This window comes from Panicum virgatum, chromosome 3K (assembly GCF_016808335.1).
Source record: "Panicum virgatum strain AP13 chromosome 3K, P.virgatum_v5, whole genome shotgun sequence".
NCBI lineage: Eukaryota > Viridiplantae > Streptophyta > Magnoliopsida > Poales > Poaceae > Panicum > Panicum virgatum.
In genome coordinates, this window is record NC_053138.1 from 18,908,483 (window position 1) to 19,023,780 (window position 115,298).

General features: G+C 47.7%; 11 protein-coding genes, 3 long non-coding RNA genes and 1 pseudogene across 16 annotated transcripts in view; 7 read left to right on the forward strand and 8 right to left on the reverse strand.

Annotated features, from left to right (window-relative positions):
- The window catches only part of LOC120701289, a 7,084-nt gene extending 615 nt beyond the window's left edge, over positions 1 to 6,469 (forward strand). Inside the window, exon 2 of the long non-coding RNA XR_005686027.1 lies at positions 6,213 to 6,469. This is a non-coding gene — a long non-coding RNA (uncharacterized LOC120701289). The remainder of the gene's footprint in view (positions 1 to 6,212) is intronic.
- Positions 6,470 to 12,329: 5,860 nt separating this feature from the next.
- On the reverse strand, positions 12,330 to 13,251 carry LOC120698106. 2 transcript variants are annotated; one of them, XR_005684716.1, is made up of 3 exons: positions 13,237 to 13,251; positions 13,016 to 13,142; positions 12,330 to 12,595 (listed from the first exon to the last, which is right to left on the reverse strand). It is a non-coding gene; the product is annotated as an uncharacterized LOC120698106 (long non-coding RNA). The 2 variants fall into 2 exon arrangements; XR_005684715.1 differs by having other exon boundaries at positions 13,016 to 13,249.
- A 20,932-nt stretch (positions 13,252 to 34,183) lies between these two features.
- LOC120698107 (GDSL esterase/lipase At5g45670-like) lies at positions 34,184 to 36,139 on the forward strand. The gene is made up of 3 exons (XM_039981595.1): positions 34,184 to 34,529; positions 34,652 to 34,776; positions 34,879 to 36,139. Exons 1-3 carry the CDS (start codon positions 34,277 to 34,279, stop codon positions 35,599 to 35,601), a joined length of 1,101 nt encoding a protein of 366 aa, XP_039837529.1. The 5' UTR covers positions 34,184 to 34,276; the 3' UTR covers positions 35,602 to 36,139.
- A 714-nt stretch (positions 36,140 to 36,853) lies between these two features.
- LOC120700684 lies at positions 36,854 to 46,960 on the reverse strand. The gene is made up of 3 exons (XM_039984929.1): positions 46,870 to 46,960; positions 40,566 to 41,260; positions 36,854 to 39,534 (listed from the first exon to the last, which is right to left on the reverse strand). The coding sequence occupies exons 1-3, from the start codon at positions 46,958 to 46,960 to the stop codon at positions 36,991 to 36,993; spliced, it is 3,330 nt and encodes a 1,109-aa protein (XP_039840863.1). The 3' UTR covers positions 36,854 to 36,990.
- A 2,323-nt stretch (positions 46,961 to 49,283) lies between these two features.
- Positions 49,284 to 53,063, forward strand: LOC120698109 (protein HEADING DATE 3A-like). Its single transcript, XM_039981597.1, has 5 exons — positions 49,284 to 49,555; positions 49,765 to 49,826; positions 49,913 to 49,953; positions 50,651 to 51,191; positions 52,866 to 53,063. Exons 1-4 carry the CDS (start codon positions 49,370 to 49,372, stop codon positions 50,878 to 50,880), a joined length of 519 nt encoding a protein of 172 aa, XP_039837531.1. The 5' UTR covers positions 49,284 to 49,369; the 3' UTR covers positions 50,881 to 51,191; positions 52,866 to 53,063.
- On the reverse strand, positions 52,862 to 54,043 carry LOC120698108 (cyclic phosphodiesterase-like). The gene is made up of 3 exons (XM_039981596.1): positions 53,577 to 54,043; positions 53,332 to 53,386; positions 52,862 to 53,255 (listed from the first exon to the last, which is right to left on the reverse strand). The coding sequence occupies exons 1-3, from the start codon at positions 53,871 to 53,873 to the stop codon at positions 53,050 to 53,052; spliced, it is 558 nt and encodes a 185-aa protein (XP_039837530.1). The 5' UTR covers positions 53,874 to 54,043; the 3' UTR covers positions 52,862 to 53,049.
- Positions 54,044 to 54,491: 448 nt separating this feature from the next.
- On the reverse strand, positions 54,492 to 56,181 carry LOC120698110. The gene is made up of 2 exons (XM_039981598.1): positions 55,928 to 56,181; positions 54,492 to 54,974 (listed from the first exon to the last, which is right to left on the reverse strand). The coding sequence occupies exons 1-2, from the start codon at positions 56,077 to 56,079 to the stop codon at positions 54,893 to 54,895; spliced, it is 234 nt and encodes a 77-aa protein (XP_039837532.1). The 5' UTR covers positions 56,080 to 56,181; the 3' UTR covers positions 54,492 to 54,892.
- Positions 56,182 to 57,554: 1,373 nt separating this feature from the next.
- On the forward strand, positions 57,555 to 65,058 carry LOC120698111. The gene is made up of 2 exons (XR_005684718.1): positions 57,555 to 57,865; positions 64,607 to 65,058. It is a non-coding gene; the product is annotated as an uncharacterized LOC120698111 (long non-coding RNA).
- A 10,160-nt stretch (positions 65,059 to 75,218) lies between these two features.
- LOC120698113 (gamma-glutamyl hydrolase 2-like) lies at positions 75,219 to 80,750 on the forward strand. Its single transcript, XM_039981600.1, has 10 exons — positions 75,219 to 75,563; positions 76,342 to 76,422; positions 76,732 to 76,821; positions 77,095 to 77,186; positions 77,612 to 77,672; positions 77,844 to 77,933; positions 78,103 to 78,165; positions 78,349 to 78,437; positions 80,197 to 80,289; positions 80,368 to 80,750. Exons 1-10 carry the CDS (start codon positions 75,249 to 75,251, stop codon positions 80,399 to 80,401), a joined length of 1,008 nt encoding a protein of 335 aa, XP_039837534.1. The 5' UTR covers positions 75,219 to 75,248; the 3' UTR covers positions 80,402 to 80,750.
- Positions 80,751 to 82,116: 1,366 nt separating this feature from the next.
- LOC120700685 lies at positions 82,117 to 85,672 on the reverse strand (annotated as a pseudogene).
- A 955-nt stretch (positions 85,673 to 86,627) lies between these two features.
- On the reverse strand, positions 86,628 to 90,912 carry LOC120698112 (probable alpha,alpha-trehalose-phosphate synthase [UDP-forming] 7). 2 transcript variants are annotated; one of them, XR_005684720.1, is made up of 4 exons: positions 88,681 to 90,912; positions 88,051 to 88,324; positions 87,145 to 87,841; positions 86,628 to 87,102 (listed from the first exon to the last, which is right to left on the reverse strand). XR_005684720.1 is itself a non-coding variant. In XM_039981599.1 (3 exons), the coding sequence occupies exons 1-3, from the start codon at positions 90,744 to 90,746 to the stop codon at positions 87,464 to 87,466; spliced, it is 2,718 nt and encodes a 905-aa protein (XP_039837533.1). In that variant the 5' UTR covers positions 90,747 to 90,912; the 3' UTR covers positions 86,628 to 87,463. The 2 variants fall into 2 exon arrangements, 1 of the variants encoding a protein (XP_039837533.1); XM_039981599.1 differs by having other exon boundaries at positions 86,628 to 87,841.
- Positions 90,913 to 98,966: 8,054 nt separating this feature from the next.
- Positions 98,967 to 100,628, forward strand: LOC120701290 (transcription repressor OFP1-like). Its single transcript, XM_039985402.1, has one exon. The coding sequence runs from the start codon at positions 99,156 to 99,158 to the stop codon at positions 100,128 to 100,130; it is 975 nt and encodes a 324-aa protein (XP_039841336.1). The 5' UTR covers positions 98,967 to 99,155; the 3' UTR covers positions 100,131 to 100,628.
- A 2,082-nt stretch (positions 100,629 to 102,710) lies between these two features.
- On the forward strand, positions 102,711 to 105,432 carry LOC120698114 (ras-related protein RIC2-like). The gene is made up of 2 exons (XM_039981601.1): positions 102,711 to 103,135; positions 104,808 to 105,432. Exons 1-2 carry the CDS (start codon positions 102,903 to 102,905, stop codon positions 105,235 to 105,237), a joined length of 663 nt encoding a protein of 220 aa, XP_039837535.1. The 5' UTR covers positions 102,711 to 102,902; the 3' UTR covers positions 105,238 to 105,432.
- An 18-nt stretch (positions 105,433 to 105,450) lies between these two features.
- On the reverse strand, positions 105,451 to 106,345 carry LOC120698115. The gene has a single exon (XM_039981602.1). It carries the CDS (start codon positions 106,177 to 106,179, stop codon positions 105,673 to 105,675), a length of 507 nt encoding a protein of 168 aa, XP_039837536.1. The 5' UTR covers positions 106,180 to 106,345; the 3' UTR covers positions 105,451 to 105,672.
- A 550-nt stretch (positions 106,346 to 106,895) lies between these two features.
- Positions 106,896 to 109,832, reverse strand: LOC120698117 (ras-related protein Rab7-like). The gene is made up of 7 exons (XM_039981603.1): positions 109,622 to 109,832; positions 109,502 to 109,528; positions 109,289 to 109,388; positions 108,320 to 108,466; positions 108,160 to 108,240; positions 107,926 to 108,071; positions 106,896 to 107,296 (listed from the first exon to the last, which is right to left on the reverse strand). Exons 1-7 carry the CDS (start codon positions 109,672 to 109,674, stop codon positions 107,230 to 107,232), a joined length of 621 nt encoding a protein of 206 aa, XP_039837537.1. The 5' UTR covers positions 109,675 to 109,832; the 3' UTR covers positions 106,896 to 107,229.
- Between the last annotated feature and the right edge of the window lie 5,466 nt (positions 109,833 to 115,298).

Genomic DNA, 115,298 nt, shown 5'->3' on the forward strand with positions numbered 1-115,298 from the left:
CGCTAATTCTGTGCGCGCAGAGATTAGCGTTGGGGAACTCAGTTGTTGCAACTGGAGAGGGAGAAGAGAGGAGCCGAGTTGCCTCAGTGCTCTGGTGCAGGATGGATGAGGGGCATGGCACTCCTTATATAGTGACTCAGGTGCTCAGGTTCGTTGAACCTGGACACCATCAGAGTCATTTAGGTGATGCGGTTATGGCCATTAATTACAGATTTAATTGCACGTTTAATCGCACGATTAATTGTTGTCAACGGCAAAATAGCCATCACATCACACCGCGCCGCGCCGCGCCGCGCCGCACCGCCCGTCCGGCCGGCCGCGCCGCGCCGCGCCTCGCCTCGCCTCGCCTCGGCCTCGGCCTCGGCCACGGCCACGGCCACGGCCACGGCCACGGCCACGGCCACGGCCACGGCCACGGCCCGGCCCGGCCCGGCTCGGCGAGGCGAGCGAGCGCGCGCGCGCGTGTGGTTCACCGTCCTCCTCTTACCGGCTTCACAAGTGGTGTACAAGAAGTCCACCTTTTAAGTCGGTTGAGATCCTCCTCAATTCCCGGTACGGAATTAAACATTGATTCCCTAGCATTAATAGTGGGCTTTAAATTCTTTTATTGCTTTAGAATAAATGGGCCAAGCCCATTACTCCAACAATCCCCACCAAGAAATTCAAGCCACACTAGAAATACCCTCATTCTCTCTTTGATATACCAGTATTCGACAGAGACTGTTAAGTTGAACTTCCATCTAGGACAAAGGCTACACTTATTCACAACTGTGCAATGGACTATGCCTTGAATTGCCAGTTTTGTGCAAACAAGTTTGACCAGAGCCCTACACTGGTACTAGGCTGCAAAAGCATCCCCGCGGTTTGGAGCTTATAAGTCATACTCCAGGCCCTTCATGAGTTTCTAGAGAATACCCAATTCTCATAGACCATGACCAGTGGTCAAACTCATATAGGTGTGTTCCTTTCAGATGTTCTGTAGGACAACATCTTTTGTTTCAAGAAAACAACTCATTTGTTTAAAAGAAACCACCTGGCACACATTAAGGTATAGACCAACCTGCCATACAGATTAGAAGAGAAATGCACCTTATACACGGAATGAGCCCTTTTCACAAAGGTTCTCTTCTCACAGTCAGACTTTAGTTTTGTTTCACCATCCTAATTCACGGGATCTCCGATCACATAGGACAGGTTTCCACTATAGAATGACTCACGTGGGTCTCAAGCCCAATTCCATAGATGCATTGTCTATCACATTTCGTGAAAGACCCTTTGTAAACTGATCTGCCAGATTTTTAGCCGTCTGAACATAGTCCAGGGCTATAACTCCGGAGTTTCTCAATTTTCTGACAGATTTCAACCGCCTTTTCACATGTCTAGATGACTTCATGTTATCCTTTGAACTATTCACCTTGACAATTACCGTTTGATTGTCACAGTTCATTAGGATTGCCGGTAACGGTTTTTCAACTATCGGCAAGTCCATAAGGAGCTCACGAAGCCACTCAGCCTCAACAGTGGCGGTATCTAATGCTGTGAGTTCTGCTTCCATAGTTGACCTCGTTAAGATGGTCTGCTTGCAAGACTTCCAGGAAACAGCTCCACCACCAAGTGTAAACACATATCCACTTGTGGCCTTTATCTCATCAGCATCAGAAATCCAATTTGAATCACTATACCCTTCTAGTACCCTTGGGTACCCGGTGTAGTGAATTCCATAGTTCATTGTCCCCTTCAGATAGCGCATTACTCTTTCAAGACCCTTCCAATGATCATCTCCCGGGTTTGAAACAAACCGGCTCAGTTTGCTTACAGCAAACGAGATATCAGGTCTTGTAGCGCTCGCTAAATACATTAATGAACCAATGATCTGAGAATATCTCAGCTGATCTCGCATTATCCTTTTGTTCTTTCTAAGAATTAAACTGGCATCATATGGTGTTGAGACAGGTTTATAGTCACTATAACCAAAGCGACTTAACACCTTCTCCACATAGTGAGACTGTGTAAGAATCACCCCACCATTGATCTCTTTTACCAGCTTTATATTAAGGATAACATCAGCTTCTCCCAGATCCTTCATCTCAAAATTTTGAGATAAAAACTCTTTGACTTCCTTAATCACATTAAGGCTAGTGCCAAAGATCAGTATGTCATCCACATACAAGCACAAAATCACTCCTTCAGCCCCACCATAGCGATAGTACACACATCTGTCAGCTTCGTTCACAACAAAGCCGGCAGAGGTCAAAGTTCTATCAAACTTTTCATGCCACTGCTTAGGCGCTTGCTTGAGACCATATAAAGATTTTAACAACTTACAAACCATTCCTTCTTGACCCTTTGATACAAACCCATCCGGCTGATCCATATAGATCTCCTCTTCTAACTCTCCATTGAGGAAAGCCGTCTTAACGTCCATCTGATGAACGAGAAGACCATAAGAGGCTGCCAAGGAAAGTAACACTCGAATTGTGGTCAATCGGGCAACTGGTGAATAAGTGTCAAAGAAATCTTCTCCTTCTTTTTGTGTATAACCCTTGGCCACAAGCCTAGCCTTGTACTTTTCAATAGTACCATCTGGCCTAAGCTTTTTCTTGAACACCCACTTGCATCCAACCGGTTTACATCCATAAGGACGTTCAACGACCTCCCAGGTTCCATTAGACATAATAGAATCCATCTCACTCCTTACTGCTTCCTTCCAATAGTCAGCATCAGGAGATGAATATGCCTCTTCAATGGTTCTGGGTGTATCATCTATGAGGTATACAATGAAATCATCACCAAAAGACTTTACAGTCCTTTGTCTCTTGCTCTTTCTCGGAGCATCATTGTTATCCTCCTCAGAATTTTCTACAAGTGTATGTTCATTGTGTTCTATCGGCTCAGCAGAGCCATCATCCTTGATGAACTCTTGCCTAGATGAACTTGTTTCATCTCTCATGGGAAAAATGTTTTCAAAAAATGTAGCATCTCTGGACTCCATTATAGTACCAACATGCATGTCAGGTACTCCAGATTTCACTATTAAAAATCTATATCCAACGCTGTGAATAGCATAACCTAGAAAGATACAATCCACAGTTTTAGGTCCAAGCTTACGTTTCTTGGTTATTGGCACACTCACTTTTGCCAAACAACCCCATGTACGTAAGTATGACAGTGTTGGCCTTTTCTTCTCCCATTCCTCGAAAGGAGTTATCTCTTTATTCTTTGTAGGAACACGGTTTAGGACATGACATGCAGTCAATATAGCCTCACCCCACCATTCCTTGGAAAGTCCCGCTGTATCTAACATGGCGTTAACCAAATCCGTTAGAGTGCGGTTCTTTCTTTCGGCAACCCCATTTGACTGAGGTGAATAGGGAGGCGTCCTCTCATGAATAATACCATGTTCCTCGCAAAATAAAGTGAATAAATTTGAGAAATACTCGCCACCACGATCTGACCTAACTCTTTTGATCTTTCTCTCAAGTTGGTTTTCTACTTCAGCTTTATAGATTTTAAAGTAGTGTAAAGCTTCATCTTTTGACTTCAACAAATAGATGTAACAAAATCTAGTACTATCATCAATCAAAGTCATGAAATATTTTTTACCACCTTTTGTCAACACTCCATTCATTTCGCACAAATCGGAATGAATTAATTCTAAGGGTGCCAAGCTCCTTGCCTCCGCGGTCTTATGAGGCTTACGAGTTTGTTTTGATTCAACACATACATGACACTTAGAATTTTTGACAAAAGTGAACTTTGGAATTAAGCTCAAATTAGCTAAGCGCATCATACAACCAAAATTAACGTGACAAAGCCTCGAATGCCAAACATTTGTTTCATCAACGTTAATAACATTGTATGCAATTTTATTACAAACATCTGACAAAGAAAGACGGAACAAACCTCCGCTTTCATAACCTTTTCCAACAAAAGTACCAAACTTAGACAAGATACATTTATTGGACTCAAAGACTAATTTGAAACCATCTCTACACAGTAGAGAGCCGCTGACTAAATTCTTCTTGATGGTGGGGACATGCTGCACGTTCTTCAGCTGCACGGTCTTCCCCGAAGTAAACTTCAGATTTACCGTACCAACACCAAGAACACGCGCATGTGATCCGTTCCCCATCAGCAAGGAGGAAGTCCCGCCGGTCTGGTAAGAAGAGAACAAAGAAGCATCAGCACAAACATGAATATTAGCACCAGTATCAACCCACCACTCGGGTGAACCAAAGACTGAAAGAACAGTAGGTAATAAATTACCGTACCCCGAAGTTCCTCCAGGCTCGCTAATAACCATGTTGGCGGAGTTGTTGCCTTTGCGGTTCGGACACTTTGCAGCAAAGTGATCCGTACTAGCGCACACATAGCAAGCTCCCGTCTTCTTCTTCTTCTTAAAAGTGGTTGTCTTCTTAGTCTTTGGTTGGTTCTGCGGTGGCTTTTTCTTGTTCTTGTTGAAGTTGTTCTTCTGAACAAGATTGGCACTTGAAGCACCAACAACTCCTTTCCCACGTATGTCCTTTGCTCTCGCCTTCTCCTCAACATCAAGAGTCCCTATGAGTCCATCTATTGTGAACTCCTGTCTCTTGTGTTTTAGAGAAGTAGCAAAGTCCCTCCAAGAAGGTGGCAGCTTAGAGATTATACCTCCAGCCACAAACTTATTGGGTAACACACATGGGGACTCTTTGCTGCAATTTTTGAGATCTTTTGCCAGAGTATGTATTTCATGAGCCTGTTCCACTACAGAACGGTCTTCGACCATCCTGTACTCAAGGAACTGCTCCATGATATACAACTCACTCCCGGCGTCAGATACTCCATATTGAGCCTCAAGAGCATCCCACAAAGCTTTGCCAGTTGGCAGCCGGATATAAGAATCCACCAGGTTATCACCGAGAACACTAATGATCAAGCCTCGAAAGAGGATATCAGCCTCATCGAACGCACTCCCTTCCTCTGGAGAGAATTGTTCAGGCTTACCCTCTTTCACATGGATCACTCTCGATAGTGTTAACCACAGTATAAGCCGCTCTTGCCAACGTTTGTAATTTGAACCATCAAAAGGTGATGGTTTGATTGATGCAGCAAAGCTAGATACCGAAAGCCTATTAACAGAATCAGGTTTTTGGATTGTTAGAAATCTAGGCAATTTTCGGTATATTTTAATTCCAAAATTAGATGTATAAACTAGCAATATTTCTATGACTTTAAGGAGTAAAAGTAAACATGTGAACATGTTTATACTTATCACACATATAAGCATAAACAATATAAATAACCAAAGTTTTAGGGAGTACCCTAAAGCGGGGCCGTTGCCGGAGGCATTGGCTGCGCTGTTACCAACTGGAGTAGACATCTACTCGGTTGGCCTCAGTCGAAATAGTCGAACTAAATCGGTGCAGGAAGATGTTCGCAGTGCAGTCCCACGAACGGTCACCAAGATGTAGTCGACGTAGTCGTTCGGCCACCAGAATGTAGTCGACGTAGTTGTTCGGCTCGTCCACCAGGAAGTAGTCGTACAATCGGGCAAAGCCTTAGTATTTTTGAGCAGTCACGCTAAAGCGTTACCCAAAAACCTGAGTCACGCTAAGGTTTCGGAGGCCTGCTCACGCTAATTCTGTGCGCGCAGAGATTAGCGTTGGGGAACTCAGTTGTTGCAACTGGAGAGGGAGAAGAGAGGAGCCGAGTTGCCTCAGTGCTCTGGTGCAGGATGGATGAGGGGCATGGCACTCCTTATATAGTGACTCAGGTGCTCAGGTTCGTTGAACCTGGACACCATCAGAGTCATTTAGGTGATGCGGTTATGGCCATTAATTACAGATTTAATTGCACGTTTAATCGCACGATTAATTGTTGTCAACGGCAAAATAGCCATCACATCCCACCGCGCCGCGCCGCGCCTCGGCCTCGGCCTCGGCCTCGGCCTCGGCCACGGCCACGGCCACGGCCACGGCCACGGCCACGGCCCGGCCCGGCCCGGCCCGGCCCGGCCCGGCGAGGCGAGCGAGCGCGCGCGCGCGTGTGGTTCACCGTCCTCCTCTTACCGGCTTCACAAGTGGTGTACAAGAAGTCCACCTTTTAAGTCGGTTGAGATCCTCCTCAATTCCCGGTACGGAATTAAACATTGATTCCCTAGCATTAATAGTGGGCTTTAAATTCTTTTATTGCTTTAGAATAAATGGGCCAAGCCCATTACTCCAACAGTATAGTCTCCGCTTGGATGGATTCCAAGCGTTTGCCTCTCACGCGTGGTGCCACAAAGGGACTGCAACGCGCCCGTTGCCTACGGAGCCTTGGGGGTTTCCGGTGATTCCCAGAAGGACGCGGTCTTCATATCTGTGTGTAGTTGTAGGTCTGCTTGTACACGTGTGGTGTGAGTGTGGTGTGCGTGTGTAGGGTGGTGCGTGCGTGCGTGTATGAACAGATGCTACAGCTGTACCCAGATGAGAGACGTTCAAAAAAAACTAGGAAAAAGCACCAGTATAAAAAGAGCACACAGGCAAAAAGCCCGGGTTTCTCACAGCTTCCCCGCCCCGGTGCGTAGCGGTCGATCCGTCGACCTCGACCCGGCCGGCGGGCCCACGCCGCATGATGCCATCGCTTCGCTCTCTCCGTGTCCCCGGGCGTGACGTCACGCGGCGCCACACGGGCGCGCGCGCAACGCAACCACCGGAAAGCACCGCACCCAGCTCGCATGTGCCCTGCAATCTACGGAGGAACCAAATCCTCCTCGGTAGCCGCGCCGGCGTCCCCCGCATCCCCACTCGCCGGGGCCCACGCCACTGTCATGCACCCAGCCGCGCTGCTCCCCCCGCCCAGCAGCATGCCTTTTCTTTTCTCTCCGGTCGATCTCGCGAGATCTTACCCGGCCTTCGGCGGGCCGGCCGCGAGCACACGCCCACACACCTGCGCGCGCGGCTTTCCCTGCGCCCGCCCCCGCAGGCGAGGCAGCGCACGCTAGCATACAAGCCGCGCGGCACGCCATGCCCCAGCGGGCGATCGGAGCCTGCCGGGTTGTCACAGCCGCGAGATCTTCTCACGATCGAATCTAGCGCCCCCTCTCCTTTCTGGGGGCCTCGGCCAACTTGCAAAAGGAAAACGAGGGTGGTGTGTCGTCGCACCTGCTGGTACACCTCGCGTTTAGTGCAGCCCTTCTTTTTCTCCTGCACGTGCGGCCTCTTTAGATTATTATTTATTATATCCTCTTCGATCCATCCAGTTTTTCTCGCGAGCGAGAAGGCTTTGGTGTTCTTCTTCTTCCTCCTTTTTTTTCTTTCTCTAAAAAGTTTTGTGACGCAGAGAATTTTTTTTAAACGCGTCATTGTAAGGAATCGAACATGTGATCTCGGACAGTGCGCAGGCACTACACGGAGGTATGTGCATGCTGCATGGCTGGAGCCTGGAGGGCGTGTGGTTGTCAGCCCAGCCCCCGCCGGCCATGCAAGTTGTTCGGAGGGCAGTGGGCCAACGGCGCCGCGCCACGTACCGCGTGCGGCGACGTGCGTGGCAGACGATCGACCCGCCGGACATGATGGGCGTAGGAGTAGCTGCTAGGCAGCTAGTAGATCGCGGGATCGGCCCGTCGAACAATCTGTCGGGGGATTTCTAGGGCGCGCGGGCTTCGTTTGTCCCGGCCCGTTCCTCGTGGTCGCGGTGGAATGAAAATGAGTAGTAGGGCCAAACGTGCGGCTGCGCCCCGGGTATAGATGGTCAAATGGGCGGCACAGCACGACCCGGTCCAGGCACGTCTAGGCACGGCACGATTAGGCACGGTACGCCTGGGCACGAAAAGACTTTCGTGCCGTGCCGTGCCGCCCAGTGTGCCGGACTTGAGGCCCAGGCACGCACTAAACCCTTTCGGGCCGTGCCGTGCCGCCCGCCGGGCTCGTGCCGCCCAAGTGCCCAGGCACGAGGCTAGGCACTAAAATCGCAACATGACTCATTCAACAGATCAATTCATCTTGAGTAACAAAAAATGACAGAAATCAACAAAATATCAAGGATGAGCTGTTTTGTGCAATGGCTGCCTCATTAAAAACCTATCTAGGTAAAAACTCACACCTCGTGAGAAAACCCTAGATAGGAAAAAAGAGTACAGCCCAGCTCATTAAGTTCAAGTTCCAGTGTTAAGTTAACCTCATAGTCATGCAGTGCAAATAAACTATCCTATTACACAACAGCTTGTGCTGGAGTTTCATCAAGGTACTGATCTTCATAAACTGCCTGCAGGTCTCCATCCTCCACCATGTGCTGAGCTCTTTCATCTACAGCCTCCCAGTCTTTGATGCATGTGAGCATTTCTACCATCTCTGGCTTCAACTGACGCCTCCTCTCCTCTATGATCCTGCCAGTTAGACTAAAGGTAGATTCTGAAGAGATGGTAGAAACAGGCACAGTTAAAACATCCTTAGCTAAGATAGAAAGTACTGGATAAGACTGTTTGTGCTCATGCCCCCAGGTCAAGATGTTGAAATCATCATCAAATTGGTTGACAGTGTCACTATCTAGGTAGGCAGTAAGTTCAGAAGAAATACCATATGTACCACCAGTGCTTGCTGCTTGCAGCAAAGCACTTGCAGATGTCCTTCTACCAAGAGGAACAGTAAAAGAGCCACCAGCACCAACACTGCCAAGACCAGACCCAGGAGAAGTAGTAGAAGTAGAACCATCACCAAAGATCTTACCCCATTGAGCTTTTTTCTTACCAGTAGAAGTTTTATGTGTAGGCCTTGCCAATATAATAGAACCAAACTTGCTTTCATACTTGCCAAACATGTCAGACAGAGCAGCTCTCACAGAGGTAAAATAAGCATAATAGTCAGTACCAGTTAAACTAGAGAGCAGCCTGAGAGCATTGCTAAAACCTTTTATTTTAGCTCTAGGATCCATGATGAATGCAATGGAATAAAGCAGAGGTATGTCATTCCAATACTTAAGGTATTTAGATTTCATAGGAATTACCACCTCTCTAAGCATTCTGTCATTTTCATAATTTTTAAGTTGTCCAGCAATTTCAATGAGATTATGCAATATAAGTGGAGCAGTGGGATAGTAAACACCAGATAAGACAACAGTAGAATCATAAAATAGTTCAAGGAACTCTAGAATTTTTTCAGCAACATACCAATGTCCATCAGTTAAGAGATAAGGAGTACCTTCTGCTCTGGGGTACTGGGTTTGGATGAACACACCAAATGTTTGCTTGTGAGGAACAAGATGCTTAAGCATGAGATAGGTGGAGTTCCACCTCACATCCATGTCTAATTGAAATTTCCTAGGCCTCACACCCACAGCAATACAGTAGGACTTATAAGCAGCAATGCGTTGGTTAGAAGAGTTCACAAATGAAATAGCAGTCCTAAATGCTTCCAAGTAAGGTTTAAGCCTTTTCAAGCCAGACTTAACAATCAAATTAATTGTATGGCATGCACATCTCTGATGCAAGTATTCATCACCAATATAACCTCTAATTAAAGGTGTCAGTGCTTCCATAGCAGAGGCATTAGCAGAAGCATTATCTAGAGTGATAGAGAACACCTTATTAGTCAAGCCAAAGTCTGAGATCACAGTGTGCACACGCTCAGCAATGTTGTCACCACTGTGACTGACATCAATAAGGCTGAGACCCAACACTCTCTTTTCTAGTTGCCAATCAGAATTAACATAATGACAAACCACACTAAGGTAATCTTCCTTAGCATTACCAGACCATATATCAGAGGTAAGACCAACAGAGCTAACAGAATTAGAGCTTAAGTACTTCACAAGATCATCACGACGTTCACTAAAGTACTTGGCAATATCTCTAGTAGTGGTCTGCCTACTAACAGGAGTAAATCTAGGGTTATGAGCAATCTGAATGTACTCTTTAAACTCATTTGTTTCACCAAACCCTAGAGACAGATCAAGCTTTGCAATCAAACGGCACAATTGAGTACGAGCCACATCAGGACTGTACTCCCAGGAAACCACACTACCGTCAGCATCAAAACTAAGAATTGACTGAGCTCCAGACTTCTTTTTCTTACTACGGCAAGTTAGAAGATGCCGACTAAGATGGCCAGTGCCGCTACTAGAAAAGCCAGAAAGGATGGATTTGCAGTGAAGGCACTTGGCTCCATACCTGACGGTCTTACCATTGATCTGCTTGAAGAGCTTCTCGTACTCGTCCCACACCTTGGAGGTGCAGGGCCGTCCTCGCTTCTCGCCGGCGTGGCTGACATAGTCCGGCGCGGCACCGTCAGCTGCACCACCAGCGCCACCAGCGCCAGTATCAGCACCGGCACCAGCACCGGCACCTACACCAGCATCAGCACCCGCACCGGCACCACCAACACCAACACCAACGGGAGGGGGAGGGGGCATGATTACTTCCACATTACCACGCCGACCAAAAAGCTCCTCCCGTTCCTCCTCCATACCGTCCTCGTCGTCGCCCTCCAGGCCCATCATCCGCAACTCATCGTTGATGGTGTGGCCCTCGTCGTCGTCCATGGCCTGGAGGGCAGGCCGCACGCTAGGCCTTCGGCGCGTCACGACTTCGCGTCGGCCGGCAAAACCGAGGGAACCGAGCTGCCGGTTAGGGTCCAAAGACCCAGATCCAGCCCCCTCAGGTACCCCAACGGCTTTGCATCGGCCGAGCAACTGCGCAGAGAGGTCAAAAATATCAGAACAGGAGAAAGAAATCAAAAAAACTGAAAAAAAACATGTTAGGGTTTAGGGACTTACCAGATCCGGAGCACCAAGGACGCCGGCGAGATCGAGGACGGCCGGATCTACGAGATTTATAGAGGGAGGACTGTGTTTGGGGACGGATTTGAGTTGAGAAAGCGAGTCGACCGGTGAAGATGCAAAAGTAGGCAGGAAAACAAAGAGAAGAGGGTAGAGTGGACGGCCAACGGCGGCGAGCCGGCGACCGGAGTTGGAGAAGACGGTCAGATCGAGACGGAGACGGGAGGGGAGCGGAGAGGCTCGATCTAGGGTTAGGGTTAGGCGAGGCTGCGAGGGGAGCGGAGAGGCCGAGAGGGGTCGGGGCGGGCGGGGCGGGCGAATGGAGGCCGGGGCGAGCGAATGGAGGCCGGCGCCATTTACATACCCGCTCCGCTGGGCTGGGCCGGCAGCGCCTCCAACGGCTCTTTTGCTGGGCCGATCGGGCCGGCTTTTTCGGGCCGTGCTTGGACGTGTCCATGGGCCAGGATTGAGGCCCAAGCACGGCCCGGCTATCGTGCCCGTGCCGGCCCGAGCCCAATTATATTCGGGCCCGTGCCGTGCTCGGGTCAGGCTAATATGGACCGGGCTTCGGGCCCCCATGGGTATCGGGCCAAATGGCCATCTATAGCCCCGGGGAATGTGGCGCGGCCTCGGCTCCGTAATCGCGCTGCGGCGGCTTTGACGCCCGGAAAGGCCTCGTGCTACACCGCGCGCGCGCACTGCCCGGGCGCGGTGTGCGTGTGTGGCTGGGTGGCGAGCGAGCGAGCGCTGCGCGTCACTGCCACGGCTAGCTGACCGGCACCGTCGTCCACGAAATGTCGTGCGCTGTGGTGTGTGGTCTCCTGGGCATTGACGCCTTGTGGGCTACAGCTTTGTTCGCCGGCGACGTGCGTGGCAGACGATCGACCGGACGGACATTGTGTCAACGGCGAGTCGTGGGGCGCGACCGCGACTGGCCTACGTCGTACGCGTATTTCTGTGGAAGGAAGGAAGTCGCACGTGGGCCTGTAGTTCCACTTAACGAAAGGAAACGATTACGCAATTACGTATGGGCCACATTCTCTCTCTCTCTGGAAGAAACTACTCTCTCCGTTCCAAATTATAAGTCATCCCAACAATTTTGGAGAGTCAATATTTTTCAAATTTGACCAAATTTATACACCAAGATAATAACATTTACGATACCAATTAAATATCATTAGATTCTTTGTTAGTTATATTTTAATAGTATACATATTTGATGTCATAAATCTTTAAGTTTCTCTCTATACTTTTGGTCAAACTTTGAGATGGTTTGACTCTCCAAGATTTTTGGAATGACTTGTAATTTAGAACGGATGGAGTACATAGGAAAGAAAACGTGCGTCGTGGATCGCGATAAATATTTTGTTCGGATCTGCTAGGATAGCGCGGGGTGCTCGCACGAGCCACCTCGTGCAGTTGAATGATCTAGGTCGCTTTCGTGACAAATATTTTGTTCGGATCTGCTCGGATCGTGTCTTCCCATTCTCTTCCCTTTGAGCTGCTGGGATTTTTTTTTTATACTAGATTTATGCCCGTGCTTGCTACGGGCGCAAAAAAAATTCTACTACAGCACAAAGATTGATATCCCAAAATAGTGAAAATTATCTAACCATACTATATGAAGTATAAATTATACCATAAAATAGTTCATTCAAATGTACCATAAATCATAAAAGGAGATAATTAACAAAAATTCCAGACATGAATCACTGACTAATAAAACAGTCTATTTAATATCTTCTCCTGTGATGCATCTAAAATAGTGTTTCACGTTAGTAGGGAGTAGTTTCTGGTATGCATTCGCCTCGGATGCTAGTATATCAACAACCAAGAAGCTCCGTTGCATTGCTCTCCAATCCTGTGCAAAAGTCATTTATATTACGAATTTGTAGAAAACGGTAAAAGGATTATTACGGCGATCATATCCGATGCCCCCCCCCCATGTACACTTCAAGTTTTTTGGAGAAATTGAAAAAGGCACCATATATCCACTAAATTCAGGTAAAAAAAACTTCAAAGAGCAGAGAAACTAAAAAAACAGGACATGAATCTAAAAAAATGATTATTACAGAAAAATGCCAAATAAGAAAAGCCTCATAGACTCATCATTCGGTAAATTAGCAGAATGAATATAACGAATTAGAAGTACGTGTGTGAATTTAACCTAAAGTAACTAATTTGACGCCACAACAATCAACCAGCATTTACCTAAACTTTGCATGCCTTGTTTGAGTATATAATTAAGAAACAACGTTGTGGACCACATTCACGGGCTTACCTACTGAGCGAGCTTCCTCGTCGGCGACAGAACGAGGCACCGCGGCACGGCAGTACCAGCGTTCCACTCCTTACTGAGCTTCCTCTGCAGTTAACCCAATATGCAAACGCCAAGTTGAGAAAGCCAACTGGAATATAATTAGATTGGATCACCCAAATGAATAGCAGGCTCACGGCAGCACCAATATTATCATGAGCACATCAAAGCATGGCATCGATCACCTGCACAGTGGTGTCTGTTAGGAATATCAAGGCCCATAAGGCCCATATATCTATCCACTTCATATGTACTCAGCAGAGCTTGTGGTTAACAGCCACACGCTCTAACCAACTGAGCTAGTCCAGCTTTTCCCATTAAATATTTAGGCATCCCACTCGGTCTACGAAAATTAAGCAAGTCAGATTTTCAATCTTTGATCGACAAGGTTGCCAACCGTTTGCCTACATGGAAAGCGGGCCTCATGAATAGAGCCGGCCGAACAGTGTTGATTAAGAGTACTCTATCTGCAATACCCACACACACTGCTGTTGCGCTCAACCTTTCCTCATGGGCGATTAGTTGTATCGACGGTATCAGACGGGGTTTTCTCTGGAGAGGTGCCCAAGCAGAAAAGGAGGCCATTGTTTGTTGGCGTGGCCCAGAGTATGTTGCCCGTCCGATTTGGGAGGTTTGGGTATTGTTGACTTGCAACGCTTCGGTTATGCCTTGCGGATGAAATGGCTCTGGCACCGGCGGTCTGAGAATGCAAGACCTTGGCACGCGCTCCCAGAACGCTTCGGTTATGCCTTGCGGATGAAATGGCTCTAGCACCGGCGGTCTGAGAATGCAAGACCTTGGCACGCGCTCCCAGATAGCAAAGAACAGGTCGTCCAGGCAAAGTTCACCGCCTCCATCTACGTTGAGATTGGCAATGGGCATAGGGCCCTTTTCTGGACGGATCGGTGGATACAGGGGCAATCCATCGAAGACCTTGCACCGTGCCTCTTTAATGCTGTTACTACACGTGCTAGACAATCGAGAACAGTAGCACAAGGCCTGCATGAGGATCGATGGACTCAGGACATTTCAGGGGCTTTGACTGTGCAAGTTCTCTTGGATTACTTGCGCATTTGGGACCTAACCAGGGAGGTTCACCTGGACATAGATCGGAGCGACCGTGTTTGTTGCCCTTGTTTGGTTTTGGTAATTGAGTGACAACTTAGGTGGACTAATAAGTGTTTATGTTGAGATACACAGGAGATTAGTCCACACATAGACACTAGTATGAGCAACATGTGCCATGGAGGAGAAATGGCTAAGGGTTGATGCTATGCTCATATAGTGTGATCGAGGAGCTCATTGCATATGAGACATGACATGGAGTTATGTGACCAAAGTGGAGAAGATCAAGACAAGGCTTGGCTTGATGGACCGGTTGCAATGGAGAAGGGCAAGTCAAGGCTTTCAAGCGAGGGACCGCGAGGCGGTGAAGCTTGGGTAAGATTTGGCGCCGATGGACCGAGACAACGGTGAAGAGCGAGCAAGGTCAAGATCGATGAACCAAAGAGGTCATGTGATGATATGGAGTGGATCATATCATTTAAGAAAGATCAAGCCAAGTGTTGACTCATGATGATGATCAAAGGGCTTGATGGAGTTTGGTGCTTGTGTGGCATCAACATTTGGGAAGATGAAATGGAATGCGCAAGGCAAAGGTATGACTTGTAGGGCATTTCATTTCACCGGTCAAAGGTTGTGTAGAGAAGTTCATGACCGGATTTAGGATAGATGGCCGTACTATCAAGAGGGGCAAACTTGTTTGCATATCGGTCATCTAGTGCCACTTGAGCGATCTAACATTGCGATGTTGCTAGGATCGAGTGGCGTGGTGAGATCAAGTGAAAATCCTTTGAAAGTATTTGTGAAATGCTAACACACATGCACATGGTGTTGTTCACGTGGTGTTGTTGGCACATTTGCAAAGGAGAAAGAGTTGGAGTTGATGTTGATCAACTTTGGGAAGCAAGAAATGTTTTTTGATTTTCTCCGGAAATTAGGTGGTCTCTTGGAGTGGAATAGTGCTTTGATCCATTGTGTTTTGGATCAAGTATTCAGTTGGGTTGTGTAGCCCTCTGAATTAGCTTTCCATAGAGTCCAAGATCACCTAATTTGGACATCGGAGCTAAGAGTTATGGCCGTTTTACCGAGGTACATTTCTGCTGGAAATATACCTGCGGACGGTCCGCTCAAGGGGGGCGGACGGTCCGCCGTTATCTCGGATGAGCTCGAACAGAACCGTTTTTGGCTCTGTTGGTGGTCCAAAATGAACTGCGGACCGTCCGGTCCATGGGGGCGGACGGTCCGCCTTTAAAAGCTGAAACGGGTGCAGAAACTTGGTAGTTCTGTCTTGGGTGTCCAAAATGAACTGCGGACCGTCCAGTCCTTGGGGGCGGACGGTCCGCCTCCTACTGAAAATTCTAGGACAGAAACACTGCGGTTTCTATGTGTGCTCACGTTTTGAACGGCGGACAGTCCGCCCCTAGGGAGCGGACAGTCCGCCGGTCACTTCCAGATTTAGTCAGAGACGTTTGCAAATCGGTTGGTTCGAAGTTTTGAACCGCGGACAGTCCGCCCCAGGGGTGCGGACAGTCCGCCCGGGGCTCTAACGGTCGACTCTGACACATTATCATTGCAGTTCTAGCCGTTGGTTTTGAATGGCGGACGGTCCGGTCTCTGTGAGGCGGACAGTCCGCGAAAACTCTGTTTTCACGGGATTTGAGTGTAACGGCTAGTTTGGGGCCTCCCTCTATAAATAGAGGGTGTGGCCGGCCATTTGAGGGGGCTGAGCACCTTGGGGACTTGGTGTCCATGTGTGAGAGTTCTTGAGAGCCCTCTACTCACTCTAACTTGATAGTAATCATCCGATCGAGTGAGAGAGCGATTCTAGTGCGATTGCTTTGAGAGATTGCATCAAGTGGCACTAGGTGATCGTGTTGCAAGCCGGTGTGCTTGTTACTCTTGGAGGTTGCCACCTCCTAGACGGCATGGTGGCAAGAGGCTCCGTTGAAGCCCGCAAGAAGATTGTGCGGTACTCCGGAGAAGAGATTGTGAGGGGTATTGTGCTCACCCCGCGGGAGCCGCGAAGAGCAACTCTAGTTGAGCGAGACGTGAAGAGCAACAAGTGGTTCGGCTGGATCATGTGCTAGAGCTCGGTGTGAGCACTCCACGTGGGAGAGTGTGACTTGAGAGTCACCACTAGCAAGAGGATCGGCGGCAACCTTGGAGCTTGTCTCAACGGGGATTAGCTTGGTGGCAACCAAGTGAACCTCGGGATAAAAATCACTGTGTCAATCTTGTCTACTCTTCTCGGTGGTTTGCATTCTCCAAATCACAAGCTTTGTATTTACATTCATCTATATCTTGTGCTTGTGTAGTTGCTCTCTAGTGATTAGTTAGCTTGTGTAGCTTGCTAATCATCTTCTTGCTTGTGTAGCTAGAAGTAGAGATCCTAGTGTAACTAGTTTGCTTGTGTAGATTAATTAGTTGCTCTTGCTTAGATTGTGTAGCTAAGCAAGTTGAGCTCTTGGATTTGGATTGTGTATCCTTGTCCTTGAGTATCTAGTGAGCTTAGGTTTGGCTTTGTGCTTTTGCTCATTAGAATTGTGTAGGAGCTCCCCCGGTTTGTGAAGTACTAGTGCTTAGGCTTGTATGACTTGGCATTAGAATTGTTAGGAGAGCTCTTACTAGCTTGGCACTCCATTTGTTTTGTGTAGGATCTTTTTGGAGGTGCCATAGAGTCATAGTTAGAGGGGTGAAGTCTTGGCTAAGCGAATAGTTTCAATTCCGCATAAGTTTCGGTTAGCCGGCGAAATTAGTTTTAGAAAGGACTATTCACCCCCCCTCTAGTCCGCCATCTCGACCCTACAGCGGGTCTGCTCTTCGTGCCTCCTGTCTGCGCCGATTGACTGCCGTCCCTCGCATTTCTGCTGTGGACGGGCTACAGTTCGTCTGCTGCTACCTGTCCTGTTGTGCGGGAAGAAGAGGGAGGGGCGGCTGTGCTGGACTTCTCCAAGCTGTCCATCTCAGCTAGTGTCCGTTTGTCTCTGCTGCTCCCCTTTGTGGCTCGTTGCTCTGCTTCTGCCAGCCGGGATTGGAGCAGCAGGCCTGCAGCACGTCATCTTTCTACTGCCTCTGCTGCTGTCTTTCTGCTCCTCTGGTGCTACACACGAAGGCTGAGAACAGAGAAGGTCCCCTGTTGTTGTTTGCCCCTGGACTGTTGTTTTGTGGAGGCTGCAGGTCATCTTCTCTGCTATTGAGGTCCCCAGCTATTCGTTGCTATAAGTGTTTTTAGTACTTTAACATGTCAGAGTCAACCAATACAATTGCTATTCCAGCTACTTCAGGTTACATTGCTCCGGAGACTTGGTTTTTGGATTCAGGAGCTTCTTTCCATGTGACATCCGACAGGTCCAAATTGGTAGCTTGTAAGCCTGTCACTGATGGTAGTTCTATCAATACAACCAATGGAACAGCCTGTCATATTACTCATCAGGGTTCTCTTCAGTCTCCTCATTTCTATATACCTGATGTTTTCTGTGTACCTCAGCTAGCTATGAATCTTCTATCAGTGGGTCAAATAGCTGATATGAACTGCTTTGTTGGATTTGATGAGTCATCTTGCTTCATTCAGGACCGTCGAACAGTGAATGTGATTGGGACTGGTCATCGCCGTAGGGATTCTTCTAACCTCTATGTTTTGGATACCTTACTCTCCCCAAAAATGAGAAGGCACAAAAGATGCAATGAGAAGTGTGCGAGCAGTCTCTATAAGATGGCGATGTTTACGTTCAGCAACACCATTTTGAGGATGAGCACCGGCACATGAGAGCTGAGCAAGGGTGCCCTCGGAGGTGAGAAACTGGCGAAAAGCTGAAGACAAGTATTCACCTCCAGAGTAGGAACGAAAAACTTTAATAGCAGTGGAAAACTGAGTGTGGACCATGCGAGCAAAGGACTGGTAAATAGAACACAGTTGGGATCGATGTTTCATAAAGTAAATCCAAGTGTATCGAGAATGGTCATCAATGAAAATGACATAATAGCTATGACTATCTCCGAGTTTTTGGGTGCACTTGCTATGTCTTACTTGCACCTTGTGTGCGAACTTAGTTGACTGCTCAGTTCGTTGAATGTGCTTTTCTAGGTTATAGTCCAGAGCATAAGGGTTATCATTGTTATGATCCTTCCTCTCATCGCATGCGTATCTCTCGTGATGTAACTTTTGTTGAGAATCGTCCTTTCTTCTATAACCCTTCTACTCAGCCCTCATATTCTCCCACAGAGTCCACATCATTTCTTTTTCTTCCTCCTATTTCATCTAGTGATGATGTCATACCACCACCACCACCACCACCACCTGTTACCCTTATTCATGATCCTACTCCTTCCACCACATCCACTCCACCACCACCTCCGCCCTCTAAACCACCTATAACGCGTGTGTACACTCGTCGTCGCACAGGGCTTACGCCTAGTCCTACCTCCTCGGCCAGTCCGGATGCTCCTGTTTTAGATGGATCTGACAATATTGAGGAGTCACGTGCTATCTCTGATGAATTACATGCTGGTCCACGATATCATCTACGGGATCGCACTACTATTGAGCCTCCTGAGAAGTTGGGTTTTCCTTGTGTGAGTGCTGTTATTGTTGAGCCATCCACTTATCAGGAAGCAGCTAGTATTCCAGAGTGGCAGCTTGCTATGTCTGAGGAGCTTGCTGCCCTTGATCGTACCGGAACTTGGGATCTTGTTCCACTGCCGTCACATGCTGTCCCTATCACATGCAAATGGGTTTTCAAAATCAAAACCAAATCAGATGGTTCTATTGAGAGATATAAAGCTCGTTTGGTCGCCAGAGGTTTTCAGCAAACTCCAGGTCTTAATTATGATGAGACATTTGTTCCCGTTGCTCATATGACCACTGTTTGCACTCTAATTGCAGTAGCTGCTTCTTGTTCTTGGACTATATCTCAGATGGATGTCAAGAATGCTTTTCTCCATGGTGATTTACATGAACAAGTTTATATGCAGCCCCCACCAGGTGTTGATGCACCTTCAGGACATGTTTGTCACCTTCATCGTGCATTATATGGTCTTAAACAGGCTCCTCGTGCCTGGTTTGAGCGTTTTGTCTCTGTGATACGGGCTGCTGGTTTTTCACCGAGTGATAATGATCTTGCTTTATTTATTCATGTATCTTCACGAGGTCGTACCTTGCTTCTCCTCTATGTTGATGACATATTGATTACGGGGGATGATGTGGAACACATTTCTCATGTCAAGAAACAACTTGGTGAGCAATTTAAGATGTCTGATTTGGGTCCTCTCAGTTATTTCTTAGGGATTGAGGTCTTGCATTCTGCTAAGGGTTTTTACCTTTCTCAATCCAAATATATACAAGATCTTGTTACTCGTTCTGGCATTACTGATAATCGGACGGCTGCAACACCAATGGATCTTCACTTGCAACTTCGTCCTACTGATGGTACACCTCTGGCGGATCCCTCATGATATAGGCATATTGTGGGCAGCCTTGTTTATCTCACTGTTACCAGACCTGACATTGCTCATGTAGTCCATATATTGAGTCAGTTTGTGAGTGCACCTACTTCAGTTCATTTTGGCCATTTGCTTCGTGTGCTGAGATGCTTGAGGGGGACGTCATCTCAGTGTTTGCTTTTATGCTCGTGATAGTCCGCTTTGTCTTCATGCTTATTCCGACTCCACTTGGGCGAGTGATCCGACTGATCGTCGTTCTGTCACTAGTTATTGCATTCTTCTTGGCTCTTCTCCTCTTGTATGGAAGTCTAAGAAGCAGACGGCTGTATCACGGTCTAGTACAGAGGCAGAACTTCGAGCACTTACCACTGCCACTTCAGAAATTGTATGGCTTCGATGGTTATTAGCTGATTTTGTAATTTCCTCTGATGCTCCCACACCTCTTCTTTGCGATAATACTGGAGCTATACAGATTGCCAATGATCCAGTGAAGCATGAACTTACAAAGCATATTGGTGTTGATGCCTCCTTCACTCGGTCTCACTGTCATCAGAAAACAATTGCTCTTCGGTATGTGCCATCAGAACTGCAGTTGACAGATTTGGTCACCAAAGCACAAACTCGAGAGCAGCATCGACTTCGCTTGCTCAAACTCAATGCTTCAGATCCTCCGCTTCCACCTTGAGTTTGAAGGAGGGGTGTTAGGAATATCAAGGCCCATAAGGCCCATGTATCTATCCACTTCATATGTACTCAGCAGAGCTTCTGTGCTCTCTCTCTCGCTCATTCTTCTCTGTCCAAAGGTAACAGTGTCGAGGAGAGTCCCATGCTGATTCAGCTCCCCATTGGCATAGACTTTTCTTGTCGCCTCCACAGTCAGTCAGCCAATCACCCAACACTCCCATCTACGAACCTCTGCAAATGAATTAGCTAGTGGTTGTATACTTATGTTATTTAATGCAAGGTGAACCAAACAAATAATGAACTAATCAAACTGCCAAATAAAGAGGTAGATAGCAACTGAACCAGCTTCTTGCAAACATTTCATCAATTCTACCCTGCAATTAGATTGTGACAAAATTGGAAATAAAAAGGAGAAACATGGATCATCTTTATCAGAAACAGCCAAATGAAGTATAATGATTATTTTTCCTGCAAAATTGCACCATGAGATTTCAGATGTTCCATTGTGAAGATATGAGGAAAATACTTAGACTGTTTTATCTATACTTTTCAGGATTAATCCTTCCAAAGACTTCGAAAGTACATTAATAAAAACGCAGGTAGAATATCTGAATATGCAGTGCCATTTCAATAAGTTCTCGTTGCTTCAAGACCAACCAGCTGCACCTCTAGATTGGATTTTGGACAACCGCTTCATATTCACTATATTATGGTTATGGTTACTCCTTCCAAGAAGTAATAAAATTCTTTTCTTCCCACTTTCCAAGCAACCTTTTTATCTAATTGTCAAAATAAAAATAGCAAATAATCTTTGTGAAAGCTTTTTCATGGATGTTTATTCATCTATGATAATGTACTACACAAAAGTAATTGCTGATGAAGTCAACTATGTGGGTGTATTTTTTTACACAATTAGACCATAACATCACGAAAAAAGGAATCATGGGAAATTAACCGATCAAATACTATACTGGAGCATTGACTACCCATGAGCTTCCATTATGTGGATGCAACGACCTGATGCAAATGAAAATTGACCAATAGTTTGTTGGCACTCCCTCACACACACACAACACCCTCTTGCTTGCAGGTGAAGGAAGAAGATGAGAGGAAGAAGAAGGACTCAGGAAGAGCACACGAAGTGGAGTTGCTTAAGACTCTGAGTTGCAGCTGCTCTCCTCTTTATAGACACACCGGTCAAAGTGAGAATTTACAATGCATTGCTCTACAGTACAATGCAGCCATGACTATTACATGTATAGCCATCTACAGCTACCATGCTTCAACTTGCAGCGACTACTATGCACAACAGTCCTTTGCCGGCCAAGAGTAAATGGCAGGCTTGACTGAGTACAAGCTAGTGCTACTACTACTACTAGGCATGGAAAAAGCAAGCATGAGCATGGGTAATTATCTATCAATTCTTCCCCTAATTGCACTGCTCTTGCTTGATCTCCTCAACTCCAATCTTGGTCCTCAACTCTGTGAGTCGAATGCGCCCAAGTGGTTTGGTGAGGATGTCCCCGAGCTGTCGAGCTGTCTCGACATACTCGAGCTTGATCTGTCCACCATCGACGCAATCACGGATGAAGTGATACTTGGTGTCGATGTGCTTGCTCCGGTCATGGTGGACGGGGTTCTTTGCTAAGGCGATGGCGGACTGGTTGTCCACCATCAGGACGGGTGCCCGAGCTTCTTCTCCGGTGAGCCCTGCCAATAGCAGCATAGCCAAACTCCCTGGAAACATGTCGTCACCGCCGCAATGTACTCTGCCTCGCAAGTGCTCAGCGCAACAACCTTCTGTTTCATCGATTGCCAGGAGATTGGGCACTCTCCAAGGAAGAAGAGCACACCAGTCGTGCTCCTTCGTCCATCAACATCGCCCGCCATGTCGCTGTCACTAAACCCTATCAGCCCCAGCTCTCCTCTGCTCCTCCTTGGGTAGACGACCCCGTAGTCGCGCGTCCCTGCCACAAAGCGGAGCAGATGCTTGACCGCGGTGAGGTGATCCTCTCGCGGCTCCGCCATGAACCGGCTCATGTACCCCACGGCGAACCCAATGTCCGGCTGCGTGTGCGTGAGGTAATGCAGTGCGCCGATGATTCTCCGATAGCTCGTGGCGTCCACCAAGGGGGCAGTGCTGTCCTTTGACAGCTTCACCTTCTATTCCATGGGCGTCTGGCACGCCCTGCACTTGCCCAATCTGCTCCGCTCCAGCAGCTTCCTCACGTAGGCGCTCTGGCGGAGCGTGATGGCATTCCCGGTCTGCTCCACCTGAATGCCGAGGTAGTAGGTGAGCAGACCGAGGTCTGACATGCGGAACATCTACTTCATCTTCTTCTTGAACGCGTCGATGTCCCGCTGCTCAGCTCCGGTGATGATGAGGTCGTCGACGTACACGCCGACAATCACCAGGCCTCCCTTTGACCGCTGTGTGTAGAGGGCGTGTTCGGTGGTACACTTGGTAAAGCGATGCGAGGCTGGCATCGAGCTTGATGTTCCACACGCGCGATGCCTGACGCAGCCCGTACAGGGCCTTGCGCAGGCAGAGCACCCTGTGCTCCTCACCGGCGATGACAAATCCCGGCGGCTGCTGCACGTGCACCTCCTCGGTGAGCTCTCCGTTTCACGTCCAGGTGATGGACCTTCCTGCACCTCACCGCCGCCAGCGCCAACAGTAAGTGCACGGACTCCATGCGCGCCACCGGCGCAAAGACTTCCTCAAAGTCGATGCCCTCGCGCTGCACGAATCCCTTGGCGATGAGCCGCGCCTTGTGCCGCACCACCTCGTCGTGCTCGTTCCGCTTCACCTTGAACACCCACTTGAGCCCAATTGGCCGGCAACCAGCCGGCGGATCCACCAGGTCCCACGTGCGGTTCTCCTCCACCGCCGCCATCTCCTCCAGCATCGCCGCTCGCCAGCGTGCCTCCTGTTCTGCTGCGGCGAATTTTGGTGGCTCCTCTGCGCCGCCCAGATGCAGCTCGAGGTCGTCCAGCACATGGGCCGCCTGCCCGGGCGGACTCCCCATGCCAATGATGTCATCCACCAGACGGAATCGGAGTGGCTCGCCAGAGTAATCGGCGTAGAAGTTCGGGGAGGCGCTCGGCGGAGGCGTGACGAAGCAAATCGACGAAATGGTGCTCGTTGCGGCGGAGATCGGAGTCCCCTGCCTGTGACACCTCCGGTGATTATCACTGTTTAAACTTGCAATTAATGTGAAATGACAAGTTAACCCCCCCTAATTTTCAAATTTCTTTAAAGTCAGAAATCCGTTTAATTAAACCAAAAAGTCAACTCTCACACCTTAGCCCAAATGAACTTTTGCCCAAAACAAAAGTTGTAGAGTTTGACAAGGCAAACAACTTTTGTATTCAAAATTTTTTCAAGTTGCAACATGAAATTTGGAGAAAACCCCTAAAAACAGTGGGTTAGGGGGGTTTTCATTTAAACTTGATTTCAACTTTTTTTAACTTTCAAATCATTGCTTAAATGAACTTTGGCCTGAAAGGAAAGTTGTAGGAAATTGAGTTTTGAACAACTTTCGTGTTCAAACTTTTTGGAGTTTCAATTGAAAATTTTGAATTTGAATCAATTCAAACCGTTGACCTCTCTCTCTCCCTCCTTCCCTTTCCCCCTCTCTACGCGCGCAGGCACTTGAGCGCGCACGCGCGCGCGCTCGCTGCGCCGCGCCGCCGCTCGCTACGCCTGCTGCATTGCCGCGCCGCTGACTCCCTCCCCGCTCGAGTGCGCATGCTCGCCCGCTGACCTTCCCCCTCCCCCATCCCGTCAAGCCTGTCGCGCCCTGCCCCGTCGACGAGCACGCCGCGATGAGCGCTCGGTGACGCGCCGCGATGCCGCCGTGGCGCCCAAACGAGCCGGCCATGCCCTGCCGAGCCGCTGACCGCGGACAGCCTTCATTACCGCGTGCCACCGACACCCCCAATCCTCCTCACTGCGCCCTGACCCGCCATTAAGGCAGCTCGGCGAGCACGTCACCGTGACGCCGCGCACGCGCCGCGGTTCTCTTCTTCTACGCCCCCCTCTTGCCGAGCTCCCTCTCCCCATTTTGCTTTGCCACCCGGTGTTCCCTCTCCTCCCCTCTCCATTCCACCCCAAGCCAAGCCCCCACTCCTCTCCCCGCGTCCTGGAACGCCGCCGCGGCCACCATTGTCGCCGCCGAGCACCACCCCGTCGCGGAGCCCCCTCCCCAGCCCTTCCTCGCCTCCAATGGACCCCCTAGCTAGCTTCTCCTCGCCGCCGTGAAGCTCCCCGACCCCTCGACCACCCCCAGGCCACCGGAGCGTCGCCGCCCGCTGCAGCCGCCGCCGCCGCTCCCTGTGCTCCGCCGGCGCGCCTGCTCCGGCCATCCCCGTCGACGACATCACCCACCCACAGGTAGAGCTCGGTGAGCTCTCACCCCTGGACGCCATTCCCGCCGCCGGCGAGCCTCCTCCTCGCTGGGAAACCCCCGCCACCGCCTCCCCTGTTCCAGCTCCGGCCAGGGGCTTATGTGCGAGCCCCCAAATCTTTCCAGGGGCCTAGATGCAAGATCTCGTTTCCTTTTCTTTTTGTTTTCAAAAACAGCAAATTTGTAAATTCGTTTAAAAATCGTAGAAAAATCAGAAAAATTAAAAATAAACTGTTCTGGAATCCTTGAAAGGAGATCTACAACTTTTGTTACATGCACTTTTTCTTTTTCTCAATAGTTTTTGCTTTATTTTAAATGCAAAGAAAATATACCTTTTATTAGATCTCAAGTTACAAGCATGAGCTGTTAGCCATTTTTGGTCAGTGGGTTATATGTTAGATGTATAGACTTGTGTAAAAGTTTCGTGGACAGTTGTTATGCCTAGCTATCAGTTTATTTAAATCTTGATGTATGCCTAGGATAGATAGTTCTATTTATCCAAGTTGTTATGATATGTTTCATGTGTTCAAACTTTTACAGTACCTGTATTTTCGTTCCCAGAGTCTACAGAAAAAGATTGAGAAATTTTTAGTTAAATCCAAGTGGACCAAATGATTTTTGGTGAGGATAGATACATTAAATTATTAAAAATAGTTCCTGCGCATGAAAAATTCTAATAATTTTTATAGGGGTTAAATTTGAGTATATAACCATGCTGGTAAAATATGAGGCTCTGGAATTTGCTATAACAGTCTGTGGAATTTAGTTTTAATCCATGCAGCTATACATTGTGCTATTTTTCATGCCTTGTGTAATGCTTAGTTAAATTTGAAATTTTTACAGTAGACTTAACACAAGTTTATAAGTACTCAGTAAAAAGTTTAGCATCTTTACTTGTAGGGTTTGTTCTGTATAAATAAATATTAATCATAGCAGTGGATGTTTAATGCATTTTTAATAATTAATATGCTCAGTGAAAATAGCTGAAAATTTTATGGCAAGTTTTTAATTAAGTAATTGACTCTCCATAAAATTTTCATCTTCAGAGGCTATACCCATCAGCTTTTTAAATATTCCATGCTTGCACTTGAAAATAACTTTTCTATAAATAACAAAACCCCCACTTACTTAATAAGAAATAGATAATCTAGATAATACTCTATAAATGATTGCCCAAGGAGATGTAAAGAAAATATTTTACAACTCTATAGTGAATTAAATTAAGATTGTTACCATCACCACAACTCACGCATATGCATTCGTGTAGATTTGGCTACTCTCGCCGACAGTACGTACGAGCTGGTGCCAGAGTCCGAGAGTGAGCAGCGTGAAGCTCAAGTTAACCTAACTAAAATCACTGAAAAACTGAACCAGAGTTCAGAAGAACCCAAGGCTAGCTCCGCTCAGGATGGCAAGCCCCGGAGCATGTCCTACCTATTTTAAATTTATGCAACTATTTATATCCCTATTTTATTTGTTCATTTAAGTTGTAGAAATTGTTTGGAACCGTAGTTGCATGATCCTAGGTACCTATGCTTGAACACTAGTATGTGTAGGTCGCTAGTTGGCTATGCTAATGGTTCGGTAGAAGTCGAGTGATTTCCTGTCACTCGCGAGCTCATAGGAGTTGAATGCTTACTACACACTGCAATATAAGGTTTGCGGGCGGGGTTGTTGTACTTGTGATACCCTGTCTGTTTAGTGAAAATGGATAAGGCCGCGGTGTGTGGTAGTGGTGGTTAAGCTTTTGAACGTACTAACCACATGCCGAGAATATGGTAATCGGTAAGCTTAAGTACCTGATGGAACCGGCCGTGGAACATACTCCCCACTGTCTGGTCTTTGGTCACGCACGGGTGCAGGGCACCCTAGGGCGGTGGGCCTGTTCCATGCTCGGGGAAAAAGGGGAAAAGTCGCGTGGGTGATTTCATTCCCATGCGTGTGTTTAGGTCTGCCTGGCCAGGTTAACAAATTCGATTCGAATCGCCCGTCTCTCACGGATATTGAGACTGCTTAACCCTTTTGCCACATAGAGTAAAAAGTGGAACATTGATTATGAGGAATATGGTTGAATGATGAAAAGTAATTGTCTTTCACCATGCATGCTATTGGATAGATGCTAATGTAGAATGGTTAATCAAACTAGAACTTGAAAGCTAAAATCGGAAAATACGGACTTACTCTTTATTGCTTTTCGGCAAAACAAACCCCTCAAGCCAAAAGCCTTGCATGTCTAGTTAGAGGGTTAAATATATCCTACTCGGGTAAGTCTTGCTGAGTATTAGAATACTCAGCCTTGCTTGTGGCTCCACTTTGTTTTCAGGTGATACGTTTGAAGATCAGATAACTAGTTTGACCTGGCCGTGTGTTTTACCTCCTGGTTGGTCCGTGGAGTGGGATACGACTCCGGCTAACGATGACAATGCCGAGTGATGTCATGTACGGGCTTCATCATGACATCTTATATCGTCGTTTAGTACTCGCTTTATTTCCGCTGCAGTGAACTCTGAACTACTTTCAATTTGAATTTCAAGTACCTTTTGGAGATTTCAAACTTGGTTTGTAATAATTAAGTTAAGACTCTGTAATGTAATGTATCTATGAAATGTTGTACTCTCTGGACTCACCTTCGTGTGGGTTGCATGTAAGCTTTGGGTTCGATCGACGCTCAGGTGGATTCTTCGGGACCTTACCCGACAGCCCTGCCGGATTACTCCGTTTGAAGTGCGTGTTAGCCGGGATTACCTTTAAGGTGATGGTTAGCGCACTTGAGCCGGATTAATTTGTGCGGTACTGCCACACTGCCCCGCTCTCGAGGGTGTCCCCTGCGCCTCGCTAGAGGGTGCCCCCTGCGCCTCACTCGAGGGTGCCCCCTGTGTCGCACTCGAGGGTGCCCCCTGTGCCGCTCTCAAGGGTGTCCCCTGCGACTCGCTCGAGGGTGCCCCCTGTGCCGCACTCGAGGGTGTCCCCTGTGACTCGCTCGAGGGTGCCCCCTGTGCCGCTCTCGAGGGTGTCCCCTGCGACTCGCTCGAGGGTGCCCCCTGTGTCGTACTCGAGGGTGTCCCCTGCGACTCGCTTGAGGGTTTTGCTTCCCCTTCATCGTGAGCCAGCTCCCCCGTAGCGGAGTACACCATGTACTCGACGGTGAAAGAGCTGCTCAGGCCGCCTGGCATCGCTTCCCCATCGCCGGACTCCCAGCCCCAGCACGCTGCCTCGTTGAAGACGACGTCGCGGGATACGACCACCTTGCTGCTGGCCGGGTCGTAGAGCCGATAAGCCTTGCTCCCTTGCTCGTACCTTAGGAACACCATGGGAGTGCTCCAGTCTTCCAGCTTGGCGAGGTTGGGCTTTGTCTTCTTCACGTGCCCGACGCAGCTGAATGTCATGAGGAAGGACACGTCCGGCTTCCTCCCATGCCAGGCCTCGAATGGCGTCGTGCCCTCCAAGCTCTTGGCCCAGAACACCGTCGTGCTCACCGTCTCGCCCCAGAACGCCGCCAGCATCCTCTTGGCCTTGAGCATGCTCTTCGCCATGCCGACCGCCGTCTGGTTCCTCTTCTCGACGATGCCGTTCTGCTGAGGCGAGTACGGTGCCGTGAGGTGGCGTTCCAAGCCCTGTCCCACGCAGTAGAGGCTGAATTCGATCCAGGTGAACTCACCACCGTGATCCGTCCGCAGCACGCGCAGCTTCTTCCCCGTCTCTGTCTCCACCTGCGTGTAGTGGGGAAGGCGGCATCTAGGCGCGATCGACCGAGCGCCAGCAATGCAGTGCTGTGAGTCTGCATGCACTTAGATGCTCTACATGCACAGAGATGCATCGAGTAGTCATTTCAGTGTTAGGTCAGCTAGCCTCTTCACTGTATTGTCATGTATGCTTTTTAGGTGCATTTACACTCCCCACTCCGGGTATCAGACCTTTGTGCGCCTATAAATACTCACAAGGTTGTGAGCTCCCAGCAGCACTCAAACACCAAAGCTCATTGTATACCCGATGTCTGGAGGTGGGTCTAGCGGGAAGAATTACTACGGTTTTGGCAAAGGAAAATGGGGAAGAAAGGGAGACCCCATAATATGGGAGGGGCCTCTTGGACCCGATTCCTTTCCAGAACCAGTGTTTGAGTTTCCGCCATAACACAAGAGTGAATTTACCAATGAAACTCCTCTTCGACAATACGATAACCGTAGAGAAACGGGCCAAAATGCAGACATGGTGAGGACTGCTTAGTGCAGATGTGCACCGACGGGATGGATGGCGGTCGGCGTTTCTTCAAATGCCCTCACGCATGGGTAATGCTCGGTTGTTTTATTTCTTTATTCATTGAGACATCTTACATAAAATTTGTTTTGCAGTCTTCAGATGCTCCAGAAAACTGTGGGTTTACCAGGTGGGTCGATCCTGCACCAATTGATTCTGTTCAGGAGTTCATCGAGTACCTCCAGATTAAGATATTTGATCTGGAGTGCAAGGTGAACCATTACGAGGAAGTAAGCGAGGGTAACAAAGACGGCGAAGATGATAACAGCAATGCTGCCGCTTCACAAGATGAACCATGCACTATTCCTTACTGCAACTGCCCTTATCACAAGAACAAGGGCCCTGGCCCTCCGGCACCACCGCCTGCGCAACCTCCAATGGGTGGATACTGCGGAGAAGGCTCAACGCAGTTTGCTACGTGGGGGTACGGCTATTAGGACTACCTAGTCCAAGTGACATGTTGCATCGTTGTATTTGTTGGGTTTTTTTAAATTACCTAAGGCATGTTAGCTTAGATCAAAATCTGTTTACCGTAGTTGCAACGGGTTCTGCCATGCCACTGCATTTCTGCTGTGTGTTTCATTAACGTTGTATTATGATGTAATTCATATGGTTAACATTGTGACGATTACGCCGGTACTGTGTAGTGTTCCGGGCGATGGGATGTGTTAGGGCAGTGCAATAATCACGAGTAGGTCGATGCAGTGACAGTACGACGAGTTTAAAGTGGGCGATGCGATGAGTAGGTCGATGCAATAATCCGTGTTTAAAGTGGTAGCAGTGAACGCTGTGGAGCGTGCGAGTGCTGATGGTACGAGCAGTGAGAGGTCCTGTTGTTGCTTTTAGTGGAATGAGTGCGCACTGTGGAGCGTGCGAGTGCAGAACCGTGGACGACTATGGAGCAGTGAGAGATAATATCTGTGTTCAAAGTGCTTGGACATGTAAGCAGCCCTGCGTCTATAAAAGAGCACCTTGTGGTTCCTGAGAGCACAGACTTGCAATTCAGTTTCCACTTTTTTTAATTAGCCCAACCAAACAGCTATGAGCTCCTCATTCTCCCGGGCAGCTTTCCGTCGGGAAATGGAGGCTAATTTAGGACCCTCTCCTAACGATCCCAATAGATGTATTACAGATTGCAAGGTATGGCCGAAAGGTGTAGAGCCACCAGATTGCTATTGCCAAATGCGTTGTGTTCCGAACATATCTCGTGATTACGAGACTTTTGGCCAGAGATATTGGTGTTGCAAGAATATCGAGGAAGTCCAAAAAAGAGGTGCAACATCACAGGTATATATTAATTTGTAAATATGCTTTTATTATTTTTATTAATTTTGAATCGTTTCTTGTTTGCAAAAGTACGCTGGTGATGACACGCATACTCATTGGTGTCATTTCCATGAGTGGATTGACACGTGGATCACCCATCGTGATCAGCAATATATGGAGTGGTTAAAGAAGGTGAATGAAGATTTACGCAAAGGCGAGCATGCAAAACCAGACATCGCGGGACGTGATAAGGGTACTGCCCGTGAATGATTGATGTTGTACTGCTACGTCTGAATAAATAATGTAACGTTTGTTCGAATTACCTAAGGCATGTTAGGTTTAGTATTGGACCTCGTTACCGTAGTTTGCAACAGGTCCTGACATGCCATGTCATGTGTTCTGTGCGTTGAATTGTGTGGACCACTATTTAATTTGTGTTCAATGTTTGAACGGTGATTGTTTTCATTGTTTTTATTGTGTGTACTGGCCGATATATGCCAACGGAGTTGTTATCGCGTCGGTCTGAAAAGTTTATTTGTAGGGCAATGCTTCTGAATAATTTAGTTGCAGCTAGTACAAATTACACAATGCCGATTAATTTGAGATTGAAATTACAAAAACAATTGCACTGGCATGTACATGGAACACGGTAACGTCGTATTCCATCTAGACCTAACATGCCTTAGGGAATATGAAATTCGAACATTACATGATAGTCATCTACTGAGTGCACCGAGGATACTTCCCCTTCCTAATAGCCTCGGGTCCCGCCTAATTCGCACGGCGGGCCCTCTCTCGCTTCCTCTCCCTATCAGCTTCACGCTCCTCCGCCTGCCGACGTTCAACTTCTGCGAACCTCTTTTCGATCTCTTCTTTATCTTTCTTGCGCTTCTCCTCCATTTTTTCCTCTTGCAGCATTCGCTGCCACCTTTCCGCAGCCCACCTTGCTTGGCGCTCAACGTGTTCCTTAGCTTCGGTCGATTGCTCCGTGTCCAGCCACTGTATGAAATCACAAAGAGGTGGTGGACTCTATTTCGAAGCCGAGTTAGAATTAACATACTGAACTCCGAAGGAGCAAACTAGATAGTGCGAGGTGATACCTTCGCTTTGTCCTTGCCGTAGCGCTTTGGCGGATCGAACTCGTAGTTCTCACACATGAAGAACTGCCTGCCGAAGTCATCGCCCAAAACTTTGGACTCCATCAGCTTGCACAACGAACCGCAGAAGCACATTGGAACCTGCACTCCTTGAGGCACAGGTTCTCTAATTTTGTTCCACGGAATGTAGGTAGAACCAGAGGAAGACATGGTGGCCGTGCGTGGATGGCTAAAGACTCCGTATGAGATGGCTACTGACTTCATATGAGATGGGGCGATGTTTTATTTATAGATGGAGCTATTTGGTCTATAGGCATGGTTCACGCATGTCTATCGCCGTTTGAAACGGCGGTAAGTACTCCCATATTTTTAATTATAGTGGGGGTGCAGAAGAATCTGATGCAAGGTGATAAGACATCGAAATGGTAATTGAAACTCATGAATATCTCATGAAAATATATTTTCACATATTATTAGAGTTAAATCTAATTTGTATAAATTTTTAAAAAATATTTCCCTAACCTCCACTATCTCTATTATTTTCTGAAATATCTCTAAATGTAAAGATAATAATTACAGTTCAGATAGTCTTTAAAATAATTATACAATTATTTATAGCAGTGAAAGCTTATAAAACAATTAAAAATAAAAATTATAGCAGTGAAAGGTTATAAAACAATTAAAAAATATGGGGAACACCTACCGCCGTTTAAAACGGCGGTAGGGCGCTGCCAGCTACAGCTGGCTGTAGCAGCGGGCTATAGCCGGGCTACAGCGCGGCGGTAGTACTTACCGTCGGATCGATTGGCGGTAAGGAGCTACCGCCGTTTGATCCGGCGGTATCTTTCATGGGCCGTGGGCCAAGGATCTTACCGCCGGATGAACCGGCGGTAACTCCTTACCGCCGAACCAACCGGCGGTAACTCCTTACCGCCGAACCAACCGGCGGCAGGGTGACATTTTTGAAAAAAAAATTATAGCCACATATATTTTTGATAAATCGACGAAAAAAAATATAAAAATAAAAAAATTCAGGAAAACAAGAAAATTACTGCTCCTCCCGTAGCTTCAAACTACACGCTCAGCATCTTGCTGCGAAGAACTATCAACAAGGCTAATAATTCTTCGTACCACCACCTCCCCAGATGGCACGTCGGTGCCGGTGCACCTCAGATCATCATCACCTTATCACCACTCTAGGACCCATCAGTGTACTGCAACTACCGAGTTTGGAGGCCACACGGCCTACTGGCTGTCAATCGGGATGGACTAGCAAGCTCCCACTGCCGTCGGTTACTCGGACATCGAGCCCTGTCGAGCATTGGCCATGTTTGGATGAATGCATCAAAAATTTTTCACAAAAAGACGAATGCATGCATGAAGTACTAAACGAAGTTTATTTGCAAAACCTTTTTAGAAATGGGTGTAACTTTTCGAGACGAATCTAATGAGCCAAGTTTCATCATAATTGGCTACAGTGATGCTACAGTAACCGCACTCAATCATCTTCTAATCGTGCGGTCAAAGACCTCATTAGCTAGAGCAACTGCTACAGTACCATAGTTGTGGAGGTAATTTTATAATTAGACTTTATTTAATACCCCTAATTAATAGTCAAAGCATCATTTCTCTCTCATCAAAACTTTTACACACCTAAACCAAACATGGCCATTACTCCTTGCCCGTCAAGCCCCGGCCTCGCCATCACTCCGGTGCAGTGGAAACGAACGAGCCAAAGGGGAAGGGGATGCAATCTCTTCTCTACAAGGGCGGCGCATTGAATTCCCGCTACTGTGCATAGCGCATCAGCTCATGGCAGGCCAGAACACAAAACCTGTCAACCTGACGTGGGGAACGAACGAAGCAGGAAGCTAGCTACTCCACGGGCTAGCTAGGGGCCAGCTAGGCTGGGGAGCTCGATCGATCGCCGGCCGGGGCCGGGAGCGTCGTCGCCGTGTCCACGCGGCGGTGGCGGCCAGATTCAGCAACCACCCGCCGGGCCGCGCGCATCGGCGCATGTGCAGTGTCCTGGACGCAGCGCCGTGCGGAGATCGACGAGGCGACGATCGGTCCCGGGCGTCTCCTCCTGTTTCGTCGCCACCTTTCTGCAAAGCTCCCGACCGCCGCGCCGATGATTGAGGAGGCAAAATGTCGGCGAGTTAATAGCGGTGAAACCTGGCTGGAAGGAGCGACCTCGGCACGGAGCAGCATTTCAGGTCTCAGGAATCGGGAGTACTGGCGCGCTGCACCGCGTTACTGTGGTAAAGGTGCCGGCGAGTCCAGTTGAACTGAAAAGGGGGCCTGTACGGCTGTAGAGTACATGGGCCGGGCTGGGCTCGGCTCGACTAGCCTTTGCAACCACTCCCATACCTGTACGCAAGGGGGGGTTACCAGACGTCCTGCTGCCAGCAATCCACTGCACAGCTGTTGGTACAGCTACGCACCGTACTCCACGCAGTACCGTCCGCGATCGACTGCGCGTACAGTACGGCCCAGTGATTCGCCAGTGGGGTTCACCGTTCACGGTACGGCATCAAAATCTCAGCGTAACTTGAGACCGCTACCTGCATGGCTGCATTGCTTCCGCGTCTCATCTCCTACGAGAGGGATCAATATTCGATTATGATCTTCACTCTTCAGTGTCAAGTGTGAATTCAGTATAGACTGGAGTGCGCTTCACACTGGCCAATCCGGGCCGCCCGTGTGCGCACAGCCGCGCGGAACTAAATGCGGGCCCACATCCCGGACCTAACAGGGGACTTGAAAAGGCCCAGCTAATCTCCACCCTGTCCAATCACACAAATCCGGGACCGCTGGGGGGTGGGGTCGACGATCGAATTTCCTCGAAAATATTAATTGTAATTGATGGCATGCAGGATCCGGGTGGTGGTATAAAGCCGGCGTCCCTTGCGGCTTTCTGATGCGTCGCCTTCATTGGATCGATCTCGTCGTGAATCCAACCAGCTGCCGCCTCCGCCTCACAGTCCCACTGACTAGTAATAAGGAGGAGAGGAATGGGGCGGCGCGCGTGGCAGCTGGCCGCGGCGGCGGCTATCGTGGCCGTGCTCGGCGCGGCGGCGGTGCGGCCGGCCGGGGCGGCGCCGCAGGTGCCGTGCTACTTCATCTTCGGGGACTCGCTGGTGGACAACGGCAACAACAACTTCATCGTGTCGATGGCGCGCGCCAACTACCCGCCCTACGGGATCGACTTCGCCGGCGGGCCCTCCGGCCGCTTCAGCAACGGCCTCACCACCGTCGACGTCCTCGGTAAGCAGGACGCACCATGTGTTCTCGTGGCTGTCACTGGCAGCAGTGCAACCGTGTGCTCCGTAGCTAGCTAGTGAAGTACTTGCATATTTACTCTTGGCGTCCCCGCTCGGCCCGTGCAGCCAAGCTTCTGGGCTTCGACGACTACATCCCCCCGTTCGCCGGCGCAAGCAGCCAGCAGCTCCTCACCGGCGTCAACTTCGCCTCCGCCGCCGCCGGCATCCGGGAGGAGACCGGCCAGCAGTTGGTATATACCGCGTGCGCACGCATGCATTGTTCCCGATGATCGAGCGTGAGCCGTGAACTGACGAGAAATATAAATAAAATAAAAAAAATGGGACGCATGCAGGGCGGGCGCATCAGCTTCAGCGGGCAGGTGCGGAATTACCAGTCGGCGGTGCAGGAGCTGGTGAGCATCCTGGGCGACGAGGACTCGGCGGCGACGCACCTGAGCCGGTGCCTCTTCACGGTGGGCATGGGCAGCAACGACTACCTCAACAACTACTTCATGCCGGCCTTCTACAGCACGGGCAGCCGCTACACCCCGGAGCAGTACGCCGACGCGCTGGCCGCCGACTACGCCCGGCTCCTGCAGGCCATGTACGGCTACGGCGCCCGGAAGGTGGCGCTGATGGGCGTGGGGCAGGTCGGGTGCAGCCCCAGCGAGCTGGCGCAGCGGAGCCCCAGCGGCGTCGCCTGCGTCGAGGAGATCGACGGCGCCGTCCGGCTCTTCAACCGGCGGCTCGTCGGCCTCGTCGACCGCTTCAACGCGCTCCCCGGCGCGCACTTCACCTACGTCGACGTGTACGGCATCTTCGAGGACCTCATGCGCTCCCCCGGCGCGCACGGGCTCAGGGTCACCAACGCCGGGTGCTGCGGGGTGGGCAGGAACAACGGGCAGGTGACGTGCCTCCCGTTCCAGACGCCCTGCGCCAACCGCCACGAGTACCTCTTCTGGGACGCCTTCCACCCGACGGAGGCGGCCAACGTCCTCGTCGGCCAGCGGATATACAGCGCCAGGCTCGCCTCCGACGTCCACCCCGTCGACATCCGGACGCTCGCGCGGCTCTAGATCGAGCTGCAGGGCCAGGGCCCGCCGTGTCAGCCGCAGAGCTTATGTATATCGATCATATATAGGCTTCGGTTTCTTCTATCTGTGAATTAGTTGTGTGGGACAGATACATACCATCGTGTGGGCGTGACCCAAAAGGGTTCTTCTTGGGGTACGACGTGCACAGCGTATAGGCAAACTGCAAATTTATGGTACTCCATCCGTTCTAAATTATAAGTCATTCTAAAAATCTTGGAGAGTCAAATTTTTTCAAGTTTGATCAAATTTATATGACAAGATAATAACATTTATGATACCAATTAAGTATCATTAGATTTCTTGTTAGCTATATTTTCATATTGCACCTATTTGATGTCATAAATTTTTATATTTCTCTCTATAATTTTGGTCAAACTTTGAGATAGTTTGACTCTTCAAAATTCTTGGAATGACTTATAATTTGGAACGGAGGGAGTACCGTTTTCAAAGTGATGTGTAACTTTTTAAGTAGATTGGCATTTTGCCATTTGGGAAACCATGTACGGTTTGGTTGAGTAAACATCAGTTGTACTTGACTACTTGCATTCACTCGGGAAAAAAAAATCTAAGACCGGCTCGTGAAACGCGAAAACGACAGCGTGACAGCTCAACATGTGCCTTTTTTTTTGAGATTAGCTCAACATGTGCCTGGGACACGGCTGCGCTGTATCGGCAAGAAGTTCGTGCGATCGTGCCTTGGCGGCTTGGGGTTGGACCGTCGCTTCGACGGACAGGCCCATGCAGTTCCGCCTCACCGCCGCTGCCGCTCCGACCTCCGATCCGCCGCCGAGACGCTCCATCCCCTGAGGCCCTCCTCCCTCCGCAACTTCGGCCACCGGCGGCCCCGTTGCTTCGCGCGGCATGGCCGGGGAACGTGGTGGTACGGGCGTACGGCTCAACACAACGATGCCGATGCCACCAATCACTCTTGCCCACCCCGCTGCAACTGCGCGCTGCGGCAGGATGACTTCTTTTTTTCAGCAAATCGCCGATCACAATAAACACAAGGGCTAGATATAGATAGATAGAAAAACGCGCGACAATACTTTCAGGAAAAAAAAGAATCTTCGCTCCAAACCAGCCCCTCCCAACCAAAATTACCGAATGTTCAGGTTTCGCAAGGGTATGAACGAAGCCGCCTGCTTCATGGCATGGCACCCCAAAATTTATTACAGGTACTTCACATTCACTGACAGCCAAGACCCGTTAGAACCTTTTTTTGAGTCTTGGACGATGTACCCAGTGTACCAGCGTCTTTCTCCGGGGCCAGTAATGGTGTAACCGAATGCACAGGCCATGGATTTTCTTGGTACATGCCGCACGCACTCGGCTGAACTATGTGCTTCGCTCCAGGTTTCAGCTTCAGAGGCCTCACCACCCCGCTGGTAGGAGCTGACCAGATGGCATGGGATTCTCTGTTACCAAGTCGTAGATCCGCTGCCGGCTCCTCGTCGACGCAGATAGGCGTGTCTCGTGCCTGTGGATCCTTTTCTTCGGTAGTGTCAGGAAGGCATCATCCTTTTCTGCAGGTCTTTTATAGTTTCTCCTCACATGTTTCAGTCCCTCAGGCTTTGATCCCATCATAGTCCATCTCATGGTCTCTTCTTCAAATATTGCATTTGCAGAATTGCTTATTGGATAGGGTATCGGAACTGGTGGGTGCAAGGTGGTAATAGATCCATGAGGCGGTGCATAATCAGCATTGCAAGCTTGGGAAGGAATGACCGAAGGGGGCAATGGTCGGAGGGAGGTGAATTTCGTTTGAGTTGTCAATCCAGGACCATTCCGAACAGGATAACTTGATGCAAACGATGATACTGGGGGCCTCTGTGTCATTCTGTTAAACTGTTGAGGAAGATAACTAGGCACCTGTCTTTGTTCCATGAAGTCTCTGACGTTGTTCCTTCTATTTATAGATGACTCCGGTGCAAGAGTCTGAGAGTGCCTGCGGTGCATAGAACCAGACAGCATGTCTTCAGCGGTACTCTGAACTTGCTTTGCCATAACTGGCCGCTGATGTCCTGTCTCACCTTCATTGCACCAGCCCCCTGACCGAGCATACCGATTATTTGCTGTTGCTAGTTCAGGTTTCTGGTTGTGACTATTTCTTCTAAAACTACTAGTATCAAGCACAAAACTAGGTACAGCTGCTGGAACAAAAGGAAAATTTGATGGGTTTCCAGTGGACTCTCTCTCTCCATCTGAAATCCTACATGCTGAAGGGGGATCGACCAGTCCTCCATGGAACAGTTGTGGAAAAACGTTCATTCGTGTTCCCTGAAGGAACTGATCTTCAGTTTGGGTTTGTTTACTGGAACGTGGTGTTTTGTTATCCAGATCTCTATATTGTATGCCGCTAGTTCCAAGTGTAACTGTTTTCCCCATAAGGCGCATTGTTGTTTCGGTATTGTGTTGGGTGTTCTGCTCACTGTTCTGGCTTAGACAGAGGCTTTGCATCCCATGTAGCCGCTGCTGTGGATTATGATGCATTACGCATCCAGAGCAAAAACATTCCACCGGAAGCTCCTGTCGGTTGGTGCATGGATACTTGTTGCTGGGAATTCTATAGTAATGAATTTTTGTTCTTTCAGAACTTGGCAACTGTCTCAAATCCAATCCATATGCTGTTGGGGCTGCCGGAGTAAAACGAGTATATGCATGAAACACAGACTGATCTACTGAATAAATTTGTCGAGCGTGATGGTTGGGTCTCAGATTGACAGGATCCATGCCAGTACTAGGAGTGAAAATGGTTGGAATAGCTGAGGGACTGGAAGAACTATCCCCCAAGTACCGCCTCTTAAAAATTTCAACAGAATTCGGGGTGCCACCAGGATGAACCTTAACGAATTCACCTCGTGAATTAATAGGAAGGCCAAGATAGCCATCACCAAAGTGCATGTTCCTGCCTGCTGATACACAATCTGTGCCTTGTCCACCTGCTGGTTTATGTGATCCTATTGAGGAGCTTATGCTTCTCATCACATCTTTACTAGAACTAAGAAGCTCGGGATGAACTGTGCCCAAGTGATAATTAGCAACTGACCTCTCCTGCAATGTGCTTCTGCTCCTTTCATATAAACAAGAACTGGAAGGTTGTGACAGTGGACTCCTATCACCTGATATTGCCTTGGCTGTCAAACTAGAAGGAGCATATGATGCTTGCGATACCATATGGTTTCGTTCTCCAAGACACTCAACATCAGGACTTAAGTCATCGTCACTGTCTAGATGAGAGTTCACACCGTTGAAGTTTTGAAAGGGCACCTTTCGGGATAAGCATGCCAAACTAATGGAGTTCAGACAATTATTGCTGTTAGAGGTTTCAATGCAGTGATTCTGATCCACTGAAGTGCCCAAGATAGTCCTAGCTTTCAGTTTGGTGAGTGGGACAGCATGGTGAACACCAGCTGATACTACATTTTCAGATAAAGAGCTGGTATTCTCTACAGCACCTGATGTAGCATCTGCTTGTTGACAGACCAACTGTGGCTTATCTGTATTGCGGGGATCATGATCTTCCCGAGTGGATCGCGGGGATGTCTGTACTGATTGTGGTTGCTCTGTATTATCTTCAGGCAGATGGGCAGTCAATCTGAATATGTCAGTGCCAGCAGAAAAGGTAACATGATTTGATCTGTAAGAACTCGATTTACTCCTAGTATCTTTGTTATCCAGTACTGTGCTGAACCCTGCTTTTGACTGCTTCTTACAAATACTGTTTGTCATAGCCTTTTTGTGTCTTTCCAAAACTGTCTTTCTGTTTCCCTTCTTACTTTTTATGCCTAGTAAAACCGAGACCCCTTGATTTCCCTTTTTCTTGCTAAGAGAATTCTTGGGCTTACTCTTTCTTATGGAATGCTGAAACAACTGAGAAACGCTAATTGAGGTAGCTTTTACTCCGCTGCTTTTCTCCTGAAAATGAGAAAAAACACATGTATCACCTCTCTTGAAGTATACAACAAACATTAGCTAGACGATTTCTAGTGCATAGTGTATTTCTAGGAATCATTTAGACCTATCAAGAAAGTGGAGGCTTCCATTCCTTTCACCGTTCTATACAGTATATAAGCCGCATTACTTGGAAATATTAGAGGTACTGTGCCGACTGTGAGTATTCGCAATCAGTCAACCAAACTATGTCAGCACTTTGCAAAATCTTATGCATGCACAAGTCTATCTATGACATTCAGCAGGCATGAATAAAGCATATGATTTTTTTTAAAAGAAAATAGCGTTGAATAAAACAGTCTAACTCAGACCACAGGAAAATCAATGATGAAGGGTGATAATACACGAGATCAGTAGACACCACGGCCCACGGGTGAAGACTAAAGGGAAAAAAAGACGAGTAACCTGAAATTCCAAGTGCAGCTAGAAGGTGCTGGGAAATTTTTCTCACACCTAAGCTGCTTACAACAAAAAACCGGAAACAGCCAATAGTTGTAGTTTCAGTTACGTACCTGATTGCTATTCATCCACAAATTATATACCGTTGCGATAGTTGTTAGTCATTTGATCTACCTACTATCTAATGACGACAAAGCACACACCTACATTTTGGCTGGTCAGCAATTAACCAAAAGCAGGAATGGATGAACATAACAGTAGGGGAAAAGGAAGGAAGAACAGTTTCAAAGAGAAAACCCACTTCAAACCCATAAGTTTGAGCACTCAAACCTCAGTAAGAGCTTGTATTCAAGATAATGGCGGGCCCATTTTCTACTGTCTGCGCAATGATTCTTCTAGTGGCCACTGCATATACCTAACTATCCAGTACCCCACTACTCCCTCCACTAGTAGCACGCTATGAAGTCTCAAGGAGCCGTGAAGCTGTCCATTGTCAGCTGAACAATAAGATCTGCTCCGAATGATAAGCGACAAGCGTTCTATTGTGCCCGGTCGGGTCCCAAGAAATGCAAAGGGAAATCGATGCAATGTGTTACCTTTTCTTTCACATCGACCCCGGTCGTCGGGGCCTTCTTCTTCTTCTTCTTCTTGCTCCCAGCGCTCGCCTTAACCCTGACAGCGAGCGCCACCTTCTCCTTCCCGCTCCCCTTCCCATCCAGCTTCCTCTTGGCGGGCTTCCCCTTCCCGCACCCCTGGCCCCGTGCCACCCTCGGCACGGCGGCGAAGAGCTCGGCGACGGAGCGCTTCCGCCGCTTGGCCGCCATCCTCCTCTCCACCTCCCCCTCGTGGTCCTCCGCCGCCACGTCCTCCCACCACCTGAACCGCCGCACCTCCACCGGCGGCAGCGCCCCCGCGCCCCCGCAGAACGGCCAGCCCCCGCCCTCCGCCCGCGCCCGCGCCGCGTACTCCCTGCACCCGCCGAATGAAAAACAAGGGCACGAGGTGAGGCTAGGCACACGCAGCAGCGGCGGCGGGCGGCGGCATTGGTTGGAGGCGCAATGTGGCCGGGCCACTGGCGCGACGCAATGCAGTACCGGATGGAGAACGGCGCGCCGGCGGCCGCCATCTCGGGCCGCAGGAGAGCGGGCGAGGCGAGGGCCCGAGGGGGGGTGCCTGGCCTGCTCACTCGCTTCCCCGTGGCTCGGTTTCCCGCGTCGCGGCGCCGATGGCGACGAGAGAGAGGCCGTGTTTGGATGGAACCACGAAAATTTTTGCACTAAAAGACGAATGCCTGCATGCAGTACTAAATGAAGTCTATTTGTAAAACCTTTTTAGGAATAGGTATAAATTTTCGAGACGAATCTAATGAGCCAAGTTTCATCGTGATTAGCTACAGTGATGCTACAGTAACTGCGCTCAATTATCCTCTAATCGTGCGGTCAAAGGCCTCATTAGATAGAGCAACTGCTACAGTACCATAGTTATGGAGGTAATTTTGTAATTAGACTTTATTTAATACCCCTAATTAGTGGTCAAAGCATCGTTTCTCTCTCATTAAAACATTTTCACATCTAAACCAAACATGGCCAGAGAGCGAGGGGGGTGTTGACAGTTGACGGAGGCGCGCTGCTGAGCAAGGACGGGGGGGGGACCGGGGGAGGGCCTCCCGGGCTCCTGGCCTCGGCTCGTGCTACACTGCTACTGCTGCCCAGCAGGTATTATCCAGGAGGTTTTCGCAGTGATCCTTCCACTGTTGGGGCGCGGAGGCGTCACGCGCTCGATTTGCGTGGCGTGGCGTGGCGTGGGGCAGCCGGGCCTGATTGGTTTCCAGCATCAGCCTTGAGCCAGGCCCGCGGGGTGCAGTCTCGTCTGTTTGGTTACACGCCCGAGGTACTGAACTTGGCTCTGCAGATGCCAAAAAAACGCTCGCGAGCCTGGCTCCCGAGGAACGCGAAAATCGGCGGCGAGCCTGGCTGGGGCGGTGCAGGATGGGCGGTCAGCATGCGCGCAGACAGGTAAAAAGTAAGGCCCTGTTTAGTTCTAAAAATTTTCAAAAAATTTCGTCACATTGAATTTTTGGACACATATATGAAAAATTAAATATAGTTTAAAAAATAACTAATTACACAGTTTAGCTGGAAATGATGATACGAATCTTTTGAGCCTAATTAGTACATGATTGGATATTAATTACCAAATAAAAACGAAAATACTACAGTAGTCAAATCCAAAAAATTCACCAACTAAACACGCTCTAAGTGCTCGCGCTAGCTGTGCAGGTGTCCAAACAACTTCGCTAGCCGGCCTGGCTGTGTTTGGTTTTCGAGTAGTACTAGTAGCACAACTACTGTAGTTCACTTTGGCTACTAATTAGGTGTATTAAATTAAGGTAATTTACAAAACCAACTCCACAGCTCTGTGCTACTTCATGAGACGAATCTAATAAGGCCTTTGACTGTATGATTAGACGTTGTTTACTGTAGCTCTACTGTAGTTAATCGTGGATTAATTAGTATCATTAGATTCGTCGTGAAAAGTTATGTCCATGTATGAAAATATTTTGCAAATAAACTTCATTTAGTACTTCATGCATACAAAATTCTTTTTCGTGCTAGTAGTACTACTCTAAACCAAACAGGCCCCATGGCTTTACGCCGTGTGGGGGCCGCTGGGCCGGCAGAGTATAAAACCAGGCAGGCAGGCAGTACAAAACAGAGTCCCAGCCTAGCATGTTACGGTTTATTCCCTCTCATAAAATACTATTTATTTTACCAGTCAAATACTATTCATCCTACCAACCGAACAGGCCCGAAAAAACTCGCCACTTCCCCGCCCGCTTCTGGCCATTGATCAAAGCTCGGGCACGAGCATCCGTCCAAGTGCACGGGAGACCTGGGACGCCGAGTGACGAACTGGGAATGCTGGAGGATGCGGTGCCCTCATCCCAGATGGATGGTGACATCTACCACCAGACACGCCGAGTGACGAACTGGGAATGCTGGAGGATGCGGTGCCCTCATCCCAGATGGATGGTGACATCTACGACCAGACACGCATAGCAAGATTTGTCACGGGGTTTATTTTAGAAAGTTAGTACTCCTTCCATTTCAAAATATAGGTTGTTTTTGATTTTTTTAGATTCATAATATTTGCTATACATTTAGATATAATATATGTCTAGATACATAATAAAATATATGAATTTAAAAAAGTCAAAACTCTACCCAGAACGGAGGGAGTAGAGCCGATACCTACATCTGCTGTGGCAGAGCAACGGGAGGCCGGAGGTATACGCATGCTGCACGTCTGCCGTCCGGTCCGTCGTGTTTGATCATGTTATTTGATCATGCTTGCCCTTGACTAGATCCGTTAGTAAAATAGATATCACACCCTCACGCGCGGATCACCCCGTCAGGTTTCAGGTCATCATCCGCAGGCACATTAACAGCAATAAGAAAGGTTTTATTACAGGTCCCGCAGGTGATAAAGAAACATCCACATCTGACCTGCATATATCTGAGAAGGTTTGTGTCCCATTTCCGAGTATTTTCATCAACTCTCATTAATCACCTAGATACGAAATTTAAATGACACTGACACGCTGGTATATGAAACCGTGAACTGGAACTTTGCTTTCGAAGACTAGTTCTATTCATCAATTCAAATATCTAAGAAAGACGTTCATTGGGACGAAATTCACTGTAGCAATTTTCAACCGAAGATTAGAAGGACTAAACATGATCTAATTATAAAACTAATTATACGAATGGACGGAAAATTACGAGACGAATCTATTAAACCTAATTAATTCGTCATTAAAGATTATTTATTGTAGCATGACAATGTCTAATCATCATCCAAATAGACTTAAAAGATTCGTCTCACAATTACATCCGGAGGTTATGAAATAATTTTTATCAGTTAGCCACATTTATAATACTCCTAATTAGTGATCAAACATTTGAAGTTAAAAATTTTGAGATAAACACACCCGGGAACGACCTCGCTAACCTCCTGGAGTCCTAGTCCTCTTTTTGTGGCACGTGGAAAGCACGTGATGCCGAGCGCCCTTGTCCACCCCGACAGAAGCTGCCTTGCCGGCCGCCTGCGTGGTCCGAGGAACACCAAGCCGCCTTCAACCAGGAAACGGCTTTCCCAACTTGCGCGGAGGCGCCTCCCTTTCCACAGTCACAAGTGAACAAGAACTGCGCACGAGATCGCGGTGCCCATGTCCGAGAAAGAAAGAATCAGGTGACAGGGGGCCGGTTACATTACATAGCACGCCCGGCAGCAGATACTGTCGTGGACGCCGCTGCCGCTTTGCTCGGCAATAATGTGGAGGCATCGCCATCGCACATGCCTGACAGCCACAGGAAGAAGGATTCTTCAGGGGGTTAGCAGAGCCAGTGAAACTAAAGCTAGATGTAGCAGATTCGCCCAAATTAAACCGAGTTAAGTATGCTAAATATCATCTTAATAAATAATCAAGTTACCACGCACTTAAAACGGTGTAATCCGACAGTCCGTCGGGTAATTCCCGATTAAACTATTGTACTCCAGGATCACATTTGCACTAGAAGTCTCGCACGAAAACGAGCACAGGTGATACAAACATACAAAAAATTTCAAATTAATTTACAACACTAGTTTTACATAAAAGTTTGAGTACAAACTACAGAGTTCAAACGCAGCGGAAATGAAAATAGAGTTCGAAATACAATACCGTAACTACAAACGACGATACAAGGTGAGCTTCACATCCTGCCCATCGATGTGATGCCAACCTGCCCGAGCTTCACGGGGAAGATGAGACCCACTCGACGGTCCACCCAGGAGGAAGCGTTTGTCAAATCCAGGACGTACAGACCTCCTCGAATTCAACGGGGACACAACCTGCTCAGAAGGGTTACAACAATAACCTTGAGTATACTAATACTCCGCAAGGTTTATCCGACTATAGTATATACTTAGCCGACTCCTAAGCATGCAGACTTTTGGCTCTGGGGTTTATCTTGCTGAAAATTTACTAATACTGCATTCTTACTTTCAATATTTTAGCTCCATTTAGTTTTAACAATTATCAACAAGATTTGCCTGAACAGCTAGAACACACATGGTTGATCTCATTATCTTTTAGAAAACAAAAGACATCTGATGCTCCCTTTCGAAACTTATCTCAAACCTTTACTACGATGTGACGAAGTGACCAAGGTTCTCTTAACCGAACCGAGAGAGATGGCGAATCGATCTGATTTAACCTTGTAAGGTGGACCTAACTCACACAACACGCGTCAACCCCGTCGGGTCACACATGTCAACCATTCAACTATTTACCCCGACGTCTGAATCACGTCTGCCAAAACCCGGGTGAAGGGCCCCTCACAGCGAACTCCCAGAGAACCTGGAGATGACACACAAACCGACACCCGCCATCATATCACTCCCAGAGTAGCAGGTCGCGATTCAAAGTATCGTTGCAAATCAGATAATTAGTTTACCAGTTTCGACTACCTCCTACTTCCGGCATGTGGTTAATACTGTTCAAACTTGGTCAGCACAGTCAACAATGGTACGGTCCTCAATCGACACAGGCGGAGGCTACTTTCCATCCCTTTCATATCCAGATTCAACTCATCTCCGTCCGGTCTCTATTTTTCTTTACTCATCAACTCATTTTCAAGCCATTTGCCAAGGAATCAAGATCCTAAATCTCGCGAGTGACAGTAATCACTCGACTTTTACCGAGATTCTACTTAGCAAAGCATTTCTAACGATACCTGTACACTAGCATAGACTCACCGGTACCTAGGGAGAACATGCATATTAGGGTTCCATACAACTCCTAGAACGTAAATGCACAAATACTTAAATAAACCATTGAATACTCAAATTAGGGGTTATGCTCCGGGACTTGTCTTGCAGGTCAGCGGGGTTAGCGTCTTCTTCTAGAACTGGCTCGACGATCACTTTGGCTTGCGGTTCCCCTGTTTGCTGCTTCTGGGTCGGCTCGGAAACCAGCTCGTAGACGGCTTCGTTCATGACGTCTACACGTATGGAAAGATGTCATGCAACAATTAAAACATTGCAATGAAATGATACAAGCTACTCACGGTGCAATGCGAGGTAACTAAAAAGAAAGACATGACTAGTATCAATTACCACTGATCAACAAAATACTGAAAAGCACAAACACATAAAAGGATTTACTTAACAACAAAAGGAAAAGCTGCAGTTAGGAACGAAATAAATGCAAAAACATAGCTTGCAGACATAACATAGCAACACAATTTTTACCAGCATGTGAATATACTGATATACATGCAAGAAAATTTATTAATATTTACTGCAAAAAGGAATCATTTACTTTGCCCCTAGCCACAATAAATCGAGCATAAAAAGATTTGCAACATACACAAAGCTTCTACACCTGAAAATTTTTCATTGTACCTGAAAATTTTTCAGTGAACTACACGTGCAAAGAGTAAGCTATTGCATAAATTTTATAATTTTTAGAGCCACCGAACAACAGATATTTAATAAACAAGCTTAAGCACAAACTAAAATTTTTTGCAGGGGCAAAACTAACATTTAACATGCATGAACATTTTTCCTCTGAAGATCTTGATTTAAGCAAACTAACAAAATTTACTTTACAATTTTAGCATTTTTCTACATTTTTCTACAAATTCACAAAGTTTTCAGCCATTTAAACAATAAAAGAAAAACCCTAAACCCTAAACAGGGGCCGACAGCCAGGCCCCACATGCCAGCGGGAGCCCAGCCCAGCCCCGTGCACTGCTCTGCCCACGCCGTGGCCATGGCGGTGGCCACGGGCAGGCACGGCGGCGGCGGCGGCGCTCCCGCCAGCCCGAGGCTTGCTGGCGGCACGGCCTGTCCCACCCGTAGCCAGGGAAGCCCGGCGGAGCCGGCGCACGCGGCGGCGCGGCAGGGCCCGCGCGCAGAGCAGCCTGCGGCTGTGCAGGGCGCGCATGGCGGTGGTGCGCTCCGTTCTCGCCGGCGCGGGGCAGGGCGACGGCGGGGCGCGCGGTAGCAGCGGACATCCACGGTGGCGGTGCTCCGGCGTCGGTGGTGTGGGAATCGGACGGGGAAAGGGACGGGGAGGATGAGGGGCTCGCGGGGAAGCTCACCGTGGCCTTGATTTGGGTGGAGGGAGGCCGGAAGGTGGGGCTCGACGGGAGGGGGTGGGGCTCCGACGGAGCTGCAATGGCGGCCGGCGATGGCGGGCAGGATTCCGGCCGGGAAACGGCACGGCCGAGCTCGGGGAATGGTGGAGGAGGTTCGGGGCGAGGCGAGGCAGTTGGGGGCGCGCGGAATCGGAGTGGGACGGCGAGGGGGTGGCCGGCGTAGGGCCCGGCGGCAGCTCTGCTCGAGCTCGGCTCGACCCGCGCGCGAGGAAGAAGAAGGGGAGGGGGAGCAATGATTGGCGGCGTGCGAGGATCGCCGGTGCTGCATCGCGTGGAGGTCGCCGGCGGTGTGCCGGTCGCCGGCATGGGCTCACGTACGAGCACAGTAACGAGCAGGGGAAAACAGTGAGCACATTTGACTAATTTTGACTCGACTTTGACCAATTGAAACTTAAAATTTCATATAGAAACTTGAAATTTGGCCACAATAGAAGTTGTAGAGGAAGAGAAGGTCTACAACTTTGATTTTGGGCGAAACTTGATTTGAGGCTCGGATCATGGAGAAAAATGTGGTCGAACATAGCTAAGTTGATAAACACTATGCATGTTTAATTAACGCTAATGACAAGGTTGAACCCCTAATTAGCAAATTAAGCTCATGATTAGTGCTCTCATTAACACTGAGGTGTTACACTAGGCAAGACAAGAGTGCAGGAGGTAGCTGAAGCCTGCGATGGCCTGGCCAGAATCAAGTGCAGGCGTGCAAAACCTTCTGAGCACAGGAGAGGATTAGAAGGTGAGACTTGAGAATATATTGTCCACCCAGTAAAAAAAAGAACAGGAGGATAAAAGGACCGCCCGAAATATTCTCTGATCGCGCGCGCCTTTCCCCACCATTTTTCGTTTTCTCCGGGAAAGAGATGCTCCTCCTTTCACATGCTCCAAAGTTACCGAGGGCTGGGGAGCCTCGGTTCGTTTCAGCATCCGGGAAAGCAAATCTGATATTATGCCCGTCACTCGACCACAGCCACGGTAAAAAAAAAAAGACTAAAAGCGTGCGTCCAAAAGTTAACCTAGGATAAGGGATAGTGGTAAAAAAAACTTCACCCATGTGAAGGTGGTACAACAGGATTCTACTTGGATAGCGCATGGACAAACTGAATCCTTATCGTCAGATGGAGAAAAGTGGACTCCGTTAGAGACCGGAGAGCCAACACACACACACACACACACACACACACACACACACACACACACACACACACACACACACACACACACTCCTGAAGAAACAACGGAAGGAACCCACCAAATAACCAGGATCAAATTTACATGTTTGGCTGAACTTCGCACTAAACAAAACGGTGGCTTCAAGAATATGCAACCAAAAGAGCACACCAAAAAAAGGAAGCACCTAGTATCAAAGTTGCACAGGGCAAAATAAATGGTTTTGATCAGCAAATAGATTAGAAATATAGCACAAAGGGTGGCTGCTATCCGCTGAATGTTGGAGACCATGCTAGGAAGACGTTTTCTCTTGTCTGTCAAGCTCTATGGTGGTTCGATCTGCTAAGTCGTGCTAGAATTTCCTCTGTAGCTTTGCTTTGGGCCTGCGTGCCCCTGAGTTTGGCGCTCACAGTACACTACCCCTCCCTCCCTCTTTCTTTGAACCTAAACTTCTTGTAATTTCGTTACTCTTGGGTAATGAAATCAGGGCGCATGCTCGGTTTAGAAGAAAAAAAATATAGCACAAAGTCATATCCCTTCCACGATGACAACTACAATCGTCAGCACCAGTAGAAGATGTTGCCGTTGTAAATGATGTTAACGCACCCAGGCATTGAGTTTGTTGAGCATACGTGTTTGGGTATGCGCCCTTGGATTTCTGTTGCATATTCAGCTCCTCCACAGCTGCTATTGCTGTTTTCTTGATTTACCCTATTGGTTCAGGATGTTCTGTGATGGTATGCACTTTGGAATATCTGGTACTTTCAACTTTATGATTGTATTCGAGGCAGAGCTCAACATCCTTGTGCATCCATTTGCAGGGATGCTGCAGCACAGGGAGTAACTGCCATGGCTCAGGTATCTCAAAATTCTGAGAGGTGAATAAGACAGCCTCCCTCAACTCCTATATAAATAGTTCATACTCAGACTGCAACTTCCCCCAGGTCCATAGAGAGGTAGTTCAGAGCTCTAGCAAGAGCAACAGCCAATATCATTAACCGAGATATTTTATCAAATATATTTCACCAATGGATCCTTTGGTTGTGGCTCATGTCATACGTGATGTGTTGGATCCCTTTACACCAACCGTTCCACTCAGAATAACATACAACAATAGGCTACTTCTGGCAGGTGCTGAGCTGAAGCCATCTGCGGTTTTAAGTAAACCACGAGTTGATCTTGGTGGCAGTGACATGAGGGTTTTCTACACCCTGGTGAGCTAAGTGATTTGAAGATAGTAGATACTACCAAGTAGAATAGTGTATGCCAGTCCTTTTGTTATTAAACAAATATAAAAGTACTATGCACTTTGCAGAATATTTATCAGTACCATTCTGAATAAATTTATAGGAACAAAAGGCCTTAAAGTTTGCAGTAAATCTCAAACACGTCTATATGCTAACATGCTTGTCTTGATCTGAAGGTACTGATCGACCCGGATGCCCCAAGTCCGAGCCATCCCTCTCTAAGGGAGTACTTGCATTGGTAAACCAAGTGCAACATGCTCCACTCTTTCAAGATTTGGTTCTTTTTAGTTTGCCTTATTATGATATTGCTTTGTTCTTGTGTAGGATGGTGGTAGATATTCCAGAAACAACTAGCGTCAGCTTTGGTACGAATGCACATAGTGATTTGTCATTCCATTTCATTTCAGATGAATTTTGCAGCTGTGGAGTAAATCTTTTCTCAGGCCAGTTGACTACCACTGAACTGATGCAGATTAGGATGCAATTGATACAAGAAATCAGCAACCATAAACCAAATGCTAGACAAACTTGTTAGTTGAAAGTACTATGTCAACTTAGTGCTTACATGATACAATGGGAACCGACAAAATATAGCATGCATAATAACAACACAAAGGCCACTAATTTATATAGTAACATAATGAAGCAATCAGGTAGGATTCAATTTCGATCTAGCCCATCATAAGAATCAGGATGTCTTAACATTGAAGATGAGCATCCATTTAATAACGTAAACTGGCATAAATATGCTTAATAAAGCATCACTTCATCCTTTAATTGGTTGGTAACCTTGAGGACACATTTCAGCAGAGCTAGGAAATGCAAGTAGTTTACTGTATACTTTTATTTACACTTGTCATATTGAAGTTCTGAATTGGGACTTTGAAATAAAAAGATATTTAGAATAAGACAGCCCCTATATTTGTCTTAAACAAGCAGGCCTATCTCTTAGAGACTTATGTCTGTTTAAAAAGAGTAAACAACATTATAAACGGCATTGTTTCCCACCCAGTTTAATGCTCCTTAAACTCTTGAGTGCATAACATCGGGATGCTCTTGCAGGCAAAGAGCTAGTATTTTATGAGAGACCAGAGCCAAGATCTGGCATCCACAGGATGGTATTTGGGCTGTTCCGGCAACTTGGCAGGGACACAGTTTTTGCACCAGAAATGCGCCACAACTTCAACTGCAGAAGCTTTGCACGGCAATATCACCTCAATATTGCCGCTGCCACATATTTCAACTGTCAAAGGGAAGCTGGGTCGGGCGGAAGAAGGTTTAGGGATGAGTAGAGACCATAGACCGCTGCATGGTCACACTGGAGAAATATCATCAATAATGTGCCCTATATTGAACGGCAATGCACCACTTCTATATGCTGCATGGTATGTATTGTAAGCTATTATTGTATTGACTTGAGGGATTGAGAGCTTAATCTCTTAATGGAATATTGCCCAGTTACTAGTAATATATCATGATTTAATCGGACGGTATTCTCTAACGTGATACCAATACAGCTTCAAGCTCTTACAAGAGTACCTGCTTTTCTCAACAGGTATTAACAAACCCAGAACAACCTAAATCATCCAAAATATGTTTCAAGGTGTCGGATACAATGATTAGGGGCACCCTAATCAGGGGACTAAAATCGTCCTAAAAACGCAAACACATGCTGGTCAATCGGGCTCACGAAGCCCTACAGCCTCCTTCCAAGCTGGAAGAAAGGAAAGGACTCAAAGAAGCCCAACACGCGGCCCACGAACTCAGTGCGGCCCGTCCGCACCCCCCTCGAACCCGCGGGGTGATCTCCGCCTCGCTCGAGGGCTCCCCGCCGAAGCCCTCGACCGCGCCCTGCGCCTCAGCCTCACTCGAGGGTAGCGAGCCTGCCCTCGAGAAAGCGGATCGTCTACGCCCTAAGGAACTAAGCAGCCGGACCCCTGGGGTCCGACGCCATCTCACCGGACCAACGGTCCCAGACCCGCTTCCCGCTCGGGGACGGGTCCGCTGTCACCACGAGTCATAGAGGTGGAAATGCTCAGCACCTATGGCCACGGATCCGGACCCCCGCAGATGGGTCCGGGACCTCCACATGCCATCCGGACCCCCGCAGATGGGTCCGGGACCTCCACGTGCCTATCCAGACCCCTGTGAGCTCTCGGCTCAGCTAGCTGCTCGGGAGGGGTCCGGAATCGCCACGTGTCACGCGGACGCGGGCGCGGGCACAAGCCTTCCGCTGGAAGCTCCCTCACCCATCCGTATTAAGTGCGAGTGGTTGAGGCGTGGTCTTCTGCCGCTGGGCAAGGCCACCCCTCGACAGAAAGGACAAACAGTCCTTCCGCCCACCGCCCGCCGTACAGAGGCATTGAATTTCAACCACTCCTCTGCAGCATCCGGGTCAGACGGCGTCAGGCCATCTCTCCGCACAGCAACAGCACCCGGAGTCCCGTCCGCCAACTCCGGTCACTGCTCCCCGGCACTGTGGCGACACTGTGGGAACCTGCGACGCCATGCAAGACGTGCTCAGCACTGCTCCAGCTACTATACTGTCAACTCCCCATGCCTCCATCGTACTTTCCCTTCCGCAGAGCCCCCAAACAGCATGGGCACGACCCTCGGAAGCGGCTCCGGCCTTGACCAGGACAAGACCCTGGCCTGCAGGACCTTTGGAACGCCGCCACGCCACGCCTGGAGGACGGTACCACCCACAGCAACGACCACGCCGCCCGCTGGAGCCGCCAGGACGCCGGCGCGATCCCCGCAAGACCAAGGACGACTGCCACGCCCGGCACCATACCCCACAGTGTACTTCCCACAGTGCTCGAACACTGCACCCTCGCGATTCGGGGAGAAGACGACGACTTCCACGATCCCCTATGCATGTACACCGTCCCTCCTTGTGTCTATAAAAGGAGGCGGGCGTTCCCTTAAAAGGGTCGGCCCATTCGGTAGAACACAACGCTCAGCACTACTAGCAGAGCACATACGCTCCTTGAACCCCGATATTGGCACTCGCCTCAATCAACTCCCCCTCTAGCAGAGACTTGAGAGCTTCCCTTCCTCTCTCGCCTCGCTTGTACCCCCTACTACAGGCACCTCCGGTGCAGGATAGTACAGTGCTCTCGCACACCCCTTTGCTGGACGTACGGCCCCACGGCCGGAACCAGGATAAACCCGTGCGTTACTGTGTTGCCTCTTGCATCAACATCTGGGACGAGGAACACGCAGCAGCATCATCACTGGTTGGGTCCGGACCGCCGGGTCAGGACACCGACACAAGGAAAACCAAAGATGCAAACATAACAGATTTACATTATTCCAAACTTCAATCAGAAGTACACTTATTCCAATTGAAAGTGGTGCCGGTGATATGAACCAGGTGCTTAGAAAGTAAACAGCAAAGGCGAAGCATTACTTATTCGCAAACTTGACTTACAGCAGAATCACCATGGAGAGGAAACTAATCACTTCTTTTCGAGATGGCACACCTCCACCAACTCCCATGACTCCAAGCTTTTATCCGTGGTATCCGTTCTATAGAGTGCAAGCTCAGAAATCTCGAACTCCAATCCACATATATCCTTGTCCAGCTCCTCTACCTTCTTCCTTGCCTCCTCCTTCTCCTCATCTGTCAGGTCTCCATATAAGAGGCTGACGTGCGGCATGTATGCTGCAATTGTACAACCAAGTGCAAATAGTCACTACCATGTGATTTTTCAGGAACAGAACTCAACTAGTACACTCACGAGTCTTTCTCTTGTAACCGAAGTGGCCACAGCAGTGATCGCTCGCTGCCACCACCTGAGAAAATTCAGAGAATTTTGAATTAAGAAAACCAAATCATTCCAAAGCATACTGCACCAGCATTTCGTCCGGGTTTCAGAACCAAGTCCGAAATTCTGACCAAATCAAACTTGAATCCACGACCACTGGCGCCTCACTCGCGAAACTAGGCAATCGCTGCAAGGAGATGAGGAGAAGAGATGCTAACCTTGGGGGTGGGCTCGAGGAGAAGGTAGACGCACTGGTAGAAGAAGCTGCCGCGGGCGACCCCCGTGACCCGGGCGGTGTAGGGCTGGACGCCGGCGGCGGCGGTGCGGAGCACCTCGATGGCTGCCGATCGGCGGCTGCGGAAGTCTCCGACGACGGTTGCGTGCGGCTCGAAGGCGGGGCCACCGTGCGCGGCGCGGAGGCCCTCCATGATGCGGCGGAGGCGGTCGCGGACGGGCGCCGGCGGGAGAGCCCACACGGAGTACACCTCCTCCGGCGACTGGTCGGTGGGGTCCATGCGGGCTGAGACTGACCGGCGGTGAGGTCGCAGCAGGAGACGGGGGAGCGGGGTCAGGCGCGGCGAATGGCAAGGTGGGGAGCGCGGGGAGGGCGCAAGCGCAGTGGAAGAATATGCTCTGCCGCCGACCCGCCGAGGAGAAGAAGCATCGCGGCGCGCGAGGGGGAAGCGCTGCTGTCGCTACGGTGTTTCGCACAGATGAGTCACTGGCCGGTGGGTCAAACCCCGGGGCCACTTCTCGCGGGCCCACTGTCAGTGAAATTCTCTAGACACACTCTGATTAGTAGACAACCAACCTGATTAAGAATGACTAATCCAGTCTGGATCAGTGGATCTAGGTCTAGTGCAACACGCAAACTCGAATAAAATGCGAGGCATTTGACTTCAGGAATATCAAATCCAGTCTCGCATGTTTTGCGGTGCCAATGGAACAAATACAAGGCAAACAATGTCCATGCCACATGGTAACACCTCAACTTGATTAGTTGAGTACCCCTCAGATTCAGAAGATAACCTTTCAGTGAGGTCGAACCCGGACAACATGTAATTTTTAAGACAACATGACAATAACAGACTTGCAATGCAATACCATCTCATTGAAGTATTGAATACAATTAGTTGACCTAAGAAATGCAATGGGGATTCATATCAAGTTACATGTATAATGAGTTGTCAAATTAATAAAGAGTGAGGATAGTACACAAATCCACCTTTTCATTCGTAAGGATTGGATTGGATTGGATTAATCCCAACTACAGAAATACTTAAAAAAACTACAGAAATATGACACTAGACAGGGTGTCAGGTATCCACCATCATTTAGTAGACATCTCATTGATATTAAAGGTCCCTTTTTTTGCAATACCATTTCAGAATCCCAAACCTCACGTATCCTCCATTATTGAGTAAATTAGCTATCGCAAATAAAATCCTAAAGAACATTCTTTTTACAATGACTAGTTCAAAATCATGGGACTCACACTGCCAGTTGCATTATACGTAAAAGAGTGTAAGATCATCTAATGCTTGTCCTCCTTGGGTGCAGCATCTTTCTTGACAGCTTGCGACTCCAATTCCTTTACTGAAGATTGCTCAGTAGATCTGTTGTAAATTGAACATAAATGAGATTGCTGTAACGCAAACATACATGGACCAAATGTAATGCTCAAGGGAATGCTTGCGATCTCGACAGAGCTTCAAAGCAGGAGAAAAACCTTCTTTTTATCTATTGTTCTTTACCCTTGCCTGTTGTTTCATTTGTTCTTGCATCAAAATCTATTGTTTCTACTCTTCACCTGAGTCCAAGGCTTCAAGTTATTTTATCCCTCTTGATTTTCTGGTCAGATGGTGTGAAATCGTGTGGGATTTTTATGCATCTAATAATCTGTTCTAATGCACACACATTTCTTCTCTAGTTCTCTGAAAACCTCTTATCCATCCCTCCCATTCCTTCAATCTTCACTATGCAGAACATTCTCTTTCGGCTCTAGTTTTGAATAATCTGTTCTAATGCACACACATTTCTTCTCTGAAAACTTCTTACCCCCCCCCCCCCCTCCCATTCCTTCAATCTTCACTATGCAGAACATTCTCTTTTGGCTCTAGTTTTGAATTGCGCTTTGCACATTACATTGTGCATGGCCAACACACCAAACATTGCAGCAAGTTTCTCTATAATCAACATAAATCAAACAAATCCAGATTTCTGTCATTCCATTTGCAGTCCTAGTGTTTCAAGTCACTTTAGCCTTCGCGATTTCATTGTGAACCAAACGCCCATCTAGTCCCACTCTTTCTTCTTATTGTTTTTTTTTTTGAAAAAAAGCTCATCTACTCCCACACCAACCGGGCTCCATTGTACTTGTAGTTCAGTCAAGCAGATGAAACTAAAATTACAGCATAACTGTTTTTTTTTTACCATTTCCATCCAGGACCTAGCCTATGTGAGATCCAATCCGAGCGGGTCCAGTCACCAAATCAGCAGCGACGCCGGCGAACTGGAACCGGAGACAGATAGGTACAAGCAAGAGCCGAGAAGGTAAAGGGGACCGTACTTGACGGCGGCGGCGGACTCCTCCTCGAGCCAGTTGCGGATGTGGCGCACGTTGCGGCGGAACATGGTGGCCGACTGCTTGACGTCTTTCCGCAGCAGCATCACCGCCGCGCCCACCCCCACCACCGTGAGGATGAAGTTGGTGAGCGCCATCGCCCGCGCGCAGCTCCCCGCTCGCCTCTCCCACGATCCAAAACCCTAGCGGAGGCGGAGGAGGAGACCAAAGCAAATGGCACGGTACCAGTCGACGGGGAAGAGCTGCTAGCTAGTCCGCAGGCCGTGGGATGCCAAATGGGCTGCAAAGAAGGCCCAGTCTCCGTTCTCGGCCCATCCATGTTCAGGCCCATCTACCTGCACTCTGTGTTCCGTAGTGCAGTGTGCAGAAAATTCTCCGCGGCCGCCGACAACGGCCACCGCCCACCAGCCATCCACCATCCATGGGCTCATCATCCTCTCATCCGCTCGGGCCATGCCGATCTCAATCTGGGCGATTTTTTATTTTTATATTTTTCAATTTCGTTTTTTACAAAAATATATTTTTGTTTTCGAAATTTACAGGAATATACCCCGGCCGCTCCGCTGTCGGGCGGCAGTGGCTTTGCTGCAAAAAAGTATCGTGGAAAATTTGCGCCCGGACCGTTGGAGGACCGGTCGCCCGGCAGCGGGGCGGCCGGCCCCCTAGGCTGCCCGGCTGCGGGGCGACCGCCTCCCCCTCTACTATAAGGGTTTGGCTGCCACCCCACCCCTCATTTGCCTCACTAAAAATCCAGAAAAAAAGAAAAGAGAGGAGGGAGGGAGAGGAGGGGTGAGGAAGAGCGTAGTTTTGAAGCAGGCTTCGACAGCTGCGAGCTCCGCGTCGAAAAGCGAAGCGAGCCGCGCTAGCACGCTACTCTTCCTTTATGAGCGAGACTCTATCCAGATCTACTTGATCTAAGAACTCCGCGAGCGAACTGAGCGAGCCATGAGGCGCCTATCGGCAAGGCTTGGAAAAGCCTTAAGTTTAGGCTCCCTTCCTTCACTGAACTGATTCACCCGGGTCCAAACCTGCTGAGCTAGCTAATTTTTCCTTTACGATTTTTAACTTTAAATGCCTGAAAAGTATGTTAAACGAATGAATTTTTGAGAAAATTTGACACGATTAGATTCGTCGCACCTTGAAGTATTTTTAGGAATTTTTTAGGAATTTTTCATTTTTTTGAATTCAAATTCAAATTTTGAATTTGGGGAACCCTGGTACAGACCCGGCGGTCTTATCCTGAGTTTGTTGCCGAATTTGATAGATTGACCCCAGAAGATATTGTGTGGGAGCCGTACAGTCCTTCGACTATAGCCACACGTGCACCGCTTGGGATATCTTCGTGTGCACACAGGACCAGAGCCTATGGATGACTACTGCAGCTTTGGTGTACGACGTTGCAGTTGAGGTCCACTGCCCGGACAGAGTCATGAGATAGTTTGAATGTAACCTTGGCCTATACATTTATGACTTTTTTTTTGAGATGGAAGGATCTGAACAGCAAAAAACCCAATCTGAAAGGAATGCTACAAAGGTTGGTGATCATGATGGTCAACCTAGCCCCAAAAAGATAAGAACTGAGGAAAGTGGAAGAAATCCTTTTTCGGAAAGTGGAAGAAATCCTTTTGAAAAAGGTGATAGAAACAATGATGAAGTAGGCAGCTCCAGGGGGGTGGCATGAAGACAAATCAGACAGGCATGGAGTGTTGGCCACGAGCTAGCTATACTGGTTCTGCCCCTAGTAAAATATCAGTTACTAAAGGGCCAAATCTAGGTGCTACACTGAAGAGTAAAATACACTTTGAGGACCTTGCTGTAGTGGGCAAGTCTAGTGACAAACATCCTAACGAGGAAATCATCCCGGCTGCAACATATGAATCTGCACTTGACATGGATAAAGAGGACTCTGTGGAGTCTAGTGATGTCGGTATCCCTGGACTAGGGTACCCCTTCTTGCTGTGTCTCGACAAGAACCCCGTAGTTATCCTTGACTACGCGCTGGCGACCTAAGCAGCCGGACCCCTGTGGTCCGGAGACCTTCTCACCCGGCCAACGGCCCCGGACCCATTCCTTGTTTGGGAAGGGTCCGGTGACGCCACGTGCCCCGGAGAAGGGAGCGCTCAGTCCAAACAGCCAGGAGCCCCCGGACCTCTCACGGAGCCCCGGACCTTCCATGGAGTCCCGGATCCTCCTACGACGTCCCGGACCCCCCCTCGGGGGCCCGGACCCCCATATACTATCCGGACCCCTCAGCGGGGGGGGGGACCAACTCCCGCCTGAGGCTGGTCCGAAGCCGCCACGTGTCAACAGGTACGGACACGCGCACGGTCATGAGGCTTCACTGGAAGACTCGCCCACCTACCGCATCCAATGCGGGAGACGTAAGTGCGCTCTGCCAAAGCAGAGCCCGAGGCGACTTTTGACAGGCTGTACTGTTGATCGCTGAAAGGATCTTGATCACGCGATGTCGTAGCCTAGAGGGGGTGAATAGGCGTTTCTTCAAAAATTGGCGCTTAATCCCTGCTGGGACTGCCTGGACCGGTCAGACCGGTCTACCAGACCGGTCAGACCGGTCTATGCAGGCAGACAGCCCAGTCAGCAGGAACAAGTCCCCTCTCGAGATTGAACCTATAAGAAACTTGGGATATGTGTCTTGCAGAGAATTTCTAACAATATAAACAAGTCCCTACACACAAGTAGAGCACACCCAAGTAGATCGAGCGGAAGCACAATTCAAACTCAAAACTATAAATGCAAGGTAAGTAAATCAAACCGAAATAGAGATGATGCAATGAAGACACGGTGATTTGTTTGACCAAAGTTCGGATTCACCCCATGCACCCACGTGTGAATCCTACTCTCCGTTGAGGAAGCTCGTAGTGACCCCAAGGTCAAGCTATCTCCTCTTCACCACTATATGACCATGCGCCCTCTTGGCACACAATCAAAGCCGCAACAAACTTGCCGCTGCTCACCACAACCTTGGGAGCTAGCCGGTGACGCCTAGCCGTCTAGGAGCCGATGCTCCAAGAGTAACAAATGCTTCAATCGAGTTGGCCGACGCAACCTCAAGTGCTCAAATCTCGGGATGTTTCTCTCTTGCTCAAATGACTCTCAAGGAATGGATTCACTCAACCCAACTCAAAGATTCACCTTGAATCAAGCAACTCTCACAAAGAGAGGTTGGGGAGGACTCTCCAAGTGCTCACAAGGCTCTCAAGATGTTCTGAAATGTTCTAGCATCAGCACCCACGAATGGGTGAAGTCATGGGGTATAAATATCCCTTCTCACAAAACTAGCTGTTGCCCTGTCAGTGTTAGACCGGTCAGACCGGTCCCCTAGACCGGTCAGACCGGTCGGTTTTGAAAACTAGCCGTTGGAGGCTTACCCTGCTCAGACCGGTCACTTGGACCGGTCAGACCGGTCCCTCTCTGATTTCTGCATTTAGCTCTCACTCCTTAGGCTAAACTCTCTAGGGACTGGTTTGAGCAATTTTGGTATTGTCTAAACCTACTGATGTTGTATCCCTCTTGATAGTACGGCATACCTATACTCAAGTGCACAAATGAACTAAACAATTTCCACGATTACTTGAGCTTCTTCATAATATGATCATGCTGACTTTTCTTCGATCAATACCGTGAGGGCATCAACATCTTCTTTCTTTTGAGCATTCCCGCTTTGAGCTAGTGACTTTGAATCTTTGAATTGCATAGGAATGAAATCCACCTTGATTCACAAGTCACTTTCTTTTCTTGAATAATGACAATCTTCAACATAGAGCTCTCCATAACTCTAGGATCTCCGGTATTTTGACCCGTATCGGTTTTCTTGCCCCCCCCCCAAATGAACGGTTGGCACCAGACACAGCCACTTTCTTTTCATTATGATGAACTAAGTTACCCTGTCATATGCATCACGTGTAGAATTTTTGCTTAGGCGCACATACACTTTTTCACCCCATGGATGCTGAGATTTAGGGGGGGTTCCATCTTTCTTTGATTTGTGCAACATTGGCATGTGAGGCCAAATTTGTTGAGTTTTATTCATTTGCATAAATTAAGGGGGAACTCAAATTAAATCTGAGAATTCATAAAGAGTTATTGAATATCTTTTTTTTTGTAAGCTTTAATCGGTTTGTCATCAATCACCAAAAAGGGGGAGATTGAAAGAGCATCTAGGCCCCTAGTGGGTTTTGTTGTATTGATTGACAACACGATTAAAGAACTAACTTGTTGGCATGAGATTATGAGCAGGTATTTAATTTGTGGAATGATATAGCTCATGTATTGCAAGCAAATGTGTATGTCCCATTGGCAATCATTATATGTGACAAGCTAGAATGAGAAAGAAAAATAGAAGAGCAAGGTATTCATATTTGATATGAAAGGCTCTAATATATTGTTGAAGTTTGTTAGTTAATGTGGGACTCAAAGTGGCAAGCAAAGTTGTAAAAGAAAATTGAGAGCAAGGTACTCATGATTGACATGAAGGCTCCAATATCAATTAAAGGCTTGTTCGACTTTTGATGGAATTCATATGACAAGTAAAGGTTATGAGAATAAGACATAATATGTTGTTGCATAGTCTCAAATTAGAAAGACTTGTCATAGAAGATGAATAATTATTGTCAAGGGAAGCAAGCAAGAGAAAAGTGAATGAGACATGAGTTGATGTGCATATGTTGTCTCAAATTGGAAAGCTTGCATATGAAAATTAAATGGTGGATTTATTTTGGTAAAGAAGATTTCATGCATGACACAAATCAATGTGAAGTTCAAAATGAACGGCTAGAATGAAGGTAGAGAGGACCGAAAGTCGTGTTTCAAGAGGCTACGCAAACTTTTAATTGATATTGGAGCCTTCATGTCAATCATGAGTACCTTGTTCTCAATTTTCTTTTACAACTTTGCTTGCCACTTTGAGTCCCACATTAACTAACAAACTTCAATAATATATTAGAGCCTTTCATATCAAACATGAATACCTTGCTCTTCCATTTTTCTTTCTCATTCTAGCTTGTCACATATAATGATTGCCAATGGGACATACACATTTGCTTGCAATACATGAGCTATATCATTCCATAAATTAAATACCTGCTCATAATCTCATGCCAACAAGTTAGTTCTTTAATCGTGTTGTCAATCAATACACCAAAATCCACTAGGGGCCTAGACGCTCTTTCAATCGCACGTTACCAAGGCGCACAGTGCAGCCGCTGGCGCCGCCCACGCCTCGCGCGTCAGTTTGCTATGCCAGTTAGACACGACAGCTCGGCTTTGCCCATCATGACGTCTACGTGGTAGACCCAGCAGTCTACGCCGCAACCTACACTGCCTCAACGGGCGCCTCGCCGATGGGACAAGTGAAGACCCCCCTCGGTCAGAGAGTCTGCAGTGCGATAAAGCGTATCCGGGGAGAGATTCTCAACCACTGTAGCACCATTAATGTCTTTTTTGTGGTATACTATACATCCTCGTTGGGCCCACCTGTCGGGGTCCAACGCCTGTTTACGCGTCTTCCTTGCGCTATAAAAGGGAGACGCCCGTTAGAGAAGGACTCAAGTCGAAAGGGGACTTGGGAAGCAGAGGATAGACTCATCCACAGACACAAAACCAATACAGCTCTCAGTGGACGTAGGGTATTACGCTTCGGCGGCCCGAACCACTCTAAATCCCCGAGTGTTCTTGTGTTCTTGCTTCATGAGTAGATCTGTCGAATCGCTTGCGCTTCCCCGAGTAACCACCCTCTGGGATTAGGCGGGTGCACTACGCCACTCGGCTGTGGCCCTCCTTCTAGAGCCACGTCATCTGGCGCTGTCCGTGGGGAACGTGCAGGCGTAGGCCAAATCTCCGCTCACCTCCAGGCTTCTGAGGTTGGGCTAATCCTCTGCAACAATGACGAGAAGATGAAGAGAGGCATGGCGTCGCCCAAGCCGCATGCCCCGGCACCGAGGCGGCAGTGCCCTCGGTGCGGTGGCGCACGGCAGCGGCGCCTGCTGTGTGTCGCCACTACGACACCTCAGAGCCGGCACCGTGACGCGCAGCGGCGACGCATGCTGCACGTCATCCTGCGACACCTTATCATCGGCTCAAGGTTTTCTCTCAAGCAACCACCGGGGGTCCCCTGTGGTGGCACGACGTCGGCTCAAGGTTTCATCTCAAGATGGAGCCTGGAGCCGACGGCTGTGACTCTGGAAGGATGGTCGTCGCCTTCTCCCTCGCCTGGCTCAGGCCTCCCTTGGAGCTGCTGCAGACAGGCGTCGACCTCTGCCGCAATGCACGGGGGCCCTGTGCCAGCAACGAGGTGGAGCCGGCGAACGACTGCCCTTCTCCACGCTCCGTGCTTGTCCAAACGAGCGCCCGTCCTTTCACTGCGCCAGGGTGTCAAGCTGGCTTCAACTCACTATGAGCGGCCATTGGGCTGGCTTCCGTCGGCAGCCGGCGATGGCTGGGCCACTCCCATTCAAAGCCAAAGAAATTGTTCTCATGCTATCTGAGCATGAAACAGCTCTTGTGCTGGGAAGGGCCCTGCAAGCTCCCGAGGTGATGCTGGATGATGATGTACAGGCATGTCCAGGGCGCCTTCGCCTCCAACGACTGAGAGGAGCCCCCAAGGTGGCAGTTCCACTTCGGCCAGCAACGTGCATGCCTTACGGGACGACGGCTGTAGGTTACCCCTAGATAGGATTGAGCGTGTTTCTCCTTTGTAATGATGTGGTACCTACGTGTGGCCCAGAGCGGTAAAGGTCCGCCTTTGTAAACTCGACCTCTGGCTTCATCGCACAAACAGGCGACACCAGCGAATGGTCCAGAGCGGTAGAGGTCCTCCCTCGTAATCCCGACCTCTGATGTACACCACGAATCAAGTGGTAAAGGAGATTTGCTTTCTCAGTCTTATCTTTACATTAACTTAATTACACTCGTCCGTTCAGCTTGCATTTTTTCCTTCTCCTGTGCGGAGTCTTTCTTCTTTTTCGCTAACGATCCAAATTGAGTTGCTGGCTTGTGGTCAGGATGGGACACCCCTTCTAGCTGTAAGGCGGTCCAAACTCCTAGGGACCTTCTCCGGGGAAGTGGTGCTTGTATCCTGGGGTGGAGAAGCTCTGCGTAGCCGCTTAGCCTGGTAATGTACCCTAAGCCTACGCACTTCACTGCCCTGTTACGAGTACCCTAGTATCCGAGGCTGCTGTATCTAGAGGTCCGGACTCCTTTCTAGTATAAGGCGTGGTTTCCTATGTTGCCTGGAGCCGGGTGCGGGGAAGTGGTGCTCGCTTCCTGGGTGGTTCGAGGTCCGTGCAAGCGCTTAGCTTGGTTCCGTACCCTAAGCCTGCACCTTCTCCGCCCTGCGGAGAGCGCTCGAGTACCTGAACCTGGCAACAAGTGCTCCGGCCTTTAGGGGGTCCGGAGCACCCACTCGCGACATGAGCACGCCAACACAGCCAACTTGCGCCAGAACACATCACGATAATGGCCCCACCTGCGGGTTCGTACCTCCCCCGAGGTGGGCCCGTGGGCCACTGTCGGTATCCCTGGACTAGGGTACCCCTTCTTGCTGTGTCTCGGCAAGAACCCTGTAGTTATCCTTGACTACGCGCTGGCGACCTAAGCAGCCGGACCCCTGTAGTCCGGAGCCCTTCTCACCCGGCCAACGGCCCCGGACCCATTCCTTGTTTGGGAAGGGTCCAGTGACGCCACGTGCCCCGGAGAAGGGAGCGCTTAGTCCAAACAGCCGGGAGCCCCCGGACCTCTCACGGAGTCCCGGACCTTCCACGGAGCCTCGGATCCTCCTACGGCATCCCGGCCCCCCCTCGGGGCCCCGGACCCTCATATACTATCCGAACCCCTCAGCGGGGGGACCAACTCCCATCCTGAGGCTGGTCCGGAGCCGCCACGTGTCCATAGGTACGGACACGCGCACGGTCATGAGGCTTCACTGGAAGATTCGCCCACCTACCGCATCCAATGCGAGAGACGTAAGTGCGCTTTGCCACAGCAGAACCCGAGGCAACTTTTGACAGGCTGTACTGTTGATCGCGCGTTACCAAGGCGCACAGTGCAGCCGCTGGCGCCACCCACGCCTCGCGCGTCAGTCTGCTACGCCAGTTAGACACGACAGCTCGGCTTTGCCCATCATGACGCCTACGCGGTAGACCCAGCAGTGTACGCCGCAACCTACACTGCCTCAACGGGCGCATCGCCGATGGGACAAGTGAAGACCCCCTCGGTCAGAGAGTCTGCAGTGCGATAAAGCGTACCTGGGGAGAGATTCTCAACCACTGTAGCACCATTAATGTCTTTTTCGTGATATACTATACATCCTCGTTGGGCCCACCTGTCGGGGTCCAACGCCTGTGTACGCATCTTCCTTGCGCTATGAAAAGGAGACGCCTGTTAGAGAAGGACTCAAGTCGAAAGGGGACTTGGGAAGCAGAGGATAGACTCATCCACAGACACAAGAGCAATACAGCTCTCAGTTGACGTAGGGTATTACGCTTCGGCGGCCCGAACCACTCTAAATCCCCGAGTATTCTTGTGTTCTTGCTTCATGAGTAGGTCTGCCGAATCGCTTGTGCTTTCCCGAGTAACCACCCTCTGGGATTAGGCGGGTGCACTACGCCACCCGGCTGTGGCCCTCCTTCTAGAGCCATGACAAGTGAGGACAGTGATAACTTTGCCAACCAAGTAAAGGAGATGCTGGGTGATGAAAACAGCCCTCCCAAAGATAACAACTCACAGCTGGTGGCCAGTTGCCTGCTGGAATCTGAAGTGGAGGTGATAAACCAAGCTTTGTTTCAAGAGGCTAGTGCCAAATCCGTTGGCAAGATCCCAGAAATTCAATAGATTACTTCAGGGGACACTCAGGTATTTGATGTGACCAATCTGCTCAATCCATATGGCATGATGAGGGAGATGAGGGAAGACCGAAGGGCCAGTGAACGTCTACAACAAGATATGATCATGAAGTCAACCGTGCAGCATGACAAGGTGGACAAGGGGAAGCTGCCTAGAGGTAACCCCCTTGTAACCTCCAACTCCTTTTCCTCTCTCAATGATGATGATATTATTGCAAGAACTATATCTATGGGTGTTAATATTGATGTTTCAAATTTTGATTCCATTAACATGCTTAAGGATCTAGAATCTGGTAGATTAGCTCTACATCTAAAACAATAGGAGAACTTGGCTGGGAAAAACTATGAGGTACAAGATCGCTCCTCAATTCAAAAAGATTCTGAAACTGAAGGAAAACTCCTAGAATGGTTAGAAAGTGACCATTCTGATGAAAGTGACTTTATTTTGGTTACCTCAAAAAAAAGAACAAGGAAGCCTGTGCAAAGAAGAAGAAAAACAGGAATGACAAGGAAAATCCTTGTCAAAAGAAACAAGGGAAGGGGGACAAGCTGGGAAGCTCAGCTACCCCCCTCGCCCCAATACAAAAAGGTAAGAAAAAACAAAATGAAAGGCCTGATATGGAATTGTAGAGGCATCAAAAAATTTGGTGTCTCTTCTTACCTTAGAAACCTAATTCTAGAACATAAATTCCATTTTGTTGGCCTACAGGAAACCATGCAGGCCAATATTGAGGATAAAATCTTGAGGGTCTTGGACCCTGAAGGGGTGTATCTCTGGAAATGGATCCCATCAAGAGGCAAATCTGGTGGGATACTGAGTGGTATTAACACTGAGACTTGTGATGTTGGGTCCTTTGTGGAGGGCAAATACATGCTGCAGCTCAACATTTGGGACAGAGAGAAAAGAATGAAGTGGAATTTCATTAATGTCTATGGGACTGCTCAGGATGAACATAAATATGAGTTTTTATCTGAATTAGCTAATTTCTGCTGCCAAAACAAAGATCCCTACCTAGTAGTGGAGATTTTAATATCATAAGATTCTCTTCTGAGAACAGTAACAATGGAGGGATGCATAGGAACACTGGTGTGTTTAACTCTATTATCTCTTCCCAAGAACTCATTGACATCCATATGACTGGTGGAAAGTTCACCTGGTCTAACAAACATGACTTTCCAACACTAGAGAGACTTGATAGGTTCTTGATGAGTAAGGATTGGGAAGACTTATTTCCTAATGTTATGGTCTATAAACTACCTTGGGACATTTCTGATCACAACCCTCTTATCTTGTCCTCTAGCTCCAATCAGCTAATGAAGAACCTCTCCTTCCAGTTTGAGTTATCCTAGCTGAAACATCAAGATTTTCTGCCTACTGTTCAGAGCATTTGGGAAAACCCCTGCTTTGCTAACTCTGCAATGGACAGGATCCAGGCCAAATGAAAAAGGTTTAAGCAATATTTCAAGGGTTGGAATTTCAATAGGCAAGGGGGGCTGAGGAAAAAAAAGAATTACAATCCATGAACAACTGCTATCAATTGAACAACTAGAGGAGGAAGGCCTCCTACCCATGCACCTAATACTAAAGAAAACTCAGCTTCAGAAGGAGATGTTGGAGATGTTTGAAGAGGAAGAACTCTACTGGTTCAAGAGATCACATGGTAAATGGCTACATGAAGGGGACAATAATACTAAGTATTTCCAGAGAATTGCTAATGGTAGAAAAAGGAAGAATACCATTCTCTCCCTAAATGATGGGGAGAGTATTATCACTGGTGATGATGTCCTTCTTCAGCATGCAACAAATTATTACAAAACACTCTTTGGGCCTACCCCTGGGAATGCATTCCCATTGGATCCTGATCTCTAGCTAGAGGGAGAAAAAAAATAGCAGTGATGAAAATGCTGAGCTGATCCTGCCTTTTTCTGAACATGAAATAAAAACTGCTCTATTCCAGATGGAGAAGAATAAAGCTGCTGGGCCTGACAAAATCTCCATTGACTTCTATCAGGCATGCTGGGACATTGTTAAAAATGATTTACTGGACATGTTTTCTGAATTCCATCAAGGCATTCTGAATGTGAGTAGGGTGAACTATGGGATCATAACACTTTTGCCGAAGATACAAGAGGCCGAGAGGATACAACAATATAGGCTGATTTGTTTGCTGAACTGCATATATAAGTTGATAACCAAAGTACTCACCCTGAGACTCAAGAAGGTGGCCAATAAGCTGATCCTTAACTCTCAATCAGCATTCATGAAGGGGCGAAATATTATGAATGGAATTATGGCCTTACATGAAGTTCTACATGAGACTAAAAGAAGAAACGAAGTTGGTCTGATTTTAAAGTTCGATTTTGAAAAGGCCTATGATAAAGTCAATTGGGACTTCTTGTTTTGTGCCCTCAAACTCTGGGGTTTCTCTGAAACCTGGTGTGGGTGGATAAAGAAGGTTGTCTCCAATGGGACTGTCAGTGTGAAACTTAATGATAAAATTGGGCCCTACTTTGTCAGCCACAAGAGGGTGAGGCAGGGAATCCTCTATCTCCCATTCTCTTTAATTTTGTGGCAGATTGCATGGCTAGGATGGTGAGGAAAGCACAATATGCTGGGATTATAACAGGTCTGGCAAGCAATCTGATTCCCAATGGAGTGGTTCTGTTACAGTATGCTGATGATACGATTGTGTGCTTAAAAAATGATATGGAAAGTGCTAGGAATATGAAACTGCTCCTCTACCTATATGAAATGATGTCGGGTCTAAAGATTAATTTCTCTAAGAGTGAAATTGTTACCATTCATGGTGATGATGCTCTTGACATACAGTTTGCTGAACTATTCAACTGTCAGATTGGGAAACTCCCTATCAGATATCTTGGGGTTCCAATCAGCCCCAGCAAACTACACAACTGTGACTGGACTCATTTGGTGGAAAAAATGAGAAAAAGCTGGCTGGTTAGAAAGGTGGATCCCTCTCTATTGCTGGCCGAACTACTCTTATCTCTGCAAATTTGTCCAGTTCATTCATCTATCACATGTCTATATATTTGCTGCCGAAAACAATAGCTAAAAAATTGGATGGGCAGAGAAGATCGTTCTTTTGGCAGGGTGGTAGCCAGAAAAGGAAATATCACCTGGTGAGATGGACCACTATATGTAAAAGTAAGAGCAAAGGAGGTTTGGGCATTAAGGATATCCGAAAAATGAATATTAGTTTGTTGTGTAAGTGGTGGTGGAAACTTGAGAATGAAAAGGGCTTATGGCAACAAATCATCCAAAAAAATATCTATCTTCAGATATAATTTTCACTGTAAAAAAGATAATTGACGACTCCCCTATTTGGAAGGATTTACTCCAAGTTAGATGTGTGTACTTAAGAGGGAGGAAGATTTTGACCAAGAATGGTGATAAAACATTGTTCTGGCTGGATCCCTGGCTTACTCAGCAACCTTTGTGTGTTCTATACCCTGTCTTATTTGACCTCTGTGATATGAAAAAGTGCACAGTTCTGGAATTTTTGGAGAGAAATGGGCAGCTTCACTTCACTAGGTGGTTGCCCCCCATCCTCTTCGAGCAATTACTAGAGGCTGTAAACTTGGCTTTTTCCTTCCCATTCTCAAATGAACATGATGTGATCTCGTGGGCATAGCACCAAAAAGGGTTTACATCCAAATCTGTTTATGACAAACTGTCCTGCGGGGATAATGGCTACCACTTCCGGCACATTTGGAAAGCCAAGATCCCATGTAAGATAAAAATATTCTACTGGCTCTTTGAGCAGAAAGCCATTCTTACCAAAGACAATATGACTAAAAGAAGATGGGTTTGGGATCCCACATGCTACTTTTGCTCATGCCCAGAAACGGCTGGCCATCTTTTCTTCCAGTGCAGCGTCTCTAAAGTTGTCAGGGGGATTTTTGGTAGCTGTTTAGGTGCCAATAACATTCCACACAATGTGGGGCAATACAAAAACTGGATACAAACTTGGTTCCCTGGTGGAGCCGATGAACACACCTTGAGTTTTGCTGCTATCTGCTGGGCAATTTGGAAAGCCCGCAATAAGGCGTGTTTCGACAAAAAATTGATAAAGAACCCGCTAGAAATTGTGATTCATGCTTGTGCTCTTATTAACTTTTGGGCAGGTCTCTACTCCCCGGAGGTGCAAAACCAACTTGCTGCAGGTGTGAAGATCATCCTCTCGTGCGCGCACCGTGTGCTTGCTCGTCAGGTGCTTCATCCACTCCCACGATAGGATGATTCTGCGGCGGTGATCGAGGGAAGCCAGGAGGGCGAAGCAATGACGCAGCTGGGTTAGTACAACCGTCGCCTCCAACTCAGGCCGATCGAGGACGATGCAAGTGACCAGGAGGAGCAGCAGTAGTGCCTTCTTGCTCCCTCTTAGGCTTTTGGTCTTTATCTGGTTGGCTTAAGTAGACGCCCGGTTGTGGACTTTGTAATAAGCTGATTGTGGTCACTTCAGACTTGCGCTTGGGGGTACTCGCTTAGGAAGCCTAAGCATGCTACCCACCCCTCTGTAGCCTTGCTTGAATCAAGTCAGGCTGGGAGGGTTGCGTTATCTCCCTTTGCTCTTTCTCTTGTGCTGCTGTGAGCAGTGAACTCCTGTATTTCCGTTTCTCTTAATGGAAATGGGGTTAATCTTCGGTTCGAAAAAAAATAACTAGCTTGAAGAAGTGAGCAAGTAAATAAATTATGCAGAAATAAACAAAATAATTTGGGCTTCACAGGGAATAGAATTTACCTTAGCTGCTCTCCCTCACCTGGGCTTGCTATTTGTGTAGAAGCCTGGGAGACCTGCTGGCCAGTGCACGGGCCGAGCTGAGTTCCTCCACGTGGGCCAAGCGCCAGGCCTGCTCCAGGACAGCTCGACCAGAGCCTGCCTTTGCTCGTCCCCCTCCGCCTGGGCCTGGGCCGAGCAGCACCTGCCGGCCGTGCGATGTTCCCGCGGTGGGCCGTCCGCCCCACCTGCGGCCGGGCTTTTTTTTCATTTTTATATTTAAAAAAAACAAAATTTCAAAAATATATGTCGAATAGGGAAATTTACAAAAATAGATGTCTGTTGTGAGCGACAAGACCTAAATGTAAAAAAAATTACATTTAGGTCTTGGCGTACAGGCGCATTAAACAGTGAACTTGTAAAATCGATATAAAATTGTAGAAAAATTGGAAAAATACAAACTCAACTGTTCTGGATTCTATGAAATAATATATACAACTTTTGTTACATAAAGTTTTTCATTTGATCAATGTATCTAAATCAAGAAAAATAGTTCTTGTACCTAGAAAAATCTGAAATAATTCATTTGGTCTAGTTGTGCTTATCTAAAATTTACCAAACTTTTTTTATAGATCTTAGGAAATAAAATAATGGTACTGTAAAAGTTATGGCTTCTAAAACTCAGTATAGCAGCATGGATAAATAACTCATTTAAACTAGACATATTGCAAGATCTAATTTAAAAACTTATTCTAGAAATATTTTCTGGGCCTACCAATTTTGTACAAGCCTATGCTCACCATATGCAACACTCTGGCCAAAGATAACATGCATCCAAAGAATGGATCTTGAGATTTAAATAAAATTGCATTAAACTGGTATTTAAAATAGAGCAAGATAAATTGATCAAATGAAAAACTTTATGTAACAAAAGTTGTAGATCTTGTTTCATAGAATCCATAACACTTGAGTTTGTATTTTTTTTATTTTTCTACGATTTTATATTGATTTTACAAGTTCACTATTTAATGCGCCCTGGGCGCCAGGACCTAAATGTAATTTTTTTTACATTTAGGTCCTGTTGCCCACTGGATGGGCGACAGGCACCCTGTCGCCCATTAGGGGGCGACAGACACCCATTTTTGAAAATTTACCTATTCGGCATATATTTTTGAAATTTTGTTTTTTTAAATATAAAAATGAAAAATGCGCTGCGGCCGGCGGCGAAGTGGCCAGGCTCCTTGTCACGCTGCTGCGGCTGCGGAGTTGGAGCACTACCGTTCGAGTGTAACGCTCGAACAGGAATACCCGGGGGGGGAGTAAAAACGCTCCAACAGGAAAGGCTCCGACCCCTCAAAAAAAGCAGGAATGGTACGGATATTTTCTGATCATATTCGAATTCGATTCGGTCTGGAAGGGTTTTTATCCATCCGTATCCAATATCCGTAACCGATCCGTATCCGAATATTCAAAAGTTACATTTTTATGATGTCGATATCCATTACAATTTTATCCGAAAAAAACTAACACTATTCGTATCCGACTCCGTATTCGAACACAAATATGAAAACAAATACAATATCAGTAATATCCGTCCGTATCCGATCCGTTTATATCCCTATTCATAGAGCTGTGGTATTTTCGACTGAATTGCAGCTACAGACTGAACGACCTGAGGAAAACGTACATGGGAAAGGAGGGTGGTGTGTTCCTCCTCATGATGTGCTCAAGATCAGTATTGATGGTGCTTTCTGTGAGGAGAAGACGGGAGCATGGGTTGTCGTGGTGAGAGATAATGATGGCCATGGTGTTCTCGCCGGCGCTAGACACCTGCGCGTGCACTGCATGATGCATTGTCTGCTGGAGATTAAGCTTGCCTTGCAGCTCTACGGGTGGCCCTTGAGGCTAGGATCTCTTGACTCATTGTTGAGACGGGCTCATCAGTTCTTGCTGTGGCGATCAAAACCAGTGACTATGATTATGGGCCAGGGGGGAGTCGTCTTCAAGGAGATACATACATATGCGAGTTTTTATCAATGCATTATTTCATTCCAGAGAGTATTGTTCACATTCCTCGTTCTTGTAATCGGTGTGCTCATGAGTTAGTTCGTTCGGGAACCGGATCTACCGATTTATTTGGTGTGATCCCCTCCCAAGTTTTGTATGCACTACGATGAACCGTGACCTGGCTGCTCCAGTGTCCAGAGAATAAAGGAATGAGAATTACCCTTTAAAAAAAAGTCAGAAGCGACAGGCATCCTTTCATCAACGCACATGAGCGCACCGTGCATCACATTCCTAGCGAGTAGCTGGGCGACGAGACGACAGACAAAACCCACCCCACGAACGAGGCAAGTCGGCCATTGCCAATCCGGCTGCACCAAGTTGATGAAAGAAGAGGGAGAGTCTATTAGACTAGTCTTAGTAAAAGTTTTACGAGTTATTTAGATTAGAAACTCTCCTCACATTTTATGAAACTCTACAATTTTCTCTTCTTATCATGTCAGCAAAACTCCATTGGGACTTGAGACTGACCTTACCAATCTGAGAAGGAAAATATTTTTTTTAAAAAAAAAGAAAGAGAGAGAAGAAAAATATCCGGCCAAGATGATGAGGTAAAGTGAAAGGGACCGCTGACGGGTCCTGTTAGGGGCCACGCGCGTTACTGGAAGTTGAGTCATCGCATAAAGTGATTTTGGGCGAGCGCTTCCGTTTTATTAGGCTGGAACGTGTCAAATCGAATTTGGGCTGTATGTATCTGGTCACGGGAAGCACCTTAGATTGTGTACATAATCTTCTTATTAATTCTTGCGGACGCACCCCTCAAAAAAAAAACTTGCAGACGCAAAAGCAACCAGAGAGGCTGATTCTAATTTTCATAATTCAACATTCGTTCTTCATTGTACCTGTATAATCCTGAAAATTCTTGCAACAAAATGATTGGATATATTTTTAGCCATCATATATCATTAAAATTAAAAGTGCCTGAAAATTCTTGCAACAAAATGATTGGATATATTTTTAGCCATCATATATCATTAAAATTAAAAGTGCTGAATTGAAAAATATTGTGCAGTTCTTTCTCTATCTGTTTTACTCGAGTTATCAAATATGTTAGATCTTACATATCGCTTTTATCTAGATTTAATTTATTCACCAATTATCAATAAATAGTTATTTCTTATTAGACTAATCTATTTATTCTAGCTTTCTCCCTCCGTTCCAAATTATAAGTCGTTTGACTTTTTTATCTCAAGTTTGACTACTCATCTTATTCAAAAATTTATTCAAATTATCACTTCTTTTTGTTGTGACTTTCTTTATCAATTTTTTTAAGAATGACTTAAATTTGACTATATTTGCGCAAATTTTCTAAAGAAGACGAGTGGTCAAACTTAGGGTAAAAAAATCAAACGCCCTGCAATTTGAAACAAGGGAGTATTTTAGCTTTTATCACAATTATTCAATTTGGATTTATCGCATCTATAGGCTTCTAGCGTGATTTCATCATCATAGCCGATTGGGTCTAGATCTAGGTGTTATTTCCAGACATTGTTAAGTAATTAGCATTGTCTGAGTTGGCTGTTCCTTAGCCGATTGCTTCGTCTACTCATATCGGCTCCCTAGCCAATATCTCTGGGGGAACGATTTGGCTCGCCAGCTGGTACCTTCCAGTATTTAATGTTTCCTTCCCTTGTCAATTGCATGTCAAATTAACTAGAACGTCAAGCACCTACACAACATCAAGTGGATTCTATACTATGGAGTGAAGCATATCTCCCAGATTCTAGCGTGTGGTTGTGCAGAGACCCGTTTGACTAATTTTTGCGTAACAAAATTGACAATTAAGATTTGTTTAAGTGGCAAAATAAAAACTTCATTAAATAATTAGATGAACGAAACTAAAACAAAAACTAGAAAATGTAGCTAAGGAACAAATAAAAAAGGTTGGCAAGGATCAATTAAATGATTATTTGATCCAGCAAATATTGAAGCTTAAATGCTTTGTTCCATATGAACAGATGCATATATGTTGCCAGGAACAATTAATTGATTAAAGTTGGAAGGGAACAAATTAGTTGGAACAAAGTATATTAGGAACATAAATAAATCATTTGTTGTGAAGGAATAAAAATCAAATAATGTAGCAAAAAGGAACGCTTAAATATATTAGTTTTTGAAAACTTAAATGATTTGTTCCATATGAACAAATGCATACATTTAATGAAAATAAAGTTGGAAGGGAACAAATTAGTTGGAACAAAATACATCATGGACATAAACAAAAATCATTTGTTGCCAAAGGAATAAAAATAGAAAAAAATGTAGCAAAGGAACACTTAAATGATTTGTTCCAAGGGAACAAATTGTTTGGAACAAAACATATCTCGAACATAAACAAAAAACATTTGTTCCAAAGGAACAAAAGCTAAAAAAAACTTAAATGATATGTTCCCTATGAACAAATGCATATATGTTGCCAGGGAACATTTGAGGAAATAAAGTTGGGAGGGAATACATGAGTTGGAACAAAATATATTGGGAACATAAACAAAAATCATTTGTTGCGAAGGAACAAAAATAAAAAATATATCAAAGGAACACTTAAATATATTGGTTTTTGGAAACTTAAATGATTTGTTCCAAGGAACGATTAATGGAGTAATGTAGCAAGGGAATAAATTGTTTGGAATAAAATATATCGGGAATATAAATACAAATCATTTATTCCGAAGGAACAAAAGCAAAAAAAATGGTACAAAAGGAACACTTAAATGATTTGTTCTAGAACAAATGCATATATGTTCGCAGGGGACGATTAAGGAAATAATGTTCCAAGGGAAGAAATTAGTTGGAACAAAAGGAACAGTTAAAATAGATCAGTTTTTGAAAACTTAAATGATTTATTACATAGGAAACAAGTGCAAAAATATGTTGCCATGGGACAGTACGATATGATCAACTCAGGTTGCAGTTGCATATGAATATGAACAGGTCCGTCGTTTTGACTAATGAAGTACAATAGTGAGAGCATATACTAATACACATATACAAAACAGTAAAGAAAAAAAAGCAAGAGAATAGTGAGAGCATGAAAACAATCAAAAGTCAACTGTAAGTAGATTCATATTGCTATTGCTAATGAATACTATTAGATTAAACTTTGCTACACAGTTTTGTACCCGGAACCAGATCCAAAAAAACGATGCAAACACCTGAACGAATAGACTAATAAGATGAAGGCAAATCAAAAAGGGGATAGGGGGAACGAGATCCAGCATGATGGAATCGCCCAGGAGGAATCATTTGAAAAAATGAAATCCTAAACGACGGAGAGAAGAATTGAAACCTTCGGACGAGGAAGCACAAACATGAGAAACCGTCTGGTCGGAGAGGAGAAGCTTTCGAAACGCAGCGAATCCTCCTCGCCGGCGAAGCCTCGGAATCGCCAGCGAAGCCTCCTCGCGCGGGGGAGCCTGGGGGAAGCTATGAAGAAGAACGCGGCCACCGACGAAACGAACCCTCCACAAGAGAGCTGAAGAAAACTTTTGGGCCCGAAAAAAAAACGAGGAATCGAGCAGGCCGCTGCGGCTGCGTGCTTCTGCGACAGTTTGTATGGCAGTAACGCGCGTGACTCTGACGGCCCCGTCGCCTCTTCAACCGCCCCCGTCCGTCGCAGGTCGCCCACGCGCGCCAGTAGTCTTGCCAATGGACTCGTCGCGCTCCCCACGCCTGCTCATCCTCCTCCTCCTGCCCGCCCTCCTCGCCCCGTCGTCGGCGGGGGTCATCCGGCTGCCGAGGGGGAAGGCGGGGGCGCGGGCGTGCGCCGCGCCGCCGGACCCCGCCGCGTACGACCGCCCCGTCATCGGCATCGTCTCGCACCCGGGGGACGGCGCGGGCGGCAGGATCAGCAACGGCACCGCCACCTCCTACATCGGCGCCTCCTACGTCAAGTTTGTCGAGGCCGCCGGCGCGCGGGTCATCCCGCTCGTCTACAACGAGCCTGAGGAGCGCCTCCTCGAGGTGCGTGCTTCGCACGTTGCCCCACCCCCCCCCCCCCCCCATTCTACTCCCCCGGTCATTGCGTCCTGGATAAGTAACGCGTCGTCGAATTCTTGCAGAGATAGTCTTGCTGTGCTTGCAAAGCAATTTTTTTCTCTCTAAAGGATCATCAACGGCAGCAGCCTAGTCATATTACATATTTTCCAAATGGTAGGCCGAAAAACTTTACCAAATCTAATGCCAAATTCATATTTATTTAGTGAAAAAAATTAGGAGCATAGGGGGGCCATGGTCCTTGCCACTCTGCCAACCCCCAACTAGCTCCGCCACTACTAGATATGGTTCACTCACCAAAGCGCAGGCCAATTCTGATTCCTCACTAGTTTGCCTGCAGCACTACCTTGAGTTCACCCAACTTTCCAAAGCGTTGTCTGACGCCTCTGAACATTTGGAGGTGCTAATATATTCCTGATTATTTCGGTAAGTGTTGAAATTCCCTGACAAACATGTCTGCTAAGACTTGTTGCTGATGGAGTGACCAATCACAAATTGAGTTCTTTGTTGGAGCGATCGTTTGATGTGTAAGCAACCTACTAAACCAGTATTGTATTGTATATTTTAGATCTAAATGGGGTCCACAAGCATTAGGTTATGCGGAATTTGGCGTTAGCTGCTGAAGATTCTCGCTGTCTTTTTCATTCTTGCCTTTACATCAAAATGGCTAGTGGCTTGCAAGTAATTGCTCGGTGGCCCTGCCTTTTAGTTTAGATATTACTCATTCCTGGTTTTTCTCGTGCAGAAACTGAGTTTGGTGAATGGTGTGCTATTCACTGGTGGATCAGAGAAACAAGGTGTATATTTTGAGACAATAAAAAAAAGTGTTTCAGGTAGATTGTGATTTTGAATACTCTTGCCTATCTCTAATCAATCTAAGACTACCAGCCGGCTAAGGCCATTGGCGTGGGCACCTTGGCCTGCCTGGGCCAAAACACACATAAGACACATTTAGTTGTCTAGCAGTTTGGAATTGACAGGTTCCTAAGTATGATTTGCTTCTAATGTTGTTAATTACAGTAGAACATATCACAATTCACATTTCAGTAGATTATCAATTTTGGATGCCCAAGCTTGAAGGATATCCAACCAAATAATCACAATTTACTCTAACAGTTCGGTTTTCCCTTGTCAGTATGTTTTGGACAGGAATGACGCAGGTGAACCATTTCCTTTATTTGCTCAATGCCTAGGCTTTGAGCTTGTAAGCATGATTGTCAGCAAGGTAACTCAATTTTTCACAAATTAGCAACTTACAAGTATAATAATTCAAATATAAAAGATAATCTGCCAACTTATTAGATTATTTTCTTTACGAAATCTATAAACTCATACACCTTGGCAGTAAGAATAATGCTTAGTTTGAAGTTAGAAGATTACCTTTGCTTGTCTGGTGTAAGGCACTGGAGCAAAGTGTGCTGCAGTCTTCTGTTCAACTAACACACCACTATTCCTGTTCAGGTGAAGGGCACTGATTGTTCTTTTTGTATTGTGCTAGGATAATAATATCTTGGAGACGTTTGACGCTCAGAATCAAGCATCTACTCTTCAGTTTCCCAACTATTCTTTTGAAGGCACAGTGTTTCAAAGGTAGCTGCTTCATGCAACCATGTTCAAACAAGTCTTTTATTTGCTACTTCTTGCTAAAAGTTTAGAAAGACAATCTTTTTTTGGTGCTAAAAGATAAAGCATGTAGAGAAACTGTGGTTCAGTCAAATGGCATAAAATTATATCCGTGGAACTGTATCTTTTATTGTTAGCAAAAGTTAAACTGTATAATTTGCAAATGGGTTAAACTGATGTATTCTACTATCCTTCAGAGATTGCTAATACAACACACTTATATCTATATCGGACTGTACATAACCAAATGCACTTGAACAGAGAGCAATTAATTGCCAATGAAATGCCATGGATACTGCATTCAAAAGATTTGATGTTCATGGTCTTTTACTTTCTACCTGCAATTTTCGTGGACCCACCTGTTCCATCTACTGAGTGGCAATTATTCACAGATTTGACTCTGACCTCATCGAGAAAGTTAGCACTAGCTGTCTTGTCATGCAAAATCACAGAGTAAGTGCCACTACTGGTTCTGCTTACCTTTTTGTTTTTTTTTTACTTCACCAGCACCAACTTCAATGCAGAAGGCTGGTGATTATGGTAGTATCTATATGCGGAACAACCGAACTTATTTCCAAATTCAAGTTTGCTAACATGTTTCATTTCCTGTTTGGTCATACATAGTATGGTATATCACCAAAGCGTTTGCGAGAGAATGATGAACTATCAAGTTTCTTCAGACTCTTGACTACATCACCTGATGAAAACGGCAAGGTATAAATATCAAACTTCTGCTCCTAGTCTCACATGCTAATCTCTCTTGAAGGTGCCAAGTGGTATAAGTAGAACAGCTTTGATGAACTTTGCAAATATAGCCGAAGTGGATTAAAGCTCATCAATTCTTCTGTTGCACAAATTAACATTCTCCTGTTTGTCAAATCAGGTCTATGTCTCAACTGTACAAGCAAATAAATATCCAATCACTTGCACGCAGTGGCATCCTGAGGTATGCTGGTTGTAGTTGTTTTGGGAGTTAACATATGCTGCATACCTATGGATTCTGTGTTTTCTTTTCCTTTTGGTCCTCCACTGTTCCTCGTAATTAATGTTCACAGGTGATATACCATATTGTGCTCACTCACCAAGTAACGATGGCTTTATGCCACTATAAAATTTATTCTTAATGCAGAAAGCCATTTTTGAGTGGAGAAAACCAATGATCCCACACAGTGAAGATGCAGTACAAGTTACTCAACATTTTGCTAATCATTTTATCAGGTTCGTGGTTGTAACCTCTTATTGTAGATTTCAGTTTGATGATACTTGATCTGGCTATTTGTGGATCCGCTCACCAATCACCTTCTCATTTTTTCGTGGAACATGCCACAAATCAATATAAAATCACACGCCTCTTCGCATTTTGCTGTCAACCACTCTATTATGGCAATAGATATGCAATAAGGGGCCTTTTTTATGCAATTGTGTAAAGTGCACATGAAGGAAAAATGGGTATAATGCTGTCGGTGTCCTGACCCGGGGGTCCTGATCCCAACTAGTAAATGTTGCGTGTTTCCTCGTCCCAGATGTTGATGCAAAAGGCAACACAGTAACGCACGGGTTTATCCTGGTTCCGGCCACGGGGCCGTACGTCCAGCAAGGGGGTGTGCGAGGGCACTTTATTATCTTGCACCGGAGGTGCCTGTAGTAGGGGGTACAGGCAAGGCGAGAGAGGAAGGGAAGCTCCCAGGTCTCTGCTAGAGGAGAAACTGATTGAAGCGAGTGCCAATATCGGGTGCTCAGTGGTGCTGAGTGTGTGATGATGATCGCGAACGTAAGTGACCATCCCCCTTAAAGGAAGCCCGCCTCCTCTTTTTATAGTCACAAGGAGGGACGGTGTACATGAGCGGGGGATCGTGGAAGTCGTCGTTTTCCCCCGAATCGAGGGGTGCAGTGGTCGAATACTGTAGGAAGTACACTGTGGGGCATGGCGTCGGGCGTGGCAGTCGTCCTTGGTCTTGCGGAGATCGCGCCGGCGTCCTGCCAGCCCCAGCGGGCGGCGTGGTCGTCGCTGTAGGGTGTACAGTCTTCCAAACGTGGCGTGATGGCGCCCCGTGGGCCCTGCAGGTCAGGGTCTTGCGTGCTCCAGCAGTAACGGGGCACGTGGCGATCCCGGACCCCCCTGAACGGAGTGCTGGCGCGCGTACTAGGAGGTCCGGGAGACACACGGAGTTCCCGGACCCCTCGAGGGGGAGGTCCGAGACTCCGGCTGCGAGTGCTGAGCCTCCCTCCTTGAGGGGCACGTGGCGACGCCGGACCCCCTCCCGAGCAGGGGGCGGGTCCGGGGTCATACGTGTGATGAGGTGATACGTGTGATGAGGTGGAGTCCGGACAGCCGGAGTTGGCAGAACAGTAACGGGAACTGTGCCGAGCGCGTCTCGTCCCACGTCGCAAGCTCCACAGTGCTGCCACAGCGTCCGGGATGGCGGAGCAGTGACCGGAGTTGGCGGACGGGACTCCGATCACAGCCACTGTGGGGAATGGCGACCTGACGCCGTCTGTCCTGGGCGCTGTGGAGGAGTGGTTGTCATTCAATGCCCCGTACGACGGGCGGGTGAGCGGCAGGGCCGTTTGTCCTTTACGCCGAGGGGTGGCCTCGAGCGAGGCGGAGATGAGTTGCCTGCTCGAGGGTAGGTTCGCTACCCTCGAGCGAGGCGGAGATGTTTTGCCCACTCGAGGGTAGATTCGCTACCCTCGAGCGAGGCGGAGATGCGGGACGCAGTCGAGGGTCTCGATGGGAGCCCTCGAGCGAGGCGGAGATCGCCCCGCGGATCCGAGAGGGGTGCGAATGGGTCGCATGCTGGGCTTCTTTGAGTCTTTTCCTTTCTTCCGGATTGGAAGGAGGCCGTGGGCCTTCGTGGGCCCAGTCGCCTATCATGTGTTTTCGTTTTTTAGGGTGACTTTAGTACCCCGATTAGGGTGTCCCTAATCGTGGTACCCGACAAATGCTTACCTCACTCTTGCCTCTGATGTGTAACAGCCAAGCTCGCAAGTCTCCCAACAGGCCTCCTGCAGACATGGTGCTCGATAACCTGATCTACAACTACAATCCCACATTTAGCGGAAAAATCTCGTGAGTTTGAGTATCATTTACCTGCTACCCTATGTACAACCTTTTCATCAGCTAATTCAATGCGTTCATTCATGCCAGGAAATCTTTTGAGGAGGTTTACATATTCTCCTGAGACAGAAGCAGACGGAAGCAGGCACGGGAGGGTCTTCCTGAACCAGCATAGCATTGTTATTGTTGTGTGGGGCTGTGGGCTGTGTAATCCATCATACTCGGAAGCCTATAGATTTTGGGCTTTCCTGTATTGCTCTACTTTTGCCGCCATATTGGTGAGAGCTGCTGCTATTTGTGCACTTCGCGCGACCATGGCCTATTCGCCTTCGGCAGGAGCATTTATGTACTGAACTGAACATGCCTTGAAGATTGTATGTATATATGTGAGAATAGGTATCTAAGAGTCTCCAAATCTGATGGACGTTTGAGAATTGAAAGGCTGGCTTGGCCCAATTGATAGTTGAATGCTCTGAGATCGATCTGATTGATGAAATCATCGAAACACTCGCATCAGGTGAAAGGGCGGTGCTATTGCTATCACCATTCCGAATCCGAAATGCACGAGTTGCGGAGATTCAGTTCGGGAGACAGATCGGTCATGACGGGGCTCCGCTTAACCATCTGGCGCCCCAGACCTAGCCTGCCGAAATCACTATGCCCACCTCATCCACGCGCTGGGGAACCTGCCCTCTGGACGTCATCCGTCAAATGCCCAAGCAGCTATACTAGGGGCGCGTTCGCTATGCCCACCTCATTCACGCGCCGGGGAACCTGCCCTCTGAACGTCACCCGTCAAATGCCCTAGCAGCTATCCTAGGGGCGCGTTTGCGACCCTGGACGCGCACGGCCTGGCCAGCCCAAATGGTCCAGGCCTGGTAGGCCTGTCCCTGGCCAGCCACCTGCGCCTGTTTAGCAGCTGCTGCACCCCACCAGCCCGGCTTAGCTGGGCCCATGTTTGCGACCCAGTGGGTAGCTGGGCTCACAACCCAACCGCCACCAACTGCTCGGGCCAGATCCTGTTTGGCAGGGTGGCTGAGATGAGCCTGGCCCAACATAAGCATACACAAATTTGATCTTAATCAATAGAGGGAGACGTAAACAATACAGGTATAACATCATTAACATCATATAATCATCTTTGTAACAGTAATTCTTACATAATAGGTTTCATGAAAAAAATATTGGCCGCAGCTTTTGTATTGAGGTGGATTTGTTCATTCAACTCATTGGTGGATGCCCTCAAAACAAAGGGATAAAGCCAATACAAAAAAACAGCATAAAAGATGAAACAAAGAGCCAAAAGAAATAGAAGAACTTCTCAGCAGAAAAGGAGTAACATCTCAACAGGATCTGGCCTGGGCATCTCAACATTCAAGATCAAACACAGGAACAACATGTAAACAAAGGCAAATGACATCCACCTCATGTATGTTTTTGCATCATAGACCATTAAATTCCCACAAGTACCACCTAGACAAGCAAACCAGATAAGATCAAATATGGAGGTAACAAAAATGTAAATAAGTAATAAGTCTAGATGCAAATAGAAGTAGCCAACAGAGGCTACAATAAGGTTATACAGCAAGTTGTCCAGCCCAACAGCTAAGGGCTCAAATAGTGTTTCTCTCACACAAATGCTGCCTATAGTTAGCCAACCTCCCAGCAAAAGCTAACCAAAAGTCAGGTGTCACTACATCATCCTAACTACACAAAAGCTCTACAACCAACTAATACCAGCTGTTGTCAAAAGAAGAGAAGGTTGGTGAGGGGGTGGAGGAACTATACATCTCAACACTCAACCCCCACCTTTCCAGGCATACCAACAAGGGTCACCAACTACATGAAATAGTTCTTGGCTAAGAAGGTCCTCAGCCAAATGCTCCTATGGCCATCAATCATGTTCACAAAGCCCCTACCCTGGGCCTTGTTGTCCAGGAGGAAGGTGTAAGCCACAATGAGGGCCTCCTCAGAAAATCCAGGCATCTCCATCACAGCAAGGTAAAGAGTAGTATCAACATGGGCAGGGCCAGTCTCCCTAAGGGCATTGGCAATATTGTTGACAGCATCAGACATGTTGGTCAGCATGATAATCTCCTCCTCAGAGAAAGTCCCTCTCTTCCTCTTCCCACCAGCAGCTGAGGAGGGCTGATCTGTGGCCTTGCTACCCTCTGCTGGTGCAGGGGGAGCTTTGTCAGCAGAGCTAGGGGCCAGTGGAGTGCCCTCAATCTTCCCAACAGTGCTATCAGCTAGGTTCTGCCCTAAAGCTTCCCCAGACCCAAGTGCAAACCTCCCAGTGGCCAGAGCATTGCCAAATATGGCCCAAATATGGCCTCCATCTCACTGTAGAACCTAATTGGGGTGTTTCGGTACTCAGCATCTTTAGGATGGTCCTGCACTTAGGTTAATAGTAAGGTTTAGACCGGAACATATACTATAGGTATGAAGGACAGGAAGTGGATGTACTTTGATGTGCCCAAGATAGTGGTCGTTGTCAAGCATCTTGATGTGCCCAAGATAGTGGTCATTGTCAAGCATGATGGCATAGTTCTGGTCATCCCAAAGTGCACCACTAAGGTCCTTGAGTTTGGACACCTTCTGCCATTTCTGCCTCCATTTCCTAAGGTGGTTGTACACTTGAGTTGGGCTGACAATCTCCCCACACCAGTCCTTAAGGGCTCTGGCCACTTGGTTCACATCCTTGTCCTTGAAGACCTTGTCAGGCCTGCTGCCATCACTCACCATAGCAGCCATCCTCCTAAGAACAAAGCCACTACTGTTGTTAGTCCACCTCATAGCCCTACCAGCACCAGCAGCAGCAACAAGAGCAGCTACCTCAGCATCAGCAACAGGATCAAGCACTACTGGAGCAGCACTAGTGCCAGCTGCAACTAGAGCAGCACCATGGCCAGCTACAATAGCAGCACCATGTATCAGGTTCAGGAGTTTTTCTTTTGAGTCTAGTTGATACAAAGGAAACCATAACAACAGTCAAAGCAGCTGCCTGCCTACAAAGAATGTCACGGCTCATCGAGGGATCCATCTACAACAATGTGAAATACAAAAAATAATACAGTTCATCAGACCCTGCTAGGCATCAACATGCTTATGTGATGAATCAATAAAGAAAATAGCACAGATGCATCATGTATTGATGCCTCCCAGTGCTACAAAAGGACCACATCATCGACCACAGATCATAACAAAAGGACAACATCATCGACCACAGTAACAAGATGCATCCACAGAACAACCATAACAAGTAAACAGCATCAAGTACCAAACCCTAAGACATGGCACATCTAGGGAAAATAGAAGAGGAAGAGGGGAAGGGTTGTCCATTTCACCTTGCCATCGAGGTAGTACAGCCGGAGAGGAAGAAGATCTGCAAGTACAGGAAGCAGATCTAGAAATAGAGGAAGAAGATGGGGACGGAGAAGAGGATGAACACCACCGCCACCGAGTACCATCAGCAGCCGTCGCAGGAAGCAGAACAGAGGAGTACACCGGAGGTACCCGCTGCCGCCACGCACACGACCTCACCTCACGGCCCTCAGGAAGGAGGAAGAAGGTGACCAGAGCGAGGAGAGGAAGAAGGAGAGCCATACATGGAGACCGGGAGCTGATTTATAGGCGAGACGATTGGGGGCAAGCGCGCGACGGAAGTTTCACTGTCCCGCGCGAGCCCGCACGAGCCACCCCGCCGCCACCCGAAATCGCCCCGCGAGCGCCGCGCGCAGCCGAGCTCTGGAGAAACGAACCCTAGCCTCGTTTCTCCAAGGCCAGGCAGAGGCGTCGTTTTTGGCTCCGCGTAGCCGGGTTCCAAACTGGGCCAAGGCCACAAACAAGGCCACTGCGCTCCCGCGAGGGCAAGGCTCAACCGGGCCACCCCCGCAAACGCGCGATAGATGAAGCTGATGCCATGCGCCGCCTTCTTGCCCAAAACGGGTCGTCCGGTGGTGCTCCTCCTGTCCAATCCCGTGTTCTCCGCGGCGTGGGCTCGCCGGAGCGTCGCCGCTACCTCGATAGGCTCGCCGAGAAGGACAGGGAGGGGGTCACATCGGCCCCATGGTCCAGTGGTACGTATATCGCGATCTGGTTATTTTCACTTTGGCCCCTAGTTTGGGTAGTGATGAGTAATCGTGACGATCCCGATTATTTTTCAATTTTTTTAGGAAAAAACAGGAGGGGTTTTATCCCCTTCTGATTATTTTCTATTTGTATCGTGATGAATAAATGTGATTTGATTATATGCAATTTACATCCTGAATTTTATATGTAACCCCTTGATTTGAATCGCGATCTAATTATTTTCAATTTGAGTGTTTGACCCCTAGTATTTTCGGATAGGTCCTCTACCTCTGCACGATAGATAGTTTAGCGCGCTTATACCAAGCTGACACTCAATTCAGAAAGCCATTTTTGAATGAGGGCAAGGATTGCCTCCATACAAGGAAGATAAAGCTCCACATAGTGAAGATGCAGTACGAGTGACCCAGCATTTTGCTAATTATTTCATCAGGTTTGTGGTTCCTTTTACATTCCATCCAACTTGGCAATCGGAATCATCATACTGCAAATCGGCAATGAAGTACTTATTCATTGAACAACTAGTCGCCCTATTACGATCATCTGAGTTCTCACCTTTCGCTCTGACATGGAACAGCAAAGCTCGCCAGTCCACGAAGAGGCCTTGTGAGGATGACGTGCGGAGGAACCTAATTGACAACTACAACTCAAAATTTGGACAATCATGAGCCCCCCCTGTACCTTGCACCTGCTACCCCTTGTTCTTGTTCCCTTGTCCACTCATCGGCTAAATTTATGCATGCATTATTTGTAGGCAATCGTTCGACAAGGTGTATGTCTTTCCCTAAAGTTGCGGTTGCATAAAATGCGCCAATGCGGAACAAGCCACACCAAGTCCCCAAGAATAGGAACTTCGATGTCTCTGTTCTGAAGATTAATATGAAATAAATACTCAGACGTTGGTGCCTTTGGGGATACATTGCTTGAAATAATCTATTATGAATAATTGTTAGTTTTCTTATCGTTTGTTCTTGCGCTGTGATGGGTCTAAATTATTGGTATTATTGATTGACTGCTCTTGTACTCAGCTGCTAATTATGGCACTAGTTCTACAACATCCTATTTGCGGACTTTAGGCACCTTTAGAGAGTGAACAGTATATTGATTTATGGTACGCTGTCCATTCCTCTACCGAATTCCCGATCCGATCAAGACGATGAAGTGGAGTTAAAAAAAAAGACGATGAAGTGAAATAAAAGATCTTTTCTTTTCTTTTTGACCAGAAAAGGACTCTTTTCTTTGCCTCATGACTTCGGAGCGTTCCTCCCCCATCAGCTGCTTGCTGCTCCCCCTTCCGCTTCCCCATGGAGTCTCTCAGGTTGCTCCCTCTTTAGTCTTTACCTTGTCCTCCTCGCTGCCAGTGCCAAGGCATCCCTCTCCGTGGTTATCCAGATAGAAACCTTTCCTTTTGTGTGTTTCTATCCCTCAGTATGTGTAGTGAGTGGTGCTTTTGTTGCAGAAATGCTCTCTCTTCATGATATCAACAATATTTTCGAACATGATCTCATCTGTCCTGTACTCAATGATCACCTATGCACATCATGGATCCATCAGAAATTGATCAATGCATACATCCATCTTGGATCTCATTTGGCCTGTACTCGATGATCACCTATGAACAAATCTGCCTGAGGCTCCTTGTCCTTGATCAATGCATCCATCATGGATAAAGTGTGCGTGTCTCCTCAGCTGCAAGTCCTTTTTCTATGATCACACAGAAATATTATTTTTGTAAGGAGTAAATAGGTGCACATCAATGCTTAATCAGAAATGAAAATGGAAAGGCAGGAGCAGCAGGTAAAGTCATGAAAAATAAGTGCGTGTTTTTTTTTATTTCTTAAAGTCACAAGAATATGTTAATTCATCTGTAAGACAATGATTGCCAACTGTGATTGAGGAGACAGACCTGAGGTTTCACTTTGATGATGAACTGACAAATTGAAACTCTTGAATGAGGGTGAGGCAGCCCACCAAGTTTTCATGGACAATGGGTAAAGCGCCGTCAAAGAAACATCGGCAACAGGCCACAGCTGCTACGAGCCAAGTTGAATGTTGCACCTAGCTGGCGTCAGTTGCTTGGCTCAGAAGCTACACACAAACAAGCCAAAAGGAGTGCACAAACCGTAATGTTGGACACATTACAATGACAATAATAATAATAATAATAATAATAAGTTTCAAGGACCGCTGACAATAGCAACTGCAAATCCAAGAAACAAATATTCATATTGGTCAGGTTCGATGACGGCACCAATGACAGATTAACCAGATAAATAATGATGATGATATATATTAGGTCATCAAATGATGAATCAAGCAACATCCTTCACATTGCCACACTATTACAATTCAAAACGAACAAATCACGTGTTTTTCCTGACTAGACAATCTAGCTGTTAACAAAGTCAGCAAACACCGAACCATGTAGCGACATGCGTCCTTTCACAAACTCCAACCAATGGATTTCATCAGCCTTGCTCCCTTACTAACGTGGATTACATTTCAGCAACCACGTGGATATTACATTTCAGATTCCAATGAAGATGATAATGCGAAAAAAAAGAAGCGCTGAAACTTGCAAGAACATAAGGTGTCAGCTATGGACAGATGAATCTCCTTGGCACCAACTGATTGTGATGCCCGAACCAAGCGCAGAATGAGGCTATTTGAAACTCTGTTCTCAAGGCGTCGCCTAGGCGACGCCTAGGCGTCCATGCGCCGTCCACTGATTTGCGCCTTGCTTGCCTAGGCGCCCGCCTTGCTCGCCTAGGCGCCCGCCTTGCTCGCCTAGGCGTCCAGCCGCCCCACCTTGCTAGGCGTCCGCCTTACCGCCTTGAGAACAGAGATTTGAAACTACTCTTGAATCCCTCTCCAGACTGCAGAATTAGGATTTGTGAAGGTAGACTCTTGCCCACCTGGAGAAAAAAGGCTATCATCTATATAATGAATCAGTTAGCTTGTTGACATGTCATGTAATGCATCTCTAGCCCTGCGGCCAATCTTCATTCGCTGTTCCACGACTTCAGATCCAACCAGCAGAAAAACTTGTGCGAGCCAATCATCATAACATGTAGGTTTTGGAAGTTCAAGCTCAAGCCTAAGATCCTTCATCTCTTCTATTACCAAACTTTGGTGGTTCATCACTGATATCTATCGATGAGACAGATGTTGCCAAGTCATCTTCTAACTCTATAATAGGGTCAGGATCTGAAGCATCTGCTAGTGAGCTCAGCATGTTGACTACTTCAAATGTATCATCCAGATAGAACCTGGCTTTGCTTGGTTTCTGCCCCACTGTACATGCAAACAGTGGTGTTTTCGGAGCAACAATGTTTCTCTTCATAACATCAGCAATATTTTCAAACATATCCTCATCTGACCTGTCATCACCGATGCATAATACAAAATCTGCCTGCTGCCCTTTCTCTTTCATCAATGTGAGTATCTTCTCAGCTACAAGGCCTTTGCTGACACCCTGCAGCGCAATAAGATAATTAGAGTTAATCGCTGTACATCAATACATAAATCAGAAATAAAAAAAAACGGAGGCAGGTGAGATCATCAATCATCAAGGAGGGGGGGGATGCATGTATCATTGTTGTCCATTGAAGGTGCAAATATCTGCAAACCATCAGTAAAGAAAGGAACCTTATGGAAAGACTAGATGATGTCAATACCACAAACCTGAGGTTTTACTTCGACGATGAACTGTCCACTCTTGACTGCAACTGGTTCATTTGCTAGTACACTTTCCAGGTGATCAAGCATCTCCTTTGCCTGGGAAGACCCAAAGCCAGGGTCAGCGTCCTGGTGATGCCACACCAACGCAGTTTCTTTGGTTTCAATGTAGGATCCATCTGTTGCTTCCGTATAAAGATTCATCACCGGCTCAGCCATTTGCATCCATCCAAAATCTGGGGTACGCGTGATTGTCTGCCACTCTTCATCTCTTGTCCACCTACAAGATGAAATAAAGCATTTCATCATCCACTTAATTAAAAAATGAATAAGACAACCTGATGGAAATGCAGTTAGCTTAATATTTCAAGATTAACATGACTACAAGAACATAATTTTCAGTCCTGGCCTTTAAATCCTCTAATATTGCAGCGGGAGGACAAAAATTAGTTAATCTAACTGACTGCAATACAAAAACATTTATGCCTGGTATTTTTACTAACAAGCACACGTTTGCACTAAAAATATATTAGTGTAACAAATGAAAAGTTAGAATGAACAATGTACACCTGGATAAAGTTTTTCCTGCTAGCACCAAACAAGAGATTGAACAATGTACTGATGCAAAAATTGTACCTTAAGAAGTAACCGTGTTCTGCTGCAAGTCCTAGCTTTGGGCATGAGGCAAACATTGATCCCAAGCTATCCCTACTTCTCCCACTGACAATGAAAACAATGTTATTGCTATCCGAACATAGTGTATTGATGATGCTCACTATTTCTGCACTTGGTTCTTTGTTGATTGAAGCCTGTGGTACCAATGTACCATCATAATCAAGCAATATAGCCCTACTCTTTGCTCTCTCATAAGACATGACGATTGTATCCAAATTAAGCTTTGAGAAATGAGGATCTAGGGCCACCACCCTAAATCCAAACCCTAATCCAATGCCCCAGCATGGCTTCCGAAAGTGGTCCTTGCAGGCCCTCTCCAGATCCTGGACAAAGCTCCTAGACCAATATGCAACATCATGGGTGCTGACATAGCGGTAATGTTTTCCATGCCTCAGCTGCTTTTCTTGTTCTGACACCGAGATTGCCTCATTCAATGCCTCAGCAGTTGTTTCTATATTCCATGGGTTAACACGAATAGCACCACTCAACGAAGGTGAGCACCCAATGAACTCCGACACAACAAGCATGCTCTTCTTTGGTCCACTCACCTCTGGTGCAGACTCTGAGCCAGGTATCCCCTGCCGGCAGACAATGTACTCGTAAGGAGTCAAGTTCATTCCATCCCTCACCGCAGTAACTACCACACACTCAGCTATTGTGTAATATGCAAGCCTCTCCACACTTGGCACGTTCCGATCAATAAAGACAACAGGGCTGTACCCAGTCCGGCCAAAATCCCTATTGATCCTCTCACAAGTCACCCGAATCTCAGCCTGGATGGTCTCCAGTTCCTTGCCCTTCCCACGAGGAGGGTTTGCTATCTGCACCAGCACAGCCCTCCCCTGCCACTTGGGATGCATCCTCAGCATAGTCTCGAATGCAAGAAGCTTCAAATTGATCCCTTTAAAGATATCTGTATCATCTACACCAAGAAACACAGTTTTCCCCTCAAATCGCTGCCGCAGCTCAGCAACCTTCTGCTCCTGCTCAGGTAATCGCAGCACTGACTGCAATTGGCCCATATGGATTCCCATAGGCATGATCTTGATCCCAACAGTGCGGCCAAAATACTCCAATCCAATGTATCCACGCTTTGACTGGTACTCAAGACCAAGCATCCTACTGCAGCAAGAAAGGAAGTGCCTGGCATAATCAAAGGTGTGAAACCCGATGAGATCACAATTTAGCAATGTCCTTAGCACCTCCTCTCGGACAGGGAGGGTGCGGTAGATCTCCGATGACGGAAATGGGCTGTGCAGAAAGAAGCCGATCCGGAGGCGGTTAAATCGGCGCCGGAGGAAGGTGGGCAGCGCCATGAGATGGTAATCGTGGACCCAGATGTAGTCGTCCTCCGGGTTGATGACCTCTACCACCTTCTCGTAGAAGTGCTTGTTCGCGAGCACATACGCCTCCCAGGCGCTGCGGTCAAACCTGCCCCCATCGCTGGATGGGGCCGCCTCCGTCGTCGGGGACAACTGGGCGGCGAAGGGGAGCATGTAGTGGAACAGCGGCCAGAGGTAGCCCTTGCAGAAGTGGTGGTAGAAGCGCTCGTTGAGTTCGGGCGACAGGAACACGGGGGCGCAGCGGAAGCCGTCGATGAGGGTCTGCGAGACCTCGTCCTGCTCGGCGGGCGGCACGTCGGCGCGGAGCGAGCCGACGAAGAACACCTCCATCTCGTCGGGGACGCCGTCGCGGAGCCTGAGGAGGAGCGAGTCCTCGTCCCAGGAGAAGACCCAGCCGCGGCCGTCGGGGCGGCGGCGCGCGACGACGGGGAGCTGGTTGGCCACCACGATGATGCGCTCCCCGACGGCCGACGAGGGCACGTCGGAGGCGACGCTGCTGGTCGCCGCCTGCTCGTCGTCGTCGTCGTCGTCTAGGTCGGACAGCGGCCCGGGCACCGTCATGACCCGGGGCATCCGCTTCATCCCGAACGACCCCGACCGCCGCCTCCCGCCGCCGGACGGGCCCAGCGCCGCGAAGTTGCCCGCGGCGAGGTCGAGGAGGTTGGTGTATGACCTCGACATCATGGCTGAAGCGGGGTCGGCAGCTCGCTACGCGGGAACCCTAGCCCCTTCTTGATCCGCGAAATGGGAGGCCCTCCCGTGCGGCGCCGCTTTGATCTGATCTGACTCGGGGGCGTTTCGATTTCGGAATAGGGGAAGGTGGAGTTGGGGGGAGGGCTGGGTGCATGCGAGCGGCGAGGAAGACGACCACGGTATATTCCCCGAGCGGTTGGACCCGGCGCATAGCGCTCCCTCGTGGACTCCGCCTCACCGGCAAGTGGGACCCTCATATAACGGACGGTCTCAGTCCACTGGCCCGCGTCTGGGGAGGTGCCGCATCGGGAAAAGAGGATAAGGTAGTGCGTGCCCCCACCGGCGCCAGCTGGCGCCGCGCTGCCACCTGACTAGGCGGGACCCACGGGGCCCGACGCCCGCGGTAGACGGCCAGGATCGGTCGCGCGGGCCCCAGCGGCTTGTGGATTGAGAGATCCTCGTCCCCCGCTTGCCCCCGGCGGTTTCTGGGGATGTATAGTTTCAAAAAATTTTGGTGGGATTGTTTGATCACTAATTAGGAGTATTAAATATAAATTAATTATAAAATTAATTACACAGACGGACGGGAAAACGCAAGGCAAATTTATTAAGTATAATTAATCTGTCATTAGAGGTTGGTTACTGTAGCACAACATTGTTTAATCATTGCATAATTAGGTTTATTAGATTTGTCTCGCGATTTCAGCCTGGGGTTATGGAATGAGTTTTGTCAGTTATTCACATTTAATACTCTAAATTAGTGGTCAAACATTGCAAGTACTGTAGCGCGTGAAAATTTTTGAGAACTAAACGGGCTCTTTATGAGGCGTCTTTTTCTCCATGATGCAAAGGCACCAGCAGCAGGGGTGTTCTTTTCCCCTCTCTCGAACCCTCTCGTCTAGTTACTGTTGGGGGAGGAGAGAAAGGGCGGCGCGCTCGTCGCCGGCAGCAGGGCCTTCGGCCCCTTCCGCCTCCGATGGCCTGCGGGCCGTCTGGAGGTGGTGGGGACCGCGGTGGCCTTGCCGGTCGGCGTAGGTGGTAGTGGTCCTAGTAGATCTAGGGGTTCGTGTCCTTGTGCTGCCGGCGAGGCGACGGCGGCACTGCTATGAAATAAGTCCTCCCGGTCTCTCCCTCGCCCCGTTGGTGTTCCACTCCGGCGCCACCGGCGAGCCCGTGGAGGAGGTGCTCCCCGCGTGGAACGCCTGTACAGAAGTCCGGCCTCGTTTCTTCTTCGTCTCCGGCGGGCGGCGGAGGTACGAGGCTTTTGTTCTTGGGCTACAGAGCAGGCTGGGGTTCTGGTGGGCGTTTGGAGGCTGGATTTGCCTCGGTCTTTCCTCGGCGACGGCGGTCATCGACGGCGACGGTAGATCCAGGGGTTGGGGCGACGCTCCGGTCGACGGACGACAGCTGACGGCTTTTGCTACTGCGACTCCAACCAAAGCCATGGCGCGAAGGGGCCGCTGCAGCTCGCGGTGGAGCTCGTCTTCCTCGGCGGCGGTAATGGTGGCGGCCGGCGTGGGAATTGACTCCTGGTGGATCGCGAAGGATCTAGGGACCTGGGTGTAATTTTTTCCTTTCTTAAGGTCCTTCGCATAGTTTGGTTGACACAACTGCCTCTGTATCCTTTGGGTATGTGTCTGTATTCGTACGTCGTCATGTACGTTGCCCTTAACTAGTAATACAGATACGTACTTTCAAAAAAAAAGCACCAGCAGCAACGAGGCCGGGCCGGGCCGGGGGGCGCGCGGGCGTGAAGCACGTGTCGGCCCACGGCGGCGTGAGGGTCACGCCACACGTGACCATGCTGCTACTACTGCGCACCTTATTAACCATGATTTGATTAGGTTTTGCTGGCAAGAAATCGTTTTCGAGCACGCCTAAATCCTGACCTGCAGATGAGAGGAAACTCCACTGCTAATGGAATAGTAGTGGCAGCTACAACGAGCGAGAGAGGGAGAAAAAAACGAGCCATGAGCTGCCGAGAGATAGGGCAAGCTGGCAGTGAGCGATCGCCATCGCCCATCGGTACTGCCGTACTGGACTTGGAGCCCCGAGCCTCTCTGGCCGGTTTACAGCTGTGGCCACGTGGACCGTCCCCGGGGCTGTGAGCTGTCTCCACCGGGCGCGTCTCGGCCAGCCAGCCGCCAGCGCCACGTCAGCCCCGTGCTGACCAGGCTCCGACTCAGCATCATCCTCCCATTTTTTTTTTCATTCCATCCAAAGCAAACCAAACCAAAAAAAAACGCACGCGCCGTTTGACGCCGCCAGCAGCCCAGCACTTCTGCTGCTGCAGTTCTGAACAGCACAGCAGTAGCCCAGCCACAGCTCAGGCAGCAGAACTGAAAGAAAAGCACGGGGCCAACGGCCCGCGGCGGGCCGAAGAGGATGATGGGGGTGGGCAATGAAGGGTGAGGCGCACGGGCCACCAACCAGCCTCGTGGTCGTGGACAGGCACGGGCATATCCCTTTGATTCTATTCAGACAATGCGGGGAGCTCCCCTTCAGCTTCAGCGTCAGGCCCGGCGGAGTGCTATCCGATGGCGCCACTTGCCTGCCAATAAAACTGAAGGGCGTCGAGGAGTGGTGGAGGCGATGCCTATTTCCTTTGCCACAATCGCAGAAACGTTCGGTAGCAGCTTTACTTATGTATACCACTTGGAACCTGTGAAAGGAGAGGAACAGACGTGTCTTCGACTCAAAAAGCTTGCAACCTCACAATGTTTTCAGTATTATCAAGGAGGAAGTGCTACTGAGAAGGGTAGCCTGCGGTCAGCCGGCGGTGGAGTAACTTGTTTCTAATGTAAGAGGAGTTTTCTTTGATCTTTTTTGTATTAGCTATCTATTTGTTTAAGCTGTAAACCTTTGCTGCTTCTCTCTTAAATGCATCGGCAGCGCTCCTGACTAATCGTTCAAAAAAAAACTGGAGGGCGATGGCCATGGGATGGCGAGGGTGGTCAAAAAAACCTTTGCTGGTCAAGCTTTTTCTGGTGGCTGGAATCTCTCCTGTAGCTGTATGGTGATGGCGAGGGTGGTCGACCGCCGGGGCCCGCCACCTGTCGATTGGGGGTGCTGCGGCCGTGTTATCCATGCGATTTGTTCCTATTCCACAATGGAAGTGTTTGTTAGCTACTGACAGTATTCAAGTGCAACTTTATCAGGGTAGATGATACTCTATGCAGTACTCTATCCGTCAAAAAAAATGCAATTCTCACTTCTCGAGGAGTCAAACAATTATAAGTTTAGTTAAATTTATATAAAAAATTATTTATATTTATATAAATTTGATTAAATTTGAAATTATTTGACTTCTCGAGAATTCAGAAGGTGTCAAAAGGTGCAGTCTTTTTTTTCCCCCTGAAGATGTTAGTAAAACAGCTTATACATCTGGAAGAGAAAGAGACCTGGGCACAACTTGCGCTGTTCCATTTCCAATTTTCCATCCACAACCACAACATTAAGCAGCAGGCCGTGAGGTGAGATATTCCGAGCGTGCTCCCGGCCGGCCAACTTGACCGGGGAGCTTGGTTCTCCGAGCCGGGTACGCTGTCCAAATCAGCAAAAAGCACTGGACGGGCGAGCGGGAGAGCGAGTGCGTTTGGCTTTTCGCTGGGGCTGTGCGCCTGGGGTCGACGAGGGGGATGGAGCTGACGGCCACAGTGCGCGCCCCCGGGCCGCGCATGCACTGTGGATAGGAAGGGCCTCTGATGAGGGTGCCGCTTTGAACAACGCCGAAGGCCGAAGCCGATTTGGACGGGACCACGGGGCGATAGGATGCAAATCTCCCCCATTTGTCCCCTCCTGGCCTTTTGCCCGTCTCTTTGCAGGCATGATGATACCGGGGCGGCAGATTGGTTCCCGTCCCTTTCGGGTTTGAACAGTGGCTGTTTCATGATGCAAAGTTCAGACAGATCTTCTGGTCTGATCGTCGATGGTGGACCGAAATGGCATGTTCATGTTTCGAAGTCCAAACGGGGTTAGTCTGCCGACATCTGTGGAATTATTGAATACAGAAGTATGCGTGAAACTGATGATCTGTGAAGGTTGTAGCCATGAATTTGCAGCACAAACTCATTAACTTAGCAAGGTGCAGTAAGCAGGATTATCTGTGTTGGAAAAATAGACAACTGTAAGTTTAAATTCCGAACTAGATTTATCATGACGAGAATTAAACCTAGCATGCATGACTCTAACATACTAGACAGTACGTATATCATAAACATGATCTCAGAAAACATGATTATGAAACAGATCTGATCACAAAATACGTACTGTTCGGGAGCCGCCGGGAAGATGAAAGGCGCAGACGAGACGAAGACGGTCCTTTGAACGGAGCGCAGCAACCGGCGTTGCAGACGACGGTACGCCACAGCTCCTGACTTGGACGGAGGACGAGCCGTGGCGAAGAAGATGAGCAGTCGCGCTTAGCGCTTCCAAAAAACCTTATTCGTCCTCTCCCGGTGCAGGATCACAAGAGCGAGCGGTTCCGGAGACCTGCTCTCCCGTTCGCCGGTGCACGCCGACGCTCGGGATGGAGAAGACTACGATGGCGGCGCAGCAACGAGAGAAGACAAAACCCTAACTCAGATTAGATCTTCTTATGAATTCCCAAACCTTGGGGACTCCACGTATAGCGATCTATGGTGCACTTTTTCCATGAGGGAGGTGGTCCGTATTTAAAGGGAGAGAAACCCCCTACACCCTCGTCCATTGGCAATACGAGACTAATAGATGGTGTACCTTCTCTTAGCGCTAATGGGTTTTTGAGATTTATTAGGATTATTTATATGGGCCTAGCCCATAAATCTAACAATCTGCTCCCCAGTGTTTCAGTGAAAGAAGGTTCAGAGATTTGTGCGCGGCGAAATCACTAAATGCCTGTATGAATGGAATGAAACAAGGTGGTATTTTTTGTGCATATGCCGAAATGCCGACTTCGTTCCAAGCTCATTGAGATGACGGCAATGTCATTTCCACCTAAACCTGTGCCATCTCGACTAGATTTCCTATTGCTTATTGGCTAGAGTTCTGTCGGTCTAAAATATCTTCCAGTGTGGAAAAAAAAAAGAGTGGGTCAATTGACATAGCCACATACGCTTCCCTTCTCTTTCAGGCACCAGATACGACGCATCATCTAGATTTCAAAATGATTCAGACATTGCCTGTCGTGTCTTCTTCAGAGCTACTACTACTCTTCCTGGGATTCGCAGCGTAGGATACAGACCTGGCTCTCCTCCTGACTCGCCGATGGCTGAACAGCACACATGAAGACATGAACAGTACACATGGGGGAGCCTCTTCTTCTCGTCGCAATGCCACGGTGGCACGGGGAATACGCGAGGCTCTGTTCCTATGCCAGTTCGCCGGTAAAAGAAGTAGTCGTTAATTTTGCACACGATGTTTGTATGAAGGCTCCCCCACCTGTGTTGGTCGCTTCGCTGCCACGAGGGCGCTTACGACAACAACCACAAGATTTCTCCATCCGCCGCAGCGAGAGGTTGGCAAAGAAGTTGTGCCATCGTGCTACAAAATCAGCGTTCTGGCGCAAAATGTGATGATGAGAAAGCTGGGCCTCACTTCAGATACTGACCCGCCGGATGCCACATCCTTCCAGCAATTGGAGGAAGTTTTCCCTTCCTCCCTCACTATTTCGCACTGTGAGCCCTTGGATTATGCTTTGTTGCCGGCGGGGATGGGCACTCTGGCAACCGGAGTGTGACACCCGTAACGGTGTCATAGATCATGGGCAGATTACCAGGTCGCACGTTGACTGCCGTGTAATAGTCTAACTCTGTGTTCTATGTTGGTTTCCATTCTCTGAAACCAACTTGTTGTACTTTGCTTCTCTTTCTCTTAATGAAAAATGTGCTCAGCCACGGTCGCAAAAAAAGTCATGATTTAGACGTTGCCTGTCGTATCTTCTTCAGAACTAGGAGTGCATGCATGGTGCATGTACGGCCTTGTTTAGTTCATGAAAAATTTTAAGTTTTGGTACTGTAGTATTTTTGTTGTTATTTGGCAATTAATATCTAACTATGGACTAATTAGGTTTAAAAGATTCATCTTGCGTTTATAGTTAAATTGTGTAATTAGTTATTTTTCAACTACATCTAATGCTCAATGCATATATCCGAAGATTTTATGTGATATGTATTGTAGGAAATTTTTTGAAAACTAAACATGGTCGTAGAATTCAGACTAGAAGGACATCATGATTCAGAGTTCAGACGTTGGCTGAACGGCACATCAAGGATAGGGGCAAAGGGCCTCCTCCTCCCCTTTCGGAACTGAACCGGCGACCATCAGAGCAAGGCATCCAGATCACAGTGCAACATCTTGAACGACATCGTACTGCAGGACAGGACACGCTCGATCTCAGGAATGGTGCAAGCAAATTTTTAATCCAATCAGCCATTCAGACGGCACCTTCATATTATCTAACAAGGCACGAGCATGATAGTGTAATCACCTGCCGGACAAACTGGTACACCTCGGGCAGGCATGCTTAGCTGGAGCAGTGGCGGCCAAAGAAAAAAAAGAAGAAAAGGACCTAGACCTCGGTTCAAATCTGAAGCTCTGCCAATAATGCTTTGCTGTGCGTACATGGCACCGCCGCACCGCACCAGTACATTACATCGGCACAAAGACAATGGAAAAGAAGCTTCAATTTTTGCGCTGTTTAGTTCCCAAAAAATTTTGCACCTTATTTGTCACATTGAATTTTCGGACACATGCATAGAGCATTAAATACAGTTGAAAAAAATAACTAATTACACAGTCTAACTGATTAGCACAAGCTGAATCTTTTAAATCTAATTAGTTCATAATTGAACATTATTTGTCAAGTAATAACGAAATGTATTACAGTACGAAAATCCAAACTTTTTCACCATCTAAACACACCGTTTACAGCAGCCGTTGTTTGCTGGGAACTGTCAGGGAGTGGCGATTGGCAATTCTGGTGTGTAGCAGCAGTGCACGAAAGGCATCAGCTGGCGGGACTTCATTCAAACGACCCAAGGAAGAAGAACAGCAACAGAAGCCGGAGGCGGCAGCGGTGCTGAAGAAAAGCAAGCAAGCCGTCGTGCCGGTAGCCCCACTCGTCGCGTCGGCCGCCTCTGTTTCAGCGGAGGCCTAGCTTTCAGCCATCAACCCCCCCCCCCCCCCCCCCCCCCCCCCCCACACACACACACAGCTCTGTCTCCTTCCTTTGCTCTCCCAGTATCAACAGCCAGTACATGCCATGGCTGCCTGCCCCTGCACTGCAATGTTCAGACTTGGACCGCGACAGTGTGCGCCGAGAGGACGGCAGAAAGTACAAAGGCGCGATGGGTGCATCATGAGTGGTGTGCCTGCCGGCCGGACTGCGCGCGAACCCTGATCTGAAGCCGCCAGGGCCTTTCGAAAACCCATGCGTGCTTTGTGCAGTACAGACATGAACTTCAGATCACACTTGTCCCCTTCGGTCCTTGCCCACTCTTCTCCGTTTGTTTTGTTTCACTGCTTTCCATTCTCCGATGCTGACTTCTGTCATGTACTACCACTAGCCGTAGCGGTGTGTCCGCCGGGGGTCCTATTCATCTACCGGAAGTTGCAGATGGTACCTATCACACAGCACACCACGGCCCATAATTGCTCAGCACCATGGCTCAGCTAAGAACGCAAGGTCTGTATTGGCATGTATCATGCATACACAGGTCCATAACAGTCAACAAAACACAACGTGTCATAGTCAGCTTATGCTGATGGGCAGGTTACTTTTTATCTTTCTTTTAATCTATGTTAGTATTTTGTTTGTTCCTAAAATAGTATAGCCAACATTTATTTAAACTCAGTTCAACAATTCCAATAAACTGGTTCAACATTTTATGTGAAATGTTGAAATAGTAAATAGAAAATGTTGAATTAGCGTGTTCAAAATGTTGATTGTTAAAAAAATATAAAAATATTTATATTGGATCTTATTTTATTGCATAAAATCTAAGTAACATCATGGTTCAAACGGAATCTAAAACACATTTATGGTTTGAAAGAAATATAAAGATCAAAGTTTCACGGCAAAAAAAATCTATTGAGTACCCCTCCCACGAGCTCTCATTTTATCTATTTTTTCTCTGCACGGATCTCAAATATTAAAAGATAACTAACAAATAATCTTCTGGAAGATATATAACCGGCGTGTCCGCCTCGCGCCCCCGCCTTTGTCCCGTAAGCTCTGAGAGGAGGCTCTCGAGTGTTTGAAAGCTTGGACGAACCCAAGTCCCAAGGCCGGCACGGCCCGTAACCGCCAAAACCTCCACGCTTTAAAATAGGGCACGCCCTGGTCCTCCACACCCTGCACTCCAAGCTCCATCATCAGTGACACCGAGCTTACAAGCAAGAACTACCAGCGTTCCAGGAGCCATGAGATGGGGGATCCGGAAGCAGCACGCGGCGCCGGCGGCGCGATGCGTGCAGGGAGATGAAGGCGAGAAAGGGAGCAAACAGAGCAAGGGCAGCAGGGCCTTCTCCTTCTCCCCTCTCTCGTGGCTCGCCAAGGTCACGGGGAAGGAGAAGCCCTGTGCGCTTGCGAAGCACGCGCCCGCGTCGTCTGCGTCTGCGAGCATCAAAAACGGCGCGGCCGCGGGCGGGGCGCCCCCGTTCCCGTCGTGCCTCCCCAAGCGCACCAGCCCGAGCCCGGCGACGGCAGCGCCGGGCCGGCCGTGCAGCCCGCCGCCGCGCCGCTCCCCGCCCGACACCATGCCGCGGCGGCTGTCGGTCGGGAACGACAGTGCCGACGCCGTTGACGCGCGCCGGCAGTGCCAGCGCCGCCGCAGGCACCTCTCCCTCGGCGGGGACCGCGAGCTCCCGCCGCTTGGCCGCCTGATCCCCTTCTCCCACGCCGGATCCCCCGCGCGCGCCGCCGCGGCGCCTTCGGACGCGACGGACGCCGCGGCGCCTTCGGACGCGACGGACGCCGCGGGGCCGGCCGCGCGGGCGAGGCGGCGCCTGCGGCGCCGCCGCAGCAGCCGGCGCCTCAGCGTGAGCAGCGGCGGGCGTAGGTCGGCGTCGTCGTCCATCTCCATCTCCGGGCGGATGCTACCGCCGCGGGTGCGCGTGGTGCGGTCGCCGCGGCGCCGCGCCGGCGCCGCCGGGGTGGCGGAGAGCCTGGCGGTGGTGCGGCGGACGCGGGACCCGCAGCGCGCGTTCCGCGAGTCGATGGTGGAGATGATCGCGAGCACGCGTGGCGGCGCGGAGGAGCTGGAGCGGCTGCTGGCGTGCTACCTGTCCCTGAACGCGGACGAGCACCACGACTGCATCGTCAAGGTGTTCCGCCAGGTCTGGTTCGAGTACCTCAGCCTGCTGCCCCGCCCGGACGGGCGCCGGCGGCGCAGCTGATCACCCCGGGAGCCGGCGATCGGCGGCGTGTCGTGTGGTGTGGTGTGGCGGGGGTTGGTGCGCGGCTGGTTGTACGTACGCGCCAAGTTGCGCCGACGGCACGTGCGGCGCGGCGCGCGTTCCTGTCCCGATGGCGTGGCGTGGGCATCTGTGTGTAGATTCCAAAAATCTCCAGTTTCTAGAATTCAAATGTCTGAAACCGTGCAGTGCCGCTGCCGGCTGCCGTCCTTCTACAGTGGCAGTGTACTACATTGTTTTGCTGCCGCCGTGTGTGGAGGTCATTTTTTGAGCCTAGTTAGGTCATGTGCAGTCCACATTGTTGTTTTGCTGCAGTTGTTCTGGCATGCTGGCACAGCGCCTGCCAAGGTCACGGATCTGCTTGGGGCAGCGGCGTCGTGAATTCAGTGAGACCGATCGACAACAAACGACAGGCCGCCCCCCGACTGAAGACGAGCTGGTGATTTGGTGCGTGTTGTGAGTAAAACAGTTCGAAGCGCAGGATGTTGCCGAGTTGCCTCTCTGTCTCTGCCCATGGGATGGGCCTTGTCCTCGTGGATGGAGGAGGGAGAGCTAGCGAGGAGGTGTGAAGAATCAGTTTGACGGCCCATTGCCCAGCCAAGTAGCCAAAGCCAACAGCAGCTGCTGGCTGTTGAAACTTCGAAATAGGAACGCGCATCGCATGGCGTCGGGTGGGCGAGAGGAGATGGATGGGGAGTCGCTCTCCCGTCTAACCAAATCGTCGGCGACCGGAGAGAGACAGAGGAGGCAGGTGCAACGCCCAGCTCACGAGGATACCGCCGACGCCGGCCGAGCAGCAGACCGGGCCTTGCCTGCGGTCTCACGGGCGTGGCCGCTCACCCAAGTGCGGGCGCCCGCGCCAACTGCTGCGCCCTGTCCGCCTCACGAAAACCTCGTCCGCAGCGCACGGACAATTTGCCTACGCAGGTCTTCACTCTTCACAATTTCGCAGCAACCACAGCCTAGCGGTGTCGTATCGCTTCAAGGCGCAAACAGCAACTGCACGATGCCACAACGAACCAACCCTTGACCACGCAAGAGCAAAAAAAAAAAATACTCACAAGGATGTACTAAACTTCAACCGATGGTCTTTTTTGTGTGTGTTGTTGTCACAATGGGCATCAATGCTCGTTAACTAGGGATCAATGTCGATGAGGATCATTTTCTTTTTTTTTTCTTGAGTAAATATGCAATAACCAATGTTGTAGGATTTTTATCGGAGTTCTTGATAATATTTTTTATATGGCTTTATGGACGCAGCGTTATAGAGCAGGCTTTATTAAGTTGATGACACCTCTCTATCTTCAACGGTTCTTGTCACAAGATCTGACATTGCTCGTTGTCGCCATGCTAGCCAAGCTTTATTAAGTTGTCACCATGATATCCCACCCCGAGCACCTTCTAACAATGATCAATAGTGCCATCTACCTTGTTGCTTTGTAGTTTGCTTATACATAAAAAACAAAGGTAATGGTACAAAGAGTGAGAAATGCCGGATTCAAATACCTTCCACCTTATGTAAAACCAATTGTACAGTTGGAATGTATTTTGTAAACATACAGGTCACTCTTTCTTTTAAAGACCCATATAAGCCATTCATTACTGTATTCATTTACTGCTGGATCTGTCGTACACAATTCTTGCTTTTTTTGAAGCCTCCAGGTGAAGCCACCTATAATCCTAGGTGGACAGTCTAAAAAAAATAGAGAAATCTTACAAATTCTCACAAAAATTAGAAACATCTGGCCATCAATTTGGCAATTCTAATCATAATAGACATTGGATCTGTTATTTTTTTTAATAAATTTCCCACCTTTGCCATTATGAAAATAGACTAAAGTAACTCCTTAAACATGTATCTAAATTACCCACTTCTGCCATTATAAAAAATAATCCAAAGTAACCCCCTAATCTTCATGTAAATTACCCACTTATACCATTATAAAATAATATCAAATAATCCCTAATTTTTCATATATATTATCCAATGATAAAATAATAAAAGTTAAAATCAACCCCAAATTTGAAACAAAATTATGTTATTATAATAAAAGCTTAAAGCGCATCAATATAAAATTCAAATTCTAAATTACTATTCTTATCATTATTAATACATTATTTATATTATTATTTATATAAACATATATACTAACCATAAGGTGTTTGTCACCATATATCATATACAAGAGAAGAGATAAGAATATCAATTTTTATGTTATTCATATAGCTGAAACAAAGTGTTCAATTAAACACATATCAAACATATATGGAGGTGTGATACAAAGTGAGAAAATTATTAGTAACTAAATCTATCACATTTATTATAATTATATAATGATAAATATATATCTTTGCACTACTGGATTAGAATATTTAATTGATTAAAAAGAGCGTAAGATAGATAATTATTAGATATCTCTAACTAGCCCGGCTATTACATAAAAGAGAGGAAATGTGCAGCCGTATTAGGTGCCAAAGCAAAACTCCGTATTCTATGTTTGCGAAAAATTGGCTTTCCCGTTCCATATCACCAAACAAAGTTTTAACAACCGAAAGTAAACACGGCCAACCACTCCTCCGTCTTCAACCCTTCGGACTGCTCAACTACTTGATTGCCTCCTCACTGGCACCGCCCCTCCCAATCCCAGTGACACTGCACCACCACCACCCCGGCTCCAGCGAGATCCAGACCCAAAACCCCCCAGACCTCGCCCGCGCCAGCGGCAGCCGGCCTTCTCTGCTCGGAGGGGAGCAATGGCTGCCAACGGAGGCGGGTACCGGGCCGAGGACGACTACGACTACCTCTTCAAGGTGGTGCTCATCGGCGACTCCGGCGTCGGCAAGTCCAACCTCCTCTCCCGCTTCACCAAGAACGAGTTCAGCCTCGAGTCCAAGTCCACCATCGGCGTCGAGTTCGCCACCCGCAGCCTCCAGGTCGACGGCAAGGTCATCAAGGCCCAGATTTGGGACACCGCCGGCCAGGAGAGGTACGCTTTGATCTGCTCTTACTGTCTTCGCTAGCCGTCTGCGGTGCACTGGTGTAGATTTGTTCTCTACTTTCTCGTGCGCTCCTCCAATGAGGTGCGCAAAATGTGATGTCAGGAGCCTCCTTGGCTTGATTTCGGGAGGTTGCCTAACTGTTTGGTCGCGGTTGCTCGTTCAATAGCTTTCTTGCTTGTTTAGGGAGCTAGATTTTTGGGCTGCTATTTCGGGAAGGGTTTACCATGATTGGTGATCTGGAGGAGATTGCCATTTATGTTATGAAACTTATGATTTACCGCGAGTAGGATCACCGGAGCTTGGCAAGATTTAGTGAAAGACGGGATCTTGGGGGTGGTCGAGTTGTTCAGATTTCGATTGGTTGTTTCTGCTAGGTTGGTGGATGGAATATTTCGATCTTTGGTGATTGAGATGTCGATTCCATTCATACCCTACTTGTTGGCAAATGCACGGGCAAATTTCACTGCCCTCTGGTGTTTTGTCCATTATGTTTTTGCCTTCTTCCCAGACATAGTAGGGGTTATATAGGTTGTCCTAGTTTGAACTATGTTATAAAGAGATCTCGGATAAATTTGATACCGATTGCTCATTTTGAAAGAAACAGATAGGTTGGACGGCTAGATGAGCTCAAGGTCATTTAACTGAAAGTGACGGTATTAGTGTATCTAAACCAGCACTTCTTTTACTGGTGTATGTAACCAGTAGTTGGCACGCACCTATTAATAGATTTTGCAAAGCGGGAGAAGTCACATGTGGTTGTTGCTACAGAACTGTCTTGCCTCAACTCACAGATTTTGACACAAGGAATGCTGATAAATGAACTTGCTGCCTTGTGATATTTTATTTATATGCCATAAGAAATTATGCAGCTACACAGTTCATGTGTAAACAACCCATGAACCTTTTCACTCTTTGGCACAACAGCAAATATGCCATACAGAAATGGGTGGGTTAACTGGATTTTATGTTTGTATTGAGTTGATGCATGCATTTCGGAAGGTATTGGTTAGCTTGTATCCCTCCACCTCACAATGTTAGTCATATTGAATATCATTAGAAATGGCCAAAGTGGTCATCTCTTTACTTTTTTTTCCTTAGTTTAGCATCACATAAACTGATTGAGATGATATTTTGTAATTAGCTGAAAAGCAGCTAGTTAAATCACGAGTATTTTTCTTTTTGACCAGAACTTTCTTTGGACAAATCAGCTGAGAAATAGATGCTGAAAGAAAAGGATATAGAATGTTCATAATTAGCTGTAATCCTCTGGGTCTGTCCAGAGTAAAATCTTTCTTTGGTGGTTCACAATTCATGCTGGTTTACATCTCTCCTCGGAGATCAGATTGTTTGATTGATCCCATGTTCCTTTCTTTTTACAAATTAGTGGAGCTATGGACTGAATCTTTGAAATCACAACTAACTGTAACTGCTGAATTAAGAGCTCTAGGATGCTGAGTACTCATAACTTCCTGCAAAAACTCTGGAGCTGTCTAGTGTCCACAGTAATGTTTCTTTTGGTGTATTCACAAATCAGGACGGTTTACCTCTCTCCTAGGAGACTGGCATGTTCTCATTTGCAAAACCATCACGAGAAGATAAAAAGGAAAGATAGTATCCACTTATCTAATCATCTCTTGCTGTTTTCTGTCTGTTTTTCAGGTACCGTGCTATTACAAGTGCCTATTACCGTGGAGCTGTAGGAGCATTACTTGTCTATGATGTCACCCGCCGTGCTACATTCGACAACGTCAGCCGTTGGCTAAGGGAGCTCAGAGACCACACTGATCAAAGCATCGTTGTCATGCTGATTGGCAACAAATCTGATCTCCGCCACTTGGTGACCGTCTCAACTGAGGATGCGAAAGAGTTTGCGGAGGCTGAGTCCATGTACTTCATGGAAACGTCTGCGCTGGACGCCACCAATGTGGACAACGCGTTCTCAGAGGTCCTGACCCAGATATACCAGATCGTGAGCAAGAAGACAGTGGAGGCACCGGAGGATGGCGCGGCTGCCCCGGGCAAAGGGGAGAAAATAAACGTGAAGGATGATGTGTCCGCAATGAAGAGAGGGGGTTGCTGCTCAAACTAAGGCGAATACAAATGGTTTGTTCATTTTTCATGTAGGTAAGGTACTGTCGGCTTGCAGGATAAGAAATGTATTGGATTCTGTTTCTGGTGGTGTTGCCGAGGCTTAGGGTCAAGAACAATTCAAACTATCGATTTAAATTATCAACTATGAATTTGTGATTCTGTCAGATTCATATGGCGTTCTTATTTATTTCTACAATATTTTTTATCAACAGAAGAAGAATTTGTGTGTGTATTAACAGGAGAACAATGCCCGCTATGTATATAGTACAGAGGTTTATGCATGCAAATATGCAATCAATTCAGACTTCAGAGATCTTATGGATCTCTGGGCCGAAATGTCCCCTACCGTGCTAGGCTCACCTAGAGCTGCATCTGTCCATACACCAACGCAGTTCCCGTGCATCGACCGGTCAGTAATCCGGACGAGACGGGATCAGTGTCTGATCAGCTGCGCGCACACGAGGAACAGTGTCGCCGGCACGCCGAGCAGCAGCACCGCCAGCGCGCCGGCCCCGAGCCCCGGCCTGGCGCTCACGAGGAGCGCCTCGAGGAGGCCGACCGCGCCGCGCACGCCCGCCACGTAGCTCCCGTGGTGCCGCCGCTCCAGCTCCGTCCACTCTGCCGGGAGCGGGAGGCCGCCGCCGCCGGACTCGTCGTCGGCGTCAATGCCGTCCTCCGCCCGCGCCTCGCGGATGCGCCGCCGCAGCGTCGCCATGTCCGCGTCCACCAGCCGGCCGCCGCCCCCACTCGAGTCGGCGCCCGGCCACCCGTCCCGCCGCCCGCTCCTCGCCGCGACGCCGAGGAGCGCGACCCTGTTCCCCCCGGCGGCGCGGCGTGGCGGCCGGGCGGCAGACGGCGCCGAGAAGCCGCTCTGATAGGCCAAGCGGGTAGCGGCTGCGCCGCCAGGAGCAGGAGCTCGCGTTGCCGGCGCCATCGCCATGCCCCGCCCTGGTGGTGCTCGCACTTTCAGCTAAGCTAGCCCCTGCGACAAGAGCGCGTGCCGAGCTTAAGCTGCCACTCGCCATCGCCTCGCGTGGGAGTGGGTATATATGCCGATGCCGGCGCCGGGGGCCTGGGACAGCCGGACAGGGGCGGTGGTGTGACGCAGCGGGGGATTTGCGCGCGTGATTGGGCAAGGGAAAACGTGGGGGCAATGGGTTAGCTCGACGCCACGCCACGGCAAGGCAGAGAGGCTTTTCTCTGTCGACAGCCGTGTGCGGGCCGCGTCCGTCACGTTCATTTCATGCCCCGCCGGCCGCCGTGTCCCCATGCGTGCTCACTGCCCGGCCGGCCCCACTTCCTGACGGGGCGCCAGACGGCCGCGCACGGGCACCCGCCGTTCTCCGTTTTCTAAAAACTTCCTCGCCTTCAACGTGCCCTCCTCGGCCCTGCGCAAACGAACAAGCAGATGAGAACGAGTCGACATCGGCGAAATCTCTCGCACAGAGATCATCGACGAAAATGTCGTCGGCAAACTGGCAGGCGAAGTGGCTTCGGTGAACCTTTTGGATTCCGGCCGCCTAATTGCTCCGAATGATATTCACAGGATGATAACTGAAATTTGCAGTCGCATCCTGCATTTTTTAAAATACTTAACGCATATTGCGTCGAATTCATTCAGACAAACTTTTCTAGTCAGCACGGGTGAATCTCACATTGCAGCTGAACGCGAGCAAAAGGCTATTCTGAGCTAGACAAAATTCATATTCTGTTGCGCACAGACCATAACACAGACCACAACGGATGAACTTTAGTTTACACTTCTCTTATTTTGCCGAATTGTATTCACAAGATATGACGCTACTGATGAAACTGCACAACGTCCACGAATCGACAGCATGGGGGACAGCCGGCCTTGGGTACATAACAGGAGACTGGAAAGGTAACAAATGAAATTGGGAACCATGGAGAGTTGGAGACCCAGCAATGGTGAAGGTATGCTTGGTTACTGCAGAACTGATGACCGCAACGCCTCGTGATGTGTCAGGCTTTAACAGCAACCAGATGATCTCTGGGCCCGGTTGCCACCCACCACATCCACGGTATCCGGCACATACCTTCAAGAACAAACGAATAAGATCAAAAAAGGAGTCACAGGATGAAATAGAAGCAGAAGAAACAAACGGGTGAAACTAGACCTGAAACAATGCAAACATACCTAACAAAAAGGATTAGCACATGGGAACAGAAACAAGTCAGGTGCTTAGAAAATCAAAGGCCAATATAGTTCCTATTGATGATTTGACATAAACAATTACTGGAACAAGGACACAAATGATCTACGTATTTTTTTTCTTCTGAATCAAGTGCCCATTTCCATTCATGAATGGAAATTCCAGAGTTTGTTACTGACATGGAAATACATATGATGCCAGTGAGTGATGCTAGTCCTGAAACTATGTAAATATACCCCACAAAAGGATCAGCAGAAGTGACTAGTTTCTATTGATGATTTAACATAAATAATCACTGGACCAAAGACTAATAGACAGAACACTACTGATATCTCATAGGTTTGTAAGTTTCTAATGATGATTTGATGTAAATAATCACTGGATCAAAGCCTAGTAGACAGAACTACTGATATTTCATAAGTTCGTCCTTTTGTCATTGTGCTCCCTTTCTAGTACTTGAAATGATTTATGTCACATAAAAACAGCAACTGCTAATGTCAAAATATGCTTACAGTTCTTCCTCTGGTTCATTCTTCAGAGCGTTCTTTACGATACACTGGAAAGCATCTTCGACATTTGTTCCATCCTTCGCAGATGTCTCAAAGTATGGGATGTTCCCTTTAGAGGCGCACCATGCCTTTGCCTTTTTCTCGGAGACCTAAAACGAAAGCAGTTCACATTTATAGTCAGCCAATCTAATCAAATGAAGACTTTATCAAAAGAACAAAACATATAGTGGTAATTACCACACGGCTGTTGCCACCATCTACATCAACTTTGTTACCCAAAAGAACAAAAGGGAAGTTGTCCGGATCTGATGGGCTAGCCTGCAAAGTTAAACTGTCAGAGTTAGACAGAAACAAGAACCATGAGAGACTGAACTAATAGATCACTGAAATACAGTACCTGAATTAGAAACTCTTCACGCCAGTTGTTCAGATTATCAAATGACTTCATAGAATTAACATCATAGACTAGGACACAACAATCTGCTCCCCGGTAGAATGCAACACCGAGACTCTGAAACCTTTCCTGACCAGCTGTGTCCCATATCTACAAAGACATGCTGTTAAGCTCCATAATCCAGCAGATAAATGATGAGACATTCAAATTTTCTGTTCACGTGATATTAAATTGAATCTACATAGAGCTCTTCTGTGCCCACCAGAGATGCTCAAGATGGTGTTTATCAAGCATCCAGCCAAAACATAAAGAAACTACTTAAGACAGTTAATATAGATAGAAGGTTTGGAAATGATCAGAACCCATACATTTTTGTTAATTAAGCCGTGAGCAAGGCTGTAGGGAAAGTATAAGGAATGGTTAACAGTTCAGATGCCAAGTGCCCTAAGCTGATCAAAACATCCTGATGCCAATATAAGCATCAGCATATGATTCACTAGCAAAGAATGAAAAATAAGGTAGAAGCCTAAAACTAAAAGTTCTAGAACCGAGTACACCTTTTACTGCCAGTTTTTTTTCCATGGAAAATTTAGGAGGTACATCTTCTAGCAGAAATACTTCATTGCATGGCAGGTTCCGAAAAAAGTAAATCAAAGAAACAACAAATTATTAGTTGGCACAGGAACTAGACACTTCAAGTTTACGCACTCTACCTAGACAAAACAAGATATAGTGTAGACTGAATCAGTTGCACAAACCTCAATGCTATGGTCTAACAAACAACCATTCAAGTGTTAAACGGCAAGCATCCTCTCCTATGCTTTACAAGATCAGAGGCGATCAGTTCGTAAACTAACTAATAAGGTATTAATCAGTACTTAAGTAGCATATAAATAAGGCTAACAACCCGCAGAGCACAACATGGAGCAAGGCTAGGGCGCTAGGCCCTGCCGCGAGGGGAGCCAATCTTACTTGCAAAGTGAAGAGCCTGTCCTCGAACTGCACCTCCTTGGTGAGGAAATCCGCGCCAATCGTAGCCTTGTACTGGTTGCTGAACTTCTTGTTCACGTATCTGAATTACATCGCAGCTCAAAGAAAACAAAAAAAAAAACTAACCAACAACAAGAAGAAAAATTCAAAGAAATCCAGTCAGCCTGTCAAGAATTAATCCGAATCGCAGGATACTGGTTCATCAACGACGTCTTCCCAACCCTGGATCGCAGGAAACAAAAGTCAGCAGGGAACCAGGGTGAAAAGCCCCCCCCCCCCCGGGGGGGGGGTGAGGAGAAGATCCGAAGCGCTCACCCGCTGTCGCCGAGGATGATGACCTTGAGCAGGGTGCGCCGGCGCGAGGCCATCGGGATCTAGGGCCCCCTGGGGGCGGCGATCTCGCGGGCGGGGATTGGGAGGGCAGAGCCGCAGAGGGGAGGGAGACCGGACCAGAGAGACTGGGGAAGCGGCCGCGATGCGTTGCGTTTGTTTTGTGGTGGGAGCTGGAACGACGCGAGGGGGAAAGCAGGTTAACAATTTTGGCGAAATTTTGGAAATTTTTTCGTTTCCGCCAGTTACCGGGGAAAAAATTTCGGTATATTTTGGTATTTTCTGTTTTAAATTTGGAAAATTCAAAAACATTGTAAAAAATGGGAAAAAATATGATAAAAAACTAGGTGTTTTTCTGAGCTTATTGGTGTCATGCATGATAAAAAACATGGAGATTTAGTCAGTCAAATAAAATTTTTCCCGCAGGTAGTAGAGCATCTCGGCGTGGCGTCGTGACAACTCGAAAAACTTTGAACACGAAAGTTGTTCGTCATTTAAAACTCTATAACATTGGTTTTGGGCAAAAGTTCATTTAAGCCACGGTTTATAATTTATAACCAATTCATATGAATTGATAACCAATTCAAATCATATTTGTTCCGGATTTAAAACAACTTTTAATTAGATCAACCAATATCTCTGAAATTTTATAGGCATATCCGCAATAACAAGAATAATAAAAGTCTAGTTGAGGCCTAAGAGAGAAAATGGAAGTTATCACATGAAATGACAAGACTTTTAATTGGTAGTTTTTGAAATAAATAAATAACGTTCAAACCATTACTCAAATGAAAAAGTTCCTGAAACAAAAGTTGTAGATCTCGAAAAAATGAACAAAGTTGGTATTCAAAATTTTTTCATTTGACCTCGGGAATAGTAGGAAAATCACAACTGACATCATTTTCCGGTCGAAAATCACCGAATTTCGGTCGGAATTCATCGGAATTTCGTTTTTGAATTTGAATTCTCTTTCCGTTCGGAATTAGCGAATTTCGGCGAAATTTCAGCCGAAATTTCGTTTCCGCCAGTTGGCGGGATTCGGAAAAAAACGAAAAGGTGTGATGAGGTGGCGGCCACACCGTGGCCCACAGGGGAGGAGGCGCAGAGATCTGCTCTGGTTTGTGAATATATGTATATAATGTATTTAGACAAAATTACAAATATTCTAAATTAAAAATTGAATTTTTCAAGCCAAATTTTTATTAGGGGTGGAGCATGTGACTTAAGGCTTATAAGTTGATGTGATGTCTGTGGATATTGAAATCCCCAGACTGTAGTAGCAACTAGGAATATTGGCGCCCTAACGCCGCGCTCGCTCCTGCCGTGCACCTCAATGTGTTGTCATGTCACGCTTGTAAACTGTGATTATATAGTTGTGCTATAGTTTTTTTGTTTATGCTTGAGCTAAATTTCAGACTCATAGAAGGCACAGCATTGGGATGCTGAATACAATACTTGATATTCTTAGTATCATATACAGATATATCAGTTTGTCATCTACGCTATGTTATTTGAGTTAATTCTCTGAATGCCATTGAAATTTTCGTCAATCCCTTGAATGCCACTAAATGGCATTGAAGGGATTTTTTGTGTCTATGACATGTGGGGTCAATGGCAATCAAGGGATTGGCTAAAATTTTAATGGCATCGAGGGAATTGGCTCATGTTATTTTAGGAGGGCAGTCAGTTTCAAAGAACTTGAACCCAAAGAAATGTAAAACCTGAAACAGTAAAGGTGGGAAAGAATAAATGAATGAGAACTGTGTTGCAATAAAGTACATTGAAACTAATATCGTTGGTTAAAGCAAAGGAAAAAAGAAAGTATCCCACTTGACAAATCATTCAGTAATAAATACATAATTTATGACATCTATACCTTTTAGTCCAACAAATTACATAATATCGATAAATAGAGAATATAAAAATAGAATTATACATAAGAAATGAGTGTTCTGATGTAAAAAGGTGCTTCGGTGAGAGTTTTTAACGGCACCTATTTTTAAGCAAGAGGCATGCATTGTCGAATCATGCTAAAAGATCTGAAGCGGGAAAGGGGAATACCCCATAAAACAAAATTAGTTCGGTGATTGCAAATATATATATATATATATATATATATATATATATATATATATATCATATTGCAAGAACGGCAGAGAGGCGGAGAGTTCAGTGAAACAAAAAAATTGATGCAGGTGGAATACTGGAATTAGATAGAGGGTCTTGAGAGGACATAGTAGGCTGTAGGGAAAACAATGGTATGCCATAAATGGAATTCAATTCCACTGTACAATCAAGAATTATTTGACCAACATTAATCATGATTTGAAAAGGCACCTTGAATTGTCTTTTGGAATTCCCAAAAAAGGTACGCCGCGCCTCCTGAGTACAACATTATTTTTTTCAGGATATGAATACATCTAGATCACCATGTCAGTGCCCTAGGTGAAGTTTGCAACTGAGGCTGCGTTTAGTTTGTGAAAAAGTTTGCACAGTAACCGTCACATCGAATTTTTGGACACATGCATGAAGCATTAAATACAGTTGAAAAAATAACTAATTACATAATTTAACTGATTACCACAAGATGAAAGACTAATTAATCCATGATTAGACATTAATTATCAAATAATAACGAAATGTGTTATAGTACCCAAATCCAAACTTTTTCACCAACTAAATAACACCTGAATGACCGAGATGTAGAACTGTTATCGCCATAAATTAACAGGATTAATTTATGGGCCGAAAGCAAGATGAGCTTAAAGCAGAAGATTAAGAAGGCTTGTAAATCGGCTCCTGCGTGAGCATTTGGGCCACATGGGCCATGTATTTATAGAATTAGTTCAAGATTAGAGATAGAGTCCGATCGGGACAAGATTAGTTTAGATTGTTTCCCAGGTCTCCGGACTATAAATATGTACCCTATGTTATTCATAAAGAAGAACGTCATCACGTCTCGCAAACAGCAACTCTCGGCGCATCGCCACCCCTAATTCTAGGGTTTCATCCAAGTAAGCGTCATGCTGCCCTGATCGCTTCTTGTGATCAGGGCAGCGTTGTTCTTGCTTTTACTTTGGTATTACTCGTACTGAAGCGTTTTTGATGGCGAGTAATGCTAGTTATCTTGATGTTCGTAGCATGACTTTTAGTAGATCTGTCGTGCTTTGTTGCTTATCATCTACGAATATCATGTTGTCTTTACGCAATCATGTTATCATCTTATACTAGCTCTCGTTGCATAGAGTTAGCTGCGTAAAGGCAACACCCTGCTTCTTTTATGTTTAGTAGATCTGATTTGTTATGGTTTGCTCTTATATCTAGGAGTTGGCATAATATTTGCTAGGTTAGGCCTTGCAAACGGGTTGGATGATCCGGTGGTGTAGTAGATGCTTTATCTTAGCCATGATAGGGATTGTTCCGGGAATCGGCTTTTGCTAGTTCTTAGGCCTCTGTTTTGGGTTGTGGTTTAGCTATATGTTACGTTCATTAGGCCCAGTCACGTGTAGGATGTTCCGATCTAGAGGTGAAGCTTTTACCGTCGTGGATTAGATCAGTTAGATTTAATTGAAGCAGCTTTACAGTTATTTGCTTTATTCATCAACATCCGGATGCAAACAGATCAAATCTGACACCGGGACTTGATCGGCTATTTAAAGCCGATGCAAGAGTCGTCCCGGGGAGCCGACCACGGCTCGGACTTATGTTTACACGCGTCTTTGTACGCAGGAAACTGTTTGGAGCACGTTCGCACCCTCCTGATCGGGTATAGGTCAGGTGGCACGCCCGGCTTTCTACAGAATCTCCGGGCGCGTGACGGAATTGCGGGCCGTCGACGAGGGAGCAGTGCCTGCCAGCGCCCCGGCGACCTCCCGGCTCTTCGTGTTGCCTGTCGCTGCTCGCCGGTGGGTTTCGACCGACAACAAGAACCATGTTATTCAACTGCCTGGTTGACCACATGGGTTTAAGATAGCAGGGTCTATAATAAAGCAAGAAGCAAGAGCATGTACCAGTCTATTTCAAATGTGCAATTATATCAACTATTTTAAGATGTATAAAACAGGAGAGTGGAAAAATACATATATGAGCCAGTGAGGGAGAAGTTCAGAATAGATTATGCTCTCATATTTGCAACAAAGCAACTTCAACTTATTATCATCTCATCTCCGTTTAAATGCCTACCTTCTGCAGGACATGGATTAAAAGGAAAACAATCAACAGATCTTAATTCTCCTCTGTTGATATGTAGTAGTAATGAGATTAATTTAGTGCACCTGATCTATTGGAATAGGAAATTTGGACATTAGTGAGGTAGCCCGAGGAAGGACAATCACTTCTACCTGTGTGTTGGATGCTGAAACTACCGAGGCCCCTAAGCAATCAGAGGATATGCGGCAGCTCTGCTCAAGATTGGCTTCCATAGGCTCGAGTGCCCAGGCCTACACAAGCATCCTCGCACGCGGTGGTCCGAGGCTCCAAGGCACCCAGGTTGGCATGCTGGAGCAGCGCAGCGGGTGCGGGTTTGAGCGGGTGCGGGTTTGAGCTGGAGCAGGAGGCTGAGGAGGCCGGCATCAGCGCGGAAGGAAATGGGGAGAAGGGCGGCGCACACGGGAAGCGATGGGCAGGTCTGGTCCTGAGATTTCGGGGGCCCGGGGCGAGATTTATACTAGGGGCCTATAGTAATAATAATTAAATAATTAAATAATATATGAACAAATAGTATCATAAAATATTAATATCGAGCAATCTATATATTACCTCAAAAAAAATTTCTAGCATTTGTAGATGCGAAGTGGTGACGATAATATCAATATCGATTTCATCCAATAATTTCTTGATGACAAGATATAGTACTTTATGCTGAAATTAAAGATAAAATAAGTTAGCTATGAATGGGCTATGTGGTAAATTAAAAAAAACAAGGCAAAATTGAAATAGGAGAGAGACGATTATGGAATTAAACTAACATGAATAGATTATAGATGAATATAACTTGCCTAGTTGCCTGCCGCCTTGCCGCTTACGTGCTGCGTGCCTGCGTGCATCAGCAGACAGCAATTCAGCTTCAGCACGCACATGCGTGATCAGGCCTGATCGGCCGGTCTAGGGCTCTAGGCTCCCCGTCGAGCCTCGAGCACTGCGTCTTGCCTGTGGCCTGCCGTTGCTCGTTGGCTGTCGGCGCGCGGCCGGCCTCGACGGTCGCGGCGGCCGGGCGCGGAACTGGAGAAGCAAACGCGGAATCCGAAAAGATAGACGCCGACGCCGCGATCGCGATTTGCTGCGCGTGAGCGGGGAAAAGAAAACTGACAATTGAAATTCTGGAGTAACTGCACTCTAGCCTAATACGTATACTATACATGTGGATCTTGGGTGGGGGGCCCATGCAATAGGGGCCCGCGGCGGCCGCCCCGCTCGCCCCCCTCCAGGGCCGACGGGGGAGACGGCGAGGCAGTGACAGCCAACACCGCAACACCTGACACGGAAATGTTCGCGTGGCAAGGACGACGTATAGACCTATCGTGTAGGAAAAATGCGACCTGCTGTGTGCAAGACATGTGGGCACCAATGAATGAACGGCGTACTGCTAACACACACTTGCACGCGTCACTTCCCCGTAGGCTAAATGGCGCAGAGGCTCTCATTGGCCTCGGTTTGGTTCAGC

Bases quoted from the DNA above. Each gene is read 5' to 3' on its own strand.
- LOC120701290 (XM_039985402.1), top strand. From the start codon at position 99,156: ATGAGATGGGGGATCCGGAAGCAGCACGCGGCGCCGGCGGCGCGATGC.
- LOC120698115 (XM_039981602.1), bottom strand. From the start codon at position 106,179: ATGGCGATGGCGCCGGCAACGCGAGCTCCTGCTCCTGGCGGCGCAGCC.
- LOC120698117 (XM_039981603.1), bottom strand. From the start codon at position 109,674: ATGGCCTCGCGCCGGCGCACCCTGCTCAAGGTCATCATCCTCGGCGAC. The intron at 109,389-109,501 runs GTATCCTGCGAT...GATGTAATTCAG, and splicing joins AAGACGTCGTTGATGAACCA to ATACGTGAACAAGAAGTTCA. The intron at 108,072-108,159 runs GTAATTACCACT...CTTTCGTTTTAG, and splicing joins ATGGTGGCAACAGCCGTGTG to GTCTCCGAGAAAAAGGCAAA.
- LOC120698108 (XM_039981596.1), bottom strand. From the start codon at position 53,873: ATGGACCCCACCGACCAGTCGCCGGAGGAGGTGTACTCCGTGTGGGCT. The intron at 53,387-53,576 runs GTTAGCATCTCT...GAATTTTCTCAG, and splicing joins TCCTCGAGCCCACCCCCAAG to GTGGTGGCAGCGAGCGATCA. The intron at 53,256-53,331 runs GTGAGTGTACTA...GTACAATTGCAG, and splicing joins CGGTTACAAGAGAAAGACTC to CATACATGCCGCACGTCAGC.
- LOC120698114 (XM_039981601.1), top strand. From the start codon at position 102,903: ATGGCTGCCAACGGAGGCGGGTACCGGGCCGAGGACGACTACGACTAC. The intron at 103,136-104,807 runs GTACGCTTTGAT...TCTGTTTTTCAG, and splicing joins GACACCGCCGGCCAGGAGAG to GTACCGTGCTATTACAAGTG.
- LOC120698110 (XM_039981598.1), bottom strand. From the start codon at position 56,079: ATGGCGCTCACCAACTTCATCCTCACGGTGGTGGGGGTGGGCGCGGCG. The intron at 54,975-55,927 runs GTACGGTCCCCT...AATTTACAACAG, and splicing joins GAGTCCGCCGCCGCCGTCAA to ATCTACTGAGCAATCTTCAG.
- LOC120698109 (XM_039981597.1), top strand. From the start codon at position 49,370: ATGGATCCTTTGGTTGTGGCTCATGTCATACGTGATGTGTTGGATCCC. The intron at 49,827-49,912 runs GTAAACCAAGTG...GTTCTTGTGTAG, and splicing joins CTAAGGGAGTACTTGCATTG to GATGGTGGTAGATATTCCAG. The intron at 49,954-50,650 runs GTACGAATGCAC...ATGCTCTTGCAG, and splicing joins AACAACTAGCGTCAGCTTTG to GCAAAGAGCTAGTATTTTAT.
- LOC120698112 (XM_039981599.1), bottom strand. From the start codon at position 90,746: ATGATGTCGAGGTCATACACCAACCTCCTCGACCTCGCCGCGGGCAAC. The intron at 88,325-88,680 runs GTACAATTTTTG...TTCATCTTGTAG, and splicing joins GAACACGGTTACTTCTTAAG to GTGGACAAGAGATGAAGAGT. The intron at 87,842-88,050 runs GTTTGTGGTATT...ATTGCGCTGCAG, and splicing joins TCGTCGAAGTAAAACCTCAG to GGTGTCAGCAAAGGCCTTGT.
- LOC120700684 (XM_039984929.1), bottom strand. From the start codon at position 46,960: ATGCGCGCCCTGCACAGCCGCAGGCTGCTCTGCGCGCGGGCCCTGCCG. The intron at 41,261-46,869 runs GTGGGACAGGCC...TACTGCATGCAG, and splicing joins CCGGGCTTCCCTGGCTACGG to GCATTCGTCTTTTAGTGCAA. The intron at 39,535-40,565 runs GTAACACATTGC...TCTCATTTTCAG, and splicing joins GGGTCGATGTGAAAGAAAAG to GAGAAAAGCAGCGGAGTAAA.
- LOC120698113 (XM_039981600.1), top strand. From the start codon at position 75,249: ATGGACTCGTCGCGCTCCCCACGCCTGCTCATCCTCCTCCTCCTGCCC. The intron at 75,564-76,341 runs GTGCGTGCTTCG...TTTCTCGTGCAG, and splicing joins CTGAGGAGCGCCTCCTCGAG to AAACTGAGTTTGGTGAATGG. The intron at 77,934-78,102 runs GTATAAATATCA...TTGTCAAATCAG, and splicing joins CACCTGATGAAAACGGCAAG to GTCTATGTCTCAACTGTACA.
- LOC120698107 (XM_039981595.1), top strand. From the start codon at position 34,277: ATGGGGCGGCGCGCGTGGCAGCTGGCCGCGGCGGCGGCTATCGTGGCC. The intron at 34,530-34,651 runs GTAAGCAGGACG...CGGCCCGTGCAG, and splicing joins CACCACCGTCGACGTCCTCG to CCAAGCTTCTGGGCTTCGAC. The intron at 34,777-34,878 runs GTATATACCGCG...GGACGCATGCAG, and splicing joins AGGAGACCGGCCAGCAGTTG to GGCGGGCGCATCAGCTTCAG.